At 42.2% G+C, this 144,179-nt stretch overlaps 5 protein-coding genes across 19 annotated transcripts; 3 read left to right on the plus strand and 2 right to left on the minus strand.

Moving 5' to 3' along the window:
- Positions 1-27,739: 27,739 nt before the first annotated feature.
- On the minus strand, positions 27,740-28,982 carry marveld1 (MARVEL domain containing 1). The gene has a single exon (XM_021580874.2). The coding sequence runs from the start codon at positions 28,716-28,718 to the stop codon at positions 28,230-28,232; it is 489 nt and encodes a 162-aa protein (XP_021436549.1). The 5' UTR covers positions 28,719-28,982; the 3' UTR covers positions 27,740-28,229.
- A 13,369-nt stretch (positions 28,983-42,351) lies between these two features.
- On the plus strand, positions 42,352-47,028 carry LOC110502664 (arginine vasopressin-induced protein 1). 7 transcript variants are annotated; one of them, XM_021580877.2, is made up of 7 exons: positions 42,514-42,589; positions 43,126-43,168; positions 43,382-43,497; positions 43,982-44,173; positions 44,270-44,439; positions 44,640-44,848; positions 45,232-47,028. In XM_021580877.2, exons 5-7 carry the CDS (start codon positions 44,323-44,325, stop codon positions 45,491-45,493), a joined length of 588 nt encoding a protein of 195 aa, XP_021436552.2. In that variant the 5' UTR covers positions 42,514-42,589; positions 43,126-43,168; positions 43,382-43,497; positions 43,982-44,173; positions 44,270-44,322; the 3' UTR covers positions 45,494-47,028. The 7 variants fall into 7 exon arrangements, with proteins under 7 accessions (XP_021436556.2, XP_021436550.2, XP_021436551.2 ...); XM_021580876.2 differs by lacking the exon at positions 43,126-43,168 and having other exon boundaries at positions 42,444-42,589; XM_021580879.2 differs by lacking the exons at positions 43,126-43,168; positions 43,982-44,173 and having other exon boundaries at positions 42,444-42,589.
- Positions 47,029-53,382: 6,354 nt separating this feature from the next.
- LOC110502666 (phosphatidylinositol 4-kinase type 2-alpha) lies at positions 53,383-65,477 on the minus strand. Of its 2 annotated transcripts, none has more exons than XM_036960376.1 (9): positions 64,927-65,477; positions 59,110-59,307; positions 58,529-58,660; positions 57,880-58,033; positions 57,663-57,724; positions 57,435-57,534; positions 57,218-57,351; positions 55,359-55,418; positions 53,383-55,149 (listed from the first exon to the last, which is right to left on the minus strand). In XM_036960376.1, the coding sequence occupies exons 1-9, from the start codon at positions 65,248-65,250 to the stop codon at positions 54,988-54,990; spliced, it is 1,326 nt and encodes a 441-aa protein (XP_036816271.1). In that variant the 5' UTR covers positions 65,251-65,477; the 3' UTR covers positions 53,383-54,987. The 2 variants fall into 2 exon arrangements, with proteins under 2 accessions (XP_036816271.1, XP_036816270.1); XM_036960375.1 differs by having other exon boundaries at positions 59,110-59,310.
- A 15,649-nt stretch (positions 65,478-81,126) lies between these two features.
- On the plus strand, positions 81,127-91,712 carry LOC110502667 (phosphoglycerate mutase 1). Its single transcript, XM_021580884.2, has 4 exons — positions 81,127-81,411; positions 82,885-83,159; positions 88,976-89,156; positions 89,548-91,712. Exons 1-4 carry the CDS (start codon positions 81,273-81,275, stop codon positions 89,715-89,717), a joined length of 765 nt encoding a protein of 254 aa, XP_021436559.1. The 5' UTR covers positions 81,127-81,272; the 3' UTR covers positions 89,718-91,712.
- Positions 91,713-93,800: 2,088 nt separating this feature from the next.
- LOC110502668 (SMC5-SMC6 complex localization factor protein 2) lies at positions 93,801-114,179 on the plus strand. Of its 8 annotated transcripts, none has more exons than XM_036960377.1 (17): positions 93,801-93,989; positions 95,196-95,233; positions 97,747-98,282; positions 99,418-99,475; positions 99,973-100,135; positions 103,770-105,369; positions 105,753-105,832; positions 106,082-106,204; positions 106,383-106,550; positions 106,670-106,772; positions 106,958-107,187; positions 107,267-107,531; positions 109,019-109,342; positions 109,663-109,827; positions 110,007-110,075; positions 111,667-111,978; positions 112,057-114,179. In XM_036960377.1, the coding sequence occupies exons 1-17, from the start codon at positions 93,958-93,960 to the stop codon at positions 112,366-112,368; spliced, it is 4,578 nt and encodes a 1,525-aa protein (XP_036816272.1). In that variant the 5' UTR covers positions 93,801-93,957; the 3' UTR covers positions 112,369-114,179. The 8 variants fall into 8 exon arrangements, with proteins under 8 accessions (XP_036816272.1, XP_021436562.2, XP_021436560.2 ...); XM_021580887.2 differs by having other exon boundaries at positions 111,667-111,963; positions 112,042-114,179; XM_021580885.2 differs by having other exon boundaries at positions 93,802-93,989; positions 111,667-114,179.
- The last annotated feature ends 30,000 nt before the right edge of the window (positions 114,180-144,179 follow it).

Genomic DNA, 144,179 nt, shown 5'->3' on the forward strand with positions numbered 1-144,179 from the left:
ACAGCATCTTTAGAAAGACCACTTCGCAACCAAAGCTGCCAGGGCAAGAGAGGACTGCATGTACTCAATGCAGTGTCTCTTACTGCTTGGACATGATGTTCAATAATGACTTAAATTTGCTGTTAGGCACATATCTAGAATCAGCTTCCCCTCTTTGAATGCTAACCTTAACAAGTGGAGGAGAAAACAAAACTCTGGGAGCAACTTCATCCAAATAGCTTTGACAATTGGAATCATTAATTTGTGAATGTGCATAATTTAGTCCTAACCCCCCAGGGATGAGAGAGAGAGAGAGAGATGAAGTTAATGTACATGCAGTGGTATAAAGTATTTGTTTTTAAGTAAAAAATACTTTAAAGTACTACTTAAGTAGTTTTTTGTATTTTACTTTACTATTGATATATTTTTGACTACTTTTACTTTTACTTTACTACATTCCCAAAATAAAATAATGTACTTTATAATCCATACATTTTCCCTGACACCCAAAAGTAGTCATTTCATTTCGAATGCTTAGCAGGACAGGAAAATTGTCAAATTCATGAACTTATCAAGAGAACATCCCTGGTCACACCTACAGCCTCTGATCTGGCGGACACACTAAACACACATGCTTTGTTTGTAAATTATGTCTCAGTGTTGGAGTGTGCCCCTGGCTATCCGTAAATAAAATAAAACAAGAAAATTGTTCCATCCGGTTTCCTTAAATAAGGAATTTGAAATGAATGATACTTTTACTTAGAGTTTTGATACTTAAGTATATTTTAGCAATTACATTTACTTTTGATACTTAAGTATATTTAGAACCAAATACTTTTAGACTTTTACTCAAGTAGTATTTTACTGGGTGACTTTCACTTTTACTTGAGTCATTTTCTATTAAGGTATCTTTACTTTTACTCAAATATGACAATTGTGTACTTTTTCCACCACTGTGGACATGTGTAATGATAGACAGAGTGTGAGAGGTAGTAAGAGAGAGAATGGAGGAGTAGAGTAGAAGAGAAAGTAATAGAAAAGAGACTGGGTTGTGGGTTCCTCTGAAAAAATAAGCCTGTGGATCCACAGTCTAATCCAACGTTTACCAGTTAGTCAAAGTATGACTTCATATTACTGTTTTTGACAATTGCTTACACATGATTTCTGAAACTATGGCTCCTTTTCTCTAGACTCTACACACAAAACCCCAAAACACACACACAACATGCAAAACGTCACACATCACTTCATTCAAAACTATGTTTACTCTTCTCAAAATTGTGTTTTTGCATCAACACTACACACAAAACATCAAATGATTATCTCTTATACATGCCAAATGCACACGGATGTGACAAGTGTAAAACACTACTATCTAGTGTCTTTTAAATGTTCAGTGTGCAGTGGAGTCCACAGCAGTTTGTCATAGCACTCACACGTACATGTATATGCAAAAATATATACAGTATGTATGCATATTCAGTGTATATTTACACCATAAACAGAAATGCAAAGGGGGAAATGTAATGTATTTCTTTCTCAAAACATAGTATTTTGTATTTTCATCCAGATTTCGGGATGAACAGTAACAGACAAAATAAATACAGTAGAAGATAAACAAATAGGCTTGTTACTATAAAGAAAAAAACAATTAGGGTGCATCCTGTCTCCATTTTGGGTCTGGCCACAGTACCTCATCAACATCACAAGCGATGAAGGACATCATTCTGACTAATGGCTGCACACATTCTGATGTTGTCACCACGCTGTCCAGGGACATTGACGATAACGCGGTGTCCTATGAGGTTTCTTCCCCTGCGGCTTGTTTTAGCTAGATGTTACAAGCGGTCCCTCTCCTTGTTCGGGTGGTGTTCGGCAGTCGACATCACCGACCTTCTAGCCATCATTGATCCATTTTTCATTTTCCATTGGTTGTGTCTTGTCTTCCTACACACCTGGTTCCAATCCCATCAATTACATGTTTTGTATTTAACCCTCTGTTTCCCCTCATGTCCTTGTCGGAGATTGTTTGTTGTATGTAGGTGTTTATTGTTATTCTGGTGGGCGACGGGTTTTGAACCCTCTATTTGTTATTTTGTAAACTTTGGTTTTCGGAGGTTTTGATGTTTATTTAACAGCTCTGTTTTTACCAAGTTCATTCTCCTGCGCCTGACTTCCCTGCCACCAGCACACACCACATTACACTAGGTTAAAGTCGACCTCATCAATGTAGACGAAATCATGATGTTCTGCAGCAGCATCTAGTTCCATAACTCTCTGAAACAGACAAGACAAAACATTACTGTATGACAGTATGAATAGACATAGAGCAGTCAACATGTAGCACAATACACTGGAATACAGTACCAATGACAGGATAGTATAGCTTACTTGTACCCATTCATAGCGCAGTTGTTTCACTGTCAGAATTTCGCTCAAAAGGTACTCTGTAGAGCTGCTTCATACGAATCTGATGGCATTTCAGGAGACTGCCAAGAGCGATAAACTCACCCTATTTATGTTACTGAATGTTGTGTTGTCAGTGATGATGTGGTGCTGCAGTTATCATAAACATATGCTGTTGTTTGAAATGACCATATTCACTATGTGTTGTTCCTGCTCTGCTGTGAAGAGTCGTTTCTTCCTCCATTGAAGGGTTGTCTAGCAATTCTGCAAAAACATGATGTGAATGGTTAGGGTGCAAGATTTCTTTCAGTATTACATTTTACTGTTGTGCTGTAAGGGCCGCAGTGCTGTAAGTACAGTGGCATGGTATAGAGGGTAGGTTTACTTACCTGTTCTCATTTCGAAATGTCCGGATGACACTTTCTGCAGTGTAGCGGATCAAGGTAGGCTGGCCAGCCTCCCTGAAACTCTAACCATGGTTGACCAAATGGCCCGGATCTCATTTGTGATTGTTCTCCTTCCTCCTCTTCCTTGTCCCACTCCTCGTCCTCATCCTCTTCCCGATCCCCCTCCTCCTCCTCATCCTTGTACTCGTCCTTGTCCTCTTCATCCTCCTCCTTGTCCTCATCCTCGTCCCTTTCTTACTCTCACTCCTCTTCCTCTAACTCTCTCTCCAAAATTGGCTTCCATTGTTGTCCAAAACAAGAAAGCCAACCTGAAGCCTATTTATAGTGCTCTATCTCTGATTTCTAAGTGAAGAAATTAGCAATGTGTTTTCACACGTGAGCACTGGTTGTAGGTAATTTGTAAATGAGTGTGGCATTTTGAACGGCAGTGTTTTCCAAACGAAACACAAGACTTGTTTGTTTTGAACGATGTGTCTAATGTAGAGAACTGTGTTGTGTTTTGATAAAAGTGTGTTTTACAATTGCAAACTGAGTGTAAAGCAGATAATGTTCTTGCAGTTTTGCAGATTAGGTCTGAAGATTAGGTACATGAGTTAATGGTTTCACTGAGTGTGCCTCAAGTACCACTTGTAAGCCGATTGTAAAAAACTGTAAACCTTAGTCAGGTCCAAGTCACATCATCACATCCTGTCTTGTCGAGCTGAATGGATGGGGGATTGGGGAGTTGAAGTTGCCTCTAGACGCTGATCAGAAACTGATCCGAGATCTTTGTCTTGGGGCATCTGAATAGTTCCATTGTGTGGAGTGATCGAGGTTAGTGACTGACTGACTGACTGGCCGACTGGATGACTGACTGACTGTGGCATATGAGCTATTTATAGAAAGCGTGGAAATACCACTGTTTCCTCCTCTTCCCTGCCTGCCAGCCAGTTCCAACAGATGGTAGGAATGTGTTGGAGACTGGAGGAGAGACACTGCCAAATTCAATCTGGTTAACAGAGACAAAGAGACAGAGAGAGAGACAGAGAGAGAGACAGAGAGAGAGAGAGAGAGAGAGAGGGAGAGAGAGAGAGAGAGAGAGAGAGAGAGAGAGGATCTGGCTAAAAATACTTGAATCAGTTATAGGACCATTGCCCTTTATGGTTGTGAGGTCTGGGGTCTGCTCACCAACCAAGAATTCAAACACTGTAATTCTGCAAAAATATCCTCTGTGTACAATGTAAAACACCAAATAATACATGCAGAGCTGAATTAGGAGGATACCCGCAAATTATCAAAATCCAGAAAAGAGCCGTTAAATTCTACAACCACCTAAAAGGAAGTGATTCCCAAACCATCCGTAACAAAGCCATCACCTACAGAGATAACCTGGAGAAGGGTCCCCTAAGCAAGCTGGTCCTGGGGCTCTGTTCACAAACACAAACAGACTCCACAGAGCCCCAGGACAACAACACAATTAGACCCAATCAAATCATGAGAAAAGAAAAAGATAACTTGACACATTGGAAAGAATTAACAAAAAAACAGAGCAAACTAGAATGCTATTTGGCCCTAAACAGAGAGTAAACAATGGCAGAATACCTGACCACTGTGACTGGCCCAATCTAAAGCCTCTAGTGACTCCCCATCCCGCATGCGGGAGCGTTCTCATCGCCTGACACTAATTAGCATAACGCAACGGACATATCGGAAAATCAACGGAAAATCACAAATGAAATATATTGAGACACAGCTTAGCCTTTTGTTAATCACCCTGTCATCTCAGATTTTCAAAATATGCTTTACAGCCAAAGCTAGACAAGCATTTGTGTAAGTTTATCGATAGCCTAACATAGCATTTTGTCCAGCTAGCAACAGGTAACTTGGTCACGGAAATCAGAAAAGCAATCAAATTAAATTGTTTACCTTTGATGAGCTTCGGATGTTTTCACTCACGAGACTCCCAGTTAGATAGCAAATGTTCCTTTTTTCCAAAAATATTATTTTTGTAGGCGAAATAGCTCCGTTTGTTCTTCACTTTTGGCTGAGAAATCGCCCGGAAATTGCAGTCACGAAAACGGCAAAAAATATTCCAAATTAGCTCCATAATATCGACAGAAACATGGCAAACGTTGTTTATAATCAAACCTCAAGGTGTTTTTCAACTATCTATTCGATAATATATCCATCCGGACAATTGGTCTTTCAGTAGGACCGATTGGAGTAATGGCTACCTCTGTATTTTACGTGAGAATCTCTCTGGAAGCATCAGGTGACCACTTGCGCAATGTTGCCGCTTACAGGTATTCTTCAACTTAAATGCGTAAAACTACGTCACAATGCTGTAGACACCTTCGGGAATACGGAGAAAGAGTAATCTGGTTGATAGCCCATTCACTGCTCAATAGGGACTCATTGGAACGCAGCGCTTTCAAAACATGAGGCACTTCCGGATTGGATTTTTAGTTCTGTTATACTCACAGACAATATTTTTACAGTTTTGGAAACTTTAGAGTGTTTTCTATCCTAAGCTGTCAATTATATGCATATTCTAGCATCTTGTCCTGACAAAATATCCCGTTTACTACGGGAAAGTTTTTTTTCCAAAAATGTAAATTCTGCCCCCTAGTCACAACAGGTTGGAAAGCTTTGACTTATGTATAGACTCAGTGAGCATAGCATTGCTATTGAGAAAGGCAGCCGTAGAAAGACCTGACTCTCAAAAGAAGACAGGCTATGTGCACACTGCCCACAAAATAAGGTGGAAACTGAGCTGCACTTCCTAACCTCCTGCCAAATGTATGACCATATTAGATACACATATTTCCCTCAGATGACAAAGATCCACAAAGAATTTGAAAACAAACCCAATTTTGATAAACTCCCATATCTACTGGGTGAAATACCACAGTGTGTCATCACAACAGCCAGATTTGTGACCTGTTGCCACCAGTGAAGAACAAACACCATTGTAAACACAACCCACATTTATGTTTATTTATTTTCCCTATTGTCTTTTAACCATTTGCAAATCGTTACAAAACTGCGTATATACTTAATATGACATTTGTAATGTCATTATTCTTTGGAACTTCTGTGAGTGTAATATTTACTGTTCATTTTATTGTTTATTTCACATTTGTATATTATCTACTTCACTTGCTTTGGCAATGTTAACATATGTTTCCCATGCCAGTAAAGCCCCTTGAATTGAGAGAGTGAGAGAGTGAGAGAGAGAGTGAGTGAGAGAGAGAGTGAGAGAGTGAGAGAGTGAGAGAGTGAGAGAGTGAGAGAGAGAGAGAGAGAGAGAGAGAGAGAGAGAGAGAGAGAGAGAGAGAGAGTGAGAGTGAGAGTGAGAGAGAGAGAGAGAGAGAGAGAGAGAGAGAGAGAGAGAGAGAGAGCTATCAAGAGAAAGTCAGAGAGGGAAAGGGGGGGCATGGAGAAAGAGAGATTGAGAAAGAGAGAGACAGCCAAACTCTCTTTTGAAGCTAACGTTGACATGCTTTTTCACACTTTCCTCTGCTCTGGTCATTGTTTACCCTGGGTGGGTAACACTTTACAATAATGTTCAGTAATAAACCATTTAAAAGGCATTTACAAACATTTATTAAACATTAATCGTACATTTGTAAACGTTGTAAGCATGTAATTCACACATTTATAAACAACTTTAAATGATGTATTAATGATTCATAAGATAATTCATTAGATGTTTAATATAGGTCCTTATACACCATTTACTAATCATTAGTCAAGTGCATTTGCAGTCCCCAATCTAAAATTAGGGTTATTTATACTTTATAAATACTTTATCAATGTTTGTAATTTCTCACAAAAATATCAACATACCAAGGGTAGACATCTCAGCTCCTAGAACATATCACTGGTAAAAGACTAAGCACTCAACACAGGATGTTTAAAGAAATATATTGAACATTTTATAAAACAACTTTAAAACAATTGTTGCCAGAACATGAGTATTTGTATTATGTATTTATGTGTTGCTTCACAGTCCCCGCTGTTCCATAAGTTGATTTTTATGGGGTTTTTCAAACAAATTTTACTGCTTGCATCAGTTACTTGATGTGGAATAAAGTTCCATGTAGTCATGGCTCTATGTATTACTGTGCGCCTCCCATAGTCTGTTCTGGACTTGGGAACTGTGAAGAGACCTCTTGTGACATGTCTTGTGGGGTATGGATGGATGTCCGAGCTGTGTGCCAGTAGTTCAAACAAACAGCTCGGTGCATTCAACATGTCAACCTCTCATAAGTAGTGATGAAGTCAATAGCTGTGTTTGAATACTCATACTAACCGCACTAACCTCACTATTTGTGACTTAAATTAAGTATGCAGTATGCTTATTGGTCATAGTATGGATGTAGTTAGTATGCCAAAAGTTTCCGGATGTCGTACATCATTCGACAAAATACAAAGTATACAAGCAGTGGACACTATTTCCGTGGCTCCACAACTTTTTCAGATCTGTAGAAAATGGCGGAAAATATGCAGCCACTGCTTGCCACGAGAGGGGATAGAAATTCATTGCTTTCACTAATTGTGACAAATATTAAGAAAATGTTGAGCAATGTAATAAAGTATTGACTTTTCAAGTAAGTTACGCTACATGTTATGTTGGCTGACAATTTGTTGGCTACACTATCTTTACAAACAAAGAAAACTAATGGGACTATAGCGACTGTGTTGACGTCAAAATCGAGGGTGTGAACTATGTTTCTATTCAAGCGTTGATCGACATGGTAATGGTTCTAAAGTATTGGAGAAAAGTTTCAAAAACGGACCCTCCGTTACATGTTGACGTGTCATGTCGTAACGTACAGCACACATAAAGCAACTATCTTACAATCTCTCTCCACCAGGTGTAGCACTTCTCTCATCCTTTAAAAACAAGAAATGGACAGTGACGGTGGTAAGGGGGATACCTAGTCATATTTTGCATCATCATTGCATGCGATCATCATTCTCAAAGCCGCTGTTTACTTCTAAGATCACTTTAGCACCGCCCTAAAAACCCAATTAAAATTCGACACAAGCCTTCAAATAGGTACGTAATGACACATTATATAAACTCTTTATAGTGTTTTATTTACATTTTAGAGGTGATTAGAGGCAATAAGGTGATAAGTTGGACAGATCGAGTGAAAAAAAGCAATTTTCCCACACAACATCTCTCCTTCTCACTATGACGCATTAGTTTCGCTTCCCCACCCGACATTTTTAAAAAGACCCGATGGGGTTCATTGCCTGCTTGAATTATGCAGAAATTGGCAGCGTTTAGATCATGTAATTGATTCTGTTGGAAAGGGGAGGAATTGTGCTTTACAATGGTATTGACATTACAGTTGATCTGGAAGTATTACGTTTTTTGGGGCGCTAAAATAAGGGCAATTGTACGGACTAAGGCTATGTACGAGTTTACGTAAGTTTATGTTACCTGTATGTTAGCTAGTGTGCCAGAGTGCAGAATAACTGATGAATTTACGAACACTCAACACTTGTTGAATATGGCCGGTGTCAGTAAACATCAACAAAAAAGCATAATTCAATTGTTGCCAGCAGCACAGTTAGTCACCAACGCTCTGGATAACATGAAAACAGCCTAACAAGCTCTGCTAGGGCGAGTAAAATGGTCAGAGTGAGGTATTTTCTCACTTGTAGCTAGCCAGTTACCTTGTGTACTTGACTGCCGTAGCGATGGTCGGACTGCTCAGATCAACACTACTCCTCGGCCAGAGCATCCAGTGTGCACTCTGAACACTTTACGAACGGACAATCTGACAAGCTCTGAATTTATGAATGACCAGAGCGCACTCTGGCACTCCATATTAAATTTACGACCACACCCGAAGTCGTAAAATGTCTAGCTAGTAATTTTCTATGCTAACAAGCTAGCAAGAGGTTGCATAGCAACAGCATAAACTTCCGGTAGACAGGCGTAGTGCTAGTATGCTCAACTGAAAGGATGCCGTTCGTTTACAGTATACTCAAATTAACTAATAGTATATAGTATGTAGTATATACTCATTAAGTATGTAGCATATAGTATGTTAGTATGGGTATTCAAACAATCTCTCCTCCACTTTGAGCCAGAAGAGATTGACATGCAGATTTTTAATATTAGCTCTCTATGTACATCCAAAAGCCAGCCGTACTGCCCTGTTCTGAATCAATTGCAATTTTCCTCGTCATTTTTTGTGGCACCTGACCACACAACTGAACAGTAGTCAATGTGCGACAAAACTAGGGCCTGTAGGACCTGCCTTGTTGATAGTGCTGTTAAGAAGGCAGAGCAACACTTCCTTATGGACATACCTTTCCCCATCTTAGCTACAGTTGTATCAATATGTTTTGACCATGTTTTGACCAAGTTGCTCAAGTTCCACATTATTTATCACAGGATTTAGTTGAGGTTTAGGGTTTAGTGAATGATTTGTCCCAAATACAATGCTTTTAGTTTAGAAATATTTAGGGCTAACTTATTACTTGGCGCCCACTCGGAAACTAACTGAAACTCTTTGTTAAGCATTGCAGTTATTTCAGTCGCTGTAGTAGCTGACATTTATAGTGTTGAGTTATCCGCATACATAGACATCGTGGCTTTACTCAAAATCAGTGACATGTCGTTAGAAAATATTGAAAAGAGCAAGGGGCCTAAACAGCTGCCCCGGGGAATTCCTGATTCTACCTGGATTATGTTTGAGAGGCTTCAAGTAAATAACACCCTCTGTGTTCTGTTAGACAAGTAACTCTCTATCCACATTACAGCAGGGTGTGTAAGGCCATAACACATACGTTTTTCCAGCAGCAGACTATGATCCATAATGTCAAAAGCTGCACTGAAATCTAACAAGACAGTCCCCACAATCATTTTTTCATCAATTTCTCTCAACCAATCATCAGTCATTTGTGATATGCTGTGCTTGTTGAGTGTCCTTCCCCATAAGTGTGCTGAAAGTCCATGGAGAATAAGAGCACCTCCTCCCAGCTGCCCACTGCTCTGAGGCTAGGAAACACTGTCACCACCGATAAATCCACTATAATTGAGAATTTCAAAAACCATTTCTCTACGGCTGGCCATGCTTTCAACCTGGCTACCCCTACCCCGGTCAACTGCCCGGCACCCTCCACAGCAACCCGCCAAAGCCCCCACCATTTATCCTTCAACCAAATCCAGATAGCTGATGTTCTGAAAGAGCTGCAAAATCTGGACCCCTACAAATCAGCCGGGCTAGACGATCAGGACCCTCTCTCTAAAATGATCTGCCGAAATTGTTTCAACCCCTATTACTAGCCTGTTCAACCTCTTTCGCATGGTCTGAGATTCCCAAAGATTGGAAAGCTGCCGCGGTCATCCCCCTCTTCAAAGGGGTTGACACACTAGACCAAAACTGCTACAGACGTATATCTATCCTACCCTGTCTTTCTAAGGTCTTCGAAAGCTAAGTTAACAAACAGATTACCGACTATTTCAAATCCCACAGTACCATCTCCGCTATGCAATCTGGTTTCAGCCCCAAGGTCCTAAACAATATCATAACTGCCATCGATAAGAGACATTACTGTGCAGCCGTATTCATCAACCTGGCCAAGACTTTCGACTCTGTCAATCCCCACATTCTTATTGGCAGACTCGACAGCCTTGGTTTCTCAAATGATTGCCTCGCCTGGTTTACCAACTACTTCTCTGATAGAGTTCAGTGTGTCAAATCAGAGGGCCTGTTGTCCGGACCTCTGGCAGTCTCTATGGGGGTGCCACAGGGTTCAATCCTCGGGCCGACTCTCTTCTCTGTAAACATCAATGATGTTGCTCTTGCTGCTGGTGATTCTCTGGTACACCTCTACGCAGATGACACCATTCTGTATACTTCTGGCCCCTCGTTGGACACCATGTAAACTAACCTCCAGACGAGCTTCAATGCCGTACAAAATCTCTGTAGCTGGAGACTCATATCTCCTAGCTTTAAGCACCAGCTGCTAGAGCAGCTCACAGATCACTGCACCTGTACATAGCCCATCTGTAAACAGCCCATCTATCTACCTACCTCATCCCCATACTGTGTTTATTTATTTATCTTGCTCCTTTGCACCGCAGTATCTCTACTTGCACATTTATCTTCTGCACATCTACCATTCCAGTGTTTAATTTGCTATATTGTAATTACTTCGCCACAATGGCCTATTTATTGTCTTAACTCCCTTATCTTACCTCATTTGCACTCACTGTATATAGACTTTTTGTTTTCTTTTTTTGTACTGTATTATTGACTGTGTGTTTTGTTTATTCCATGTGTAACTCTGTGTTGTTGTATGTGTCGAATTGCTATGCTTTATCTTGGTCAGGTCGCAGTTGCAAATGAGAACTTGTTCTCAACTAGCCTACCTGGTTAAATAAAGGTGAAATTTACAAAATGTAAAAATAAAAAAAAGTAGCCTGCGGCTATGGAATCCTGACCTGTTCACCAGACGTGCTACCTGTCCCAGACCTTGTTCTGTTATAATCTGCACCCGGCACAGCCAGAAGAGGACTGGCCACCACTCATAGCCTGGTTCCTCACCACTCATAGCCTGGCACTTTGAGATATCAGCTGATGTACGAAGGGCTAAATAAAGGGCTATATAAATTGATACAATCAAGACATAACAAATGGAAAAATAAATGTGGATCGGTGGCAGCTAGAAAGCCGGTGACGACGACCACCGAACGCTGCCCGAACAAGGAGAGGCACCAACTCGGCGTAAGTCGGGACAGAAGGGAACAGCCTGATCTTCAGAAATTAGATCTTCAGAAAAGAGGGAGAAGATGGAGATCAAGTTCTGCTGTGTCTACCCTAAGAAGGGTAACGTGAGCCTAGAATTCCTGGCCCACAAGATTCCGTACATTTTCAGAGAGAGTAGCGGAATGACTTTCGCTTCCCTCTTGGCGTCAGGGCAACACTTTCTAGTTGACTTAAATTGAAGATGTGGCAAATAGGAGTGGCAATATTGTCTGCTATTATCCTCAGTAATTTTCCATCCAGATTGTCAGAACCCCGTGGTTTGTCATTGTTGATCGACAACAATATTTCTTTCACCTCTTCTACACTGACTTTACGGAATTCAAAAGTACAATTCTTGTCTTCCATAATGTCACGTTCTGACCTTAGTTCTTTTGTTATGTCTTTGTATTAGTATGGTCAGGGCGTGAGTTGGGTGGGTTCCTTTTTTCTATGTGGTTTTTGTGTTTGGCCTGGTATGGTTCTCAATCAGAGGCAGGTTTCGTTAGTTACACATAATTTGGTCTGATATACTTGGATGTGTAGTGTCAGCATTTGTTGCTGGCTTGTGATCCCTAAGTTTGCTTATCTTGCCAATGAAAAAGTAATTAAAGTAGTTTGCAATATCAGTGGGCTTTGTGATGAAGGAGCCATCTGATTCAATGAATGGTGGAGCCGAGTTGGCTTTTTTCCCAAAAATTTCATTTAAGGTGCCCCAAAGCTTTTTACTATCATTCTTTATGTAATTTATCTTTGTTTCATAGTATAGTTTCATATTATTGTATTTAGTTTAGTCACATGATTTCTTAATTTGCTGTGGGTTTGCCAATCAGTTGGGCTGCCACACTTATTTGCTATACCTTGTGCCTCATCCCTCTCAACAGTTACATTTTTCAATTCCTCATCAATCCAAGAGGATTTAACAGTTTTTACAGTCATTTTCTTAATGGTTGCTTGCTTATTACTAACTGGAATAAGCAATTTCATAAATGCGTCAAGTGCAGCGTCTGGTTGCTCTACATTACACACCACAAACTAGAAATAGTATTTACATCATCAACATACGAATCACTACAAAACGTATTGTACGATATAATATAACCTATATTGGGCCCAGCCTTTGGAACTTTGGTTTTCCTAGATATGGCTATTATATTGTGATCACTACATCCTATGGATTTGGATACTGCCTTAAAGCAAAAATACATGTGATGATTAATTCCTGTGCTGTTTGTAACTACCCTGGTGGGTTGACTGACAATCTGAACCAGGTTGCAGGCACTGGTTACAGTTTGACGTTTTTTCTTGATGAGGGCAGCTTGATGAGGGCAGCTTGATGAGAGCCAGTCAATATTTAAATCACCCATAAAATATACTTCTCTGTTGATATCACATACAGTGCCTTGCGAAAGTATTCGGCCCCCTTGAACTTTGCGACCTTTTGCCACGTTTCAGGCTTCAAACATAAAGATATAAAACTGTATTTTTTTGTGAAGAATCAACAAATCCGGCTTTAAACTTCTTCACAACAGTATCTCGGACCTGCCTGGTGTGTTCCTTGTTCTTCATGATGCTCTCTGCGCTTTTAACGGACCGCTGAGACTATCACAGTGCAGGTGCATTTATACGGAGACTTGATTACACACAGGTGGATTGTATTTATCATCATTAGTCATTTAGGTCAACATTGGATCATTCAGAGATCCTCACTGAACTTCTGGAGAGAGTTTGCTGCACTGAAAGTAAAGGGGCTGAATAATTTTGCACGCCCAGTTTTTCAGTTTTTGATTTGTTAAAAAAGTTTTAAATATCCAATAAATGTCGTTCCACTTCATGATTGTGTCCCACTTGTTGTTGATTCTTCACAAAAAAATACAGTTTTATATCTTTATGTTTGAAGCCTGAAATGTGGCAAAAGGTCGCAAAGTTCAAGGGGGCCGAATACTTTCGCAAGGCACTGTACATTATCAGACCTTTCACATATTATCCAGATACTGACTGTTAGCACTTGGTGGTCTATAGCAGCTTCCAACAAGAATGGGCGTTAGGTGAGGCAGATGAACCTGTAGCCATATTACTTCAACAGTATTTAACAGGGCCAGCCTTTGTAAGTGTTCAATTGCTTTGCTAATGTTCTCAACCTAGCGAACACAAACTAATCATAACAGCAGGGAGATGTAGCTTACACACAACCTGACAGTTTTTCTCAAGTGGATTTTAACCCCTGCCTACTCACACTTGTGATTTGTTGGGAGAGTTGTCTGTCTGAAGAGCATTAATTTCTGCCCTTTCAAAGTGACCAAGAAAATCTAACATGATCCCAATGTATGAGTTCCGCTTGCTAGATAATACAGAAAATGATGCGGCAGTCCCACGCACCCTCAAGTGCTGTTGTCCTAGGTCTGGGATTTCCGAGACTAACTGATATGTGATTGTTATTTAGAGGTATTTGCAGGTAGAAATGTTAGATGTACAGTGCATGTCAGGACTTCTAGAAGTAGTGGGTGGAGGAGTCAGGCGCAGAGAGCAGGGTAGTTTGATACTTGGATATTTATTTATTGTCGGTCCACGCCACACACACGGGCGCTAAAAGACCCAGTCCAAAACAAACAGTACGAAACGGTTCGGGAAATAAAATCCACAAAATATACACACACCATAAACAGAAAAACAAGCCCGCACAAAAGCCGGCGGGCCTACCGGGTTTAAACAGCCCAAAACCAAACCCAAACAAGAAACAGATGAAACTAATCAGACAAAACTAAATGAAACAGAAAAGGGGATCGGTGGCAGCTAGTAGGCCGGCGACGACGACCGCCGAGCGCCGCCCGAACAGGAAGAGGCACCATCTTCGGCGGGATTCGTGACAGTGCATTCTGAAAGTATTCAGAACCCTTAACTTTTTCCACATGTTCTTATGTTACAGCCTTATACTAAAATGAATTCAATAATTATTTTTCCTCATCAATCAACAGAGAATAACCCATAATGACAATGCGACAACAGGACATGTATAAAACGATATACAGTGCCTTGCGAAAGTATTCGGCCCCCTTGAACTTTGCGACCTTTTGCCACATTTCAGGCTTCAAACATAAAGATATAAAACTGTATTTTTTTGTGAAGACACAATCATGAAGTGGAATGACATTTATTGGATATTTCAAACTTTTTTAACAAATCAAAAACTGAAAAACTGGGCGTGCAAAATTATTCAGCCCCTTTACTTTCAGTGCAGCAAACTCTCTCCAGAAGTTCTGTGAGGATCTCTGAGTGATCCAATGTCGACCTAAATGACTAATAATGATAAATACAATCCACCTGTGTTTAATCAAGTCTCCGTATAAATGCACCTGCACTGTGATAGTCTCAGCGGTCCGTTAAAAGCGCAGAGAGCATCATGAAGAACAAGGAACACACCAGGCAAGTCCGAGATACTGTTGTGAAGAAGTTTAAAGCCGGATTTGTTGATTCTTCACAATGAAATACAGTTTTATATCTTTATGTTTTAAGCCTGAAATGTGGCAAAAGGTCGCAAAGTTCAAGGGGGCCGAATACTTTCGCAAGGCACTGTATATATGCCTTATTTACAAAAGTATTCATACCCTTTGCTATGAGACTCCAAATTGAGCTCACATGCATCCTGTTTCCATTGATCATCCTTGAGATGTATCTACAACTTGATTGGAGTCAATTGATTGAACATTATTTGGAAAGCCACACACCTGTCTATACTGTATAAGGTCCCACAGTTGACAATGCCTGTCAGAGCAAAATCCAAGCCATGATTTCGAAGTAATTGTCTGTAGAGCTCTGAGATAGGATTGTGTTCGAGGCACAGATCTAGGGAAGGGTACCAAAACATTTCTGCAGCATTGAAGGTCCCCAAGAACACAGTGGCCTCAATCATTCTGAAATTGAAGAAATTTGGAACCACCAAGAGTCTTCCTAGTGCTGGCCGCCCGGCCAAACTGAGCAATCGGGGAAGAAGGACCTTTGTCAAGGAGGTAACCAAGAACCGGATGATCACTCTGACAGAAAAAAAACAATGTTTTTGCTTTGTCATTTTGGGTATTGTTTGTGGATTGATGAGAGAAAATTTTGGAAAAAGTCAAGAGGTCTGAAAACTTTCCGAATGCACTGTAAAACCTTCATGAAATACTTCCAGCGCTTCAGTCCTTTCACCGCAGACTATTTTCACACTGCTTTGTTTGGCTGCACTTTTACTGTAACCTTAACTACAATCCACACTTTGGTTTTGGTTGACAAGTCATTGCCAAATGCTAATGTTAGCATTTTCAGACAAAAATGTGTATGAAGCTACACATCACTGTGCAGGTGTGTGAGGTGGCTGTGTCACGGCCCTATGTCCATATAGAGAGTACCTGCTACACGATCCAAGAAAGGCAGGAGCCCATATATGCTGCGTTATCATCGTTGAACAATGCTCACAATGGACAGTGACTGATCGGTAATTGATTAAAACCATTAACGTTCTGTTTTTGTGCGGGGCAAGGACCATTCACACTCCATCACGCATGTACCAACAAAAACAAGCACACAAACAGAAACACATGCACTGAATACCTCTGACTTCACACATGACTTCACACACAATGCTCATGGGAGATAAATGGCATGTGAAAAAAATGGTATCTGACCACTGGGTTTTAAGAGAGGAGCTTCCTTCTCCAGACATATAAATTACAGAGATGGTCTGAGACAGAGAGACAGAGACAGACACTGACAATGATACGGATACAGAGGCACGGAAAGACGGAGAGAGATGATAGAGAGAGTGATCCATGGACACCGACGGAGAAGAGAGAGTGACAGAATAAGACAGTTGATGAAGAGACACCAGCTGTGATATCTCACTGAAGGTAAGACTTCATCATCATCATCATAATCATCCTCCTTACAATAAATTCAGTCTGGTGTTTAAAGGAAAATTCCATTACAATAAAACCAGTTATTATTCTGTTAGTGTACAGTATATGCATCACTGTAATATTTGATTAAAATGTTGGTGTTTTATCGGAGGGTTTTCAGTTATACTGCACGATTCCTCACGTTAGTCATTTTTAAAGCCTCTGGTTGAGTTCCTGCCCATCTGCATTACACTCAAAGGTAATTTGAATTTAGATGCTAATCTGGATCAAGAACGACACTTCCATGCGTTATCATAGCCTTTTTCATGCCTTCGTTGACATACACTTTTATTTAGTGCACTGGTTCTTAGACATTGAACATATTACAGTTTTTCTCAATTGCTAAAACACAATTTCTGAAACCTTGCTCCATTTCCTGAAAACATTAAACACAAAACCTCATCTTCAAGCACTATTTACCTAACCTCTGACTCCTCTTGCAAAATGAAACATTCGCCTCAAAACAGTTTTACTTTACTAAACAATACACCGAAAAATAGAAAACACATTGTTCAAAACATACAATTCTCAGGAGAAGTACATTTTTAATCAAAAGAAATATTCATATTTTTCCGTCATTGTCTTTTGATGAACGAAAACATGTTCTATCATAGTAGCTCAAAATTGATCAGAAATTACTACTCTGCTTTGCTCTTTGCAATTTTGTTTTTTGTTCTTCCTCCTCCTTGTACCCCTATTTTTACAGTACTGTACCCTGCATCTCACAAACTTGTCATTTTTCTCTGTGATACTGTAATTCTTGTTCTTTGTTGATATGAACCTGCAACCAGTCAAAATCTATTGAGCAGTCAGTACTGTTACAGTTTTTCTCAATTGCTAAAACACTAAAACCCATTGGCTGAACAAAGTTCTCAGTTGCCTGGACTCATTTAGCTAATTATGCAGTCTGTTGTCAATACCTTAAACCATTTCACATGGTAAAACACAATTTGCAGATCTCACTTTTCAGCAAAACTCTTAACACATTCTCATTCTCAAAACACATTCTGCACTCTAATGCACATGTCATCCATACTGGTAAACACAAGTGGCAACAATCAAATACAAATAGAGAACATATGTCATTGATTGAACACAACCACTCAAAATTGATTTAACCTGTTTCAAATGATGCGACACAACCAATATAAGCCAGTTCAAAAATAAACGGAGTTAAGCAGAGGCAAAATCCTAGAGGAAAACCTGGTTCAGTCTGCTTTCCACCAACCACTGGGAGATTAATTCACCTTTAACCTAAAATAACCTAAAACACAAGGCCAAATCTACACTGGAGTTGCTTACAGTACCAAGAAGACAGTGAATGTAACTGAGTGGCCGACTTACAGTTTTGACTTAAATCTGCTTGAAAATCTATGGTAAGACCTGAAATGGGTTTCTAGCAACGATCAACAACCAATTTGAAGAATTTTGAAAAGAATCATGGGAAAATGTTGCACAATCCAGGTGTGGAAAGCTCTTACAGACTCATAGCTGTAATTGCTTCCAAAGGGGATTCTAAAATTTATTGGCTCAGGGGGTTGAATTCTTATCTAACAAAGATATTTTTATTTTATTTTTCATGATTCTTTTTTTACAAATGTTAGAATTTTTCTTCCACTTTCACATGACATAATATTTTGTGTAGATCGTTTAAAAAATACAGAATTCAATCCATTTGAATCCAACTTTGTAACAACATGAAGTGGGAAAAGTCAAGGGGTGTAAATACTTTTTGAAGACACTGTATCTATTGTCTGGAACACCTTGCCAGTCCACTCAGGTTGAAAAAATATGTGAACCATAGTAATTCAACTTTTTCCGAAGCTCACTGCCCACCTCTGGTAGTGAAATGCCATCTTTGAAGACGCGATTGTCTCGCGCGGCCAACTTACTTCCAAAGTTGTGGCAAAATGGCTTATAGACAAAAAAGTCAAGGTATTGGAGTTTCCATCACAAAGCCCTGACCTCAATCCTATAGAAAATTTGGGGGCAGAACTGAGAAAGCGTGTGCGAGCAAGGAGGCCTACAAACCTGACTCAGCTACACCAGCTGTGTTAGGAGGAATGGGCCAAAATTCACCTAACTTATTGTGGGAAGCTTGTGGAAGGCTACCCGAAACGTTTGACCCAAGTTAAACAATTTAAAGGCAATGCTACCAAATACTAATTGAGTGTATGTAAACTTCTAATCCAATGGGAATGTGATTAAATAAATACAAGCTGAAATAAATCATTCTCTCAACTATTATTCTGACATTTCACATTCTTAAAATAAAGTGGTGATCCTAACTGAGCTAAGAAAGATCATTTTTACTAGGATTAAATGTCAGGAATTGTGAAAGACTGAGTTTAAATGTATTTAGCTAAGGTGTATATAAATGTCTGACGTCAACTGTATATTGGGAAGGTAATCAGTGAGGTGAAGGAGTCCAGATGAGTCTGATGTGCGCGTATCGATGGTGACAGGTGTGCGCCATAATGAGCAGGCTTGGTGACCTAGAGACCGGAGAGGGACCACACGTGACACTGGTCTGTGAATCTGTCTAATGTTAAACTGCCCCAGCAGATCTCTACTCTCTGACAAGGATAGCATCCTCTCATGTCCTCATTTTAGTGAATGTTGGCAGAGCGAGCGTGGTCTGCAATTAGACCAGCATGCCAGTGGCTGTGGAGAAGACCTCCTTTGTGGGTCTCCATGAGGACCAGTCCTGCAGCCTGAACTCCAAAAGCAGCCACGTCTTCAGGACCCTGGCCCTTAACCCTGTGGTACCCTGCTGGAGGTCAGGGCTTGTATTCACAAAGAGGCGGTCCTATCCTCAATCAGGTTCCCCCTGTCCCTATAGTAATATTAATTATGATCTCAAATGGAAATCTGATCCTATATCAGCACAGAATTACATACTTTTTTTTGTTTACATACAACCAGATCTTTGCCCTTGATGTCAGTCTAACACTGATCATCAACAGTTATTTTCACTGCTGAATTAAAGCAAAATGTGTTGTTTTTCCGGAGGAAGGTGTCAGCGTCAGCGGTGTATAGGTGAGGACGGAGTCAAGCGCAGGAAACAGAACTGAGTAAAAATAACGTACTTTACTCTGGAAAAGTAAACAGTACAATAAATCCACGTAGGGATAACAAACCCTAACACACAAGCCTAACACAAAACAGGAACAATCACGCACAAAACATAATGAGAACTAGATGGTTAAATAGGGAAATAATAATAACGTAATGGGAACCAGGTGTATACAATCAAGACATAACAAATGGAAAAAGAAATGTGGATCGGTGGCAGCTAGAAAGCCGGTGACGACGACTGCCGAACGCCGCCCGAACATGGAGAGGCACCAACTCGGCGGAAGTCGTGACAGAAGGGAACAGCCTGATCTTCAGAAATTAGATCTTCAGAAAAGAGGGACAAACAAGATGGAGATCAGGTTCTGCTGTGTCTACCCTAAGAAGGGTAACGTGAGCCTAGAATTCCTGGCCCACAAGATTCTGTACATTTTCAGAGAGGAAAGTTCAACTATCAGTTCAAGTTCTTCCACAACAGTCGTTTCAACAGGATGGTGGATCCAGCCAGTTACCCAGTGGAGGTGTGCATGTAGCAGAGGTAGTTCAGTGAACTATGCTTGCTTAATGTGCTACCTGGCTTGAAACATTAAGTTCAGAACATCCAGACCAATTAAGTTTTAGCTCAGTGGGCAAAGACAATCTTGATTCATGCAGACAACCCAGCTTCATTGAACAAGACATTGTATATTCTCTACTGTTGTACTTTCACTGTGTAAATATAGCTATATTGACTTAACCAATAAATACTGCCCATTTTTCCTAAAGAGGATCTAGCCAATGTACAGGCTAATTGGTTACTGTATGTCACAGATCTAGGATCAGCTTACCTTCCCCAAATCCTAACCTTGACCTTTAGGGGTGGGGAAGTAAAACCATTAAAGGTCCAGTACAGTCAAAAACTGCGTAATTTATGTTTCCACACTGTGAAATTTTGAAAATTATGACAATGCCCTTTTAGTGTAAGAGCTGTTTGAAAAAAACACCAGAAATTTTAGCCTGTTTTGGTGGGATAGAGTTTTGGGCTTTCACGGTGACATCAACATGCTGTAAATTAGTTAATAGCCCAATAAGACAGAGAGTTCCAAACCTCTCTGCCAATAACAACAAATGTTCAGTTTTCCTCTCCCCACTCAGACTACTCCCAGACAGTCTAGCAAAATTCTTGCTTGAGAAATTGCTATTTGCTAAGAAGCTATTTTTGTTTATTTTTGATCATTTTAATTGAAAATGATCACAGTAAGGTACTTATTACCAGAAATGATTTAATATTGAGGTTTTTTTTAAACAGCTGCATTGGACCTTTAAACTGACCTCATTCAGCATTTATGGACAACATTATGCTGTAGTAAGTTCCAGGTGGATCTGAAGGAGATGGTCTACATGGAGATCAAGTCTACATCCTCGGTCCCCAACACTGAGATGTTTGTGGAGTCCAGCATGTAAACTTCCAATTTCAACTGTTTATTGCAGTGTTCTCTCTAGGGGAAATGTTGCATTTTTGGAAGAACCACCGACAGCAAAGGCAGTCCTGAAAACCTGGTCAACTGAATGATTTGATCAGATTTAGATATATGGTCATGGCCCAAAAACTTAAAATTAGGAGGGATAAATATTTAGCCAATAACTGTAGCTATTGTGTTATTTGCATATCTCATTTCAATCTCTTTTGCATTGAAGAAGTACTAATAGTAGAGAAGGCAAACACCCTTTAAATCCATTCCTTTTCCCTTTCCAGCTGCTGATGTGGCTTTGAACCTGAACTTGAAGTTGATCACTGACTGTCTCCTGGCAGCAGTCGCCCTAATGAAGGCATCAAAACTATGAAATAACACATGGAATTTAAAAAAGTGTTAAACAAATCAAAATATATTTGAGATTCTTCAAATAGCCACCCTTTGCCTTGATGACAGCTTTGCACACTATTGGCATTCTATCAACCAGCTTTACCTGGAATGCTTTTCCAACAGTCTTGAAGGAGTTCCCACATATGCTGAGCACTTGTTGACTGCTTTTCCTTCACACTGCGGTCCGACTCATCCCAAACCATCTTAATTGGGTTGAGGTCGGGGGATTGTGGAGGCCAGGTCATCTGATGCAGCACACCATCACTCTCTTTCTTGGTAAAATAGCCCTGACACAGCCTGGAGGTGTGTTGGGTCATATTCATGTTGAAAAATTATAGTCCCAATAAGCCCAAACCAGATGGGTTGGCGTATCGCTGCAGAATGTTGTAGTAGCCATGCTGGTTAAGTGTGCCTTGAATTATAAATAAATCACAGACATGTAACCAGCAAAGCACCCCCACACCATAACACCTGCTCCAACACTAACACCATGTTCTATGGTGGGAAATACACATGCGGAAATCATCCCACACCGCATCTCACAAAGACACGGCGGTTGGAACCAAAAATCTCTAATTTAGACTCCAGACCAAAGGACCAACTTCCACCGGTCTAATATCCATTGCTCGTGTTTCTTGGCCCAAGCAAGTCTCTTCTTCTTATTGGTGTCCTTTAGTAATGGTTTCTTTGAAGCAATTCGACCATGAAGGCCTGATTCACAGTCTCCTCTGAACAGTTGATGTGTCTGTTACTTGAACTCTGTGAAGCATTTATTTGGGCTGCAATTTCTACTACGTGTAGGTATGTACGGCAGGACCAAATCAGAGAGAGAGCCCATGAAATGCTTTGTAGGTTAGCAGTAAAACCTTGAAATCAGCCCTTGCCTTGACAGGAAGCCAGTGTAGGGAGGCTAGCACTGGAGTAATATGATCAAATTTTGGGGTTCTAGTCAGGATTCTAGCAGCCGTATTTAGCACTAACTGAAGTTTATTGAGTGCTTTATCCGGGTAGCCGGAAAGTTGAGCATTGCAGTAGTCTAACCTAGAAATAACAAAAGCATGGATACATTTTTCTGCATCATTTTTGGACAGAAAGTTTCTGATTTTTGCAATGTTACGTACATGGAAAAAAGCTGTCCTTGAAACAGTCTTGACATGTTTGTCAAAAGAGAGATCAGGGTCCAGAGTAACGCCGAGGTCCTTCACAGTTTTATTTGAGACGAATGTACAACCATTAAGATTAATTGTCCGATTCAACAGAAGATCTCTTTGTTTCTTGGGACCTAGAACAAGCATCTGTTTTGTCCGAGTTTAAAAGTAGAAAGTTTGCAGCCATCCACTTCCTTATGTCTGAAACACAGACTTTTAGCGAGGGCAATTTTAGGGCTTCACCATGTCTCATTGAAATGTACAGCTGTGTGTCATCCGCATAGCAGTGAAAGTTAACATTATGTTTTCGAATGACATCCCCAAGAGGTAAAATATATTGTGAAAACAATAGTGGTCCTAAAACGGAAACTTGAGGAACACCAAAATTTACAGTTGATTTGTCAGAGGACAAACAATTCACAGAGACAAACTGATATATTTCCAACAGATCAGATCTAAACCAGGCCAGAACTTGTCCGTGTAGACCAATTTGGGTTTCCAATCTTTCCAAAAGAATGTGGTGATCGATGGTATCAAAAGCAGCACTAAGATCTAGGAGCACGAGGACAGATGCAGAGCCTCGGTCTGAAGCCATTAAAAGGTCATTTACCACCTTCACAAGTGCAGTATCCGTGCTATGATGGGGTCTAAAACCAGACTGAAGCATTTTGTATACATTGTTTGTCTTCAGGAAGGCAGTGAGTTGCTGCGCAACAGCTTTTTCTAAACATTTTGAGAGGAATGGAAGATTCGATGTAGGTCGATAGTTTTTTATATTTTCTGGGTCAAGGTTTGGCTTTTTCAAGAGAGGCTTCATTACTGCCACTTTTAGTGAGTTTGGTACACATCCTGTGGATAGAGAGACGTTTATTATGTTCAACATAGGAGGGCCAAGCACAGGAAGCAGCTCTTTCAGTAGTTTAGTTGGAATAGGGTCCAGTATGCAGCTTGAAGGTTTAGAGGCCATGATTATTTTCATCATTGTGTCAAGAGATTTAGTACTAAAACACTTGAGTGTCTCTCTTGTTCCTAAGTCCTGGCAGAGTTGTGCAGACTCAGGACAACTGAGCTATGATTTAAAGAGGAGTCCGTAGTTTGTTTTCTAATAATCATATTATTCTCAAAGTGAAAGCCATCCTCACTTAGGGAATGCTGCTTTTTAGTTAGCTTTGCGACAGTATCAAAAAGAAATGTCAGATTGTTCTTATTTTCCTCAATTATGTTGGAAAAATAGGATGATCGAGCAGCGATAAGGGCTCTTCGATACTGCACGGTACTGTCTTTCCAAGCTAGTCGGAAGACTTCCCGTTTGGTGTGGCGCCATTTCCGTTTCAATTTTCTGGAAGCTTGCTTAAGAGCTTGGGTATTTTCTGTATACCAGGGAGCTAATTTCTTATTAGAAATGTTTTTAGTTTTAAGGGGTGCAACTGCATCTAGGGTATTGCGCAAGGTTAAATTGGGTTCCTCAGTTAGGTGGTTAACTGATTTTTGTCCTCTGACGTCCTTGGGTAGGAAGAGGGAGTCTGTAAGGGCATCAAGGAATCTTTGTGTTGTCTGTAAATTTATAGCACGACTTTTGATGCTCCTTGGTTGGGGTCTGAGCAGATTATTTGTTACAATTGCAAACGTAATAAAATGGTGGTCTGGTAGTCCAGGATTATGAGGAAAAACATTAAGATCCACAACATTTATTCCATGGGACAAAACTAGGTCCAGAGTATGACTGTGACAGTGAGTAGGTCCAGAGACATGTTGGACAAAACCCACTGAGCCGATGATGGCTCCGAAAGCCTTTTGGAGTGGGTCTGTGGACTTTTCCATGTGAATATTAAAGTCACCAAAAATTAGAATATTATCTGCTATGACTACAAGGTCCAATAGGAATTCAGGGAACGCAATGAGGAACGCTGTATATGGCCCAGGAGGCCTGTAAACAGTAGCTATAAAAAGTGATTGAGTAGGCTGCATAGATTTCATGACTAGAAGCTCAAAAGACGAAAACATTTTTTTTTTTGTGAACTACATGATTCCATATCTGTTATTTCGTCATTTTGATGTCTTCGCTATTATCCTACAATGTAGAAGATAGTAAAAATAAAGAAAAACCCTTGAATGAGTAGGTGTTCTTTTGACCAGTAGTGTATATCTGTAATTTCAGGCAGCAGCCACAAATCCAGTCCCTTATAAGTGACTCCAGTGACCCACTGACAGAGGGAGGGAGCAGCAAAATATCATAAACTGATCACTCCAGATTGTTCACTTTGGCTCCTTTATGTAGAGGCCGATGTTAAAGACACTCAGACATGGAAGAGGGGAGGGAAAAGAGGGAAATAGCCTGAATGCATGTCAGGTACAGCTTAAGACAGCTCTATAGCCCTCTATTAAAAAACACAATGACATAAAAGTGTGCTAAAGCAGAAACACTAGCATCCAGGCTAGAGAAAAGCTCACTTTTAGCAGAAACAGACTGGCATCAAAGCTAGGGAAATGCTAACTATTATCACATACAGAATGGCTCCATGCTAGGTATCCTAACTATTAGCAGAAACAGACTGGCATTCAGGCTAATGAAATGCTATCTATTCACAAAAACAGAATTGCATCATGGCTAGGTAAATGCTAACTATTAGCAGAAACAGACTGGCATCTAGGCTAGGGATATGCTAACTATTAGGAGAATCAGACTGAAATCCAAGCTAGGGATGTGCTAACTATTAGCAGAAACAGACTGGCATACAGGCTACAGATGTGCTAACAATTAGCAGAAGCAAACTGGTAAACTGGCACTCATCACAGCCTGTTTGATGCTCTAGTGGTTTTTACTTTAGTGGAATAATCTTTTGGTCAAAACATTAGAGAAAGAGAGTCCTGAATAGACCATGTTGATTCAAGCAGTGAAAAGAATGCCTGCTGTTCCAACAAGGGGGAAATGAAATATGGGCTAAAGGCCCTGTGTAATAACCACATCTGTTAAATAGCATTGATGTAGGTTATGATGGCTGCAAGATTAAAAAAAGGTTTTGGGAACACAGAACCAGGGCCCATATTCAGAAAGTGTCTCAGAGTAGTAGTGCTGATCTAGGATCAGGGCCCGTATTTATATTTCCTACTCTGGGTACGCTTTGTGAATACGGGCCCAGAAATTCCCAAATAGAGCGAGACAGATAGCACTTTGTTCATGTTCTTGAAGAAAGCCTGCCAGTGATGTAGTTATAGTTGTGAATCATAGTTGAGAGAGAGAGAAAAAGAGAGGCCATTGAAGTAGTAGCTGGTCTCCCAGTCTAGTCCAGTCCAGTTTGAGTCCATGCAGGAAATGTCTCTCTGGTTGAGTAGCCAGAGTAAATATAACTGGGCTGGCACTCTATCATCCGCCTGGCTTTATATGTGTTGAAGTGTCTTTTTCCCGGGGTTTCTCTCTGTCACACACTCTCTCTATTGGTCATGCGCTCTCTCTATTTGTATTTCCCTCACACTCTTGCGTCCCCCCTCTTTCTCCCTTTCTTCCTGGCTTAGCTAACAAGGAAAAAACCATCTCACATCTGTCCAATGCCATTCTCTCTCTCTCTCCCTCTCCCCTCTCTCTCTCTTTCACTCATGTTCTTAGAGGGAAAATACACTTAAAAACTATATTTTGGTATTTTTTTCATTAGTCCACTGGCGGCAGGTAGCCTAGTGGTTAGAGCGTTGGACTAGTAACCAAAATGTTGCAAGATTGAATCGGCAAAAATTGTTCTGCCCCTTAACAAAGCAGTTAACCCACTGTTCCTAGGTCGTCATTGAAAATAAGAATTTGTTCTTAACTGACTTGCCTAATTAAATAAAGGTAAAATTGAAAAAATACAGTCCCAATATGTTTTGCATGTCAGCAATCAAGTTGGACTTTCAAGAAGCAAAGTGTCAATGGCCACATCAGCAGCAGCAGCAGCAGCAGCACCGACACACATTAAATTTACTTCATTAGCTGACGCTCTTAGGAATAGAGTCTTGCACATGCAGTCAGTCCATGGCTGAGTCAAAATATCTAGTTCTGACGAGAAAATTTGAACATTTGAGAAAAAACGACAACGGCTTAATGCAACTAAAGCAAAGCTGTCAGTTTCCCCACAAACAAATCAACGATAAATAACTTTCATTTTGGGAAGACTCATTGTGATTGATCATAAGAAAAGTATCTGTCACTAATTGAAGTTGTGAGTTAGAGAGGCCTAGAGTTAGCAGGTCTTATTGAGGAGGGTTATTGTTTGTTTCTATCTGAGCTGTTTGCTTAGGCTGTGCTGCAGATCCATCACTTATGACTCACACACACTGTGGTAGATTTACAGTCTATCCCTGCAGTGCATCTGTTCAACATTAGCCTCACCATTCCATCTTGTGTTTTGTGTCCTCCAGTCTACTCAGGGCTCAGCACAGAACATGGGTCCTGTCCCAACATTTTCACATCTCTTCCTTCATTTTCACATTGCTAGGTTTAGCCTGTGTCATACACTCTGTGGCTGGATTTATTTCTGCTTATTCCAACTCTGTTGTCGTTGTCATGCCACGCATGCTTTTCTTTTTGCTTTCTAAGTTAGCAGGAAATGTGGGTTTGCCTGGAATAGACCACTACTCATCTACTCTCCCTGCAGACCACTTCTAGACCACTTATCAACACTTCTCACCCCCTCTCTCCGCACACACACCCTCAACCCCCCACCATTAATAATAATAAGAACTTCCCCTTCCCAGTCAGTATCATCTCTCTCTCTCTCTCTCTCTCTCTCTCACACACACATAGACACACAGACACACACAGATATAACAATAATCACATAAATACGTACCCAGACACACACAGTTCCAGTCACAGAGATTACAGAGTAAAAGCACACGCTCTTCCATGTCTTTCATGTGGCATCCCAGAGACCCCTGCTGATTGGTTAAGCATGTTTGTCTCAGACAGGAAGTAGCTGAGGGCTCCCAGCCCCAAACTGGCTTCTCATTTTGGAAAGCCACCAACATCATAATCATTCACAAACAGGTGCAAACACACAGAGTCTGCAGATGTATACTTTTCAGATTTGAAATAACTCTGGAAATAGTTATTAATGAAACAAACTGGTGTAGACCTATTACTGCAAAATAATGATAATAATAGTGGTAGCAATAGGCTACTTCTGTAAATGATATCTGCCCCTACATGCAGAAGGTGTTATTACCAAATAAGAGAACCTTGTCTCTGGTGTTCAGTGACATTGGTTTTAATTCATCAACATTTGGTTTTAACATGAAGGACACTTCAGGAATAATTAGGAACATAATTGTTTTTGCTTTTGATATAGACATGTGTTATTTCTGGCTAAAAGGATACAAAAAAAAACATTGGCAACAAATATGGTGTAGTTTCTTCATATCAAAGGCATGTCATATCATGTCCCTGCTATTACAGCTTGTAGTACGCTGCAAAGCATAAGAGGTATGCTTTTCAAAGGCATTGGTAAAAGGTCCGGTAGACTGCTCGTGGTTTCGGAATGTTGTTGTCAGTCAACGCACAAACACTGTACCAAAAAAGTACTGTACTGTAGCCTACGTTGATAAACTACTGAAATTATGCTGACATTAAATTACGGAACAGGGAGAGCTCTTGCCTCCCTCCCCCAGTCCTCCAACATATCCCTTCCACCTTGGTCCCCCTCTGTCCTCCCCTCTCTCAAACCACCGTCTGCTCTCCCCGGCACTTCCTACAACCAACATACACCGACGAGACAAGATACACAACAGCGGCCAGACATGCGAACACGGCAGCAGCCAGATAGACTTTATACAGGCAGTGGTGTTTATATTGCTCCAGGTTGCAGTACTCGTACCGCCCTGTCTTGTAGATCATGACGCCGATCGCCGGTAGATACAGCACCGCAGCAGCGATGTCATGAACCAGGTTGCTAAGCAACCACCGGTCCCCTCCCAAGACGGGGACAAGGTCCTGTTTGTCCAGGAGAGTGATAAAAAACGCGGTGAGGGTGAGGAGCCAGAAGAGCACGGCCACGAACAGGACGAAGTGAATGGAGCCTTCGTATTTGTTGGCGGCGATTGTGACCCATAGTCCTGCTCCGAAAAGGATTTGGAGGATTCGGATAATGCCGAGAAAACTCTTTAGGAAGTCCCAGAAATGTTTGTTCACCTCCGGCTGGGGGGGCATCTCTAATCCAGCGAACACTGGGTCCTTTAACTGAGCACTAGGTCCTTTAAAATCTGCCACAAAATAAAAATAAAAACAGCAACAAAAAAATGACAAATAAAAAGGGAGGGTGGAGTGCTAAATAGGTGGTTATAAAGTGTAAAGTTTGTCAAAGAGTTGTCTTTTCTTCTTCACAGCCCCGGGGTTTTAAAATTAGGATTTTGTGAGTTTCGTCTCTTCCGTTTCCTTTGGAGGGCTACAGCACTCCCCTCTCACCCAGGGGTTGGGGGAAGGAGACAGGGGACGGACTGGAATTCCAAGGCTGCTCCTCCTCCTCCTACTGGGGGGGAGTGCTTACTCTGTTTATTTTTCTCTTTCATGAGACAATCATTTCTTATTTTGTAACTTTTTTTACTTTACAAAAATAAAATTAGTCTATCTTTATTATTTAAACTGGAATAATATCATACATCGTAAATTACAACACATTTACATTACACACAGTACCAGTCAAAAGGACACACCTACTCATTAAAGGGTTTTTCTTTATTTTTACTATTTTCTACATTGTATAATTATAGTAAAGACATCAAAACTCTGAAATAACACATATGGAATCATGTAGTAACCAAAAAAGTGTTAAACAAATCAAAATATATTTGAGATTTTAGATTCTTCAAAATAGTCATCCTTTGCCTTGATACCAGGCAGTGATGCAACCAGTCAGGTTGCTCTCGATATTGCAGCTGCAGAACCTTTTGAGGATCTAAGGACCCATGCCAAATCTTTTCAGTCTCCTGAGAGGGAATAGGTTTTGTCGTGCCCTCTTCACAACTGTCTTGTTGTGCATGGACCATGTTAGTTTGTTGTTGATGTGGACACCAAGGAACTTGAAGTTATCAACCTGTTCCACTACAGCCCGTCGGTGAGAATGAGGGTGTGCTCGGTCCTCCTCTTCCTGTAGTCCACAATCATCTCCTTAGTCTTGATCACATTGAGGGAAAGATTGTTGTCCTGACACTATATGGCCAGGTCTCTGACCTCCTCCATATATGCTGTCTCGTCGTTGTTGGTGATGAGGCCTACTGTTGTGTCATCGGCAAACTTAATGATGGTGTTGGAGTCGTGCCTGGCAGTGCAGTCATGAGTGAACAGCGAGTACAGGAGGGGACTGAGTACCACCCCTGAGGGGCCCCCGTGTTGAGGATCAGTGTGGCAGATGTGTTGTTACCTACCCTTACCACCTGAGGGCGGCCCGTCAGGAAGTCCAGGATCCAGTTGCAGAGGGAGGTGTTTAGTCCCCGGGTCCTTAGCTTAGTGATGAGCTTTGATGGCGCTATGGTGTTGAATGCTGAGCTGTAGTCAATGAATATCATTCTCACATAAGTGTTCCTTTTGTCCCGGTGTGAAAGGGCAGTGTGAAGTGCAATAGAGATTGCATCATCTGTGGATCTGTTGGGGCGGTATGCAAATTGGAGTGGGTCTAGGGTTTCGGGATAATGAATTTGATGTGAGCCATGACCAGCTTTTCAAAGCACTTCGTGGCAACAGACGTGAGTGCTACGGGTCGGTAGTCATTTAGGCAGGTTACCTTAGTGTTCTTGGGCATAGAGACTATGGTGGTCTGCTTTAAACATGTTGGTATTACAGACTCAGACAGGGAGAGGTTCAAAATTTCAGTGAAGACACTTGCCAGTAGGTCTTTGCATGCTCAAAGTACACGTCCTGGTAATCCGTCTGGTCCTGCGGCCTTGTGAATGTTGACCTGTTTAAAGGTCTTACTCATATTTGATGCGGAGAGTGTGATCACAGAGTGTCTAATGTTCATTGCTCGTGTTTCTTTGCCCAAGCAAGTCTCTTCTTATTATTGGTGTCCTTTGGTAGTGGTTTCTTTGCAGCAATTTGACCATGAATGCCTGATTCATGCAGTCTCCTCTGAACAGTTGATGTTGAGATGTGTCTGTTACTTGAACTCTGTGAAGCATTTATTTGGGCTGCAATTTCTGAGGCTGGTAACTCTAATGAACGTATCCTCTGCAGCAGAGGTAACTCTGGTAACTCTGGATCCAGTTTCATCATAGCGCTTGGTGGTTTTTGCGACTGGACTTGAAGAAACTTTCAAAGTTCTTGACATTTTCCGGATTGACTGACCTTCATGTCTTAAAGTAATGATGGACTAGTTTCTCTTTGCTTATTTGAGCTGTACTTGCCATAATATGGATTTGGTCTTTTACCAAATAGGGATATCTTCTGTATACTTATGTGTTATTTCATAGCTTTGATGTCTTCACTATTATTTGACAATGTACAAAATAGTAAAAAATAAATAAGAACCCTGGAATGAGTAGGTGTGTCCATACTTTTGACTGGTGCTGTATATATATATGTATTTTTTAATCAAAAGTCAAGAACTTCCCATTGTTCACCCCTTTTTGTTTCGTTTAGATGGTTCTCCTCCTTATGAGTTCTCTTCTAATTTGTTTAAAAACTGTTTTGGGAACTAATGCAAGATTTTGGAGTAACTACTCAAGTAACTATTCAAGTTGTCATTTGGCACCGGGTTTTCCATATTTGTGACACTACTTATTGCTCTCCCTTTTTTTCCAGCCTGGTGGGAACTTAAATCTCCAAAAGTCCCCACAAGGATAGTAAAACCAGGACAATTCTTGGAAATTAGGCAGAGTTGGAAAAAAAAAAACATATCTCAGACTGGCCAATAAAAAGAAAAGATTAAGATGGGCAAAATAACACAGACACTGGACAGAGGAACTCTCCTCTTCACTGTTGACGTTGAGACTGGTGTTTTGCCAGTACTATTTAATGAAGCTGCTAGGTTGAGGACTTGTGAGGCGTCTGTTTCTCAAACTAGACACACTAATGTACTCTAATGTATTTGTCCTCTTGCTCCTCTTGCTCAGTTGTACTCAGTTGTGCCTCCCACTCCTCTTTCTATTCTGGTTAGCGCCAGTTTGCACTGTTCTGTGAAGGGAGTAGTACACAGTGTTGTACGAGATCTTCAGTTTCTTTGCAATTTCTCACATGGAATAGCCTTCATTTCTCAGAACAAAAATAGACTGATGAGTTTCAGGAGAAAGTACTTTGTTTCTGGCCATTTTGAGCTTGTAATCGAACCCACAAATGTTGATGCTCCAGATACTTAACTAGTCTTTAATCAGGACAACAGTTTTCAGCTGTGCTAACATAATTGCAAAAGGGTTTTCTAATGATCAATTAGCCTTTTAAAATGATAAACTTGGATTGGCTAAAACAACGTGCCATTGGAACACAGGAGTGATGGTTGATGATGATGGGCCTCTGTACACCTATGTAGATATTCTCCAGCTACAATAGTCATTTACAACATTAATAATGTCTACACTGTATTTCTGATCAATTCGATGTTATTTTAATGGACAAGAAATGTGCTTTTCTTTCAAAAACAAGGACATTTCTAAATGACCCCTAACTTTTGAACAGTAGCGTATATATATATATAGAGAGAGAGAGAGAGAGAAAATCCCTTGATGAGTAGGTGTCCAAACTTTTGACTGGTACAATATATATATTTATGTGTGTGTGTGTGTCCAAACTTTTGACTGGTACCAGTCAGTACCAGTACCAGTCAAAAGTTTGGACACACCTACTCATCAAGGAATTTTCTGTATTTTTACTATTTTATACAGTACATTGTAGAATAATAGTGAAGACATCGAAACCAGTGGTGTAAAGTACTTAAGTAAAAATACTTTAAAGTACTACTTAAGTAGTTTTTTGGGTATCTGTACTTTTCTTTGGTATTTATATTTTTGACTACTTTTACTTCACTACATTCCTGAAGAAAATAATATACTTTTTACTCCATACATTTTCCCTGACACCCAAAAGCACTCGTTACATGTCGAGTGCTTAGCAGGACAGGAAAATGGTCAAATTCACGCACTTATCAAGAGAACACATGGTCATCCCTACTGCCTCTGATCTGGCAGGTTCATTAAACACAAATGCATCATTTGTAAATGATGTCTGAGTGTTGGAGTGTACCCCTGGTTATCTGTACATTTTATAAACAAGACAATGGTGCCATCTGCTTTGCATAATATAAGGAATTTGAAATTATTTATACTTTTACTTTTAGTACTTAAGTATATTGTACCAATTCCATATATGTTTGATACTTAAGTATATTTAGAACCAAATACGTTTAGACTTTTACTCAAGTAGTATTTTACTGGGTGACTTTCACTTTTACTTGAGTAACTTTCTATTAAGGCATCTGTACTTTTACTTTTAAGTATTACAATTGGGTACTTTTTCCACCACTGATCAAAACCCTGAAATAACACATATGGAATCATGTAGTAACCAAAAAAGTGTTAAACAAATCAAAATATATTTTATATTTTATGTTCTTCAAAGTAGCCACTCTTTGTCTTGATGACAGCTTTGTACACGTTTGGGTATAAAAATAGACATCTTGTCATGTCTGCTCCTGCTCCCCCTCTCCCCCTCTCCGGTGCTCAATGTCACAAGTTCACTCATCATTATGCGTACCTGCGCTTAATTATGGTACTCACCTGGACTCCATCACGTCATTGGTGTCTAGGTGATTCTTACATTCTTCAAAGTAGCCACCCTTCGCCTTGATGACAGCTTTGCACACGTTGGAGTATAAAAAATAGACATCTTGTCAAGTCTGCTCCCACTCCCCCTCTCAGGTGCTCGAGGTCACCAGTTCAGTTATCATTACGCACACCTGCCACCATCGTTATGCGCACCTGTGCTTAAATATGGGACTCACCTGGACTCCATCATTGTACATTTTGCAATACAGTAATTTACCTCCCCTTTATCTGTCACTTCCTCAGTTTCATTCCCGAGTCAGCATTGATGTTGTTATGTTTCTCCTATCCAGATGCTGTTCTTTTTTTGTTTCATGTCTATTTATTATTAAATCCACACCCTGTGGTTGCTTCTCGTCTCCCAGCGTCTGTCGTTACAGAACCGTTATACATCTGGATAGAAATACCGTGATTGAATGTAATAAAATATACATATACATACATAAGCATTCAAAATACAGCGCAGCCATATAATCAACAAAAAAGGTCTGATTGAGAAATTATCATTTAGACCTCAAGGATGCATGATATATTAAATATATCAATCCAAAACACCTCTCAAATCTATCAATCCAAAACACATCTCATTGTGAGATAATTTTAGGGTGGTTCCCACCTCTAATAGGTGTGACCTGTTCCAGGCCCACAAAGCGCAAAGAGGACGATGGGCCGTGTTTTGCCATAGCATATTCAATATTGCCAGTGCGGACAGCTGTTTTATGTTCAGATATTCTTATTTTATTTTTGTTTGGCCCACATAGGCTTACCACACGGGCACGTAAACATATACACAACGTTGGTACAAGGTAAGCGTTTACGAATAAAAATGATTGACCTTGGGTGAAATGAAGCCTCTTCACAGCTCGACTCCGTTGGTGGAGTTCATAATAAACGTCATTCACCATAGAGTTGAGTTATAGTGCCTTGCAAAAGTATTCACCCCCCTTGTTGCATTACAACCTGTAATTTAAATGTATTTTTATTAGAATTTCATGTGATGGACATACACAAAATAGTACAAATTGGAGAAGTGAAATGAAAAAAAAATTAGATCTGAAAATTAAAAAACTGAAAAGTGTTGCGTGAATATGTATTCACCCCCTTTGCTATGAAGCCCCTAAATAAGATCTGGAAACCAATAACCAATCCGAAATTAAATCTAGAATCAGCTTCCTATTTCGCAACAAAGCCTCCTTCACTCATGCTGCCAAACATACCCTCGTAAAACCGACTTTCCTGCAGAACCTTGACTTCAGCGATGTAATTTACAAAATAGCCTCCAACACTCTACTCAGAAAATTGGATGTAGTCTATCACAGTGCCATCCATTTTGTCACCAAAGCCCCATATACTACCCACCATTGCGACCTGTATGCTGTCGTTGGCTGGCCCTCGCTTCATATTCTTCACCAAACCCACTGGCTTCAAGTCATCTATACGTTTTTGCTAGGTAAAACCCCGCCTTATCTCAGCTCACTGGTCACAATAGCAGCACCCACCCGTAGCACAGTAGGCATATTTCACTGGTCAACCACAAAGCCAACTCCTCCTTTGGCCACCTTTCCTTCCAGTTCTTTCCAGTTCTCTGCTGCCAATGACTGGAACGAATTGCAAAAATCACTGAAGCTGGAGACTTACGTCTCCCTGACTAAGCATCAGCTGTCAGAGCAGCTTACCGATCATTGCACCTGTACATAGCCCATCTGTAAATAGCCCACCCATCCACATATTTTTTCTTTTTCTTTTTTGCTCCTTTGCACCCCAGTATCTCTACTTCCACATACACCTTATGCACATCTATCACTCCAGGGTTTAATTGCTAAATTGCAATTATTTCGCCACTATGGCCTATTTATTGCCTTACCTCCCTAATCTTTCTACATTTGCACACACTGTGTATAGACTTTTCTATTGTGTTATGTACTGTGCATTTGTTTATCCCATGTGTAACTCTGTGTTGTTTGTGTCGCACTGCTTTGCTCTATCTTGGTCAGGTCACAGTTGTAAATGAGAACTTGTTCTCAACTGGCCAACCTGGTTAAATAAAGGTGAAATAAAATAAAAAATAAACTCCAGAAGTCACATAGTTAGTTAAATAAAGTCCACCTTTGTGCAATCTAAGTGTCACATGATCTCAGTATATATACACCAGTTCCGAAAGACCCCAGAGTCTGCAACACCCCTAAGCAAGGGGCACCACCAAGCAAGTGGCACCATGAAGACCAAGGAGCTCTCCAAACAGTTCAGGGACAAAGTACAAATCAGGGTTGGGTTATAAAAAAATATATGAAACTTTGAACATCCCACGGAGCAGCACTAAATCCATTATTAAAAAATAGAAAGAATATGGCACCACAACAAACCTGCCAAGAGAGGGCCGCACACCAAAACTCATAGACCAGGCAAGGAGGGAATTAATAATCAGAGAGGCAACAAAGAGACAAAAGATAACCCTGAAGGAGCCACTTTAAGCCGCACACTCCACAGAGCTGGGCTTAATGGAAGAGTGGCCAGAAAAAAAGATATTGCTTAAAGAAAAAATAAGCAAACATCTGGTGTTCGCCAAAAGGCATGTGGGAGACTCCTCAAACATATGGAAGAAGGTATTCTGGTCAGATGAGGCTTTTTGGCCATCGAAGAAAATGCTATGTCTGGCACAAACCCAACACCTCTCATCACCCCGAGAATACCATCTCCACAGTGAAGCATGGTGGTGGCAGCATCATGCTGTGGGAATGTTTTTCATCGGCTGGGACTGGGAAACTGGTCAGAATTGAAGGAATGATGGATGGTGCAAAAATACAGGGAAATTCTTGAGGGAAACCTGTTTCAGTCTTCCAGAGATTTGAGACTGGGACAGAGGTTCACCTTCCAGCAGGACAATGATCCTAAGCATATTGCTAAAGCAACACTCGAGTGGTTTAAGGGGAATCATATAAATGTCTTGGAATGGCCTAGTCAAAGCCCAGACCTCAATCCAATTGAGAATCTCTGGTATGCCTTAAGGATTCCTGGAACCCATCCAACTTAAAGGAGCTGGAGCAGTTTTGCCTTGAAAAATGGGCAAAAATCCCAGTGGCTAGATGTGCCAAGCTTATAGAGACATACCCCAAGAGACTTGCAGCTATAATTGCTGCAAAAGGTAGCTCGACAAAGTATTGACTTTGGGGGGTTGAATAGTTATGCACGCTCAAGTTTTCTTTTTTTTTGTTGTTTTATTCCTTTGTTTCTCACAATGAAAAATATTTTGCATCTTCAAAGTGGTAAGCATGTTGTGTAAATCAAATGATACAAACCCCCCCCCAAAATCTATTTGAATTCCAGGTTGTAAGGCAACAAAATAGGAAAAATGCTAAGGGGGGTGAATACTTTTGCAAGCCACTGTAAATCAGCTATTAATCTGTTAGGAAGAACTGATCAGGAGCCTTCCATAGTACTATTAGCCCTGTAACCTACCATCAGACGATGCTGGGCTAATTGTGCGCCGCCCTATAGGACTCCCTTTCACAGCAGGTTGTGATACAGCCCAGGATCAAACCCGGGTCTGTAGTGACACCTTGGACCCCTGCGCCACTTGGGAGAACCCTTTTTTGTTGTTGTTTTAACCCTATCCCAAACTTTAACTCTTAACTTAAACATTCAGAATGAATGCCTAAACTTAACCAACCGCGAGGCTCCAGCAATAGCAGCGGAGCAACTCGGGGTGCAAAAACACTTTGAAATTTGACATTTGAAATTTGACACCTTCGAAATTTGAAGTTAAATTGGTCAAACCGTGAGAATTTGTTGAAAAATCGTGTGTGTGATTGATGAGGAAAGAAATAAATTTAATCAATTTTAGAATAAGACTGTAACGTAAAAAGCTGTGGAAAAAGAGAAGGAGTCTGAATACTTTCCTAATGCAAAGTACATCTTGAGCTGTCTGTATCCTCCTGACTGGTGGTTATGTTCTTTAAGAAACATTGAATATGCTTTTCTGCATTTGTTAAAATCTGGGTAAAAGATTACAAGGAATGTTAGTCTTATTCAGTACATTTAGTAATTGCTTGCTTTTCTAAAGTCTACCAAACTTGTCAGCAGGCATGCCAGCTAAGATAGTTAGACAAGCTAGCTACTCTAACTTGATTGATAGCCTGAAATGGCTTCTTGGTAGCTAGTTGTAAGGTTGGGAGATTGGGAACCTATCTGGGCTAGCTAAAGACACTTTTATAAAATTGCTAAGTGGCTTGTGGTATTATAGAGAGGAAAAAAATAAATTTGATTAAAAAATAAAACGTTTTAATAGGAGAAATCTCAGGGGGGACGTGCTATGGGCATGATGCCTCAGGCCATACATACACATGTTTCACGTTATAAATAAAATTGTGCTCGCAGGAACAAGCAATAAAAGTGGAACATGTCCTCTAGTCACCTTTTATGGTGACAATAATGCCCTTTATTTGCTGTATAATTTGTAACTATTGGCATTAGGCCTCTAGATGCAAAAGACACATTTTTAGTTTATCAATAGATTATTGGGTTTCTCCATCCTCCCTTGGTATAGGCAATGATGTTGGACTCCTATTGCACAGCAATACTGTAGCCTACCCATACTGTCAAATATTTTACATAAGCTATCAGTCTATTTACTGTGTTGGCAGTAAGGTTATTATAGTAAATGAAAACAGAAACTAAAAAGAAAAACTAAAATTGGAAAAACAATTCAGTAAAAAGTACATATATGAAACTTTTAGCTTTGACTCCAAACCGAACTAAAATCAAATAAAAACCATGATAAATTATGTTCAGTTGTAATGGTTTTCTTCTAAGCTTTGAGCAAAAATTAAATGGGGTTTTCAAGCTTTTTTTCTAATGGGGTTTTTGAGCTGAATCTGCCAATAGACACTGATGTTTCAAATAGGCCTAACTTGTGCATCACCATAACTAGCTATCACGAGCTAATAGGGAAGAAATTTGAGTGCGATCACAGAGCGTGACTGGTCCAAGCTAGAACAGCTTGTGAAGTTGCTGGAGCTATTCGCCATCCACACTGACCAACTTCAAACTCATAGCCAGTAGCTAGCTGTCTGATGTGGTGCCGTGCCCTCTCAACCTTGAGGCACACTTGCAGACATTATTGTTGCAAAACAGTTGGCACAGGTCCTCCTGAACTTACTGTTCTTCGCATGCATACTGAATCCTCTGGCAGCCAACTTCGATCCAACCCCTGAAGTAGCTTGCCTTATGGACCCAAGTGTGTCTCTATCACTTTGCTCAACAGAGAGCAGCAGAACCCCAGGAAGATGTCAGTACGGTGAACCCAGCAAGCATCTCGACTACATACAGTGCTTCAGAAATATAGCCTCCTCGAAACAAAGATTGTTTCTGAGGTCACTGTCCAGCGGGGGGTCGACCTGGCTGGGCATTAAGTGCCCCTGTGTAAGCTGCGGAGAGCGACATCATTGATGTATACAGAGAAGAGAGTCTGCTCGAGAATTGAACCCTGTGGCACCCCCATAGAGACTGCCAGAGGTCTGGACAACAGGCCCTCTGATTTGACACACTGAACTCTATCAGAGAAGTAGTTGGTGAACCAGGTGAGGCAATCATTTGAGAAACCAAGGCTGTTGAGTCTGCCAATAAGAATTGGGTGATTGACAGAGTCGAAAGCCTTGGCCAGGTCGATGAATACGGCTGCACAGTAATGTCTCTTATCGATGGCGGTTATATCGTTTAGGAACTTGAGCGTGGCTGAGGTGCACCCATGGCCAGCTCAGAAACCAGATTGCATAGCGGAGAAGGTACGGTGGGATTCGAAATGGTCGGTAATCTGTTCGTTGACTTGGCTTTCGAAGACCTTAGAAAGGATAGATATAGATCTGTAGCAATTTGGGTCGAGAGTGTCTCCCTCTTTGAAGAGGGGGATGACCGTGGCAGCTTTCCAATCTTTGGGAATCTCAGACGATACGAAAGAGAGGTTGAATAGGCTAGTAATAGGGGTTGCAACAATTTCGGCAGATATTTTTTTAAAAGAGAGGGTCCAGATTGTCTAGCCCGGCTGATTTATAGGGGTCCAGGTTTTGCAGCTCTTTAAGAACATCAGCTATCTGAATTTGGGTGAAGGAGAAATGGGGGAGGCTTGGGCAAGTTGCTGTGGGGAATGCATGGCTGTTGACCGGGGTAGGTGTAGCCAGGTGGAAAGCATGGCCAGCCGTAGAAAAATGTTTTTTGAAATTCTCAATTACAGTGGATTTATCGGTGGTGACAGTGTTTCCTAGCCTCAGTGCAGTGGGCAGCTGGGAGGAGGTGCTCTTATTCTCCATGGACTTTACAGTGTCCCAGAACTTTTTTGAGTTTGTGCTACAGGATGCAAATTTCTGCTTTAAAAAGCTAGCCTTAGCTTTCCTAACTGCCTGTGTATATTGGGGGCTATTCGATGCTAATGCAGAACGCCACAGGATGTTTTTGTGCTGGTCAAGGGCAGTCAGGTCTGGAGATATCCAAGGGCTTTATCTGTTCCTGGTTCTACATTTTTTGAAAGGGGCATGCTTATTTAAGATGGTGAGGAAGGCACTTTTAAGGAACAACCATGCATCCTCTACTGACGGGATGAGGTCAATATCCTTCCTGGATACCCGGGCCAGGTCAATTAGGAAGGCCTGCTTGCGGGGTGGTCGTTTGACTGCAGACACGTTACGGATGCAGGCAATGAGGCAGTGATCGCTATATTTGGAGGGCAAGTTGGTGAGGATGATATCTATGAGGGTGCCCGTGTTTACGGATTTGGGGTTGTACCTGGTGGGTTCATTGATAATTTGTGAGAGATTGAGGGCCTCAAGCTTAGATTGCAGGATGACCGGGGTGTTAAGCATGTCCCAGTTTAGGTCACCTAGCAACACTAGCTCTGAAGAGAGATGGGGGGCAATCAGTTCACATATGGTGTCCAGGGCACAGCTTGGGGCAGAGAGTGGTCTATAGCAAGCGGCAACGGTGAGAGACTTGTTTCTGGAAAGGTGGATTTTTAAAAGTAGAAGCTCGAGCTGTTTGGGTTAGTAAACCCTCTACAGTTTAGCAGTTACACCGATGGACCCCGGTGACTTGGAAGAGTTCCAGTGTTGGATAGGCATAGCCAGATAGCTAACATACAGTAGCATCCCTCTCTGTTTGAACCAGGTGTGTGAGTAAGCTGAACTAGCTGCATTCACTAGCTAAGTGAAAGGGAAAGAAATACAACGAAACATAGCTAGCTCTCTCTCTCTCTCTCTCTCTCTCTCTCTCGTCTCCTTCATTTTTAAAGAAATGAATTTGTTCAAAATTGTTAAACTATTGGCTTTCTCTCTCTTTGAGTCAACTACTCACCACATTGTATGCACTACAGTGTTATCTAGCTGTAGCTTATGCTTTCAGTGCTAGATTAATTCTCTGATCCTTTGATTGGGTGCATAACATGCTGCAAGAGCTCTGATAGGTTGGAGGATGTCTTCTGGAAGTTGTCATAATTACTAGGGAAGTCTATGGAAGGGGGTGAGAACCATGATCCTCCTAGTTTTTGTATTGAAGTCAATATACCCATATGAGGATGGAAACTAGTTGTCCTCAAGCTACACCATGGCGTTACCCTACAGAGTGCTGTTGAGGCTACCTTCATTGCAAAACAGTGTGATTTAATCAATTATTTGGTGACATTAATATATTTAGTATAGTTTTACCTACAAAGTATAACTTTTTTAATGTTACAATATTAGATTTTTTTGTGAAATTCACTGAGGAGAATAATTCTCCCCTTCCTCCTCTGAGGCTCCACTGATACATAGACTTTATGTCTCTCCAAGTCACCTTATGTATTACTGCCCCCCAGTGACAAGAAGTGACATCCGCAAAAAAATAACTACAGGCCAACAACACAAATTACTCCTAGCCCCCCATGGAAAGGCTATGTTCTGTCCCTAAAACTAAAACTGATACTAAATTAAATAAAAATGAGATACAAATGTTTTTATCAACCTGAAACTAAAAGGAAACTAGTAAATCAAGTCTGAAAATGAACTGAAACTTAACTCAATTTCAAATAAAAATCTAAAAACTGATAGAAATAAACAATAATAACCTTGGTTGGCAGGATGTTTTAATCTTTAGCAGTAATTTATTATTTATCTGGAAAAGGACGGTCAGTTTCTGAAAGAAAAAACAATGGTAAACTGTGGACCTGTCAGCAGTGAATTCAACAATGTTTTGCATCAACTTTTCCACCAATCTAAATAAGATAGACAATTATTTCAGAATTCGCAGGCAGTCCAAGGCAGATGGGGGGAAAAAGCAATTGCAGTACTTACAGTAGCTTGCTAAGGCCTACTTCAATGTAAAATATTGTTAAAATCGACTGAATACCTGTATTATAAACCGCACTGCCTATGATTTAAAAAAAACTTTAAATACATATAGCCTATCTATTTACTAGGCTACTAGATCCAAATAAATGAGAGATGAGCATGATAATTTGATGTATGGCTACTTTGGGACATTTCTTCTGCAATTGTTATGAAAATAAAATACATAGGAAAAAGATTTATGTCTAATGAATAATGGCAACCTAGTGATAGGTTCACGTGGGTCTTGTAACCAATAAGATCAGCTCTGAAAAAGATCTGATGTGTAAAGATCTGATGTGATTGGTCAAAAGACGAATTAGTGGAAAAAATATCAGAATTGGGCTGCCTGTGTAAACCTAGCCTTTATTGTTAGCATGATGTCAAGTCCCATGATGCAGTTATACCTTCATGTCATGAGTAGATTCAACTCTTTGCAACCCCCTGTGACTTGTGAAGTTAGTGTGCACATGGAGATGTAGTATACACGCGCGCGCACGCACACACACACACACACACACACACACAGTCTGGGAGAGACTTTTTGTCGCTCCTATAATCATGAATCGTCTCCGATACCTCAGTGTTTCACACACAGCCTCATGCCTGGAACATGGACGTCAATGGATTAACTGCGCGGCCAAGGGGCGGGGCTTCACACCTCGACCCGCACACAAACCTTCTGATTGCTCGAGAAAACATTCCAGTGGCCCTATAAAGTGGGAATAATTACCATATCCGCTTTCATTGGTGTATAGACTCCAAACTACTACTCCACATCAACGACGAGTGGACAGAGCAACATATAAATCAAAGGTATTTTGTTAGCCATATTGACGAAATAACCGTAGCATAGCACAAAAGAACTTAGAGGAATTTATCTTGGGAAAAGCATCAGAACGAAAGTCGCTATCATCTTGGCCGCCGGGTAAGAACGTGTTTAGGCTAGTCTTTTATTCGGCTTTCATGTATGAGACTTGACCTATATTGTGTAGAGTACTAATAATCTAATTAATTTGTTTGGATTTGAAATGCACCGTAGCTCTGCCCTTGTACGTTTTACAGAAAATAAGTCCAAATATGTTTCTTTTGACGCCAACTAACAAAATAAAAATAGTTATTGTCGGCTCTTATTGCCTCACTGGATAGGCTAATTGGCTTTGAATGTCACATCTGCATGCCAACGAAAAGTGCGTTTGTCTGCTTTGCCTAAACAGACCGTTCCATGGGGTAGAAATTGTAACAAACGTTAACCCCATACATTTGAAATGTGTCAGTTATCTCGACAGTCTTAGGTTTATGTACTCGTGTATGTTTTTGTATTTGCTTTTTTGTTCATTGAAGGTTTACCCCATGGATATTCAATCTGAATGACATCTGCCTAAAAAAAAGGCTATACAAGCCAGAATGTTGACTAAAATTATATTTACACTAACTACAGGTTGTTTGTCCTTTTGATGGTAGGAAGTGGAGATAAGTGTTGTTTACCTGACTGTTTGCAGCGCAAGTAGGTTCAGTCCCTCTTATTTTCAATCTCCTAACACATTGCAGTGGACTGAAGCATGTTCCCTCATAATCAACTGGAAGTGTTTGAAATTTACCAGCTGATTGAGTGGGACAACATTCTGTCTGGTTCGGTTAGGCTCGCCCATATTGTGCAAGTGTTTCATGTGTTAAAAGGTCGGGTTGATAAAGCTTCCCTGTGCGTGTTTTGTCACAGATTACCTCCAACAAAGTGGCAAAATCGTCTGAGGACTTTACATTGAGTTTGTTCAACATTCTGACTTGTAATGGGACTGTTCATGAATACTGAGCCTACACGTTAGAGACCAGAGTGTAAGTATTTCACTCTGGGGTTTTAAGAGGCTACCCACCTGCTGTGATGCACATAAGGTTGAATGATGTGCATGGCCTATGTGCATTTGCTACATTCTTTATCTGTTTTTTTTATGCAATTACTTAAGTTAAAGGCCTTTCAATTCCATTATTGATGTGAGTCATCTTCGGTGCATAATATTTTAGTGGCTTTCTGAGTGAGAGAACTTAAAGTTGGAAAATGTATTGTGCATGCATTCCAAGTGGAATTTTAGTGACTATTGGAGCAGAGCCCTTATTTCCTCCAGTACAGTTGATCTAGTGACACAGCCAGGTAGCTACTCTGCTAATACCGTTACAGTTCCTCATGTGACCAAGCAGACTTAGTTACTAGGTGGACTGGTTCTTACCAGAGCTACTGTATAGCTAGATTGATTATTACCATCTGCAGTGTAATGGGCTTTCAAGCAAGACCGATTAAGTTCCCCTCTGCTCCGTCAAGCAGGATTAAATAATCAAGGAACGGTAGAGACTGGCAGGAGCTTGCCTTGCATCCTACAGTGTGCCCTCACAAGGCCGGGAGTTTTTCCTAAACCATAACCTGGCCTGGAAAAAAACAAGAACCTGGAGTTTCCCTTGGCCAGGACATGCTTCAGTCACACCATCCCAAGTCTGTAACTAGCACAGTCATTCCTGAGTAAGGTCACGTTGCCCATAGAAACAGATTGACATGCCATACAATTGCAACAAGTGAGTTCTAGCACTTATCCCTAACCTTTCCTATCCTCCACAGGAAGGCCCATCTCGCGGCATCGCCTACCGCCCTTGCAGCCTTTCACTTGGAGGATGGATGCGGAGGCAGCCTCTCCGTCTCTCTCCTCTACGGTGGCAGGGCCCTCCACACTGTGGCGTCTCGCTGAGCGGAGGAGTAGGAAGGCTGGCTCAGGGAACATCTTTGGCGGGGTGAGTTTGGTATTATTTAGGAAGCAGATTCAGAGGTATAGGTTAGGCACAGTGATTAACAAATGTCAAGGGTTTGGATTAATGGGGCGAGGTTAGGGTAAGGAACAACAATTAGGAATCATTCAATCTTCTGGCTGTATAAAGGTCGTTAATGCACAATTCCCCCCCCCCCCCCCCCCCCCCCCCCCCCCCCCCCCAAGGTGAACCTGCGTCAGCTGCAGAGGCTGTTCACAGCAGCTGGGGACCAGGATGCAGAGCAGAGGGCTGAGCTGGTGTGGGGCCACGGGGACGAGGCTGAGCTGGCCCAGGCCCTGATAGGACTGAGGGCGAGGGGCCGACGGAGAGGACTCAGGGTGGAGGGGCGAGACACACTGGGGTCGCGCTGGCTCCGGGCGTTTAATCATCTGAGGTGGGTTGACATTATGTAATATGCCGTTATGATTTACAAAAATAATAATTTGATATAAATATATAATAATCATGAATATTTACACACATTGTTAAGTTGAGGGGAGAGACACTAGGACCATGCTGGTAATGGGTGTTCAAGCATCTGAGGTGGGTGACTGTCTCACACACACACACACACACACACACACTGAATGCTCTCAATTCCTTCCCATTCTCCACATACAATCGCACACACCATTCAATCACAATCAAGAGATAAAAATGTCTCTCACAAAATCTAGAGATTTAAAATGTCTGCTTTGAATCCTTCATAACATTCAACTTTTTCCAAGTCCTCACAGAGCACAATAACTCCCTGAACTTTGTGGCTTGTTTCTACAGGATTGGTAAGAGTTCAGAGAGTAGCCAGCAGAGCGAAGAGCAGTCATCAGACAGCAAGACGGAGGCAAGAGCAAAACACAGCAGCCCAGATACACAGCCACTGACTCATAAGGGCCCCAGAGGTGCTACAGGAGTCAGAGAGGACCTAACTGAGGGCCAAGGCCCTGCAGGGGCCTCTGAGAGACCAGCCAGACCAGGAGCTCTACTGAAGAAAGGAGGGGAGAGCGACCCGGAGAGGTACCTCCACCGCATCCTCCACTGATGGACACAGAGGACTAGGATGGCTTTGTTGCCCCTAGATCCCTTCCCCCACTAATCATTCATGTGTGTATTAGGTGATGGTAAACTGATCCTAGATCTGTGTTTGGGGACAACTTCTACGTGGAGTATTGACCAACTCTAGTTCAGAGTGACAGAGTCAAAGATACTATATATTTTTTACCATTTCATTTCTAACATTTCATTCTCTCTCAGGAACTGGCTTATCTGTTCTTCTGTTTGTCTCATGTCTCAAGAGCATCACGTATTAGACCTTGGATTCATACAAAGGATTAAGGAAAGAGGTTTCGACTGTGTGGGATATAGCAGAGCACTTTGGGAGAGCTCAATTCCACCTGGACTCGTTTTTGAATGAAGTATTTTGGTCATTTGATTCTCCAAATTAGACATGTGCCAAGATGCATCCTAAAAAGAAAGGAAAATAAGTTGTCAACTGGAAAGGAGATATTTTGAAGAAGTCAACATTTCGACCAGGGTTGTGGAACTCATTCCATACAGGGACAAGTGTCTGCTGGTATCGTTATTTCCTTTTCAATGTGTAGAAACAGCAGGGGTTCAAACTTTAGAACCCAGTTCCTACATTTGAATATAGAAATTGATTTTATCAAACAAAACTATGCTACATTTTATCTCTTGGACCCTCAGGATGACAAACCAGAGCAAGATTACTGAATGTAAATACATTCACCTCTGAAGGTAAATAATGTATCAACCCAAGTGCTGTGCTGAATGTTACTTATGTCATTCTAGTCAGATTAGTGCACGTTAGCAACAACCGTCCCGGTATAGGGACATCGATCTGAGGTTAAAGGGCCAGATGCACAATTAAAGGGCAATTACACTCAAATCAATGTGTTAACCAAAAATTAATGCTATTCTGATGTGATTTAAGCATTGACATGGACTCAGAACATCCAATTTTGATGTTTCTCTAAAACAATTTAATTGTGAGAAATTCAAAACAGGAAAAATAAAACCTAATTTTTTTTTGGGGGGGGGGGGGTTTTTTGGACCCCCACCCCTTAGTTGTTTTATTAACCATTCTTTTACCAGATATATTGACAGAACACTGCACTACTTTCTCTTGTACATCAGAGGAAGAGTTTCAGGGGAGATGAGAAGTTTCCTACTCGAAAGCTTGATTAAAAATGAGTAGCTGGTAACTTTAATTTTTATAAAATGGTTCTCATGCTAGACAAGGTTGGCAAAAACTAGGGTAAAACGCTGGGCCCTAGATGTAGCCTATAACTAGGACACATTTTCTTGGTCAGGTGACAGAACTCATGGCCCAACTCATACCTGGTCAATGTACAAGGAAAGAGAAACCCCCAAAAATATGTATCACTTCAATATGTTAATGTTGCCTTTAATTTGACACTACAGTATATGGTCTTCCACACATACAGTAACGGAACTTGACATTCATTGATTTAAATTATTTTTAAATCTATATTTCTACAGGTGAAGTTTACATACACCTTAGCCAAAAATACATTTTTAACTCAGTTTTTCAAAATTCCTGACATTTAATCCTAGTAAACATTCCCTGTCTTAGGTCAGTTAGGATCACTACTTTATTTTAAGAATGTGAAATGTCAGAAAAATAGTACAGGGATTTTTCATATTTTATTTCTTTCATGTTCCCAGTGGGTCAGAAGTTTACATATACTCAATTAGTATTTGGTAGCATTGCCTTTAAATTGTTTCACTTGGGTCAAACGTTTCGGGTAGCCTTGCACAAGCTTCCCACGATAAGTTGGGGGAATTTTGGCCCATTCCTCCTGACACAGCTGGTGTAACCGAGTCAGGTTGGTAGGCCTCCTTGTTCGCACACACTTTTTCAGTTCTACCCACAAGTGTTCTAGCTTTGTGGTGGCCACTACAATACCTTGACTTTGTTGTCCTTAAGCCATTTTGCCCTAACTTTGGAAGTATGCTTGGGATGATGGCCCATTTGTGACCAAGCTTCAACATCCTGACTGATGTCTTGATGTTGCTTCAATATATTCACACAATTTTCCTCCCTCATGATGGCATCTATTTTGTGAAGTTCCCCAGTCCCTCCTGCAGCAAAGCACCCCCACAACATGATGCCCCCCATGCTTCACGGTTGGGATGGTGTTCTTTGGCTTGCAAGAATCCACCCTTTGTCCTCCAAACAACGATGGTCATTATGGCCCAACAGTTCTATTTTTGTTTCATCAGGCCAGAGGACATTTCTCCAAAAAGTACAATCTTGGTCCACATGTGCAGTTGCAAACCGTAGTCTGGCTTTTTTATGGCAGTTTTGGAGCAGTGGATTCTTCCTTGCTGAGCAGCCTTTCAGGTTATGTCAATATAGGACTTGTTTTACTGTGGATATAGATACTTTTGTACCTGTTTCCTCCAGCATCTTCACAAGGTCCTTTGCTGTTCTGGGATTGATTTGCACTTTTCGCAACTCACCATCTCTTCCTGAGCGGTATGACTGCTGCGTGGTCCCATGGTGTTTGTACTTGCGTACTATTGTTTGTACAGATGAACGTGGTACCTTCAGGCATTTGGAAATTGCTCCCCAGGATGAACCAAACTTGTAGAGGTCCACAATTTTTTTTACTGAGGTCTTGGCTGATTTTCTTTAGATTTTTTTTCTCCCCCCCATGATGTCAAGCAAAGTGGCACTGAGTTTGAAGGTAGGCCTTGAAATATAGGTACACCTTCAATTGACTCAAATTGCCAGTCAATTATCAGGAGCTTCTAAAGCCATTACATAATTTTCTGGAATTTAGTGTATGTAAACTTTTTTGACCCACCGGAATTGTGATCAAGTGAAATAATCCGTCTTTAAACAATTGGAAAATGACTTATGTCATGCACAAAGTAATGTCCTAACCGACTTGCCAAAACTATAGTTTGTTAACTAGAAATGTGTGGCGTGGTTGAAAAACACGTTTTTATGCCACCAACTTAAGTGTATGTAAACTTCTGACTTCAAGTGTGTGTGTGTGTGTGTGTATATAATATATATATAATGTATGTGTGTGTGATTGCAGAGTTTGATTAAAGGTGTTGATAAATATTGTGTTGTCTTTGCGGATTGTTTATGAACCAATAGTAGAACAGAGTTTGTATGTTGGAATTTTGTGTTGCTGTATTTGGTTAGTGTTCTGAATTTGTCTGACCTTTACTAGCAACCATGAGAGATGACGTAAAGGGATTGAGAGCGGGATAGAGGAAAACAAATAGCCAGAGGGTTACCAGGTCATCATACTTATCTTTTGACATGTGAACAGGAGGTACTGCTGACCAATGGGATAAATCACAACACCCTTGTCACATGACTGCAGTGATCCTTTGCTGACCTCTGACACAGTTGAGCAAGTCATCACCAACAGCAACCCTTGATCACCTGACTGCATCTCCCAACATGCATGGTATAACCATACAAGAGACTACCCATCTGTTCCAATTCGCTCCCTAACTCTTCAATGTTTCCATTTCTGTAGAGTGTAGACAATTTGATGAAAGTTCAACTACTACACTCCTTCTACATATCCAGACCCTTCAGGTCTGAAATCATTGGGCTTCGTCCAGAAACAACCAGGCTATCTTGAATTCTAGCTCTATCCTTAGCGCCCCCCCCCCCCCCCCCCCTACTCACTCCTGTAGATCTTAGTATTGGATAGGTGGAGGCAATATGCCATTCTCCTGGAGAGCTACTATGACTATACACACTTTTTCTCCAGCTCTGCTCTAACAGAACTGATTAAGCTAATTAGCTTCTCACTGGGATTTTGATTAGCTGATATCCAGTGGCTCTTCAGGAGGAAGGTGGATGGGGCTTGTTTAAAATGACATGTAGGATGTAACAGAACTTTCAGGCAAATGAATGATATACAGATATGATTCTGTCAAATAGGCTGTGTTTAGACATGCACCCTAATTCTGTTTTTTCCACTAATTGGTCTTTTTATCAATCACATCAGATCTCAAGTTGTCATGTGCACAAGTACAGTGAAATTCCTTACTTGCTTGCTCTTTCCCAACAGGTTTTTGAAACAAGTAAAACAAAAACACACACAGAATTAAGAACATGAGAAAGTGTAAGATATCAGGGAGGTGCATGTGTGGACGCATGGAGTGAGTCGCTCAGTTTTATATTGACAATACTGTGGTTATATGTAGAAACCAGACAAAGTTTAAATCAAGCCTCAAATCGATACATCAACATATACCCATGCAACTGGAAGAGAGTGAGCAATCAGTTGGTAAAGCGGTGGTAGCTTCCCCCAGAGGAAACATCCATACAACCCATCTCCACGTCTTGTACCAACACACCGTAACCATTTGTTTAAGTGTCAGACAAAGGCAAAACACCCTCCAAAATGAAGGACTGGGCTGCCCCAGTGACTCGCAGCATCTTCACTGGCTGCTTAACACCATTGCTTCTCCGCAGAGACACGAACCCATCTGAAACAAAGGGTTCATTCATGTCTGATTCCAAATCTTGTTTACGAGATACACCAGTCCCATTCAAACACATAATAGGCTGGAGTGTGCTCAAGCTGTAATTTCTGTTGCTTCAACTTTGCCTTTAGTTCTAACTCTCACAATTACACGTCTGCAGGACTCCCCTTTTCATCAACCTCCCTCTCTGGAAGGATTTGCACCTCCACCAAAGCAGTACCGATCAACTCTTTGACTACTGCTTTTGGATCGCCAGATGCCACCTTGATGTCATAATGCCTTGAAATGATGAGCAGATTTGCCTTTGTACATTTATCTAGTATCGCCCATGTAAGGTTATCCACAAATGCTTCCAACTGGAAGTTGAATTTTTAAATTTATTATCTCCAATTTCGTGGTATCCAATTGGAAGTTAGTCTTTCTTGTCTCATCGCTGCAACTCCCGTAAGGACTCGGGAGAGGCGAAGGTCGAGAGCCCTGCATCCTCCAAAACACAACCCAACCAAGCCGCACTGCTTCTTGACACAATGCCCACTTAACTCGGAAGCCAGCCGCACCAATCTGTCAGAGGAAACACCATACACCTGGCGACCATGTCAGCGTGCACTGTGCTTGGCCTACCACAAAAGTTGCTGGTGCGCGATGGGACAAAGACAAGTCCTCCCCTAACCCTAATGACACTGGGCCAATTGTGCGCCGCCCCATGGGTCTCCCGGTCATGGCCTGCTGCGACAGACTCTGGACTCGAACACAGAATCTCTAGTGGCACAGCTAGCACTGTGATGCAGTGCCTTAGACCACTGCGCCACACAGGAGCACCCCCAACTTAAGTTACATAAAAGCCTGTGCGATTATGCAACTTTCAAAATGATTCAAACTCCTCAGGGTCGATATTAGAAACAAAAACTATCACAAAAGTGTATTTAGAACACTCAAATATCCGGGCGCTTCAGAGTAAGTGACTAGAAAGACTACCATACTCATGGGAAACAAGATCGCGGACGAGCCTCCATTTTGTTATGTTCCCAAGCAAGAAAACCAAAAATGTCACTCAAACAGAAGAGGGAACTAACAAAGAGTCACTGATAAGAAATACATGAAATGTCACATTTACATAACTATTCAGATCCTTTACTCAGTACTTTGTTGAAGCACCTTTGGCAGCAATTGCAGTATCGAGTCTTCTTGGGTATGACTCTACAAGCTTGGCACATCTGTATTTGGGGAGTTTCTTTCATTCTTCTCTGCAGATCCTCAAGCTCTGTCAGGTTGTATGGGGAGCATTGCTGCACAGCTATTTACAGGTCTCTCCAGAGATGTTCGATTGGGTTCAAGTCCGGGCCACTTAAGGACATTCAGAAACTTGTCCCGAAACCACTCCTACATTGTCTTGGCTGTCTGCTTATGGTCGTTGTCCTGTTGGAAGGTGAACCTTTGCTCTAGTCTGAGGTCCTGAGCGCTCTGGAGCAGGTTTTCATCAAGGATCTCTCTGTACTTTGTCTCGATCCTGACTAGTCTCCCAGTCCCTGCCTCTGAAAAACATACCCACAGCATGATAATGCAACAAACCATGCTTCACCGTAGGGATGGTTCCAGGTTTCCTGCAAGAGTGACGCTTGGCATTCAGGCCAAAGAGTTCAATCTTAGTTTCATCAAACCAGAGAATTTTGTTTCTCAAAGTCTGAGAGTCTTTAGATGCATTTTGGCAAACTCCAAGCAGGCTGCCTTTTACTGAGGAGTGGCTTCCGTCTGGACACTCCACCATAAAGGCCTGATTGGTGGAGTGCTGTAGAGATGGTTGTCCTTCTGGAAGGTTCTCCCATCTCCACAGAGGAACTTGAGTGCTCTCAGAGTGACCATCGGGTCTCCTCCCTGACCAAGGCCCTTCACCCATTGCTCAGTTTGGCCGGGCGGCCAGCTCTAGGAAGAGTCTTGGTGGTTCCAAACTTCTTCCATTTAAGAATGAAGGAAGCCACTGCGTTCTTGGGGACCTGCAATGCTGCACAAATGTTGTGGTACCCTTCCCCAGGTCTGTGCCTCGACACAATCCTGTCTCGGAGCTCTACAGACAATTTCTTCGACCTCACGGCTTGGTTTTTGCTCTGGCATGCACTGTCAACTGTGGGACCTTATATAGACAGGTGTGCCTTTCCAAACCATGTCCAATCAATTGAATTTACCACAGGTGGACTCCAAGTTGTAGAAACACCTCAAGGATGATCAATGGAAACAGGATGCACCTGAGCTCAATTTCGAGTCTCATAGCAAAGGGTCTGAATATTTATGTAAAGGTATGTTTTTAAATAAATATGCTAAAATTCTACAAACCTATTTTCACTTTGTCATGTAGTATTGATTGTAGAACTAGGAAAAAAATGCATGTCATCAAATTTAGAATACGGCTCTAACGTAACAAAATGTGGAAAATGGGAAGGGGTCTGAAAACTTTCCGAATGCACTGTAGATGATGATTATTAGAGTGTGTGTAGTCAGTGTGAGTGTGTGAGCAAATTAAGTGTGTGTGTTGGAGTGTGCATAGAGTTAGTATGCGTACAGACAGAGCAAAAATAAACTATAAAATAAAAGGGTCAATGCAGATAGTCCATGTAGCCATTTTGTTAGCTATTTACCGGTCTCATAGCTTGGGGGATAGAAGCTTTTCAGGAGGTTGTTGGTGTCAGACTTGATGCTCCGGTACTGCTTGCCGTGCAGAAGCAGAGAGAACAGTCTATGGCTGAGGTGGCTGGAGTATAACAATGTTCCGGGCCATCCTTTCACCCCCCCAGTGATGTACTGGGCTGTCCGCAACTCCCTTTCCACATCAGATCTTTTTCAGAGCTGATCTGATTGGTCAAAAGACCAATTAGTGAATATATTTTTGTTGTTGCTGCCTGTCTAGACGCAGCAATAAAATAGGAAATTGTGACAGCCCTGTTCTTTCTGTTTCACACCACTGAATACAGTTGTACAGTAAAGCCTCGCTGACACAGGAGGCTGCAGAGTGGAGGACAGCTCATAATAATGGCTGGAATGAAGTGAATGAGATGGTATCAAGCACTTGCGATCCATGAGTTTGATAGCATTCCATTAATTCCGTTCCAACCATTACTATGAGCCCGTCCTCCCCAATTAAGGTTCCACCAACCTCCTGTGCGCTGAACTGACTCATGATAAATGGTTTCTTCTGTGGACATTGAAAGGATTTTGCAGAACATTTTAAAGATCGACATTCCTTTCAAGTTTTAATAAAAAAACAAAACCAAGTCTGTCATCCAATTCTCCGTCCTCTTTGGATTTGAAAGCATATGATTGGTGTGGATTGAGTTTCCACCATTGTTAAATCCATGTGATGAAGTGTGCAAGTGCATACTACTTAGAAAATCAGAAATGCAGCCTACAAGACAAGAAAAGTACAAGAGACCCTGATAATGCAATAGTACAATTCTTTATGTATTTCATTCTGTAATACATTACATACAATTTGTACAGTGCATTGTCAATACAATACATTAGTAGAACAGTTTGGTTGCTACAGCAGGAAATATCAATTAAAAAAAACAAATACAAAAAATGTCAACGTAACAAAGACAAAATGAGATGTAGGGAAACAAGCAATACAGGCAATGTGCGTGTTTGAGACCGACTACATTGCAGTCCTCCCCTAGGTGGTGCCACAGGGCTGCCATCACATGCCAATAACACATCAGGTACTGTTGCCTGGGTTATGTTCAGTAGGCATGAAATGGAAGAAAAGTGCCAGAAAAGGAGTGAAATTAGAAGGATCTGGCTTATTTGAATTTTTTCTGTTTTTTCTGCTACAGTGTACCCTAATGAACATGGCTCAGTTCAGTCTGCAGTTCAAACCTAATCGACTACAACGTGAGTACCACCTATAACCTGGCCCTAAAGTCAGCTTGGTTAACCCAGACTTAACACTGAAGTGTTGACAATGGTGAATGCAGTGTTCAGTCTGGTCCAACCAGGCTACTGTATCAAAGAAAGAGACTCATTAAAATAAGGCCACAAACGCTGAATGTCTGACCACAGCATTCATACACCACAGGGTTGCAAAATTATTGTAACTTTAGGTTTTTCAAGTTGAAAGAATCCCGGAATCAGAAGGACATAAGCAGGGAAACCGTAATTCTCCAACCAGGATTTCTGGAAAACCTAGGATTTTGGGAAAGTTACTGGAATTTTGCAAACCAAATGTCAGGACACTTGACTTCTTATCTGCTTGCTAGCTACAAGCCATGGTAATGCCGTACTTCCATAAGAGATGCTACTAAATCTGTAACTTGGTAAGGAAAATGAAGAGTTGGGGCTGAAATGTTTAGCCTTAGATAAAAACGTTTTCTGTGCACTTGGATGGATTTGATTGGACTACCATATATTGACATTTTGTACATTATGTCACTGAAGGAGAATGCTACCATAGAACCATCAATTGGGAACCTCTACTATAGTTGGAGCCTTTCACAGTTTTTGGTCTCTATAATCATATTTCAGCCAGCTACCAGTGTAGGGCTACCCAACTGTCTTAATATACCATACTTCTTTTTCTTTTTTCCTCCCCATTCTGAATATTGACACTAGACAAACTAATCTCTTTACTCAATGTAACTCCTCCATCTCTCTTTCTCCACCCTCCCATCTTTCTGGTGAATGTCTGTAGTTAAAGCACAACTGTGAATGTGATGGATTCCAGGGAAAGTGTAAACATACCTGGCTTCCTATTGGCTATGGAGCGGGAGAGGGGAAGAGCTTTACAGGCTGATGAAACAGGACTACGGCAGAGGTTTTTGGACGAAGCTCTTCTCCTCCTCTTTCTCTCCTTTTATAACCTTCTACTTGGCCTTTGTCTCTCTACTCTTCAGTCTCTCAATCTGGTTCATTCCTCCTATCAATTCTCCCTTTCTCATCTTCCTCCCCCCCTCTTCCTCTTTCTGATCCTACCATATTCATTCTTCCTCCCTCCTGAGTCTCCTTCACTCCCCCTCTTGCCTCCTCTTCTACTTGGCCTCCTCTCCTCTACCACCAGGTAAAGAAGGGTTTCCTGCTCTGGAAGCTCTGTGTGTAGGACTCACTGTTGGCTCTCTGTGGTGCTCTGGCTGTCTCCACTATGACTGGGGGCATCTGAACCAGGTGTAGCGGGGTCCTACTCTCCTTCAAGGCCTGGCTCAGGTTCAGGATCTGGTGGTAGAGACATACAGAGTTTCAGAATAGGTTTACACAAACAGACAGACTTACATAATCAAGTTCTGGTGACAGAAACATACAGAGCTTCAGCACAACTTAGCATACACACATGCCCACACGTACAATTTCATACACTCAGGGTAACAGTCTGACAATATAAAGACAAATACTGACACTGTCCAGGTATTCCTCCAACAACTCACCTGTCCCCTCATCACAGCTATCTGTTTGTGAAACTGCCCTCTGTCAAAACCTGGATCCTTCTGTAGGATACACACAACAACTTAAATAACGCTGGCATGATTCATTCAGTGCTGTGAGGATGACAGAATAGAGTAAAATATAAAACTTTGTGACGTTAAAAGGCCATTAAAAAACCCTTGGTCCCAGATACAGTGGGGGAAAAAAGTATTTAGTCAGCCACCAATTGTGCAAGTTCTCCCACTTAAAAAGATGAGGCCTGTAATTTATCATCATAGATACACTTCAACTATGACAGACAAAATTAGAAGAAAAAAAAATCCATAAAATCACAGTGTAGGATTTTTAATGAATTTATTTGCAAATTATGGGGGAAAAATAAGTATTTGGTTTATCTCAATACTTTGTTATATACCCTTTGTTGGCAATGACAGAGGTCAAACGTTTTCTGTAAGTCTTCACAAGATTTTCACACACTGTTGCTGGTATTTTGGCCCATTCCTCCATGCAGATCTCCTCTAGAGCAGTGATGTTTTGGGGCTGTTGCTGGGCAACACGGACTTTCAACTCGCTCCAAAGATTTTCTATGGGGTTGAGATCTGGAGACTGGCTAGGCCACTCCAGGACCTTGAAATGCTTCTTACGAAGCCACTCCTTCATTGCCCGGGCAGTGTGTTTGGGATCATTGTCATGCTGAAAGACCCAGCCACGTTTCATCTTCAATGCCCTTGCTGATGGAAGGAGGTTTTCACCCAAAATCTCACGATACATGGCCCCATTCATTCTTTCCTTTACACGGATCAGTCGTCCTGGTCCCTTTGCAGAAAAACAGCCCCAAAGCATGATGTTTCCACCCCATGTTTCACAGTAGGTATGGTGTTCTTTGGATGCAACTCAGCATTCTTTGTCCTCCAAACACAACGAGTTGAGTTTTTACCAAAAAGTTATATTTTGGTTTCATCTGACCATATGGCATTCTCCCAATCTTCTTCTGGATCATCCAAATGCTCTCTAGCAAACTTCAGACAGGCCTGGACATGTACTGGCTTAAGCAGGGGGAAACGTCTGGCACTGCAGGATTTGAGTCCCTGGTGGCGTAGTGTGTTACTGATGGTAGGCTTTGTTACTTTGGTCCCAGCTCTCTGCAGGTCATTCACTAGGTCCCCCCGTGTGGTTCTGGGATTTTTGCTCACCGTTCTTGTGATCATTTTGACCCCACGGTGTGAGATCTTGCGTGGAGCCCCAGATCGAGGGAGATTATCAGTGGTCTTGTATGTCTTCCATTTCCTAATAATTGCTCCCACAGTTGATTTCTTCAAACCAAGCTGCTTACCTATTGCAGATTCAGTCTTCCCAGCCTGGTGCAGGTCTACAATTTTGTTTCTGGTGTCCTTTGACAGCTCTTTGGTCTTGGCCATAGTGGAGTTTGGAGTGTGACTGTTTGAGGTTGTGGACAGGTGTCTTTTATACTGATAACAAGTTCAAACAGGTGCCATTAATACAGGTAACGAGTGGAGGACAAAGTAGCCTCTTAAAGAAGAAGTTACAGGTCTATGAGAGACAGAAATCTTGCTTGTTTGTAGGTGACCAAATACCTATTTTCCACCATAATTTGCAAATAAATTCATTAAAAATCCTACAATATGATTTACTGGATTTTTTTTCTCATTTTGTCTGTCATAGTTGAAGTGTACCTATGATGAAAATTACAGGCCTCTCTCATCTTTGTAAATGGGAGAACTTGCACAATTGGTGGCTGACTAAATACTTTTTTGCCCCAATGTATGTTTGTGTTGTCCATAGGAATTGGTAGAACCGCACAAACAGATCTGTGACCAGGCAAATGAAACCCCATGCTAACCTTAAAGAGTTCGTAGAGGTCTTCTTCCAGGTCTTTGATGAAGTTGGGGTCAGCCAGTTTGGGCAGAACCAAGTCCCTAATCTCCTGAGAGAAAGGAACCTTAGCCTGGGACAACCACACCCAGTAGAATGGATCTACACAGAGGAGGAATAAAGTAGTTTTGTGTGTGAGTGTGAAAGAGAGTGTGTGTGAGAGAGTGAGAGAGTGAGAGACTCACAGGCTCTCCAGGAGTCAGGGTGTTTGATTGGGAAGGCCAAGCCGTTGTCTATGGCTGCCAGTCTGACGATAGGCTCCTTTACCACCACCCAGTCTGTGTCCTACACAAACAGACAGAAGGATATGAATGTGACGTTCTAGTTTACCATTTAAAAAAATATATTTCCTATAAAAGTAATGCGGCAGATTAAATCTCTAGGTTTAAATAATGTTTTATACGTCTACTCACCCGTTTCCCTTCCGTGTCCATTGAACAGTCATATTTTAACAGCCAGTTGTCGTTCCCCCGATCTGCAAGCATCAACAGCATCATCATTAAACAACAATAAATCAAATTCAGTCATACATCCTCCCCACCACAAACACACACGCCTTTGTTCCTGATGATGAAATACAGAATCACCAGTTCCTCTGTGCACGCACACGCGAATCACACAAACACACACCTGTGTTCCTGATTATGTAATCGAGGACCACCAGTCTCTCAAACTGAAGTTGCAGCTGCCGATTGGTGTTCTCTGGAAGAGGCTCCACCTCAAACCGTCTCAGCCAATAGTCTGCATCTTTGTAGCCCTCCACAAACAACTGGAATGATCCCACCTGTGTGGAATGTATTATGTATAAGCATGATTCTAAGACATTATAAAGGATCATACATGCTTATAAGAAGTTTTAAATTATTACACCTGCAGGGTTTAAGTGTTACAATAGTATTTACTTTCAGGGCAGTGTTCTTCAACTCTGGTCCTAGGGACCCATGGAGGGTGCAGGCTTTTTTTTCTAGTCCAGCACTAACACACCTGATTCAATTAGCCGTTGAGCCGTTGATTGGTTGAATTAGTCAACACTACAGGAGGCATGAAGTGCTGTCTAAACTTTAAAGCAGAGACAGAAATCACCCTATTACATGGTCGTGTTCATTAAAACACTGTAGCAAAACATTTATAAACATTGTACAATGGAAAACTAAATGAGTGTTTCTTATTGGACAAGTTCAGGTAGTACTTTACTGTTTCGGACTGCTTTCTCCAGTTTCATGCCTAATGAACAGGACCCAGTTGTAGGTTCTGAACCCTAGACAGAAGGTGTACCTACCTTAGGAGGGAGGCCTATTCTGTGGAAGCGCTGTCCCACTTTGGGAACTTTCTCCAGAGCTAGCCTCTTTCCCCGAGACTTGACTCGGTCTATAGCATTGTAGTTAAACGTATCACTGGCCAGGTACACCACCTAGAAAAGAGAGAGAGAGAGAGAGAAAGAGATGGTGGTGAGAGGGAGGTGGTAGAGATAAGAGTCAGAGAGATCAGTCAATTATCAGTGCATACCCTTGTGTGTGTGTGTGTGTGTCTGCTAGAACTGGGCGATATGGACAAAAATTAATATCACAATAAATTGCCTGAATTATCAAGATAACGATACATTGAACGATACTTATGAAATGAATAAGCACCAGTTACTTGTTTATATTACCCTTAAAACTATTCCTACTACTTTGAATGGTATTATTGTCCTGTGAGCAATAACCCATATGAGCAAACCTAGGCATACTTCATTTCAAACTTTACATTCCTCTAGTCAAGGCTACTTGACTATGTTATCATTGATAAATTGTTGGTTTGTTCGGTGTTGATAATTGTCGGTTTATCATCCCAGCTCTGTCTGCCTGTAACCCTTCTTACCTTGGTCCGGGGCACGATATTGAGCTCTAGTTTTTGGTCGACCAGACTGGCTCCGGCCTCAGACAGATAGCCCTGGTTCAGGACCAGACAGTCCCGTCCGAAGCAACAGGGACAACACAACTTCTGGAGCCACTTGGTCCACTTTGGGTTCAGCTGACCGTACGGCTCCTCAGTCTTAGGCTTGAACACACCAATGACCTTCTACACACAGACAGATTATTATTACTGGTATTTGTTACACGCAATTAATATTCTTTATTTGTAGCGTAAAAGAGAGAGAGAGTGTAAAACGCACCTAACATTATCCTATAGCTATGAAAAATTAGATTTTTTTGCACAATAAAAGACAATCTCATCTGAAACCATACTACAGTTTTACAGCAGTACAAAGTTGGACAGAGCACAGTGGCTCACTCATCTACTATTTTTAGATTAACCCAAATCTTCACGACAATCTAATGTTGGTTCAGGCACACTATTACTGTGTACAAAGACTGCTCAGGAGGATCATATGATAAACAAAGCATTTGCTTGATAGAAACCTAGGTATCAAAATACTGCCTGTGCTTCACTGATTACCTGAGGCCTGCTGATGACCCAGAGTATCAAACAGACACTGATCTTAAGATTTTTTTAGCATTTTCCCTGTAAATGGTTAAGTTTACGGTGAAGGAATGAAAATCTGACCCTTGATCTGTGCCTACAGGCAATGTCTACCATGTCATTCTTCTAACCATGACTCAGTCCCCTCAGTCCTTAATACATCAAATGTGAGTGGTGATGTCAGAGGAAGTGACATCACACAACATCTGCCATCAGAGGGTTGATTCATGGTACAACAGAACCTGCAGGCTGGGGCTAACGAGCTGGAATGAGAATGGTTTCGCAACCCATTAAAGTCAATCAGATTAACTTAAGATTCCTCACATGATTGACTGTGGAAGGAGAAGCACAGGAGGCTAAGTACAGAGACTGTGGCTAGCTTTTTAGTCTATGGGCACGTTCCAGGTAGTCTTAAATGTAGTCTCGCTGTCTGTGTCAGATGATCCGATCTCACAACACCTGGATAAGTGTTAAGGCATTGTGGTTCCAGAGATGCTAAACTATTAGACAAAGAGTAAATTCCCTCTTGGGCCGAGGGTGACACTGATTTGTGTAGCAGCAGGCAGAGCTACATCAACACGAAAAAGTGTCAGTCCGTCTCGCCTCCACTTCATATGGGTGATTCCTCATAAACAAGATTTAATCCATAGAATGGTCCTTTGGAGGAAGGATTGTTGACATATATATCTTAAAGCATAACTGAGAATGAAATCATTGAAGTTGGAGTTTTGGCAGATTTGGAAATCACAGTTGGGTCACCTGCTACAGTCCTCCCTTCCACAAGCATATTGTTATGTTCCGCTCATAATGTTGTTTTTTCTATTTATTTTGTCTGGTGGTCAAAGCAAGACTGAAAACAGTCTGGACAACCCCTCCCTCTCACTCTTTCCAGTTACTGTCACTTCTCCCGGCTCATACTGGCACCTACCACCTTTCCATTTACATGCAACAATTTCAAAGTTTGACTGAATTACAGTTCATACGAAAATCAGTCTAGACAAATAGATTCCTTGTACATATATTTGTATGGTTTGTTAAACTTGGGAATCAATGTTTATTGTTTGGCATACATTTTAAAAAGTAAAAAATCTGAGTTAAAGCGCAAATCCGTTAACGTTCCATGACCATTTAAGTTGACATTCGACAGAGGGTGGACTGGCGGTCATCTTTGTGGTAGTAATTATAGATAAACATGTTTAATTCAATTTTTTTAAAATGTCAATGGTGTACTAGCTAAATTTCAGTCTTCTGAAGGGGTAGGTCCAGTCTATGAAATCTATATTTCTATGATTGAATACAGGGTTGGTGACATTTCAGTGGCATGCTGTCTCAACCGATGGCGGGCACAACACAAAAACCTCAGATGATGTGAAATAGAGTCTGAGCAACAACATATGCGAATATGGAAGAAACGTTACGTGTTTTTAGATCATTGAAGGTTTAAAAATGACATTGTGATTTTTTCAAGAAATAACTTTTGTTGACAACACTGTTGTATGTGGACACCTGCTCGTCGAACATCTCATCCTAAAATCATGGCCATTAATACGGAGTTGGTCTCCCCTTTGCTGCGATAACAGTCTCCACCCTTCTGGAAAGGCTTTCCACTGGATGTTGGAACAATGCTACGGGGACTTGCATCCATTCAGCCACAAGAGCTTCAGTGAGGTTGGGCACTGTTGTTGGGCAATTAGCCCTGGCTCGCAGTCGACATTCCAATTCATCCCAAAGGTGTTCGATGGGGTTGAAGTCAAGGCTCTGTGCAGGCCAGTCAATTTCTTCCACAACAATATCGACAAATAATTTCTCTATGGACCTCTCAGTGCACGGGGGGGGCATTGTCATGCTGAAACAGGAAACGGGCCTTCCAAACTGTTGCCACAAAGTTGGAAGCACGGAATTGTCTAGAATATCAATGTATGCTGTAGCGTTAATATTTTCCTTCACTGAAATTAAGGGGCCAGGCCCGAACCATGAAAAACAGCCCCAGACCATTATTCCTCCTCCACCAAACTTTACAGTTGGCACTATGCAGTCGGGCAGGTAGCATTCGCCAAACCCAAATTCCTCTGTCGGACTGCCAGATGGTGAAGCGTGATTCATCACTCCAGAGAACACGTTTCCACTGCTCCAGAGTACAATGGCGACAAGCTTTACACATTTGATGAACTAACTTGTTGGAAAGGTTGCATCCTTTGATGGTGCCACGTTGAAAGTCACTGAGCTCTTCAGTAAGGCCATTCTACTGCTAATGTTTGTCTATGGAGATTGCATGGCTGTGTGTTCAATTTTATACACCTGTCAGCAAAGGGTGTGGCTGAAATAGCCAAATCTACTCATTTGAAGGGGTGTCCACATATGCTCATGCTATGGTGGGGTATGCAAAATGGGTCAACTTTAATGTTTTGGCATTCAGGCCCAAACAATAACTTTCTAACTACTTCTTCCATTGGAAAACATGTATGGAAAGTTCTGTCTAAATAAATAAAAAATGCTGTCAAAAAGTAATTGAATTCCAATGGATTTACCCAGAGGAAACATTAATGTTAAAGGACGCCTGGATAAATGCAAAAATATTCCAAATGATTTATTTCTCAATTATACTGTAAAATACAAATGTCAATAATCCTTCCTCGGATTACATTTTGTGAAAATCCCCCAAAAGAATCATGGTATTGTTTTGTCCCACGACTGCAGTAAAGACACCCTGGAACGCAGCCTATGTAACCTTGGCTGAGACAGTGCCTGGATAGAAGGTTATATCTGTTGCCTTTAATAGTTCACTGGTCCATAGGAGAGTAACAGAACTGTGTTAATTGAGCATGTGGAGAGGAGAGAGAGAGAGGCTAGGAAATGGAAATTAAGTGGCCATCTTCAGAGAGTGTGAGGATGCTTATTACTAGGCATACCTCTGGAGAGAAAATGGAGACGTCTACCTTTAGCCATTCAGATTGCTAATACATGACCTCTCCTGAGTTACGACATCTTCACACAGATAGTTGCCTACATGGTACCCAAACACACAGAGTAAGCTAAATTGATTTTCTATGGATTCAAAAAAAGACTGACAGGTCTAGGGTTGATCTCACTTACATGTGAACAATGCATAGAATGTCTGTACAATTCTCTCCCAGCCTGCTTCATTTAAAAAGGAACTAACAAGCTGTATAACAGGATATCTCAACCTTTTCAATACAGGAATGGCAGCAAATTACAATTGTTTTATGCCTGAGAACTGATAGTGACAGCTAATCTCAGAGACTGGGCCTGTGTGCACTTTGCACCACACTTGAGTTAGAAGTTGCCCAAAGGCACATCTAGGATCTTACAATGTCTCTATCCTTAGACCAGTGTCTGGGGGCAACTTCTTTCTATTCTATGCATTATGCAGGGCTGGCAGCCCACAGATTTGTTTTTCCTAGCCTGACTGCCAATGACCCTGGGCTTTGAGATGCCGCCTTGTCACACCCCCAGCCTAGCATGGTTGAACTACACTGAACAAAAATATAAAATGCAACAAGAAACAAAGATTTTACAGTTCCAGTTCATATGAAGAAATCAGTCAATGTAAATACATTAATCAGGCCCTAATCTATGGATTTCACATGACTGGGAATGCAGATATGCGTTGGTTGGTCACAGATACCTTAAAAAAAAGATAGGGGTGTGGATTAGGAAACCAGTCAGTATCTGGTGTGACCATTTGCCTCATGCAGCGCAACACATCTCTTTCTCGTAGAGTTGATCAGGCTGTTGATTGTGGCCTGTGGAATGTTGTCCCACTCCTTTTCAATTGCTGTGTGAAGTTGCTGGATATTGGTGGGAAATGGAACACACTGGAGTACACGTTGATCCAGAGCATCCCAAACATGCTCTACGGGTAACATGTCTAGTGAGTATGCAGGCCATGAAAGAACTGGTACTTTTTCAGCCTCCAGCAATTGTGTACAGTGACATGGGGCTCTGCATTGTCAAGCTGAAACATGAGGTGATGAATGGCACGACAATGGGCCTCAGAATCTCATCACGGTATCTCTGTGCATTCAAATTACCATCGATAAAATGCAATTGTGTTAATTGTCTATAGCTTATTCCTGCTCATACCATAACACCACCACCACTGTTCACAACGTTGACATCAGGAAACCACTCGCCCACACAACGTCATGCATATGCCATCTGCCCAGTACAGTTGAAACCAGGATTTATCGGTGAAGATCACACTTCTCAAGCTCGCCAGTGGCCATCGAAGGTGAGCATTTGCCCACTGAAGTCAGATACGATGTTGAACTGCAGACCCTGATGAGGACGACGAGCACACGGATGATCTTCCCCGAGACTGTTTCTGACAGTTTGTGCAGAAACTCTTTGATTGTGCACAGCCAGTTCCATCAGCTGTCTGGGTGGCTGGTCTCAGACAATCCCGCAGGTAAAGATGCTGGATGTGGAGGTCCTGGGATGGCGTGGTTACACGTGGTCTGTGTTTGTGGGGCCAGGTGGACGTACTGCCAAATTCTCTAAAATGACACATTGAAGGCGGCTTATGGTAGAGAAATTAACATTAAATTCTGGCAACAACTCTGGTGGACATAACTGCAGTCAGCATGCCAATTGCACACTCCCTCAAAACTTGTGACATTTGTGGCGTTGTGTGACAAAACTGCAGTTTAGAGTGGCCTTTTATTGTCCCCAGCACAAAGTGCACCGGTGTAATGATCATGCTGTTGAATCAGCTTCTTGATATGCCACACCTGTCAGGTGGATGGATTATCTTGGCAAAGGAGAAATGCTCACTAACAGAAATGTAAACATATTTGTGCACAACATGAGAACACACCGATCTACTATACGACAAGGTCTACCATGGCTAGAAACAAGCCACAATGTGAAAAATGTTCAACTCAAAAATCAACACTGCAGATACATGCTGGAACTCAATACAGAACATGATGACATCACTGCACAGTCAGGGCTAGAATCAGCAACAGCAGGTTGCCAGAGCAGACAGACAGTAAGCAAAATCATGTGATGTTGTTGCTGCATGAAACTGAATTATATGATTTACTTGAAAACAAAGGACATTTTCAAACATAAGAGATGGCATCCTCTCCCTATTCGTCTCCCTCCCTGTTTATCGGACTGTATTTTTTTACATCTCTCCCTCTGCCCCTCTAGAAATAAAGACCATAGTAGCTAGAAGCTTGTCTGTCTCACCCCTTGAGAGTCTTTGACGAAGTAGCTACCACTGGATCCTTGGCAGATCCTCTCTGGAAATATTTCTTCTTCTATGGCTTGTTCTGCTTTCCTCACGATCTCCCTAAACTCCGGGTCGTCCGGAAACTCATTCCTGTGTGGATCCCGCGGCGAATTCCCTCTGTCCCGGTCCAGAAGCGGCTGTCTCTCACGGCTGCGTCCCGGGCTCCCAGCCGACACTCGCACAACAGAACCCGGCGTTCTCGGATTGGTGGCTTCGCTCTGGCAGTAGTTGTAATCTATGGAGTCCTGGAGAGGGGAGACAAGGGGGCTCGTTTCGTCCATCCCAAAGTGGGATGTGGGGTATAACAAGCGTCGGCGAATGGACAGATAAGAGCCGGGACTCAGACGAGTTATTTCTACGCTGTTGTCTCAACGCTGCTGATTCTGGCCTACCGCAAGCTTTCAAACAAAACAGTGTCGTCTTTCCGCGTAAAAACACGCCCACTTGGAATAGAGACTCGCGATTGGCGCTTTCCCTGCCCAACCTCCTAGATGTCTAATGCTGCATTTATAAGCAAGTGAGAAGGCGGCAATTACCAGTTGTGAAGGCTTAAATACCAGTTGGATGCATTCACTTGTTATCAACTCGTTATGAAACGCTGCGTCAACCACAAACTGCAAGTGCAGCTTTCATGCTTGTAAACAAAGCGTTCAAAAACCATAATAATATATTTTTATAAATAATGTTTTGTAGTTGCAATTAACTGCCGAAAATGCTGTTATGAGGTCATTTCCTTAGTAGTTGACCTCAGAGGTCAGCATGTGTGAGAGGTTAGAGCTCAGGCTTGACCCCTCCACTAGTAATTGCCAGTTGGAGGGGAGTTTAAATGGATTTATCCCAGTTGTATGTGGTTATGGACCAACTATGTTGAAATGTGGTTGGGAGGGGGGAATCGGGTAATACTGAACTTTTACAGCCTGTGAAAACTGATCAGGGTTGTGGTCAAAATACTATCTTGCTGTAGCTGTTGGTTTGAGTTAAGGCTATTGTGGTGGAGTGACCATTCAAACACAGATGGTGGTTAGCAGTTCAAATAATAAATCCATCTGGTTTATTATTTCAGTTTAATTGTTGAAGATAATGATGACAAGGTTCAGGATGTAAGGATTGATGGTTAACTAGGAAACAAAAACATACATGTTAGTGATTTCATATAAATCAAGTGCAGATCCACAAATATACTCATGAATCTCAATAATATTACATTGAAAAAACCTTAGGCTACAGGTTTAAACATGATTAAAAGAAAAGCATGAAGTAAATGTTCTTCAATTGGTCATATAAAAGAAGAAATAAAAACAAACTTGGTCATAAACATCCAAAATACACAAAGGGAAGGTTTACAAGAGAAAAAAGTGTCTTGTAACAAAACACTTACAAACTGAAACAGTGAGGTCTGGCACACTGATTAGTGACTGGTGGGGGTATTTAAAGGTGGTGAAGGAGCTTGAGTCCCACCTCTGCTGGAGGGGGATTGGACAGGCGATGGTGGTTGGTGATAGGGTGAGGGGACTGTTTGTATTCATTATTGATCCCTATTAGCTGCTGCTAAAACATTACAATACATTAACAGATTTCACAACATATTAAGTGTGTACCCTCTGGCCCCTAAACTACTACCATATTTCTACAACACAAAATCCATGTGTACGTGTGTGTATAGTGCATATGTTATTGTGTGTTTGTATGCACGTATCGTGCCCTCTTCATGACTGAGTGTACATTTACATTAGATGGCGCATTAAGTATATATATATAAACTGTGCAAACAGATCACTGTACAAACAGACTGCGTTAGATACTAATAGAGCCGTTTGGTGTGTGTGTTGCCCATAGTTGTCCCGGTGTCGTGTATCTGATGAAGTCCGGGTGGCTTATGAGTTGTAAAGTAGTGATTCAATTTCTAGTACTTGGATAATGATACAGCTATATAGAAATTTGACAAATATACATGTTTCTGTCTCTCGTGTTTCAGAACCGGGTAGACTCGGTCATTATTTATTTCTCGAGCGAGGACAAAGAGGCAGCCGATTGAATTTTGAGGACATATTAGCAGACCAAGCAATAATTCTCGGTCCCCTGCGTTTTCAGTAGTGTGGGTAGGGCACAGGCGTATCTTTATCCTAAAATTACTGCGAGTTCCGGTAACTTAGGGCTAGCAAAGAAAATCGCTGAGAAAGGGTTGAATGTAAGACGTTTCTAGTAAAACCGTTCCCTTGTTTAAGGGGATCCTATGTTATGCTTGAAAGTGTACAAAGTAGGACTCGCTTGCACGAGATGCTAGAACTAACAAGTTGAGCAGCCATTTTGTTTTTCCTGTTTCATGTTGAAATTCCTCCGTCTTGGGCGACGGAAGTCCCGCCCTCTGTATTTCTGTTTGATTTCAGCTTTTTGCAATCACTGACTCCTGGTGGTGAAGAATCACCAGTAATATTCATTTTAAAATAATTAGTTCTATGTGATATCGACCATATGCTCACGTGTATTGAAATGGGGTACTGACTTTAAACTGTTTGGATATGTCTCATTCAATTTTAACTAAAGTTAAAATTGCCTAACAAATCTTTTCAGGTGGATCTTTTAGATAATATCCAAAGTGATTAGTTTCTACATGAACCTAGATCAACAATGCTGTCAGGTTAATTAAAGTTGAATTCCCAAATAGCCTATACAGGTTTGATTTATCATTAACACTGATTAATCAATTACATTTGTGTTTGCAAGCATTAATCCAACTCCTACATTACTGACCAGTATTGATGAAAGTTCCCCCTTCGCGGGAATCCCATGTGGTTTCAGCCCTCAGGGATAAGTGATCCCTGGTGTAACAGAATCGATTAAAAAATATATATATTCCATTGAGGTCCACCGTTGTCCTACAGTGCTAACAAATGGTTACTCTTCTGATATCCAGCCAAACTACACTGATTGGATATCGGTCTCATTCAATTTAACTAAGAAATTAAAATTGCTTAACTTTTTCAAATGGACATTTTAAATCATTTCCAAATTGATTGGTTTCTACAAATGAGACCATTTAAACTCTTCCACATTAACGTTGATACAGCTACTCTCTCAGGTTCATTAAAGTGTAAATCCCAAATAGCCTATATAGGTTTGATTTATCTTTAATTTTGATTAATCAGTCAAATTTGTTTTTGCAAAGCTTATTTTGGGACTACCCAGTACTGAAGGAAGTACCGCCTTCACGGAAATCCCATGTGGCTTTGGCGTTATGGATAATTGAACCTAGTGGTGAATGTACCAACATTTGCTCTACTGGTTACACGTATGATAATCCAGACAATCTCAATTGATTGGACATCATCGTCTCATTCAATTTAATAAGTTAAATTGTCGAACATACATTTTCAGGTTCTTCCAATTAAAGGAGACATTTTAAACTTTCCCATATTAACTTAGATGAACCAACTTCTTAGGTTAATTAAAGTTCAGTTGCCTAAACAGGTATGATTAATCATTATCATTGATTAATCAAGTCAATTTGCTTTTGCAAATTCATTCACCTCCAACTCCCACATTACTGATACAGTACTGATGATTTATTAACATCTATAAATAGATTAAAATTGTCTTTGCAGCTTCCAACGAATTCCCAACCCAAACTTTAGAGAAAAAAATGAACATTTTTCAAATAATGTGCAAGCTATCAGAGGGGGTGGTCCCCACTCCTCCGTTAATTAGTGAACCTCCACCCATAAAAGGATTGATTTCTGACCTCAGCAGTGATACCAACCCTAACTATGCCATTAGCGGAAAAACAGCAGAAATTGCGAACGACCTCCAAAATCAACCATCAAATGCAGGCTTTGCAACGGTTCTATCCACTTCAGCCCTTATGTATCGGCATCAAAGATTGGCATCGGTACAATACCGCAATGCACAACTGAAGCACGTGCAAGACATGGCTGACATGAAGGGACAGGTGGAGAGAACCAAGCAACTATTGACAAAAGCAGGAAATGAAAACATTCTGCTCGCCAAGGAACTGCGTTTGAAATCGGAACAATTAAAAGTAATTGAAAATACTCATGACGATGAACGAGCACAAACTCTTCAACAAAATCATTGTCTACAGGAACAACTAGATTTAGCCAAAACTAAATACGATGTAGTCCACAGCAAACTAGATAAATCTGTGGAGTTATCTACAAACAGGAGCGCGCAATTTGATAACATGCAGGCAGTTTTGTTCTACTCCAAATGCTGCAGACTAAAGACGATCAGTTAATGAACACAATGACTAAGTTGGATGACAAATCAACAGAACTCATTGATGTTGCTGACCAAATGAATGATGAGAGAACGCAGGTGATGAGGATGGAAATATGGATTTCTAAGCAAGCAGAGGAAATCTCATCACTGAATCTCACGCTCTGTACTCAAGACCTCTTTCTGCAAACCATGACAGATAAGTTTGAGACCGAAAGGAGCAAGTGCAACACTCACGTGTGCAAAATTAGTATTCTAAGCTCTCAAGTTTACTCTACAATGCAGCAGAATACCACCCTTAGGTACAATCTGGTGGAATTCCAGAAATGTTACGCGCTACAGCGTGACTACCCAACCAAGCAACCAGAGCCCGGTACTCAAAGGAGTGAAGAGATGGAAGGTTTCAGACTTTGCCTCCATCATGTGTCCCTCAGTCTTCTCCACTTGGCCATTCGGCACTGAGTAATATGGCACCTCTTCGCCAACAAAGCCAAAGCTCGGCTTCTCCTCTTGGCCTTTTGCCCCAATTTCCCCATAAGATGAAGCCAACCCTCTCTGCCCACTTGGTGCGGAACGCCTTGACAAATTCGTCAAAGATTTCCTCACCTTTGAGTGGAACATAGAGGACGCATTGGATGGCTACCCGAACACTACAGGTTCTGACAGGGTTTACCTATGGAAGCGAACGTCAAATAAACACGTGACGAGGTCCATTCGTCTATAACAGCAACACGTGCTAAACGACCACGGTAAACTTGCCACAGCTTTGAAATTAGAATTCAGTGGTTCTGCTAAACACAATAGCTCACTGGCAAACACTGTCAAACAAGCTTGGAATGAACACGCACAAGCTTACTATCATAGGCTTCGTTCAACTTACTCACTACTCACTGAAACAGGAATGGAAGAGCTGTTACCATTCAAACAAATGTTTCTGTCGAACATGTATCCCACCTTCATTACCTACTTGGGCCCTTACAGCCCATGTTGGCTTGCCTATCTTACAACTCAGAGAACTTGCAAGCACAGCTTTTGAGGCATCAACAGCTTGCAATGCCTAGAGCCCTGACCAGGAGCACTCGAGTTTGACCAGGAGCACTCACTCCAGTTAGAGGGTGCATTATCAGGTATTGGAGCGTTGAGAGATAACGCACAAGAACGGTTTCTACCACAAAACCATGAATCCAATAACCACCGCAGTCGAAATAACTGTAAAGTACTTCGCCATCGAAACAACTACCGTTACAATCGACCTGTTCGCTACGTTCCTGCACCCAACCCACAAAAAGTGTTAGAGCACAAGGGTAACAAAGGGTTGAAGGACGATCAAAACGTAGACCAATGTTCTCTGGAAGTTCCACTAGGTGAAGAACCTAAGCGAGAACAATTTGAGTAAAGGGTAAAAGAAAAGTCACAAGAACTAAACAGGAAATTGCCGGACACCAGGTCGGCAGGAATTAACACCATTAGCAAGGAAGTTAAAAATCTAATTTCTCCCGCTCTCACTCAAGACCCTATCCAGGGCCCGCTTGATCAAGAAACAAGCCCACAGACTTTGTCTATAGACTCTGATAGAAAGGTTGCGAAGAAAAAGGCCAAAAGCTTCATTAATGCCAAGCCCACTCAAAATCTGAAAAGTAGATCTGCTTTCACCTTGAACAGGAATGGCACTACCACTCCACCGTGGGGAATATGTCCACTAAACGCGACTCTAAATATGTAAATTGCATTTTATTTTTGAATGAGCAATCGTTCATGTGAAGTATTAGCAATTTCTATGAGTGTAGTTATCCATTTTGTTCTCCCGCTCTTTCTCAGTTGCCACCCCTTTCCTTTGTCTACCAAGCCGTCATATCAGCTTAGCCCACTAGGGACTTTTCTATCATGTTATCAATGCATTGTGTTAGTAACCAATATCTACTGTTTGTTTGTTATGTATTTCTGTGATTGACTAAGTTAGTTAGTAAATAAATAATTAAGCCAATTTGTATTTCGCTGATTCATAATTTATGCTAGGGTTCGTGCAGATGACCAATAATTTTACGTTTGGAATGAGACTAACAGAAGGTAAAGATTAATAATCATTAATAGAAGACTGTATCGATAAGATATGAAAATATCTGAAGAGTCAATTCGGGTAATAGAGACTATAAACATTTTTTTCATGGTGCCCTGACTTCCTAGTTAATTAAAGTTTACATTATTAGTTTAATTGGTAATAATAATTACACCAAGAGAATTGATTTGAAAAAATAACGGTCTTCATATTTGACTATAGTCCAGACACAACAGTACATATCCCAACCAGAAGCCTTGGATTATAGGAAACATCTGAATCGAGGTAAAGGCTAGAGCTGCCGCTTTCAAGTCTAGGACCAAAAGGCTTCTTAACTGCTTCTACCCCCAAGCCAAAAGACTGCTGAACATTTAATAAAATGGCCACCAGACTATTACATTGACCCCCCCTCCATTTGTTTTGTACACTGCTGCTACTCGCCGTTTATTATCTATGCATAGTCACCTCACCCCTACCTACATGTACAAATTACCTCAACTAACCGGTACCCCATGTATATAGCCTCATTATTGTGTTACTTTTTATTATTTTATTTTATTTTTTACTTTAGTTTATTTGTTGAATATTTTCTTAATTCTTCTTGTTGCTTAAGGGCTTGTAAGTAAGCATTTCACGGTAAGGTAACGGTAACACTTGTTGTTTTTGGGGCATGTGACAAATAGAGTTTGATTTGATGTGTGTGTGGCTACAGTGGGGCAAAAAAGTATTTAGTCAGCCACCAATTGTGCAAGTACTCCCACCTAAAAAGATGAGAGATGCCTATAATTTTCATCATAGGTACACTTCAACTATGACAGACAAAATAAGAAAGAAAATCCAGAAAATCACATTGTAGGATTTTTAATGAATTTATTTCCAAATTATGGTGGAAAATAAGTATTTGGTCAATAACAAAAGTTTATCTCAATACTTTGTTATATACCCTTTGTTGGCAATGACAGAGGTCAAACGTTTTCTGTAAGTCTTCACAAGGTTTTCACACACTGTTGCTGGTATTTTGGCCCATTCCTCCATGCAGATCTCCTCTAGAGCAGTGATGTTTTGGGGCTGTTGCTGGGCAACACAGACTTTCAACTCCCTCCAAAGATTTTCTATGGGGTTGAGATCTGGAGACTGGCTAGGCCACTCCAGGACCTTGAAATGCTTCTTACGAAGCCACTCCTTCGTTGCCCGGGCGGTGTGTTTGGGATCATTGTCATGCTGAAAGACCCAGCCACGTTTCATCTTCAATGCCCTTGCTGATGGAAGGAGGTTTTCACTCAAAATCTCACTTTACTTGGCCCCATTCATTCTTTCCTTTACATTGATCAGTCGTCCTGGTCCCTTTGCAGAAAAACAGCTCCAAAGCATGATGTTTCCACCCCCATGCTTCACAGTAGGTATGGTGTTCTTTGGATGCAACTCAGCATTCTTTGTCCTCCAAACACGACGAGTTGAGTTTTTACCAAAAAGTTATATTTTGGTTTCATCTGACCATATGACATTCTCCCCATCTTCTTCTGGATCATCCAAATGCTCTCTATAAAACTTCAGACGAGCCTGGACATGTACTGGCTTAAGCAGGGGGACACGTCTGGCACTGCAGGATTTGAGTCCCTGGCGGCGTAGTGTGTTACTGATGGTAGGCTTTGTTACTTTGGTCCCAGCTCTCTGCAGGTCACTCACTAGGTCCCCCCGTGTGGTTCTGGGATTTTTGCTCACCGTTCTTGTGATCATTTTGACCCCACGTGTGAGATCTTGCGTGGAGCCCCAGATCGAGGGAGATTATCAGTGGTCTTGTATGTCTTCCATTTCCTAATAATTGCTCCCACAGTTGATTTCTTCAAACCAAGCTGCTTACCTATTGCAGATTCAGTCTTCCCAGCCTGGTGCAGGTCTACAATTTTGTTTCTGGTGTCCTTTGACAGCTCTTTGGTCTTGGCCATAGTGGAGTTTGGAGTGTGACTGTTTGAGGTTGTGGACAGGTGTCTTTTATACTGATAACAAGTTCAAACAGGTGCCATTAATACAGGTAACGAGTGGAGGACAGGGGAGCCTCTCAAAGAAGAAGTTACAGGTCTGTGAGAGCCAGAAATCTTGCTTGTTTGTAGGTGACCAAATACTTATTTTCCACCATAATTTGCAAATAAATTCATAAAAAATCCTACAATTTGATTTTCTGGATTTTCTCCCCTCATTTTGTCTGTCATAGTTGAAGTGTACATATTATGAAAATTACAGGCCTCTCTCATCTTTTTAAGTGGGAGAACTTGCACAATTGAAGGTTGACTAAATACGTTTTTTGCCCCACTGTATGTTTTTCTATTGCTTCACAGTCCCCGCTGTTACATAAGGTGTGTTTTTATAATTTTTTTAAAATCAATTTTTACTGCTTGCATGAGTTTACTTGATGTGGAATAGAGTTCCATGTAGTCGTGGCCCTATGTTGTACTGTGCGCCTCCCATTGTCTGTTCTGGAGGACTGATGAGACCTCTGGTGGCATGTCTTGTGGGTATGCATCGGTGTCCGAGCTGTGTACCAGTAGTTCAAACAAACAGCTCAGTGCATTCAACATACAGTGCCTTGCGAAAGTATTCGGCCCCCTTGAACTTTGCGACCTTTTGCCACATTTCAGGCTTCAAACATAGAAATATAAAACTGTATTTTTTTGTGAAGAATCAACAACAAGTGGGACACAATCATGAAGTGGAACGACATTTATTGGATATTTCAAACTTTTTTAACAAATCAAAAACTGAAAAATTGGGCGTGCAAAATTATTCAGCCCCCTTAAGTTAATACTTTGTAGCGCCACCTTTTGCTGCGATTACAGCTGCAAGTCGCTTGGGGTATGTCTCTATCAGTTTTGCACATCGAGAGACTAACATTTTTGCCCATTCCTCCTTGCAAAACAGCTCGAGCTCAGTGAGGTTGGATGGAGAGCATTTGTGAACAGCAGTTTTCAGTTCTTTCCACAGATTCTCGATTGGATTCAGGTCTGGACTTTGACTTGGCCATTCTAACACCTGGATATGTTTATTTTTGAACCATTCCATTGTAGATTTTGCTTTATGTTTTGGATCATTGTCTTGTTGGAAGACAAATCTCCGTCCCAGTCTCAGGTCTTTTGCAGACTCCATCAGGTTTTCTTCCAGAATGGTCCTGTATTTGGCTCCATCCATCTTCCCATCAATTTTAACCATCTTCCCTGTCCCTGCTGAAGAAAAGCAGGCCCAAACCATGATGCTGCCACCACCATGTTTGACAGTGGGGATGGTGTGTTGAGGGTGATGAGCTGTGTTGCTTTTACGCCAAACATAACGTTTTGCATTGTTGCCAAAAAGTTCCATTTTGGTTTCATCTGACCAGAGCACCTTCTTCCACATGTTTGGTGTGTCTCCCAGGTGGCTTGTGGCAAACTTTAAACAACACTTTTTATGGATATCTTTAAGAAATGGCTTTCTTCTTGCCACTCTTCCATAAAGGCCAGATTTGTGCAATATACTTGTTGATTGTTGTCCAATGGACAGAGTCTCCCACCTCAGCTGTAGATCTCTGCAGTTCATCCAGAGTGATCATGGGCCTCTTGGCTGCATCTCTGATCAGTCTTCTCCTTGTATGAGCTGAAAGTTTAGAGGGACGGCCAGGTCTTGGTAGATTTGCAGTGGTCTGATACTCCTTCCATTTCAATATTATCGCTTGCACAGTGCTCCTTGGGATGTTTAAAGCTTGGGAAATCTTTTTGTATCCAAATCCGGCTTTAAACTTCTTCACAACAGTATCTCGGACCTGCCTGGTGTGTTCCTTGTTCTTCATGATGCTCTCTGCGCTTTTGACGGACCTCTGAGACTATCACAGTGCAGGTGCATTTATACGGAGACTTGATTACACACAGGTGGATTGTATTTATCATCATTAGTCATTTAGGTCAACATTGGATCATTCAGAGATCCTCACTGAACTTCTGGAGAGAGTTTGCTGCACTGAAAGTAAAGGGGCTGAATAATTTTGCACGCCCAGTTTTTCAGTTTTTGATTTGTTAAAAAAGTTTGAAATATCCAATAAATGTCGTTCCACTTCATGATTGTGTCCCACTTGTTGTTGATTCTTCACAAAAAAATACAGTTTTATATCTTTATGTTTGAAGCCTGAAATGTGGCAAAAGGTCGCAAAGTTCAAGGGGGCCGAATACTTTCGCAAGGCACTGTATCAATACCTTTCACAAATATAAGTAATGATGAAGTCAATCTCTCCTCCACTTTGAGCCAGGAGAGATTGGCATGCATATTATTCATGTTCTATTCTGTGTGCATCCAAGGGCCAGCCGTGCTGCCCTGTTCTGAGCCAATTGCAATTTTCCAGTTTGTGGCACCTGATCACACAACTGAACAGTAGTCCAGTTGCGACAAAACTAGGGCCTGTAGGACTTGCCTTGTTGATAGTGCTGTTAAGAATGTAGAGCAACACTTTATTATGGACAGACCTCCCCATCCTAGCTACTGTTGTATCAATACGTTTTGACCATGACAGTTTATAATCCAGGGTTACTCCAAGCAGTTTAGTCTTCTCAACTTGCTCAATTAACACATTATTTATTACAAGATTTTGTTGATATTTAGGGTTTAGTGAATGATATGTCCCAAATACAATGCTTTTCGTTATTTTTTAATATTTAGGATTAACTGATTCCTTGCCACCTATTCTGAAACTATTTGTTAAGTGTTGCAGTCATTTCAGTCACTGTGGTAGTTGATAGACACTCTGGCTTTACTTAAAGCTTGTGGCATGTCGTTAGTAAAGTTTGAAAAAAGTAAGGGGCCTAGACAGCTGCCCTGGGGAATTCCTGATTGTTGGAGAGGATTCCATTAAAGAACCCCCTCTGTGTTATGTTAGACAGATAACTCTTTATCCACAGTATAGCAGGGGGGTGTAAAGCCATAACACATACGTTTTTACAGCAACAGACTATGATCGCTAATGTCAAAAGCCGCACTGAAGTCTAACAGCCCCCACAATCTTTTTATCATCAGTTTCTCTCAGCAAATCATCAATCATTTGTGTAAGTGATGTGGTTGTTGAATGTCCTTCTGTTGTCAATTTGTTTCCTGTAAAATAGCATTGTATCTGGTCAAACACATTTTTTTCAAAAGTTTACAAAGGGTCGGTAACAGGCTGATTGGTCGGCTATTTGAGCCAGTAAAGGGGGCTTTACTATCCTTAGGTAGGGGAATAACTTTAGCTTCCCAACAGGCCTAAGGGCACACACTTTCTAGTGGACTTAAATGGAATATGTGGCAAATAGGAATGGCAATATCGTCCACTATTATCCTCAGTAATTTTCCATCCAAGTTGTCAGACCCAGGTGGCTTGTTATTGTTGATAGGCAACAATATTTTTTCACCTCTTCCACACTTACTTTATGGAATTCAAAATTACAATGCTTGTCTTTCATAATTTGTTTAGAAATACTTAGATGTGTAGTGTAAGCATTTGTTGCTAAATTTGCTAATCTTGCCAATGAAAAAACAATGAAAGTAGTAGGCAATATCAGTTGGTTTTGTGATGAATGAGCCATCGTATTTTTTATTTATTTTTTATTTCACCTTTATTTAACCAGGTAGGCTAGTTGAGAACAAGTTCTCATTTACAACTGCGACCTGGCCAAGATAAAGCATAGCAGTGTGAACAGACAACAACACAAAGTTACACATGGAGTAAACAATAAACGAGTCAATAACACAGTAGAAAAAAAAAGAGTCTATATACATTGTGTGCAAAAGGCATGAGGAGGTAGGCGAATAATTACAATTTAGCAGATTAACACTGGAGTGATAAATTATCAAATGGTCATGTGCAGGTAGAGATACTGGTGTGCAAAAGAGCAGAAAAGTAAATCAACAAAAACAGTATGGGGATGAGGTAGGTAAATTGGGTGGGCTATTTACCGATGGACTATGTACAGCTGCAGCGATCGGTTAGCTGCTCAGATAGCAGATGTTTAAAGTTGGTGAGGGAGATAAAAGTCTCCAACTTCAGCGATTTTTGCAATTTGTTCCAGTCACAGGCAGCAGAGAACTGGAAGGAAAGGGGGCCAAATGAGGTGTTGGCTTTAGGGATGGTCAGTGAGATACACCTGCTGGAGTGTGTGCTACAGGTGGGTGTTGCCATCGTGACCAGTGAACTGAGATAAGGCGGAGCTTTACCTAGCATGGACTTGTAGATGACCTGGAGCCAGTGGGTCTGGCGACGAATATGTAGCGAGGACTAGCCGACTAGAGCATACAGGTCGCAGTGGTGGGTGGTATAAGGTGCTTTAGTAACAAATGGCACTGTGATAAACTGCATCCAGTTTGCTGAGTAGAGTATTGGAAGCTATTTTGTAGATGACATCGCCTAAGTCGAGGATCGGTAGGATAGTCAGTCTTACTAGGGTAAGTTTGGCGGCGTGAGTGAAGGAGGCATTGTTGCGGAATAGAAAGCCGACTCTAGATTTGATTTTAGATTGGAGATGTCATTCAATGAATGATGGAGTGGAGTTTGCCTTTTTGCCCAAAAGTTAATTTAAGGTGCTCAAAAGCTTTTTACTGTCATTCTTTTTGTCAATTGTCTTTGTTTCATAGTGTATTTTCTTCTTCTTTTTATTCAGTTTAGTCACATGATTTCTCAATTTGCAGTACATTTGCCAATCGGTTGTACAGCCAGACCTGTTTGCCATTTATTTTTCCTCACCCTCTTAACCATACCATTTTTAAATTCCTCATCAATCCATAAGGATTTAACAGTTTTACAGTCATTTTCTTAATGGGTGCATGCTTATTAGTAATTGGGATAAACAATTTCATAAATGTGTCAAGTGCAGTGTCCGGTTGCTCCTCATTACAGACCACGGACCAACAAATATTCTTTACATCATCAACATAGGAATCGCTGCGAAACTTATTGTATGACCTCATATACACTATATTATGCCCAGCCTATAGAACATGGTTTTCCTAGATATGGCTACTATATTGTGATCACTACATCCAATGGATTTGGATACTGCTTTCAAACACATTTCTGCAGCATTAATAAAGATGTGATCAATACATGTTGATGATTTCATTCCTGTGCTGTTTGTAACTACCCTGGTAGGTTGATTGATAACCTGAACCAGTTTGCAGGCAGTAGTTACAGCTTGAAGCTTTATCTTGAGTGGGAAGCCTGATGAAAATCAGTCAATATTTAAATTGCCCAGAAAATATACATCTCTATTGATATCACATACATTATCAAGCATTTCACACATATTATCCTGATACTGACAGTTAGCACTTGGTGGTCTATAGCAGCTTCCCACCAGAATGGGCTTTGGGTGAGACAGATGAACCTGAAGCCATATTACTTCAACAGTATTTAACATGAGATCCTCTCTAAGCTTCACAGGAATGTGGTTCTGAATATAAACAGCCATACCTCCACCTGGCATTTCCGTATTTTATTATAACCATGTATTGCTACCACTGTATCATCAAACGTATTATCTAAGTAGGTTTCAGAGATTGTCAGAATATGAATGTTACTAGCAAATTATTGATTTCATGAACCTTGTTTCTTAAGCTACATATGTTAACATGGCAATTTTTAACACTTTTCTGGGATGCTTGAATGTTTTTCTTGCTTTACTGGGAAGCTTCGCAGAGGTAGACATGCTCAGGTTATTTATGTTAGTGCAGGATGAACTACACACAGTGGACTTCTTGCTAGGGCACAACACCTCAGTGCTAACAGTATAACTCTGGTTCATAGGCATATGATTACTGCATGCAATAGCTGTAGGATCAGCAGATGCATTGACCCAGTTAATGGGAATGGATCTGCTCTGGCTCTTCCTCTGATCTCGAGTTCATTGGCAGGCAGATGTAATTGGGAGGTTTAGGAAGAATCTACAGGGGTTAGTGATCCCTACCCAATCATGTGTTCTGTAGGAATGAGGGTGGAAGATACAGCAGATTGCGTCATCTATGGATCTGTTGGGACGGTATGCAAATTGGAGTGGGTCTAGGGTGTCTGGGATGGTGGAGTTGATGTGTGCCATTACCAAACTTTCAAAGCACTTCATGATTACATGATTACAGATCAAATCAAATGTTATTGGTCGCATACACATATTTAGCAGATGGTATTGCGGGTGTAGCGAAATGCTTGTGTTCTTAGCTTCTGTGCGGTAGTGTCTAACAATTCACAACAATACACACAAATCTAAAAGGAAAAAAATTGAATTAAGAAATATATAAATATTAGATTGAGCAATGTTAGAATGTTAGAGTGACTAAAATACAGTAGAATAGAATACAGTATATACATATGAGATGAGTAAAGTAGTATGTATGTGAGTGCTACAGTGTGGTAGTAGTTGTGGCATGAAGCCTTAGAGTTCTTGGGAACAGGAATAAAAGTAGTCATTTTAAGACATGGGGATTATAGGCTGGGACAAGGAGAGGATGAAAATTACATTGAATATGCCTGACAGTTGACCTGTGCATGCTCTGAGAATCTGTCCTGGAATATATTCAGGTCCTGCGGCCTTACGAATGTTGACTTCATGTCGGCCTTGGAGAGCGCGATCTCCCAGTCCTCTGGGTGGGTGGGGGCCCTCACGCACGTCGTTATTGCCGAAGCATACATAAAATGCATTGAGTTCATCTGGAAGAAATCGTTGGGCAGATCATGGCTGGGTATTCCTTTATAATCCGTAATGGACTATAGCCCGTGCCACAAGCGGCGGGCGTCAGAGCCCACCTTATTCCTATATTGTCCTTTGGCTCATTTGATGACTCTGCAGAGGTCGTAACAGGACATCTTGTGCTTTTTCCTTTCCTCAGCCGTAGCCTCAGGGTTGTCTGCGATAGCCCTGCATGTGGTAGCACTGTCCTTTATTTTAGCACCAACCTCTGTGTTAATCCAGGGCTTTTGATTGGGAAAGCAGTTAACCTTCACTGTGGGGACAACGTCGCAGATGCATTTCCTTATGAAGCCGATGATGGAGGATGTTAGCTCGTCGATGTTATAGGCGGAGTCTCTGAACACTTTTCAATCAGTGTTAGCAAAGCAGATCTGTTGCATAATCTCTGATTCTGATTACCATTTCTCAATGGAGTTAGAAACCCAGTGCATTCAAAAAGTATTTAGACCCCTTGACCTTTTTCACATTTTCTTACGTTACAGCCTTATTTTAAAATGGATTACATTGTTTTTTCCCCTCATCAATCTACACACAATATCCCATAATAACAAAGCAAAAACTGAGTTTTTGAATTTTAGCATACAAGATCCCCAAAATTTTACTTTTATTTTAATTTGTTTATTTCAACTGACTGTTTTCCTTGTATGATCTCAGTAAAGTCTTTGAAATTGTTGCATGTTGCGTTTATAATTTTGTTCAGTGTAAAACGGAATTATAAATGAAAAAAATGTATCAGCCTATTTGACATCAAAGATGGTTGAGAATGCAGTGATGATTTTTTAAACTGTCGCGATGACTCTGAATTATTCTGAATTATCCGTATTCTGAATGATCCACCCAATTGATCAAAGGAATGTGACAAATCAGGCGAGATTGGGGTGCTGGTAGTTAAGTATTCTTTCATAACATTTACAATCCTTCATCATTTTCAGTCCAAATTCAGTGGTTGTTTCTGATGCCACTGAAATGTGGTAGTAGACACATTGTAGGTATCAAACTACAAAACAGCTATAAAATAACTGTTCCCTATGAAGGTCATGGGACCTTGTGCCCGCCTACCTTTATTTCATTGGTCGAGAAATATTCAGGAAGTAGGTCTACTGCAGCGGGATCCCATTGGATTGGTGTGAAACACAGGGTGAGAAAACATCCAATCGCATCACTCATATCCTCTAGCGTCAAACGTAGCTAGCTGTGTCCTGCCTTTTCTATTGCTTCTTTTCAACTTGAACAGCGGCGTTTCCTCCTTATATACGGAGCTTGTTCAAATTAAGAGACTTCTATCACTATGGCCGCCTACAAGCTGGTGTTGATCCGCCACGGCGAGAGCAACTGGAACCAGGAGAACCGATTTTGTGGCTGGTTCGACGCCGATCTGAGCGAGACTGGAGAACAGGAGGCGAGGAGAGGAGGACAGGCCCTGAAAGGTGGATTCTAGTTCTATTTTATTTGATCAGCTAGTTACTTACATTGTAGGATACTATACCAGACACAACACATCAAATGTGTCCTCACTAATGCAATTGACTGATTGTACATTTCCATTCTCTGTTTATCGAAAGTCCTGTGGCAGCAGCGACTACAGCAATTTCAAAGGCTGAGTGCCTGAACGTTTGACATTTTTTGCCGCTTGAAGAGATCTCAACTATTATTGATGATTTACAATCAAACATGTAGATGTGAAACTACTTTTTACCAATACCAGCAACGTTACGTGACAACTCCATCGATTTGACATAGGATGGAGGTGTGTTTTGGTGGTCTCCCGGTTGTCAATCACGCCCTCATTTCAACTTTGACCATGCCCGGTTCTAATAAGGAGTCCATTAAGTGCACCCGGCTATGGCCTACTACGTGAATGGTCAAAAGCGGTGAGGAAGGAGCGTCTGTCTCAAATCGAACAGCAATCTTCGGCTCTCGTTCATGTTGTCAACAAGGCAGCATGATTCACTGGGAAGGCAGATAAGCTTTTGTATCAAATGCAATCACTTTTGCATGTGTAAACACAGAATCCTACTCATTACTCAACGTGCTGGTGGCCTAAACAGGGTCACCTGGCTCACGCCCGGGACGCAGCCGGTTCCAAATCGAATGCAATCACCGCTAACCCGGTTCGCTCGGGATATTAATAGAATGCCCTCTGGTGGCCTATTAGTTCAGCCCCCTTTCACTGTGGACAAATGAGCAACGGAGATCCCGACTCCACCGCTTTTGAGGGCAGAGCTTTTCCGAAGGATGTGAACCTGCAGTTCTAGACGTGCTGCTTCGTACAAGTAATACAATCAAGCCTTATGGTATTGGTTAGGGAAATATGTGGTGTTTCTGACTAAAGTCATATTTGGCCCAAAACGAAGAACTAGTAACCCATGCTATGTCAGCTGATGAATTTAACCCGTGACGTTTTTTTAAATGTGTTTTTTTATTTCACCTATATTTAACGAGGTAAGCTAGTTGAGAACAAGTTCTCATTTACAACTGCGACCTGGCCAAGATAAAGCGAAGCAGTGCGACACAAACAACAACAGTTACACATGGAATAAACAAGTGTACGGTCAATAACACAATATAAAGTATATATACAGTGTGCAAATGGCATGAGGAAGTAAGGCAATAAATAGGCCATAGAAGCAAAGTAATTACAATTTAGCAAATGAACACTGGAGTGATGGATGATGACATTGCTTGCTTGAATTATGTAAAAATAGTCTACAGCAGTGTCCAGGTGTTGTACTCTCCATCATATCCACTCCTGGTCCTGTAGACCTAGCATAAGCTTTTGTCCCAACCCAGAACTTGACCATTGGTTGATTTCCTAGTCTTACTCTGTTGATCCATCTGTCCATCCACCCACCTACAAATCATCATGAATCAAACGCGATCACAACCTTTCTCTTCCTCAGATGCTGGCTATGAGTTTGACGTATGCTACACCTCAGTTCTGAAGAGGGCCATCCGCACTCTTTGGCTGTGTCTGGACAGCATTGACCAGATGTGGCTTCCTGTCCACCGGACCTGGCGCCTCAACGAACGCCACTACGGTGGCCTGACGGGGTTAAACAAGTCAGAGACTGCTGCCAAGCATGGAGAGGCTCAGGTGAAGATCTGGAGGCGGAGCTTCGATATCCCTCCTCCCTCCATGGACCCAGACCATGACTTCTACACTATCATCAGCAAGGTGAGGGACACACAGACACGCATTCACATACACTCACTATTATGGATAAGAATTTGCCTGATATATAACATCAGACAACAGAATATAAATATTTCTTTAAGCCAGCTCACTCACATTGGGAAGAGCCTATAGTGGAAGTCTTGACAGAGAAATGTTGTTGACGATTGGGTTTCTCCCTGTGCTAGTATGTTTCTGAGGGCTACAGTAAAGGGCTACAGTAAAGCACGTCTCAAAGTATCACCATGTGTTTTGCCCAGTGTTTTGCCCAGTTCATTGATGCACCGACCCCTTAACAGGAGAGATGATCAGAGTATGGGCTGTCTGATTACGTAGATGCCAAGGCATCCGTCATGGCAACCCAGTGTTCTGTGAGACTGGTAGTACCAGAAACTTATGGATTGTGTGTTCTGCTGAGGGGAGCGCTTTATTTGCTTTTTGGCAAACTCATGTACTTTTACTGGCGCCGACAGAGATGGCCGCCTCGCTTCGCGTTCTTAGGAAACTGCAGTATTTAAAAAAAATAATTTAATGTGTTATTTCTTACACTGTTACCCCGGGAAATCTTAAGTCTTATTACATACAGCCGGGAGGAACTATTGGATATAAGAGCAACGTCAACTTACCAACATTACGACCAGGAATATGACTTTCCCGAAGCGGATCCTCTGTTTGGTCCACCATGCAGGCCAATGGATTGGATCCCAGCATACGACCAAAAACAACAGCGCCACAAGAGGGAGCAGGCGGAGCGGTCTTCTGGCCAGGCTCCGTAAATGGGCACATCGCCCACCGGTACCGAGTATACTACTTGCCAATGTCCAGTCTCTTGACAACAAGGTAGATGAAATCTGAGCAAGGGTTGCCTTCCAGAGAGACATCATAGATTGTAACATTCTTTGTTTCACGGAAATATGTCTCACTCGCAATTCAGTACAGCCACCTGGTTTCTTCACGCATCGCGCCGACAGAAACAAACATCTCTCTGGTAAGAAGAAGGGCGGGGGTGTATGCCTTATGATTACCGCCCCCAAGCCTCGACGGCCCTGAAAGAACTTCATTGGACTCTATGTAAACTGGAAACCACATATCCTGAGGCTGCATTTATTTTAGCTGGGGATTTTAACAAGGTAAATATGAAAACAAGGCTCCCTTAATTTTATCAGCATATAGAATGCGTGACTCGGGGCGGCAAAATCCTGGATCATTGTTACTCTAACTACCGCGATGCACACAAAGCCTTCCCTCGCCCTCCTTTCGGCAAATCTGACCACGACTCCATTTTGTTGCTCCCAGCCTATAGACAGAAACTAAAACCGGAAACGCCCGTGCTCAGGTCTGTTCAATGCTGGTCCGTCCAATCTGATTCCACGCTTCAAGATTGCTTCGATTACGTGGACTGGGATATTTTCCTGGATAGCGTCAAACAACAACATTGATGTATACGCTGATTCGGTGAGCAAGTTAATTAGCAAGTGCATCGGCCATGTACCCACGGTGAATATTAAAACCTTCCCCAACCAGAAACCGTGGATTGATGGCAGCATTCGTGCAAAACTGAAAGCGCAAACCACTGCTTTTAATCAGGGCAAGGCGAACGGAAACATAACCGAACACAAACAGTGTAGCTATTCCCTCCAAAGCAATCAAACAAGCTAAACGTCAGTATAGAGACAAAGAGTTGCAATTCAATGGTTCAGACACGAGGTATGTGGCAGGGTCTAAAGTCAATCGAGGACTACAAAAAGAAAACCAGCCTTGTCGGGGACCCCAATGTCTGGGAGCAAGACAAACTAAACAACTTCTTTGCTCACTTTGAGGACAATACAGTGCCACCGACACGGCCTGCTACCAAAACCTGCGGGCTCTCCTTCACCGCAGCCAACGTGAGTAAAACATTTAAATGTTTTAACCCTTGCAAGGTTGCCGGCCCAGACTGCATCCCCAGCCGCGCCCTCAGAGCATGCGCAGACCAGCTGGCTGGTGTGTTTACGGACATATTCAATCAATCCCTATCCCAGGCTGCTGTTCCCACATGCTTCAAGAGGGCCACCATTGTTCCTGTTCCCAAGAAAGCTAAGGTAACTGAGCTAAACGTCTATCGCCCCGTAGCACTCACTTCCGTCATCATGAAGTGCTTTGAGACTAGTCAAGGATCATATCACCTCCACCCTACCTGACACCCTAGACCCACTCCAATTTGCTTACCGCCCCACTAGGTCCATAGACAACGCAATTGCAATCACACTGCCCTAACCCATCTGGACAAGAGGAATACCTATATGAGAATGCTGTTCATCGACTACAGCTCGACATGTAACACCATAGTGCCCTCCAAACTCGTCATTAAGCTGGAGACCCTGGGTCTCGACCCCCGCCCTGTGCAACTGGGTCCTGGACTTTGTGAAGGGACGCCCCCAGGTGGTGAGGGTAGGAAACAACATCTCCACCCCGCTGATCCTCAACACTCCTCAACACTGGGGCCCCACAAGGGTGCGTCCTTTCCTGTACTCCCTGTTCACCCATGACTGCGTGGCCATGCACGCCTCCAACTCAATCATCAAGTTTGCAGACGACACTACAGTGGTAGGCTTGATTACCAACAACGACGAGACGGCCTACAGGGAGGAGGTGAGGGCCCTCGGAGTGTGGTGTCAGGAAAGTATATGTATATACTGAACTCTATACTATCTACTGCATCTTGCCTATGCCGTTTGTCCATCGCTCATCCATAAATGTATATGTACATACTCTTATTCATTCCTTTGTTGTGAAATTGTTAGATATTACTGCATGGTCGGAACTAGAAGCACAAGCATTTCGCTACACTCACATTAACATTTGCTAACCATGTGTATGTGACCAATAAATTGGATTTGAAGAGTGGCTTCCGTCTGGTCACTCTGCTATAAATGCCTGATTTAGTGGAGTGTTGCAGAGATGTTTGTCGTTCTGAAAGATTCTCCCATCTCCACAGTGGAGCTCTGTCAGAATGACCCTCGGGTTCTTTGTCACCTCTGACCAAGGCCCTTCTCCCCCGATTGTTCAGTTTGTCAGGGCGGTTAGCGCTAGGAAGAGTCTTTGTGGTTCCAAACTTCTTACATTTAAGAATATTTGAGGACTCTGTTCTTGGGGATCTTCAATGCCGCAGACATTTTTTGGCACTTTTCACAAGATCTGTGCCTCGACACAATCCTTTTCTCGGGGCTCTACAGACAATTCCTTCGACCTCATGACTTGGCTTGGTTTTTGTACTGACATCCACTGTCAACTGTGGGACCTCATAAACTGGATTGTGCCTTTCCAAATCATGTCCAATCAATTGAATTTACCACAGGTGGACTCCAAGTTGTAGAAAGATCTCAAGGATGATCATTTGAAACGGGATGCACCTGAGCGCAATTTCGAGTCTCATAGCAAAAGGTCTGAATACTTATGTAAATTAGGTATTTCTGTTTCATTTTTTTTGACATTTCTAAACGCCTCTTCATGTTATTGTGTGTAGATTGAGGAAATAATGTATTGTATCCATTGTAGAATATGGCTGTAATGTAACAAGGTGGAAAAAGTCAAGGGTACTGAATACTTTCTAAGTGCACTGTACGTACATGCATATTTTAAAGGCCCAATGCACCTGCTTTTATCTTAAAATCAAATCACTTCTGGGTAACAATTAAGTACCTTACTATGATTGTATTCATCAATGGTTAACAATAAATAATTGCTTCTTAGCAGGAGCAATTATTCAAGCAAGAATTTTGGTCTGAGTGGGGAGGGGAAAACTAGCTGTTATTGTCAGAGGTTTGGAACTCTTTCTTATTGGTCTTAATTAATTTACCACATGGTGATGTCACCAGACAGGCCAAAACTCCATCCCACCAAACCGATCTTACGCTAAAAGGGCATTATCACCATATTCACAGTATTATTCCAATCTCATAGTGTGGAAATATGCACTCAGTGGCCAGTTTATTAGGTATCTTTGCCTTCAGAACAGCCTGAATTCTTTGGGGCATGGACAAGTTACTCAAGTGGTGTCAATGAAAACATTCCCCACACCCCCGCCACCAGCCTGTACCGTTGACACCAGGCAGGATGAGGCCATGGACTCATGCTTCTTACGCCAAATCCTGACTGCCATCAGCATGACGCAACAAGAACCGGGATTTGTCAGACCAGGCAGCATTTTTCCACTCCTCAATTGTCCACTGGAGCCGCTTCTTGTTTTTAGCTGATCGGAGTGGAACTCGGTGTGGTTGTCTGCTGCAATAGCCCATCTGTGACAAGGATGATGAATTAGGCGGTCCAAGATGCCGTTTTGAACACCACTGTTGTACAGCACCATTATTTGCTTGTTTGTGGCCTCTTGTTAGCTTGCACAATTCTTGCCATTCTCCTTCGACCTCTCAACAGCTCGTTGATTTCACCAACAGGACTGCTGCGACTTTTTTTTTGATTGTCGCACCATTCTCGGTATCCCTAGACACTTGTGTGTGGAAAAACCCAGGAGGCCGGCCTTTTCTGAGATACTGGAACCGGCACGACTGGCACCGACAATGATACCATGCTCAAGGTCATTCGTTTTGCCCATTCTAACATTAAATTGAACAGTAACTGACTGCTTCAATGCCTTCATATAGCAAGTGATGGCCACGTGACTTACTGTCTATAGGAGCAAACCAATTTTGTGAATAAAAAATTATGTTTGACTGCGCTGGGCCTTTAACAAAAAGGTGTGTGTATATGTATCAAGGTCTTTTGGTGTTTCAACTCTGAGTTAATCTATTGCAGAGGAGTGTGATATAGTTCAGCTGAGATCAGAATCAATTGGTGACAGCGTCATTTGCACTGTCGGGTCGTGTTTAAAAATCACCAAGTAGGACTAGCAGAGGCATGGGCCTACTGGTCTTTATATGCTAAACGTATGGAAATATGCAATGAATTTGTCTGACTTGTTCAATGTAGAACCAAAAGCACTGGACAGTTGGTGTCTTCCTTCCCCCAAATTGTTTAATTCTTTATTTTTATTGTACCCTTAATTTACCAGGTAAGTAGTAGGAGAACACATTCTCATTTACAGCAATGACCTGGGGAATAGTTACAGGGAAGAGGAGGGGGGGACGAATGAGCCAATTGGAAACGGGGATGATACCTCTAGCCACCTAGCAATTGTATAACTAGCCATTTCAGGCTGTCAATCAACTTGAGTTAGTAGCTAGCTTGTCTATCTTAGCTGGCATGCCTGCTGGCAAGGTTGTCCAGCTCAGTTGGTAGAGATGGCACTCGCAACGCAAAGGTTGTGGGTTTGATTTCCCACATGGGACCAGTATGAAACTGTATGCACTCACTACTGTAAGTCACTCTGGATAAGAGCATCTGCAAAATTACTGAAATGTAAAGTGTTGGTAGACTTTAGAAAAGCAAGAAATTACTAAATGTACTGAATAAAACTCTCATTCCTTTCAATCTCTTAACCAGATTTGAACAGAAGCATATTTAGTAAAAAATAAATAAAACCCCATTCAGTAGAATACAGACAGCTCAAGAGATGCATAATGGTTATGACTCCAACTTCCAGCCATCAAGTTATTTGTACCCCTGAGATTTGGGGTGCAATTCTGATGTCTTACTAATTGGTCTTTTGACCCATCAGTTATTTTGCCAATAATTGAGCAAAATATCAGAATTGGGTGAAAAAGGGCTTTATAAATGCAATTGATTGACTGAAAGCAATATGGTGGTATGAGGGTTTAGGCCCAGGTTGCTGTTAGGCCTTTGTCTGTTTGTTGACATACTAAATATCTCCATCTTTTATTTAGGATCGTCGTTATGGAGACCTGTCGGAAGAGCAGCTTCCATCCTGTGAGAGCCTGAAGGACACCATCGCCCGGGCACTGCCCTACTGGAACGACGAGATTGTGCCCCAGATCAAACAGGGCAAGAGGATTCTCATCGCTGCCCATGGCAATAGCCTCAGGGGCATTGTCAAGCATCTCGAGGGTAAGTAGTAAGAACTGCCTAGAACTGTGATCTCTGGAGAGCCACAGGATGTGCAGGCTTTTGTTACAGCCTTTCACTGATACACCTGTTTTGAAATCATCAACTGTTCATGAACAGAATTAGTCGGATCAGGTGTGCTTATGCTGGGCTGAAACGAAAGCCTGCACACAGTTTCTCCCCAGGACTGGAATTTATTCTGCTTGGTTTCTAGGAAGTACTGGTCTGTGGTAGTATCGTTTTACTTCCTACACATTCTAATCTGCACATATGAAATGTGAGTGTCCATCTGTGTGCTCCTTATTTTTTTTTGTTTACACTTTCTTTGTTGTGATTGTTTAATTTATGTTGTTGTCACTGATTAACCATAAACCCTATGTGCTGCCCCCTGCAGGTATGTCTGAGGAAGCCATCATGGAGCTGAACCTGCCCACAGGCATCCCCATCCTGTATGAGCTGGACAAGAACCTGAAGCCTGTCAAGCCCATGCAGTTCCTGGGGGATGAGGAAACTGTCAGGAAGGCTATGGAGGCCGTGGCAGCCCAGGGCAAAGCCAAAAAATAGAGGGAGCACTTTGTGCATCGTGGAGTAGGAAGTTGTGCTTATTTACAGATCTAGGATCAGATTTTATATTAGCCTCCCATCAATTCCTAACCTTCTGGAGGAAGCATGTAAAACTGACCTTAGATCAGTGTTTCTGGGAAGCTTCATTCTACTCCATGTGGCACAGAGTAGGGGTAAAGGGATATGGGTTGGAGGTTAGTAATACTACAGATCTCAAAGGAGCTCACACACACTGTACTTGCAGTCCAAGAAACATAGCTACTAAGAATGTGTTGGTATTCAACCCTACTGTGCATAGAAAGTCTAACAAATGTGGATTATAAAGTAACCAATACATTAGTATAGATTAATATTGACCAAGCCACTTCTATGGGGACAACTGACTACACTATCAAATCAGTCATCATTCCACTGGCTTATTGTGTCTGTTTCCCTGTTTAACAATGGATCATTGAGATTACGAATGTGATGAAGCCTAATTTATTTGAAAATATTTAGTCCTGCGTTACCATACTTCCTAGTCTCGCTAAAAAAGAGTATATATTTAGATGTTATAGAAGAATATTTGCACTTTAAAAGTAAATAGTTATTTACACTAAACACGTAAGGTTGTACTGGTTCTTTTATTTTCCAATGTGCTCTGTCTCTGGTCGTACAATTCTCTGTAGAACCACTGTATCAGTAGTTGGAAGACTGTTTCCATCTCCTTCGAGAGCCATGGCAGAGACTAAATACCTTTTTCTCCTCTGCCCCCCTAGCCTTGGATGCTACTTCTGTGTCGTTTACATGTCTAGTACTACTGTGTGTGACATGTCTTTCCATCCCATTTCCTGGTGACTATTGTGGCACATGGCTACTGTTTTGTCAGTGGGATCAAATGTTTGGTACCTGCAATGTCAGTCTGTTTATGCTTCATCAGTGGCATTCAGGGCTAAACATTCATATTTCACAGCACAAAATAGATTGCACAAGACAGACCAACTCTCCTCTTCTATGTCCAAGCGAGCTGATTCTAAACATTTACATTTTTATCTGCAACTTTGAGCATTCCACAACCTATGAATAGGCATAGGCATGCATTTTACTATAAGTTTACTTTTGCTACCCTGTATTCTGCTGAACCCCTCTAAATGGGGAAACTGCAGTGTAGGTACCTGCTCCTATAGGATATGCCGCTTATATCCTTCCCCACCCATTCCCAAGGCTTTCTCTTTTGAAATTGTTGGCAATCTTATGACTGAAAATAAGATCATTTGGAATAATGTAATAATTGCAATGTACTTTTTAGATGTACAGCACTGAAACCTGTGCTGAACCAATAAATGTGTGTGGGAAGAAACATGATTTGGTCAGTTTAACCTTTTTTTAAATTGTATTTTTATTTAATTTTTTATAAATGTTATTTTAATCGAATTATTGTTTTAGTATGAATTTCACTGCAGGGGTTTATTCATTACTCTGATTCTGTTGCAAAACATTTTGCAACAAAAACAAGTTTCTATTGGACAAATTTAGGTGGGTCCCTGCTCGTTTTCGCTCTGTTTGGTTCTTAAACACAACAGTTTCTGTTGCAAGAGTTAATGAATACATCCCACAGTCGTGTTCAGCAGGACCATGTTTCTTTTGTAACGTTCAGACAACGATGTTATGTAGAAGAAAACCGCCTCCGATATGCAGAACAAGGAGTCATGTATAGGCTCTATTTGACAACGTTTGGCTACTGAACATGCAGTTAAGTGATAATGCCAGAGAAGCCGGTGTTTGGAGGATATATTTGGCACGGGTGTTGTCGAGGGCAGGCAAACCATGAATTATCACTTTTTTATACTGGTTACTGACATATTCAAATAATGATTTTTACATATTTTCATAATTTATTCAGACTACACAAACAAATAGTGGTGTAAAAATACTTAAGTACTATTTTTAAGTCGTTTTGGGGGGTATTTTTCTGTTTTTTTTTAACTGCACTGCTGGTTAGGGGCTCATAAGTAAGCATTTCACTACACCTGTTATTTTTATCTGTACTCTATTTATATTTTTGACTACTTTTACTTTGCTACATTCCTTAAAATATTGTACTTTTTACTCTACATTTTTCTTGACACCCAAAAGTACTCATTACATTTTGAATGCTTAGCAGAATAGGACAATAGTCAAATTCACGCACTTATCAACCGAACATCCCTACTGCCGCTGACCTGGTGGACTCACTAAACACACATGCTTTGTTTGTAAACTGTGTCTGAGTGTTAGTGTGCACCTGGCTTTCTGTAAATTAAAAAAAAAAAAAATTGTGCCATCTGGGTTGCTTTAATTTAAGGAATTTGAAATGATTTATAATTTTATTTAAACCAAATACTTTTAGACTTTTACTCAAGCAGAATTTTACTGGGTGACATTTGTCATTTTCTATTAAGATCTCTTTACTTTTACTCAAGTATGACATTGGGTACTTTTTCCACCACTACAGAAATATAAACGCAACGTGCTGGTGCCATGTTTCATGAGCTGAATTAAAAAATCCCAGACATTTTCAATACACCCAAAATGCTTATTTCTCTCATTTTGTGCACAAATTTGTATACATCCCTGTTTTGTGAGCATTTTACCCTTTGTCAAAATAATCCATCCATGTGATGGGTGTGGCATATCAAGAAGCTGATTAAACAGCATTATTACACAGGTGCATCCTGTACTGGGGACAGTAAAAGGCCACTCTAAAATGTGCAGGTTTTTCATGCTACATATTTCTTACATTTTGAGGGAGCTTACAATTGGCATGCTGAATGCAGTTATGTCCACCAGAGCTGTTTCCAGATAATTACATGTTCATTTCTCTACCATAAGCCGTCTCCAATGTCATTTTAGAGAATTTGCCTGTATGTCCAATCGGCATCACAACCACAGACCACGTGTAACCACGCCAGCCCAGGACCGAGAACAGTGATCTCTGGAGAGCCACAGGGTGTGCAGGGTTTTGTTACAGCCTTTCACTAATACACCTGTTTTGAAATCATCAACTGTTCATGAACAGAATTAGTCAGATCATGTGTGCTAGTGGTGGGCTGAAACAAAAGCCTGCACAGTTTCCGGCTTCTTCACCTGTGGGATCATCAGAGAGGGAGGGTGGGGTACTGAACAGTATTTGTGTCTGTAATACAGCCCCTTTGTCAGGGAAAAACGCATTCTGATTGGCTGGGCCTGGCTCCCAGTCATGTGAAATCCATAGAATAGGGCCTACGGTATTTATTTCAATTGACTGATTTCCTCATATGAACTGTAACACAGCAAAATATTTTAAATTGTTGAGGTTTATATTTTTGTTCAGTATATTGCATCCTCCCACAAGGTATAATCCCGACAGAAATCTAGGGATGCTACCCAAGAAATTGTTGCGTTTATATTTTTGTTCAGTATATTGCATCCTTCCACAAGGTATAATCCGCAGAAATCTAGGGATGCTACCCAAGAAATTGTTGCGTTTATATTTTTGTTCAGTATATTGCATCCTTCCACAAGGTATAATCCCGACAGACATCTAGGGTTTCTACCCAAGAGACACGACCCAGTCAAATCTTCTTGCTCTGTATCTATGGACAAGACCCAGTTGTTCGTTCTAAAATGGAACATTTAGAATCTAAATGTTCCATTGCCATACTGGCTGGTAACGTTCCTATCCCTTGCTTTGTTAGCTAGCCAACCACGGCGAATTTACAGTCACGTCATTTCATTGTATATATCCATAAAAATTATGCTGATTCATGATTTCGACTGCCAGACACACTCATTACTATGCAACAGCTGGAGATCGAATTTGAATATTGAAACAATGTAGCAAATGTCAAGAGACAGACAGCTAGTTTTATACAAATCTCCGCGGTTGAAAACGAAATGTGAGAATGTCTAAATGGTTTTTACATTGGAGATCAAGTTTATAAATGGCCTGGATGTGATGATGAGACAGTGGATAGCGCAGTCAGATGGAACAGCGTAAATAGGCATTTTCATATAATAGATTTAGCCGGTGGTAATTTGCGGAATAGACACTGGTTTAAATGCGGTTTTAACCAATCCGCATTCATGTTTAGACCCACCCATTGTGAAAATTAACAAAAATGGCGGGTATCATGACAACTTTACTGCAGGCGGGAGAGTGAAAGGAAGTAAAGTATCATTAGTGATAGTCTGATACGGAAACAAATACATAGCGAAGTCAATTTAAATGTTAACTTGAGAAATGAGAAAAATACAATCTGAAGGAAATGGGAGGTAAGAAACTAACTGCGTTCCAGAAGATATAGCTAGCTAGCTAAATAATGCTAGCTAACGCTACCTAAGATTGTTTATAACTAACAAAAGATATACCAATAACTGTCCTTTCCAATGGAAGCACATGAATGATAGTGGGCAGAACAAGCAAGCTGGTGGGCAGAGCCAAGCACGAACTAGCGAGATCCTATTGGGGCGTTGCACATTTCCGTTAGGGAACGCCTACTCTGATGTGTGCGTGTGCAATAATCCAATTGGAACGTGCACTCCTAAACAACGCACTTTTTATACAATTTGGCAAAGGGTAAAGTCTACTAAACTTAGCCCATTGTGTTCGTAACAGGTAGTTTTGGATAGAGAAAAACTGTATCGAGATCAAATGTTTCATCGATGATAACATTTGTAGGACGGCCCAAATTAATTTATCCCACTGGTCTTCCTCAGTGGAAACGTCAACCGGATGCTTCAGATTTATACATCCGGTGAAACATCTGTCTCATTGTTCTATCTGTGACGGTATTGTGCAACAAACTAACCACCAAGCTAACCATTGTGAGCTTGTCAAAACTTTTTGACTTGTTAGTGATAACTAGTAATTACTAGCTTTGTAAGTTAGTCATCTCACATACAGATGTGTAACCTAGCTAGCTAGATGTTCCTGTCGGAAGTCTAATTAACATTGGGAGCTATCTAACGTCACCTAGCTAGTGGAGTGCTAGCTAGCTACAGTAAATAGCAATATATTACAAGTCGACAGAATATTTGGTTGCTAGAGTAGCAAGCTAAAAACCCAAACGTGTTGCGTTGTAGACGATTTTTTTTTAAATGCTAAGACTAAGTTAACGAGTGAAACACATTGCTTTGTAGACTTAATGTGTTATTGTCAATTAGGCCTAACTAGCCAACTTACTATTAGTGTCCTAGTTAATGCACAAGTATGTGAGCGAGACAGGTTTGACAGGTGTAACTCATCTACTTCAGTATAGGTCGTCATTGTAAATAAGAATTTGTTCTTAACTGACTTGCCTAGTTAAATAAAGGTTAAATTAAAAATGAAATACGTTGCCAAGGTCAGGTTGCTCTTTCCATTGTATGAATGACTTATTGTATGCCATTTTCAATGTTTAATTGACTAAAATAAAGCATCATGTTGAACCTGACTTTTTGGGGAATAACTTCTTGACTGACTTTTGTCTGTTGTTACAGATCAATTGCAGACTACTTGTCTCCAAAAGGCAGTATTGGTGAGTTTCAGATCTTGACAACTGATGAAACAACACTGAACTCAGGCAACCTATCTATATACAAACACACATGATTTCACTACATGCAGATAACTGTGGTGCCTGCTGCTTCGTGTGGCTGCCTCAGGCATTGTCACATGCTAATGTAACGGAGTGAGATTGTATTTACAGTTGAAGTCAGAAGTTTACACAAACTTAGGTTGGAATCATTAAAACTAGTTTTTCAACCACTCCACAAATGTCTTGTTAACAAACTAGTTTTGGCAAGTCAGTTAGGACATTTACTTTGTGCATGACACAAGTCATTTTTCCAACAATTGTTTACAGACAAATTATTTCACGTTTAATTCACTGTATCACAATTCCAGTGGGTCAGAAGTTTACATACACATTTGACTGTGCCTTTAAACAGCTTGGAAAATTCCAGAAAATGATGTCATGGCTTTAGAAGGTTCTGATAGGCTAATTGATGTAATTTGAGTCATTTGGAGATGTACCTGTGGCTGTATTTCAAGGTCTACCTTCAAACTCAGTGCCTCTTTGCTTGACATCATGGGAAAATCGAAAGAAATCAGCCTCAGAAAAAAATTGTAGACCTCCATAAGTCTGGTTCATCCTTGGGAGCAATTTCCAAACGCCTGGAGGTACCACGTTCATCTGTACAAACAATAGTATGCAAGTATAAACACCATGGGACCACGCAGCCGTCATACCGCTCAGGAAGGAGACGTGTTCTGTCTCCTAGAGATGGTGTACTTTGGTGCAAATCAATCCCAGAACAACAGCAAAGGACCTTGTGAAGATGCTGGAGGAAACGGGTACAGAAGTATCTATATCCACAGTAAAACAAGTCCTATATTGACATAACCTGAAAGGCTGCTCAGCAAGGAAGAAGCCACTGCTCCAAAACCGCCATAAAAATAGCCAGACTACGGTTTGCAACTGCACATGGGGACAAAGATTGTACTTTTTGGAGAAATGTCCTCTGGTCTGATGAAACAAAAATAGAACTGTTTGGCCATAATGACCATTGTTATGTTTGGACAAAGGGGGAGGCTTGCAAGCTGAAGAACACCATCCCAACCGTGAAGCACGGGGGTGACAGCTTCATGTTGTTTGGGTGCTTTGCTGCAGAAGGGCCTGGGGAACTTCCCAAAATAGGTGGCATCAAGAGGATGGAAAATTATGTGGATATATTGAAGCAACATCTCAAGACATAAGTCAGGAAGTTAAAACTTGGTTGCAAATGGGTCTTCCAAATGGACAATGACCCCAAGCATACTTCCAAAGTTGTGGCAAAATGGCTTAATGACAACAAAGTCAAGGTATTGGAGTGGCCACCGCAAAGCCCTGACCTCAATCCTATAGAAAATTAGTGTGCAGAATGGAAAAAGCATGTGCGAGCAAGGAGGCCTACAAACTTGACTCGGTTACACCAGCTCTGTCAGGAGGAATGGGCCAAAATTCCCCCAAACACATTGTGGGAAGCTTGTGGAAGGCGACACGAAACGTTTGATCCAAGTGAAACAATTTAAAGGCAATGCTACCAAATACTAATTGAGTGTATGTAAACTTCTGACCCACTGGGAATGTGATGAATGAAATAAAAGCTGAAATAAATCATTCTCTACTATTATTCTGACATTTCACATTCTTAAATTGAAGTGGTGATCCTAATTGACCTAAGACAGGGAATTTTTACTAGGATTAAATGTCAGGAATTGTGAAACTGAGTTTAAATGTATTTGGCTAAGGTGTATGTAAATTTGACTTCAGCTGTATATAGAATCTTTTATTTTACCTTTTATTTAACTAGGCAAGTCAGTTAAGAACAAATTCTTATTTTAAATGACGGCCTAGGAACAGTGGGTTAACTGCCTGTTCAGGGGCAGAACGACAGATTTGTACCTTGTCAGCTCGGGGATTTGAACTTGCAACCTTCCGGTTACTAGTCCAACACTCTAACCACTAGGCAACCCTGCACCAATGCGGGTGCGAAACAGATAGTCTTTTTACATTTTTAAATTGGGTTGTGACTTGGAGCAATAACAGGCTACAGCATAATGCTTCATTGTTGTGTCATTTGGTGTTATGGTTACACTAACCCTTGAACTGCGTCAAAATCCTGGCTGCTTCTGCGTGGTGTCTGTTTCTTTGTCTCTGGCTTTGTGGATTTTGTTTGACACCTTGGCACAATAACCATAACAAACTATATAGCTTACATGATTATTCTGGGCTCAAACTCAGAACTATTACATGCTCACTTTCTCTGTATTCTGAAAATACTTGATTTTAGTTATTATTAACCAATTTATGGTATCTTGTTGCCCTTCGTATAGTGGTGGGCCATAAAATGCTTTTGGGCTGTTAACCTGCATTAATACAGTGTATGTTTTTCTTTTGAGCAAACTTGTGGTACACTGGGAGGGGATGGTTCATCCATATGGTGCTGGGTTATATCTCTGCTGGTTTATTTGCTCACACCTGTGTCGTTCTTCCTCCTGTGTTTGCAGTCAAAGATGTCATCCCTCTAGGGTTGCCTGGTCCCAAACCCTCCCCGGCCGCCTCCTACCTCCAGGTGACCCCCATGAAACCCTCTCAGCCCCGCGGATGCCTGTCCAACCAGAACACGCACCCCCTGCCAAAACGAGTGCCACCCTTGACAAGCCCAGGACTGAACCCAGTGAGGGCCAAGCCCTCTCCTGGACCTCACCCTCCCCAACTGCCAGGGGTGCACCACCGAGCTTCTGGGGGTGGAGGTGGGGATGAAGCCAAGGATGGCAAGGCCAACTTAACAAACCCCATCACCAGGAAGATACAGACTTCCCACAGCCCTGTGACCTCTAACCCCTCTAGGAGTATAACCTTGGACCCTAGGGTTGGTACAGGATCAGGCAACAGTAATGTTGGAAGCTCTAGTGCTCTGTTTACTGCTGGCTTGCCCCTCCAGTCTACCCCCCAGTACACAGCAGGTGACGACAGGAAGGACACAATGAAGAACGGTTGTCCACTGTCACACACCATGTTTAGCCCTGTCAATCCACAGCAGGTAGATGGATAAAGATCTATATTGATCCCGAAACGTGGTGTCAGCAGCAGATACAAACACAGACCATAATCTAAACTCTCACCTTACACAGTTCAATAATTACAATTCAATAATAAGTTTTCCATCCAACCTTTTTTATGTGGAATAAAAAAACATTCACGACAGGCTTGATGGAAACAGCACATTTGTCGGTAAACTTTCCAAATGTTGATAAAACAAAATACGCTATACAAGGTGGCATCTTTTTGTGAAATGGAGGTGGAAACTCCTTTATGCACTAATATTGATGTAATAACCATCATATCGAAGTAAATTTGGAGTTGGGCAATGACATGTCTGGTCCTCCCTCTACAACTTGGGAAAGCATGCAGTTTATTAGGCTACAGATAAAATAAGTTATGATGAACTTCACAGGGTGGTGAAAGTGCACTGTGATGAGCTTGGTGCTCCTTGCCAATAAATATGAAGTCTTATTCTGGTGACATGACGATTGATGCTTGGCTGCCGTTTGACAAATAAAAATAATCTCATGTTGGCAACCTACCTGCACTGTATCTGCAAGCTGTTGGCTAGGGGTTCCCAAAATGTTTCACCCAGGTCCCCCTTCCAGCATTGGGGAACATCCAGCACCCCACATCTATTTCTATGGGCACAAGCACTGTTCATGACACACTGTGCCCCGCCCCACAGTCTGGGAACCACTGGGTTAGAGAGCACCTATCAAGACCAGAGTGGGCACCTTTGCTATATAACTCAACATTTGTTATGACAAATGCGATGGAAACCCATTTAACTTGTATATTTTATTTAACTGGAAAAGTTATTTTATGTGCACTACGTCGTCATGCACAGCCTTTTTAATAGGCAACAAGTCAATTGGATGGAAACTTCTCTGTTGGAAAAATGTGACTATTGGTTTTAATGCAGATTTGAGAATATTTGCGTGAAATCTGTCACCATTTGGAGGAAAACCCATCTACTGATGTTGATATTGGCTCAGTTGGTAGAGCATGGTGCTTGCAACACCAAGGTTGTCTGTTCGATACCCACAGGGGACCAGTACAAAAATGTACGCACTCATACCTGTAAGTCGCTCTGTATAATATAAATGACTAATATGTTTGTTTTTCCGCAGAGTGGTGGTTCCCTGGACCACAGAGGAACCACTCAAACTAGCAAACTGTTCACTTCAGGTACAAATTATACCTAACTTATGTAAAATAACGAGCACATCCTAGACCTCTTAGTTTAGATTGCTGAATAGATTACTGAACCCGTGTAAATGTAGTCTATGAACAAATCAGTAGGGTAACCATCTCCAAATTATGTTTCACTGTTGTTTTTATACAGTAACAATGCTGATGCAGATAAGTATAGTAGTTTCTGATGTCCCTCTGTCATTTGACTAATGATTTGTTGAGAGTAGTAAACCATGTAAATTCTGGCTAACTTCGCATGAAGTGCAGCAGTTAGCTGATGGAAAAATAGAGTTGTAATCTAGTGGGACTCTGTTTTATTGTAATGTGCGTTAAAGGACTTTTTTCCCCTCGTTTTATGAAAAAATGTAATTTTAACGTTTTCACATCTATTGAAGGGCCTTTCTAGAACCCACTTACTCATTCTATAGTATTTTACTTTTTGAACTATTGGAGTTGTTGTTTTTGATGCTGATGATGCTTTCTCCCACCAGTAGGCACCAAATCCCTGTCGCAGAAGAGGGGTAGAAACCCAGACTTGGAGGAGAGAACGAAAGGGGAGGAAATGGCCAATAAGAAACTGCGTCCGGAGGACTATAGGCCAAACTCAAGCCCAGCCCCTATCTGTACCAGTCACCCACCCTATGGAACAGCCAGGTGAGAAGGGTAGACATTCAACACAACGTGGACCCTCTCTTTCTAAAAATTATCCGCTGAAATTGTTGCAACCCCTATTTACTAGCCTATTCAACCTCTTTCGTATCGTCTGAGATCCCCAAAGATTGGAAAGCTGCCGCGCTCATCCCCCTCTTCAAAGGGGTAGACACTCTAGACCCAAACTGTTATAGACCTATATCCATCTTGCCCTGCCTTTTTAAAATCTTCGAAAGCCAAGTTAATAAACAGATCACCGACCATTTCCAATCCCACCGTACCATCTCCACTATGCAATTTGGTTTACTGGTCATGGGTGAACCTCAGCCACGCTCAAGGTACTAAACAATATCATAACTGCCATCGATAAAAGACCGTACTGTGCAGCCGTCTTCATCGACCTGACCAAGGCTTTCGACTAGTCAATCACCGCATTCTTAACGGCAGACTCAAAAGCCTTGGCTTCTCAAATGACTGCCTCGCCTGGTTCACCAACTACTTCTCAGATAGAATTCAGTGTGTCAAATCGGAGGGCCTGTTGTCCGGACCTCTGGCAGTCTCTATGGGGGTGCCACAGGGTTCAATTCTCGGGCCGACTCCTTTTCTCTGTATATACAGTGGGGCAAAAAAGTATTTAGTCAGCCACCAATTGTGCAAGTTCTCCCACTTAAAAAGATGAGGCCTGTAATTTTCATCATAGGTACACTTCAACTATGACAGACAAAATGAGAAAAAAAATCCAGAAAATCACATTGTAGGATTTTTAATGAATTTATTTGCAAATTATGGTGGAAAATAAGTATTTGGTCACCTACACACAAGCAAGACTTCTGGCTCTCACAGACCTGTAACTTCTTCTTTAAGAGGCTCCTCTGTCCTCCACTCGTTACCTGTATTAATGGCACCTGTTTGAACTTGTTATCAGTATAAAAGACACCTGTCCACAACCTCAAACAGTCACACTCCAAACTCCACTATGGCCAAGACCAAAGAGCTGTCAAAGGACACCAGAAACAAAATTGTAGACCTGCACCAGGCTGGGATGACTGAATCTGCAATAGGTAAGCAGCTTGGTTTGAAGAAATCAACTGTGGGAGCAATTATTAGGAAATAGAAGACATACAAGACCACACAAGATCTCACCCCGTGGGGTCAGAATGATCGAACGGTGAGCAAAAATCCCAGAACCACACAGGGGGACCTAGTGAATGACCTGCAGAGAGCTGGGACCAAAGTAACAGCCTACCATCAGTAATACACTACGTCGCCAGGGACTCAAATCCTGCAGTGCCAGACGTTTCCCCCTGCTTAAGCCAGTACATGTCCAGGCCCGTCTGAAGTTTGCTAGAGAGCATTTGGATGATCCAGAAGAAGATTGGGAGAATGTCATATGGTCAGATGAAACCAAAATATAACGTTTTGGTAAAAACTCAGCATTCTTTGTCCTCCAAACACGACGAGTTGAGTTGCATCCAAAGAACGCCATACCTACTTTGCTTTGGGGCTGTTTTTCTGCAAAGGGACCAGGACGACTGATCCGTGTAAAGGAAAGAATGAATGGGGCCATGTATCGTGAGATTTTGAGTGAAAACCTCCTTCCATCAGCAAGGGCATTGAAGATGAAACGTGGCTGGATCTTTCAGCATGACAATGATCCCAAACACACCGCCCGGGCAACGAAGGAGTGGCTTCGTAAGAAGCATTTCAAGGTCCTGGAGTGGCCTAGCCAGTCTCCAGATCTCAACCCATATAAAATCTTTGGAGGGAGTTGAAAGTCCGTGTTGCCCAGCAACAGTCCCAAAACATCACTGCTCTAGAGGAGATCTGCATGGAGGAATGGGCCAAAATACCAGCAACAGTGTGTGGAAACCTTGTGAAGACTTACAGAAAATGCCAACAAAGGGTATATAACAAAGTATTGAGAAACTTTTGTTATTGACCAAATACTTATTTTCCACCATAATTTGCACATAAATTCATAAAAAATCCTACAATGTGATTTTCTGGATTTCTTTTCTCATTTTGTCTGTTATAGTTGAAGTGTACCTATGATGAAAATTACAGGCCTCTCATATTTTGAAGTGGGAGATCTTGCACAATTGGTGGCTGACTAAATACTTTTTTGCCCCACTGTATCAATAATGTCGCTCTTGCTGCTGGTGATTCTCTGATCCACCTCTACGCAGACGACACCATTCTGTATACATCTGGCACTTCATTGGACACTGTTAACAAACCTCCAAACGAGCTTCAATGCCATGCAACACTCCCTCCTTGGCCTCCAACTGCTTTTAAATGCTAGTAAAACTGTGAATGCTCTTCAAACGATTGCTGCCCGCACCATCCCGCCCGTCTACCATCACTACTCTGGACGGTTCTGACCTAGAATATGTGGACAACTACAAATACCTAGATGTCTGGTTAGACTGTAAACGCTCCTTCCAGACTCACATTAAGCATCTTCAATCCAAAATTAAATCTAGAATCGGCTTCCTATTTTGCAACAAAGCCTCACACGCCAAACATACCCTCGTAAAACTGACTATCCTGCCGATCCTTGACTTCGGCGATGTCATTTACAGAATGGCCCCCAACACTACTCAGCAAACTGGATGTAGTCTTATCACAGTGCCATCCATTTTATCACCAACGCCCCGCCCCATATACTACCTACCACTGCGACCTGTATGCTCTTATTGGCTGGCCCTCACTACATATCCATCGCCAAACCCACTGGCTCCAGATCATCTACAAGTCTTTGCTAGGTGAAGCCTAGGTGAAGCCTTACCTCAGCTCACTGGTCACCATAGCAACACCCACCTGTAGGACGCGCTCCAGTAGGTATATTGCACTGGTCATCCCCAAAGCCAACACTTCATTTGGCTGCCAATGACTGGAACGAATTGCAAAAATCTTTAAGCATCAGCTGTCAGAGCAGTTTACCGATCACTGTACCTGTACACAGCCAATCTGTAAATGGCACAACCGACTACCTCATCCATCCCCATATTATTACTTACCCTCTTGCTATTTTGCACCCCAGTATCTCTACTTGCACATCATCTGCACATCTATCACTCCAGTATTAATGCTAAATTGTAATTATTTTAGCCTCTATGGCCGATTTATTGCCTTACCCCTCTACTCTTCTACATTTGCAAACACTACATAGACTTTTCTATTTTTCTTTTCTTTTGTGTTATTGACTGTACGTTTGTTTGTGTAACTGTTGTTTTTGTCGCACTGCTTGGCTTTATCTTGGCCAGGTCGCAGTTGTAAATGAGAACTTGTTCTCAACTGGCCTACCTGGTTAAATAAAGGTGAAATAAACATTTTAAAACTTGATTTGTCCCCATTGGGCAATTACTATTAGGGTTAACTTTGCATGAAGTGTACTTGTGAAAATTGCTACAGAAAGACAGACAATGGAGTAAGCCAACCTTATATTTTGGGTTATGATAAGTTAGTACAATTATCTATCTAGGCTCATAAGGCATTTCACATTTTTTTTTTTACATGAATCAATGAATATATCATCAATTGAAATAATGATTGAAAAGCTGTACATCTTGCTGATTGTGATATTTAGTCTGGTTTGCGATGGCTAAATGCTCTGTTGTAAATACCACCCCCCCAGCCCATCCTACCTGAAGAAAGTCTTCATGAAAAACAGTCTGAACTCAGGTCCTATTCTGAGTTTGAAGGAGCGTCTCACCCCTAAGAAGACGGAGGGAGGGATGGCGAGCGGGATGGAGATTGTTCCTACTTCTCCACTCCCCACACCCAAGCCTGTGAGGCAGGTCTTTAACAACCGAGGACAACCACCATGCAGGAACAGTGTGAGGGAGAATAGCAATCCTCAGTGTAGATACAGTGGAATGAATCACCAATCTGTCAACCCTCAATCTGTTTATAGTGGTAGTAATCTCCAATCCAGTCACCCAGCAAACTTGCCTGTCAAAAGTGCTAGTAGAGGAGAATGCAGCAGAGGGAAAGAGGGCAGAGCAAGCGCGCCAGAGAGTAGAGGAAGAGAAGCGACAGGTCGCCCCGACAGAAGAACCCCCAAACCTGTCTCGAGGTCTCACAGCTCATACTCCAGCTGCTCTAGTTCTCTGCGCCATCTCAGATTGGCACAGAACCGAAACGTCACTCGCCCCCGGGGAACGTCGGTCTTGACGGATGACTTGAGTGACCTTTTCACTCCTGACCCCATAACCTCTAGCCTGTCGAGAGCAGCGACCTTTTCCTCCAGTCCCCAGAGAGGAGGCGGGTCGCCCTCTGTACACAAGGTTCTTGTGTGTGGTGTGTCGGCTAAAGTCTGTGGTGCTTCTAAAAGACTGCGGCCCACCTCTGTAACAAGCCCCAGAGAAATCCCCCAAATCTCCCCCTTGGAGCGAATCTCTGGCCCCAATATCTTTCCCTGTAAGGTAGCGGCAGTGGACCCCTCTAAACTACACCTGGGCCCTAACATCTACTCTCCCTCTTTTTTAAGGCTGGAGTCGTGCGGGACTGACTTGACTAAATTAAAGACCGCCTCGTACAGGACCATCACCTGCACTTCCTCAGGGAAGCCATCATCCCCTAAGGATGAGTCTGTTACAATGGATGATGTTGCCTCCAAACTGAAAACGAGTCCTACTTTTCCCGCTGTGAGACTGTTTGCGGATGAGTCTGTTAAGACAGAGGCAGGACCCAGATCTCCTGGTATTCCTTCAGCAGGCTTGGAGTCACCTATGGATGAGCATGCCAACCTCAATAATGAGTATTCTGCCCTGAAAACTATCCCCCTCTCAGCCTCCGCAAAGTCCGCATCCTTGTGTAAGGACGAGTTGTTTAACATGGGGACTGCAGACTTCAAAGCCAGCACCCGCTCTCCCTTCCTCCCTTCTCCCACCTCACGACTGGACCGAAAAGGAAAGGAGGGTGAAAAGAGGAAGGAAGGAGACCAGAAGAGTTTATCATTCCTTGAAGAAGGAGAAAAAAGAAGCAAGATGGACAATCCCCAGAAAAGTCTGATATTTCTGGAGGAGGACCCTCTGGATGTGGAGCTGGGCCTAGGCCTCGACCTGGGTCTAGAGTTGGAGCTATCTCAGGCCAGCAGCAGTAGCAGCAGTGAGGACGAGCTGCCATCCCTGCAGCAGATCCTGGACCGTACCGCCCGCCCCCCAGACACCCCAGAGAAAGGAACCTTCACTGCACCCAGCACCCCTGTTGGGCCCCGACACCACAGCCAGCTGGTAAAATGCTACTTTCTTAGGGCTGTGTTCCAAATGGTGTCCCTATGGACCCTGGTCAAAAGTAATGCTCTATGCGGGGAATGGGGTGCCATTTGGGACTCAAGATTATTGTTTAAATGTGTATTTACTCATTGTAATTTTCCAGTTTTGAAGTAGGCTTAAATGTGCAGTATAGCAACAATGTAGCAGCTACTTTCTAGCATGTCGTTTGGTTGTGTTTCGTTAACCTACAGTAGAAGGTTATAAAAATTCAAATTACTCATTTGAGGTGCAGAAAAATAGTGGACTACATATCCCAAGTCGTCACTAACAATATTAGTGTGTTACACTAGTATGAACTCGGTCTAAATGAGGGGATGACGTTTGTGTGTTCTCTCTGGCAGCCTGTGACGTCTAAAGCCAAACCCACGAGTTACAGGAACAACCTGGACGAGATGCTGAAGGAAAAGGAGAGCATTCAAAGGTATTGCTTTATCATACCTGACTATTATAGGTGCTATTTTCTCCATGTGGGTCAAGGTGATGGCAAAATCACTGCATTGCTTTAAAATGACAACGTGACATGACATTGTTCTGTCCTTGTTGTCTCCACCCCCCCACCCCCCTTGTTTAAGGAGATGTAGAGGTCTCTGCATTGCTTCAAAAGACTTCTATGTCATATCGTATGCGTACTATGTCATAATGTGTGCAATGTCATGGTTATTCCCCCAAGGTCTAAGGAGATGGAGACGAAGCTGCGTCTGTCCTGTGAGGAGAACCTGCTGAGACTGGCGGAGGAGGAGGAGGAGGATGAGAGCGCAGAGAACATTGAGGCGGCCATCTCCCACCAGCAGAGGTAACAGCACATACGCTTAACACACACACACTTAAATGCAGAGTAGGAGAGCACCGAGAACATAGAAGAGGCCATTTCACACAAACAAAAGTAACAGCAGAGGAGGCACGACAACAACAGTTTGGAGACCACTGGGAAAGGGTGAAATGATCACAATTCCACATTCTTCTCCGCCCAGGGAGTTCCTGCAGCGTTTCTCGGTGGTGTCCAGTGCCATCCGGGACCTGCACCCCGGCGAAGCGATGTTTAGCCTGGACAACTTTGGCCGTCTTTTCAGCCAACACACACTGCAGCTGAGACACTGTAATGTCTCCCCTCGAGACACCGCACAGAAAACACTACTCTGGTAAGACTTTTTGTGTGAGTGAACAGGCTGAAAGAGAGGCAGTTCAATGTTTAGTTCTAACCTCTCTTGCTCCCATAACCCTCATTTTCTCTCTCTCCCTCCCCCTTGGTATCTCGCAGGTCCACTCCAGACCAGTTCAGGTCCCATGTCAGTTCCGAGCTGATCCAGAGAGCCTACCGCTCCTCCCCCTGCCCTCCCCAGGTGGCCCGTTGGCTCTTCCAGGTACTATTCCACACCCCCTTTTACAAATAGATTTGTTTGAATAATTGCCTGAATTAAATGTATCAATGGATGGATCTGTCTTTCTCTCTCTCGTGGTATGAAATGTGTTTTTAGGGGAGGGGGGTTAATCAAATGAGGATGGCTTAAAGAAAGACTTTCTATCTATCTTTCCCTCCCTCCTGTAGATGGTGTCAGTCCACTCAGACAAGCTGACCTGTCATCAGGTACTAAAGGCCCTCAAAGATATTGCCTGCTCCGCTGCTGAACACATGATGCTGAATAAGAATGAGCGCTTTGAGGTGTGGGTGCCCAGTGTTGGAGACGTGACCCTGGTCTTCATGAACATGGGGGTTCCCTTCGTCACCCTGTTCCCCCTGGAGAACCTACAACCCCAGTTCACCGAGGGAGACCTGCTGTAAGCATGTGTCAATATAAACTTTGTTCATAAAAATGTGATGATAGACTGATAATTACCTGTGTGTTTGTCTGTGTAGAGAGGGCTTCCAGATCAGCACAGAGAGCCTGTCCAGTAAGAAGGAGCTCAGCACTTTCCCTGAACACAACTTTGATAGCGTCATCAAGTACCTGTCTCATTGTACGTCGTTGTGCCCGCGGGCCTACAGTGACGGAGAACTGTTGTTACTCCTGACGGTGGTGAGCAGAGTGGGCTTAGACACACAGCTCACCCTCCAGCCCACTGAGCACCTCCGCTCTCTACTGCGCAACCTGATCAGCAGCATCAGGGACTGGGATGTCATGGTCAGTCAACCTTTAATTTCTTTCTCCTGCGTGGTCCAGTAAAAAACAGCCATGTACAACCCCTATGGTTGTGGGTTCAGTCCCCGCCTCAGCCTTTCAAACTTAATCTCTGACTTGCCTGTCAGCCGTCTAATTAAGCGCAACAATACTTAAAGGGCAATTCCACCACTTTCCAAAATGTAATTCATTATTTCCAGCACCATACATGTGAAAACATCACATCTGTTTTGTAAAGAGAAATATTTCTATTCAATCGGTATCGCTGAAGTTCAGCGAAACAGCACGATCGAAATATAAAGGTCATTTCCCATTTGAGCTGACATATGCATCGTTTACCGTGACTGCTGTCTCTTCTAACGTGGGGAGCATTACCTTTTACATTTCTATCGAGCTGTAGTGCAGCTCTTCAGCACTACGGATTGAATTGAGCCCAAAGTGAAAAAGTTCAATATGATGTGGTGAAAGTAAAAACATTTGAATAAACATGTGGTGACATGGGGAGCAGGGAAATGCCCTCCCTCTGGCTGGAAAGCATTGCGGGTTTTGAGAATACTCGTACTTCCGTTATAAATAGTAGGCATTTTGGGAGTGCAGAAATTGAATGTTTTTATTGTATGTCAAATTTAGATGTTTTGAGTACTTTAAATTCCAGGATGTCATACTCATTTCGGCTTTTCATCTAATAGAATTTGGAGCACAATATGGAGGAATATAATTATTTCCAGACCCACGTGTGATTGGGACGGCAGGTAGTCTAGTGGTTAGAGCGTTGGGCCAGTAACCAAAAGGTTGCTAGATCGAATCCCTGAGCTGACAAGGTAAAAATCTGTTGTTCTACCCCTGAACAAGGGGTAGGAACAAGGCACTGTTCCTAGGCCGTCATTGTAAATAAGAATTTGTTCTTAACTGACTTGCTTAGTTAAATAAAGGTAAGCTGACAACAGCTGATAATCACAGGATGACGCGCTATACCAAAATGAACAAATGGCGGGAATCGATGCAATTGCACATTTTGATGCATTCTCAGAATGAATGAGCCTCATATGTTATGTGTTGCTTACTGCTTTCAATTTAACTCCACAGTACGATGTAAGTAGTAGCCTATGTTGTATGATACACAGCATGTAGTTTCAGTAAGTAGTAGCCTATGTTGTATGATACACAGCATGTAGTTTCAGTAATTAGAAGGCAAGAAAGATTTCGGACGCTGACATTTTTAAAAATCCTACTATGATCATGTCTTCGAGGACTTGTTTAGGACCTTATCTTTTTAGCTGCTGAATGTAGACATGCACCATTTTCACAAAAGTAGACACTGGTGATTTAATACATGAGGTTGAAAAGGGAATTCCCCTCCTAAACCGAGACAATGTCACGATTTTTTTCTTCTTTCTCTAGGTTGACCTTTCTTTCCTTCGCTAGGTAAACTCATGTCACTTGTGTGTTTTTTTTTCTGATGTTGATCTATCTCCTGTTTCATCCTGTAGCTGCCCAGGATCTGCATGTCGCTGATTGACCTGAGTGATGACCACCACAACCTGCGCTGGTTGGTCCAGCTACTGCCAGACAACATTCGCGGCAAGCAACTCAGGAGACACCTCAGTGTGTCGGCCATCTCCAAGCTGCTGAACATCAGATGCACTTACAGGCCCTCCAATACAGAGTTCCAGCTGTCAGACCTGCGTCGGTACCTCCCCCGCATGCGCCCATCCTCACTCCTCCGGGGCCTGGCCACCTCCTTCAGGAGGAGTCAAAACGCACACAGAGAGAGGGAAGAGGAGGAAGAGGACTGTGCCTCTCTGGACCAGCAGGTCAGCAAAGGGTTATTTACCAGGGTATATAAGGGTCATTTTGCAACAGAAAATGTTTATGCAACAAAACACGTTTCTTATTGGACAAGTGCAGCAGCTAGTCACTCCCAGCTTAGGTTTGTTTGCTTCCGTCTGGTTCCTAATTAGTACACCCCTGTTGTTCATGTAAATCAGGAGTACTAGGGTTTTGTTCATTAGGGCAGACAATGAACAGTGATTTCAACGAAAATATTTTTTTATTGGACCAATAATCCAAGTAGTCCCTCCCCGGTTCAGTCAGTGTACTTCCGTTTGGTGCCTAATGAACATGTTGTTTTTAGGCTTACTACCTCTGCTACAGCCTCCTGGCCCTGGCTAACGAAGCCACCAACTTTGAGTTCTTCCCTCCGGAGCAGAAGAACCAGTTGTTGTTGCTATGTGCTGAGCTGGAGAAACACATCAAGTGTGACATCAGGGAGAGTGAGAAGATGCTGTACAGGAGCAAGGTATGTGGTCACTCCTTCCGTATAGACGTTTCAATGGATCTGTAACCCACATAAATGCATTGATGATATGGTCTCTCTGGTTAAACTGCTCTTAACACCCCCCCCCCCCCTTACGCTCACTTCCTCTCTCTCTCCGCTCTATCTTTCCCGTCTTTCTTTCTCCCTCCCCCTCTCTCCAGGTGAAAGACTTTGTAGCCAGGATCTACACCAAGTGGCAGGTGCTGGTCCAGAGAACCAGGCCTCTCCAGGTAGACCATGGCATAACTACAGTACATAAAGACATAGCTAGAAGTGTTCTAAACTCAGCAAGAAAATAAACATCCCTTTTTCAGGACCCTGTCCTTCAAAGAAAATTTGTAAAAATCCAAATGACTTCACAAATCTTCATTTGTAAAGGGTTTAAACACTGTTTTCCATGCTTGTTCAATGAACCATAAACAATTAATGAACATGCACCTGTGGAACGGTCGTTAAGACACTAACAGCTTACAGACGGTAGGCAATTAAGGTCACAGTTATGGAAACTTAGGACATTAAAGAGGCCTTTCTACTGACTCTGAAAAACACCAAAAGAAAGATTCCCAGGGTCTCTGCTCATATGTGTGAACGTGCTTTAGGCATGCTGCAAGGAGGCATGAGGACTGCAGATGTGGCCAGGGCAATAAATTGCAATGTCCGTACTGTGAGACGCCGTAGACAGAGCTAAAGGGAGACAGGATGGACAGCTGATCATCCTCGCAGTGGCAGACCACGTGTAACAACACCTGCACAGGATCGGTACATCCGAACATCACAGCTGCGGGACAGGTACAGGACGGCAACAACAACTACCCGAGTTAAACCAGGAACATACAATCCCTGCATCAGTACTCAGACTGTCCACAGTAGGCTGAGAGAGGCTGGACTGAGGGCTTGCAGGCCTGTTGTAAGGCAGGTCCTCACCAGACATCACCGGCAACAACGTTGCCTATTGGCACAAACCCACCGTCGCTGGACCAGACAGGACTGGCACAAAGTACTCTTCACTGAATAGTCGCGGTTTTGTCTCACCAGGGGTGATGGTCGGATTCGCGTTTATCGTCAAAGAAATGAGCTTCACTCTGAGGCCTGTACTCTGGAGCGGGATCGAGGTGGAGGGTCCGTCATGGTATGGAGAGGTGTTTCACAGCATCATCGGACTGAGCTTGTTGTCATTGCAGGCAATCTCAACGCTGTGCGTTACAGGGAAAACATCCTCCTCCCTAATATGGTACCCTTCCTGCAGGCTCATCCTGACATGACCCTCCAGCATGACAATGCCACCAGCCATACTGCTCATTCTGGGCTAGAGCCATTCCCCCCCAGAAATGTCCGGGAACTTGCAGGTGCCTTGGTGGAAGAGTGGGGTAACATCTCACAGCAAGAACTGGCAAATCTGGTGCAGTCCATGAGGAGGAGATGCGCTGTAGTACTTAGTACCCCCCCCCCTTCGTTTAGGGACACATTATCCAATTTCAGGGTAGTCACATGTCTATGGAACTTGTCAGTTTGTCTCAGTTGTTGTATCTTATGTTCGTACAAATATTTACACATGTTAAGTTTGCTGAAAATAAACGCAGCCAAAATACTTGACAGTGAGAGGTTTCTTTTTTTGCTGAGTTTATATACTGCTGGAAAGTACTGCCAGGGTCAGCTATGGTATCGCAGAGCTGTGTTTGGTTTAATTCTGTGTATTTATCATTGCAGAGAGAAACTGCTGTAATAATGTATGTTCCCTCCCTCCAGGGTAAGCTGTAGTAATTCATGTTTGATAGCAGTGTGATGTGTTTTATAGTAATGCAATACGTCTGTTGCCTCCAGGGTAAACTGTATGACTACTGGCAGCCTCTGCCTGAGGATGCAGTGAGCAGCAGCCAGGAGAGCAAACACTCCCACAGGGAGAGAGAAGAGGAGAGAGAGGATGAGGAGACTGTCATGGAGTTGGAGGGAGAAGGGGTGGAAGGAAAAGGAGAAGACGAAAAGAGGATTGCAGAAAATGCTTTGTCCATGGAGGATGAAAGACGAGAGACACCAGAAAAATACTTGGCCATGGAGGATGAAGAGGGGAAAGTGGTGAAAGGAGAAGAGGAGGATAAGGAGGAGAGGATTGCAGAAAAGGCTTTGGCCATGGAGGATGAAGAGGGGAAAGTGGTGAAAGGAGAAGAGGAGGATAAGGAGGAGAGGATTGCAGAAAAGGCTTTGACCATGGAGGATGAAAGAGGAGAGACGCCAGAAAAATACTTTGCCATGGAGAAGGAGATTCTAGGAGGGGAGGAGAAGTTGCTGAAGATGGATGAGTTGGAAGAGGAGCGGATGGAACTTACGTTAGAGGAGTCAGGTGAGGAACGAAAGATGGAGGACATGGAGGAAAAATGGACAGTAGTCAAGACGGAGGAGAGGGTCACAGAAAAAAGGGAAGCAGCAGCAGTGGAGGAGGAAAGGAAAGGACCGACTGAAGGAGAGACTGAGGAGAGAGGCAATTTAGAGAAAGATTCAGAGATGGAGGAGAAAGGTGAAGAATGAAGGGAGACTGAGAGAAACCAGAGAAGAAGACTGCAACGGAAGACAACCCGGCTGCATCCATATATAATTGTACCGGTCTAGGCCAACTGTCATCTAGACTGTAGACTAAAGCTGAATCCAAAATGGCGCCCTATTCCCTTTTAACCAGAGAATAGGGTGCCATTAACCCAACTGTCTGCGTGTTTTTTTCTCAGGTAAATCACTTCAAGTGAAGAAACGTTACATTATTCGTTTTTTTTCATGCACTTTGTTGCACAATGCAAAAGACAAATCCTATCTACAGAAACTGAGGCAGTTCTATTAATTCATTTTACTATTTGCACTTGTTTTCTATTTTTGTTTGCACTCGATTGAAGTTATTTCTGTTTTTAGAACCGTTCGCTGACTGTGACCCCTCTGGTTATTTTTGTCACCCAATGTTAAACAGTTTGCATATATGACAATTGTTTTTGTTCATTTTGGTGTTCAGCAGCATTCGGCAGGTTTTTTTCCTGACTGTTCAACCAAATTTTTCTTGTGGCAAGCTGAAGTTTGCTAGCCGACGTCTATGCCCCTTCGTCTGTGATTGGTCAACAGTCGGGAGTCTTCAATGAAGTGTGTTGTCATTCAATTGCAGACTACTAGTTCATGGACATTTTTTCACTTGAGATATACTGTACCGATCATCTTGGATGAAAAGTTGCGCAACTAAGACCTCTGGAAAATTAATTACACATTTGAGTTATCTTAGATTCATTCTGACTAATTTGAGGAATGTACTGGCTATGGCGTCTTAAGAATGACAAAAAGTAATATTGCCACCTTATTCTCGTTTTTCAAATGAATGTATTCTAAACTAATATGCGAGCGCAGCCGTTCACTTCGCCTAGCCGAGTTCTGCTTGGAGCAAACCGAACCTATGAACGAGAACACCTTAACTGGGCGCTGTTCCAATGAGTTAGCCAGCTAACTGCCCAAAATGTATAAGAAAATTCATTTTTGCTAAATGTAGACTTAAAATGGATACAGTATATTTGACTCGACAACTTATACTGAAGAAAAAATGATAAATGCAATGTGTAAAGTGTTGGTCCCATGTTTCATGAGCTGAAATAAAAGACCCCAGAAATGTTCCATACATACAAAAAGCTTATTTCTTTCAAATTTTGTGCACAAATGTTTACATCCCTGTTAGTGAGCATTTCTCCTTTGCCAAGATAATTAATCCACCTGACAGGTGTGGCATATCAAGAAGCTGAGTAAACAGCATGATCATTACACAGTGTCCCCAGCACAAAGTACACCTAAAAGGCATCTTAAAACATGCAGTTTTGTCACAAAACACAATGCTACAGATGTCTCAAAATTTGAGGGAGTGTGCAATTGGCATGCTGATTGCAGTTATGTCAACCAGAGCTTTTGTCAGAAAATGTTATGTTAATTTCAATTGACTGATTTCAAATTGTTGCATGTTGCGTTTATATTTTTATTCAATAATGATAATGGCGGTCTGCAAACAAACATTAAAGGTGCATGCTGCTACCTACTTTACTGGAGTGTGTGTGTGGTCGTTCACGGTTTACAATATTGGCTCAAAATCCTCCTACCTAACTCAAGTACTTCTGAGAAAATAAAAAAGAGCCATACTAACGTCTTATAGACCCTGGCCCCATCCCCAAAATCCCGTCCAACCTCAATGACCCTACACTTCAATTTTTCCCTCACTTCAACAATCTAACATGTTATTTTTGCATTCATATGTGTCACATAACAATTTGCAAACAATGTAAAAAATAATATATCAGAGTTAATAAAGCCACATACAAACATGGTCTCCTTTGTTTTCTTTTTTGTTTTCTTGAGTAAGGCAGCTCCAAATGCAGGTGTTTCAGCCTAGTTCAGTGCTTTCAAATACGGAGCGTTGCGCCGTGATTGGCTCAGTGTTCTGTCACTCATGGGGACTACATCACTGCCAAGTGTAAGAGGAGACCTTGAAAATTCTCACCCTTCGGGTGTTATTAGAAGTGCCCATCCAAGAAGGCTCAAGGTCATTGGCCACAGATATAACATGATTTAAAGTAATTTTATGTAAAGTAGCTTTGATTGGACTGATCATGTCAACATACTAAGGTGGCAGGGTAGCCTAGTGGTTAGAGTGTTGGAATAGTAACTGGAAGGTTGCAAGTTCAAGGGTCATTCTGCCCCTGAACAAGCAGTTAACCCACTGTTCCTAGGCTGTCATTGAAAATAAGAATCTGTTCTTAACTGACTTGCCTAGTTAAATAAAGGTAAATACTTTCACAATCTTAGCTAATAGTAATCATCATGAATCAAGTCGACAATCTACTGGCAAATCCTTTTTAACCCTTGTCATATGAAGTTATAGATAAAACGTATCGGTGCTCAAAGGCCATTAAACATTACACAAGTTGGGAATCGCAAATTCAACGAGTGGTTTGGAAGGAATCAGTGACTGGCTGTGTGGTCCCAAATCTGTGATTAAGGGGCTCTTTTCAAAGTTTAAAATGATAAACATTTAACATTAGCCATGCTGTCAATGAAGCATGATTTGTGCCACGCTCAAAACGACTAACTCGGAACTGCGAAAACTTGACTTCACTTCGGTGAGTTCAAAACAACTGGGAATAAACAAGCTCCAACTTTTATTTTTTATTTTTTTATTTTTTTTTATTTCACCTTTATTTAACCAGGTAGGCTAGTTGAGAACAAGTTCTCATTTGCAACTGCGACCTGGCCAGGATAAGGCATAGCAGTGTGAACAGACAACACAGAGTTACACATGGAGTAAACAATTAACAAGTCAATAACACAGTAGAAAAAAGGGGAGTCTATATACATTGTGTGCAAAAGGCATGAGAAGGTAGGCGAATAATTACAATTATGCAGATTAACACTGGAGTGATAAATGATCAGATGGTTATGTACATATTGGTGTGCAAAAGAGCAGAAAAATAAATAAATAAAAACAGTATGGGGATGAGGTAGGTGAAAATGGGTGGGCTATTTACCAATAGACTATGTACAGCTGCAGCGATCGGTTAGCTGCTCAGATAGCAGATGTTTGAAGTTGGTGAGGGAGATAAAAGTCTCCAACTTCAGCGATTTTTGCAATTCGTTCCAGTCACAGGCAGCAGAGAACTGGAACGAAAGGCGGCCAAATGAGGTGTTGGCTTTAGGGATGATCAGTGAGATACACCTGCTGGAGCGCGTGCTACGGATGGGTGTTGCCATCGTAACCAGTGAACTGAGATAAGGCGGAGCTTTACCTAGCATGGACTTGTAGATGACCTGGAGCCAGTGGGTCTGGCGACAAATATGTAGCGAGGGCCAGCCGACTAGAGCATACAAGTCGCAGTGGTGGGTGGTATAAGGTGCTTTAGTGACAAAACGGATGGCACTGTGATAAACTGCATCCAGTTTGCTGAGTAGAGTGTTGGAAGCAATTTTGTAGATGACATCGCCGAAGTCGAGGATCGGTAGGATAGTCAGTTTTACTAGGGTAAGTTTGGCGGCGTGAGTGAAGGAGGCTTTGTTGCGGAATAGAAAGCCGACTCTTGATTTGATTTTCGATTGGAGATGTTTGATATGGGTCTGGAAGGAGAGTTTAGAGTCTAGCCAGACACCTAGGTACTTATAGATGTCCACATATTCAAGGTCAGAACCATCCAGGGTGGTGATGCTGGTCAGGCGTGCGGGTGCAGGCAGCGAACGGTTGAAAAGCATGCATTTGGTTTTACTAGCGTTTAAGAGCAGTTGGAGGCCACGGAAGGAGTGCTGTATGGCATTGAAGCTCGTTTGGAGGTTAGATAGCACAGTGTCCAAGGACGGGCCGGAAGTATATAGAATGGTGTCGTCTGCGTAGAGGTGGATCAGGGAATCGCCCGCAGCATGAGAAACATCATTGATATATACAGAGAAAAGAGTCGGCCCGAGAATTGAACCCTGTGGCACCCCCATAGAGACTGCCAGAGGACAGGACAGCATGCCCTCCGATTTGACACACTGAACTCTGTCTGCAAAGTAATTGGTGAACCAGGCAAGGCAGTCATCCGAAAAACCGAGGCTACTGAGTCTGCCGATAAGAATACGGTGATTGACATAGTCGAAAGCCTTGGCAAGGTCTATGAAGACGGCTGCACAGTACTGTCTTTTATGGATGGCGGTTATGATATCGTTTAGTACCTTGAGCGTGGCTGAGGTACACCCGTGACCGGCTTGGAAACCAGATTGCACAGCGGAGAAGGTACGGTGGGATTCGAGAGGGTCAGTGACCTGTTTGTTGACTTGGCTTTCGAAGACCTTAGATAGGCAGGGCAGGATGGATATAGGTCTGTAACAGTTTGGGTCCAGGGTGTCGCCCCCTTTGAAGAGGGGGATGACTGCGGCAGCTTTCCAATCCTTGGGGATCTCAGACGATATGAAAGAGAGGTTGAACAGGCTGGTAATAGGGGTTGCGACAATGGCGGCGGATAGTTTCAGGAATAGAGGGTCCAGATTGTCAAGCCCAGCTGATTTGTACGGGTCCAGGTTTTGCAGCTCTTTCAGAACATCTGCTATCTGGATTTGGGTAAAGGAGAACCTGGAGAGGCTTGGGCGAGTAGCTGCGGGGGGGGGGGGGGGGGGGGGCTGTTGGCCGAGGTTGGAGTAGCCAGGCGGAAGGCATGGCCAGCCGTTGAGAAATGCTTGTTGAAGTTTTCGATAATCATGGATTTATCGGTGGTGACCGTGTTACCTAGCCTCAGTGCAGTGGGCAGCTGGGAGGAGGTGCTCTTGTTCTCCATGGACTTCACAGTGTCCCAGAACTTTTTGGAGTTGGAGCTAAAGGATGCAAACTTCTGCCTGAAGAAGTTGGCTTTAGCTTTCCTGACTGACTGTGTGTATTGGTTCCTGACTTCCCTGAACAGTTGCATATCGCGGGGACTATTCGATGTTATTGCAGTCCGCCACAGGATGTTTTTGTGCTGGTCGAGGGCAGTCAGGTCTGGAGTGAACCAGGGGCTATATCTGTTCTTAGTTCTGCATTTTTTGAACGGAGCATGCTTATCTAAAATGGTGAGGAAGTTACTTTTAAAGAAAGACCAGGCATCCTCAACTGACGGGATGAGGTCAATGTCCTTCCAGGATACCCGGGCCAGGTCGATTAGAAAGGCCTGCTCACAGAAGTGTTTTAGGGAGCGTTTGACAGTGATGAGGGGTGGTCGTTTGACTGCGGCTTCGTAGCGGATACAGGCAATGAGGCAGTGATCGCTGAGATCCTGGTTGAAGACAGCGGAGGTGTATTTGGAGGGCCAGTTGGTCAGGATGACGTCTATGAGGGTGCCCTTGTTTACAGAGTTAGGGTTGTACCTGGTGGGTTCCTTGATGATTTGAGTGAGATTGAGGGCATCTAGCTTAGATTGTAGGACTGCCGGGGTGTTAAGCATATCCCAGTTTAGGTCACCTAACAGAACAAACTCTGAAGCTAGATGGGGGGCGATCAATTCACAAATGGTGTCCAGGGCACAGCTGGGAGCTGAGGGGGGTCGGTAGCAGGCGGCAACAGTGAGAGACTTATTTCTGGAGAAAGTAATTTTCAAAATTAGTAGTTCGAACTGTTTGGGTATGGACCTGGAAAGTATGACATTACTTTGCAGGCTATCTCTGCAGTAGACTGCAACTCCTCCCCCTTTGGCAGTTCTATCTTGACGGAAGATGTTATAGTTGGGTATGGAAATCTCAGAATTTTTGGTGGCCTTCCTGAGCCAGGATTCAGACACGGCAAGGACATCAGGGTTAGCAGAATGTGCTAGAGCAGTGAGTAAGACAAACTTAGGGAGGAGGCTTCTGATGTTGACATGCATGAAACCAAGGCTTTTTCGATCACAGAAGTCAACAAATGAGGGTGCCTGGGGACATGCCTGGGTTTACCTCCACATCACCCGCGGAACAGAGAAGGAGTAGTATGAGGGTGCGGCTGAAGGCTATCAAAACTGGTAGCCTAGGGCGTTGGGGACAGAGAATAAGAGGAGCAGGTTTCTGGGCATGGTAGAATATATTCAGGGCATAATGCGCAAACAGGGGTATGGTGGGGTGCGGGTACAGCGGAGGTAAGCCCAGGCACTGGGTGATGATGAGAGAGGTTGTATCTCTGGACATGCTGGTTGTAATGGGTGAGGTCACCGCATGTGTGGGGGGTGGGACAAAGGAGGTATCAGGGGTATAAAGAGTGGAACTAGGGGCTCCATTGTAAACTAAAACAATGATAAATAACCTGCACAACAGTATACAAGGCATATTGACATTTGAGAGAGACATACAGCGAGGCATACAGTAATCACAGGTGTTGAATTGGGAGAGCTAGCTAAAACAGTAGGTGAGACAACAACAGCTAATCAGCTAGCACAACAACAGCAGGTAGAATGGCGATTGACTAGGCAGAGGGGGGGTCGGATTAACTACACACAGAGCCTGAGTGCGGCTGGGGCCGACAGATAAAACATAAACAAGCAGAATGGATTACCGTGATTAATGGACAGTCCAGCATGCATCAGCTATGTAGCCAAGTGATCAGTGTCCAGGGGGCAGCGGTGGATGGGGCAGGGAAGCTGGACTGGCGAGTGTTATCCAGGTTAGAAAACTAACAATGACTAAATAGCTTGTAGCCAGTTAGCTAGCTGGGAAAATATGTTTTGAACGGTCAACCAACTTGGAATTGTAAATCCAGCCTCCAGTTGTTTTGAAAGCATCATAAATCCAGAGAATGCCAGACTTTGATAACAACATTCTCCCACCAAGGACTGCCGCGTCACCTTCCTGTTCAAGTGAGCACTGCACAACAAGGTGAGTCCAAAAATGTATTGTATACTGCTGCATAAATTATGTAATATGCCAGGGACATACAGTGGGGCAAAAAAGTGTTTAGTCAGCCACCAATTGTGCAAATTCTCCCACTTAAAAAGATGAGAGAGGCCTGTAATGGGATGGGATGATGTTCTTCGGCTTGCAAGCCTCCCCCTTTTTCCTCCAAACATAACGATGGTCATTATGGTCAAACAGTTCTATTTTTGTTTAATCAGACCAAAGGATATTTTTCCAGAAAGTACCATCTTTGTCCCGATGTGCAGTTGCAAACCGTAGTCTGGCTTTTTTATGGCAGTTTTGGAGCAGTGGTAAGCGGCCTTTCAGGTTATGTTGATATAGGACTCGTTTTACTGTGGATGTAGATACTTTTGAACCTGTTTCCTCCAGCATCTTCATGAGTTCCTTTGCTGTTGTCCTGGGATTGATTTGCACTTTTTTTGCACCAAAGTGTGTTCTTCTCTCTAAGAGACAGAACATGTCTCCTTCCTGAGCGGGTTGACGGCTGCGTGGTCCCATGGTGTTTGTACTTGCTTACTATTGTTTGTACAGATGGACGTGGTACCTTCAGGCCTTTGGAAATTGCTCCCAAGGATGAACCAGACTTGTGGAGGTCTATAAGTTTGGCTGATTTCTTTTGATTTTCCCATGATGTCAAGCAAAGAGGTACTGAGTTTGAAGGTAGGCCTTGAAATACATCCACAGGGACACCTCCATTTGACTCAAATGATGTCAATTAGCCTATAAGAAGCCTTTAAAGCCATGACATTGTCTGGAATTTTCCAAGCTGTTTAAAGGCAGTCAACTTAGTGTATGTAAACTTCTGACCCACTGGAATTGTGATTAAGTGAAATAATCTGTCTGTAAACAATTGTTGGATAATTACTTGTGTCATGCACAAAGTAAATGTCCCAACCGACTTGCCAAAACTATAGTTTTTAACAAGACATTGTTGGAGTGGATGAAAAACGAGTTTTAATGACTCCAACCTAAGTATATGTAAACTTCCGACTTCAACTGTATATTGTGTAGTAAGATGTTAGTAGCCCGTGTGCCTCACCCTAATAATTTGGTCTATTTACCCCTCTTCATTTTGCCTACCATTCTGAATTTTCTGCTGTAGCCTATAACCTGTTTTAGAGAAATTAATATTGTAAGAGCATTCATTTTCTGCTTATATGCCCCCTTTATTTATCTTACGGTTCTGACTTGGGGTACAGGGAGAACATTGTTAGAATGGCCCATGTTCTGAATCCTGTCACTGTACATTTCAAAAGTGCTAAACAAATAGTTATATTGACTAACGTTACTTCCGTCCTAGCACGCTCATTCATGTCTTAATTGAAATTAAGGATTGCCTCTTATCCGCTTGTCCCCTTATGCCATATTTTGTACATCTCAATTGTCATTAGAAACCTCATTGGTTTAAGCAAGTCAGCCATATCAGCTATGTATTTTTTAAAGGCAGTAAATGAGACTGAATTAACTGTTTCGCTGCCAGATAAGGCTCCGCTGATAGCCAGGTGTAGCAGCGGTAAGATGTTGGGACAGCTTTATGTAGGCCCTAACAGTTTGTGGGCACCGTTTGTTACCGTTAAAGTGCAATTAATGTATTGTTTAGTGTTGTTGTGTTGTGTAGTGGCTTTTCTGGCATGCATCCCACTTTTCTTCTTTTTTTTTTGCCCCACCAAGATTTACATGCTAAGATCGCCACTGGTAAGAATACATTAAGAAGTAGAGATGCTGTTCTCACGAGAAAGGATAAAGGTATTGGATCAATTTTGGAGTGTGTACATGTACTCTTGCATGTGTGAACTAAAACATTGTTCTTTGATGGCTAAATAACAAATCATTCATTCTCTCTTCCTCCCCACCATCATTGGTTGCACTGTTGCTATGTAGTGGAAATAGTTTTCATAACTTCACACCTATATGTAAAGAATAAGGAACAGTAAAATACAGTAAAAAGTGCTGCCAACTAGAGATCGACCGATAATCAGTCGGGATGGTATTTTGGGGTGATAGTAGCACTTTCCTATCGGCCCTTGACTATCTCTCCTGTACTCTGTGCTGCAACATCTTAAAGAGTTCTATCATCCTGTTATGAAGCCATAACTTCTGGTGGGTGCGTGTTTTAGGATTTAAAAAAACATGTTTTATACTTGCTTGCCATTTCATACTTTTCCACATGGTGGTGCAGTTGTTACATAACTGCACCAGGACAATGTGTCCTCAACCAAAATACAGACAGACCCCAATACAGAGGCATCTCGAGGGCTGCGTTTAGACAGGCAGCCCAATTCAGATATTGTTTTCTCGGTAATTGGTCTTTTGACTAATCAGCTCTGAAAAATATCTGATTTGAAAAGATCTGATGTGATTGTTAAAAAATACCAATTAGTGAAAAAAAATGATCCGAATTGGGCTGCTGTCTAAACGCAGTCATAGACTCATAAGCAAATGGGCAAAGACCACACATGGAACACTACTGCAGGTGGAATGAATGAAGGCCAAATTCACATTATTCACTGAACTTTATCACGGTATGGTTTTGATTTTAGCATTGTATAACACTGACTCAAATTCCTATAAATTATTTTGAATGAAATTTGGAATCAGCCAATGACTAGACACACAATTAGACTGAGCAATATCAACTTTTAATACCAGTTAAAGACAGATGATTTCATAATGTTGAAAGTAGGTATAAAATAAATACTGTGTATGGCTTTGGTGAAAGGCATGTTGATGCAGCAATGTTGAGGTGACATTTTTGTGGTAACTGAAGCCACGACTCCCTTCTAACCATTGCTATTACAATAGCATATTTAAAGCACATTCAACAACATTGGACAAATCCAGGGGCACAAAGTTATATCCACAGAAACTTCCAATCAAACACACAACCCTGGCATTGCAAGCACCATACTCTACCAATTGAGCCATACAGAACCACATATCATGACAGAGCCCAGACAGATAGTTTCAATAACAGCACTAAGGAAATCTTAAGTGAAGGGCCCAACTTGAGAGTCTCCTTAACAGAAGATGGTTTCTTAGTGCTGCTATTGGCAGTGTCAGATTGGGCTCCATCAGCATCTTAAGTGGTCCAGCGCCTGTGTTTAATACAATAAGAGGCAATAGATCGGCTAGCAATGCAGCAGCCAGGGGAATACAGAGAGCCCACACAGAAGGGATCTGTTCTGTAACCCAAGGAAGAGTGTTCCCTGAACGTCCAAAAACAACCAAACACAGCAGGACATAAACAGGTTATCGTCTAATTTTCAGTCGGTATAATGTGAACTTTCTCTCTTGTTTTGCTTATGCTGTGTAAAATAACTCCTGTCATCCCACAGGAGAGGGAATGAAGTAGTGTGTTATTAGTGATCTAGGATTTCTCTCCTTGTACGTTTGTGTGTGTTCTGTGATACTGTGTTATTACTGAAGTAAGGTTTCCCGCTAGCCTCCTGTAAAACATCTCTCCCAGGACATGTTAGAGTGTGTTAGAGAGACATTAGGGTCAAACAAGAAGGATGATCCTTCTCCTCTTGCTTGGCCTTCATTTAATGAGTGCCTCTGGACAACTCACAATCAACCCTAACCCGATCAGGACCAGGGCCTTTGTTCTTTTAAGCAGAAATTAACACTTCATTCACCTTGGTCGGCAGAAATTCAAAACGGCAATATGCCTTGAAGATCCTCCCAGGGAGTAGAGGAGATAGTAGTGTTAAAACAGCTCCAAACTGAAACATGATTAGCTTGTTTTCTGGACAAATCAGCTAGTTGATGGCAGAGAAAAGTCTGGTGGATGAGATGATGTGTGGCCTGTAAAAATTGATTTAAGCGATCTCAGAGAGAGAGAAGCATTCCTAACTGTTGGGTCATCAGGATTCTTATAAGCAAGCTTCAGTCAATTCACAAGGTGTCATGACACGGAGTGAACATGGGGGCGACCTTCACTCTCATTCACACCAGAGTATGTGAGTGGAGCGGAGTGAGGAGTGGAGCGAGCCCAATTTGAGTACAGAGCGAGTTTCACAAAGGCAAAAAATCTGATATCTTAAAAGTTTTGTTCATTTTATTATCTATACAATAGTCCCTGTGCCCAAGGAAGCGAAGGTAGCACTCACGTCTGTAACAACCAAGTGCTTTGAAAGGGTGATCATGGCTCACATCAACACCATCATCCCAGAAACCCTAGACCCACTCCAATTCGCATACTGCCCTTACAGATCCACAGATGATGCAATCTCAATCACACTCCACGCTGCCCTTTCCCACCTGAACAAAAGGAAGACCTATGTGAGAATGCTGTTCATTGACTACAGCTCAGCGTTCAACACCATAGTGCCCACAAAGCTCATCACTAAGCTAAGGACCTTGGGACTAAACACCTCCCTCTGCAACTGGATCCTGGACTTTCTGATGGGCCGCCCCCAGGTGGTAAGGGTAGGCAACAACACATCTGCCACGCTTATCCTCAACCCCAGGTCTCCTCAAGGGTGCGTGCTTAGTCCCCTCCTGTACTCCCTGTTCACCCACAACTGAGTGGCCAAACACGACGCAACACCATGATTAAGTTTGCTCAGGTAGGCCTGATCACTGACAATGATGATACAGCCTATAAGGAGGAGGTCAGAGACCGGGCAGTGTGGTGCCAGGACAACAACCTCTCCCTCAATGTGAGCAAGACAAAGGAGCTGATTGTGGACTGCAGGAAAAGGTGGGCCGAACAGGCCCCCATTAACATCGCCCGGCTGTAATGGAGCGGGTCAAGAGTTTCAAGTTCTTTGGTGTCCAAATCACCAATGAACTATCATGGTCATAACACACCAAGACAGTCGTGAAGAGGGCATGACACCTTTTTCCCCTCAGGAGACTGAAAATATTTGGCATGGGTCCCCAGATCCTCAAAGTTCTACAGCTGCACCATCGAGAGCATCCTGACCGATTGCATCACCGCCTGGCAACTGCTCGGCATCTGACCGTAAGGCGCTATAGAGGGTAGTGCGTATGGCCCAGTACATCACTGACACCAAGCTTCCTACCATCCTAGACCTATATACTAGGCGGTGTCAAAGGAAGGCCCAAAAAATAGTCAAAGACTCCAGTCATCTAAGTCATAGACTTCTCTCTGCTACCGCACGGCAAGCGGTACCGGAGCGCCAAGTCTAGGACCAAAAGGCTACTTAACAACTTCTACCCCCAAGCCATAAGACTGCTGAACAATTAATCACATGGCCGCCCGGACTATTTACATTGACACGTCCCCCTCCCCCTTTGTTTTTACACTGCTGCTACTCGCTGTTTATTATCTATGTATAGTCACTTTACCCCTACCTACATGTACAAAATAACTTGACTAACCTAACTACAGACTAACCTGTACCCCCGAACATTGACTCGGTACTGGTACCTCGTGTATATTGCCTCGTTATTGTTATTTTTGTCTTACTTTTTATTTTATTTCAGTATTTTTGCTTCAGTTTATTTGGTAAATATTTTCTTAACTCTTTCTTGAACTGCATTGTTGGTTAAGGGCTTGTAAGTAAGCATTTCACGGTAAGGTCTACCGTGTTGTACTTGGAGCATTTGACAAATACAATTTGATTTGATCATAGATTTTTACCCAATATGCCTGACATATTACCTCTTTTCAAGGAGTTTTCCCATTTTGATAGGCCTAAAGGTTTTTAGGCAAAATAACCCTATCTATGTAAAAAAAAATCTATGATAGTCTAATGTATAATCTCCCAACGTCCTCAGACATGGATGGACATTGAATACTGACTTGTATCAAGGGTGACCTGGCTGAAATAATACATTTTCTTTCCTTCGCCTGACCTATTTAGCATGTACAGTGGGGCAAAAAAGTATTTAGTCAGCCACCAATTGTGCAAGTTCTCCAACTTAAAAAGATGAGAGGCCTGTAATTTTTATCAGTGGTCTTGTATGTCTTCCATTTCCTAATAATTGCTCCCACAGTTGATTTCTTCAAACCAAGCTGCTTACCTATTGCAGATTCAGTCTTCCCAGCCTGGTGCAGGTCTACAATTTTGTTTCTGGTGTCCTTTGACAGCTCTTTGGTCTTGGCCATAGTGGAGTTTGGAGTGTGACTGTTTGAGGTTGTGGACAGGTGTCTTTTATACTGATAACAAGTTCAAACAGGTGCCATTAATACAGGTAACAAGTGGAGGACAGAGGAGCCTCTTAAAGAAGGTCTGTGAGAGCCAGAAATCTTGCTTGTTTGTAGGTGACCAAATACTTATTTTCCACCATAATTTGCAAATAAATTAATACAAATCCTACAATGTGATTTTTTGGATTTTTTTTTCTCATTTTGTCTGTCATAGTTGAAGTGTACCTATGATGAAAATTACAGGCCTATCTCGTCTTTTTAAGTGGGAGAACTTGCACAATTGGTGGTTGACTAAATACTTTTTTGCCCCACTGTATATGCTGTATAATACTACATGTAGGTTACTTGAAATGATGAGTGCTTGTTAGTCACCTTTTCATATTGTTTATTAAAATACTTTTTAAATTCAATTCATATGGTTTTGTTTCAATACTTCAGTACAAAACCAAATGTTAGGTCCAGGTAGTCAAAAAATAGATGGGTGTTGGCTAAATTGAGATTTTAATTAATGGCGCTAATTTGGGGTGGCAGTTTTTTTTCCTGAGTGAAGAGTGGTTTTTAGTGGAGCTGCTGGAAAGGACATGGTGCTTGGAGCTCAGTGAGTGATGAGCGGGATTTCAGACCGCTCAGCTCCACTCACATACTCTGATTCACATAGACCTTGCCTCCATATAATTTTATTTTAGTGACCAACCCTTTTCTAATCTCGATGTGGCATGTGGTCCACTAGATAACCAATTGAAAAGAAATGAAAGTAATACTCATCACTATGCAATTAAGAGGGTCTTCACACTGACTAGACTTTTCACAAAAATACCCTCGGCTACACATTATTACTGCAATGTAAACTTGCGAACTTCTCAAGTCTCGACCACTACCTCTGGAGGTAGCGCATGCCACTAGCCCGACAGCTACCCCCCTCTAAGCAGGGCAGTGTATTATCTTGTTGAGCCAACACTGTTACAGTAAAACATGCATAAGCTGAGCAATTTCACAGCTAAAATGTCTTCTTTTTTATACTACTTTTATAGACTTTTTACCAGATATTTGAGTGTCAGTCTTGTTGTGAAGGGTCATGGCAGCCCTACAGGACTCCAATTGCTTCCAATTACCATAGGCCATGCCAAGCAGTTAAGAGCGCGTGCCAGTAAACAAAAGGTTGCTGGTTTGAATCCCCAAGCTGGCAAGGTCGAAAAGTCTGCCGTTCTGCCCTTGAGCAAGGCAGTTAACCCCCCCAAAACAACTGCTCCCTGGGTGCTGATGAAGTGGACATTGATTAAGGCAGCCCCCCGCACCTCTCTGATTCAGAGGGGTTGGGTTAAATGCGGAAGACACATTTTTGTTGAATTAATTCAGTTGTGCAACTGACTAGGCATCCCCTTTCCCTTCATACCTGTTCCCACTCCCTTCATCACCTCTCTTGCCTTTTTCAAACCTCTGTTCCCCATACAAGCAGCATTCTTCTCTCTGAGCACTATTTCACGACTTTGTCATGTCTGCCCCTTTATGTTGATGTGTCCTAATGTTTTTCCTATTGTATCTCCCTTCCAGACCACCACATCTTTCATATCACACCTAGAGGCCTTACCAGCCCAACTCCTAACCTCCATACTCAACTCCCTCCAAACCCTCACCCCATGTGCCTCTGTATAATACAGTGCCTTGCAAAAGTGTGTATAATACAGTGCCTTGCAAAAGTATTCATCCCCTTTGGAGTTTTTCGTATTTTGTTGCACTACAACCTGTAATTTAAATTGATTTTTATTTGGATTTCATGAAATGGAAATACATAAAATAGTCCAAATTGGCGAAGTGAAACTAAAAAAATAACTTGTTATGTATTCACCCCTTTTGCTAAGAAGCCCCTAAATAAGATCTGGTGCAACCAATTACCTTCAGAAGACACATAATTAGTTAGATTGCACACAGGTGGACTTTATTTAAGTGTCACATGAACTGTCAAAGGATCTGTCACATGATCTCAGTGTATATATACACCTGTTCTGAAAGGCCCCAGAGTCTGCAACACCACTAAGCAAGGGGCACCATGAAGACCAAGGAGATCTCCAAACAGGTCAGGGACAAAGTTGTGGAGAATATCCGAAACTTTGAACATCCCACAGAGCACCATTAAGCATTAAATCCATTATTTAAAAAATGGAAAGAACATAGCATCACAAGAAACCTGCCAAGAGAGGGCTGCCCACCAAAACTCACAGACCAGGGCAGGGCATTAATCAGAGAGGCAACAAAGAGACCAAAGATAACTCTGAAGGAGCTGCAAAGGTCCACAGCTGAGATTGGTGTATCTGTCCATAGGACCACTTTAAGCCGTACACTCCACAGAGCTGGGCTTTAGGGAAGAGTGGCCAGAAAAAAAAGCCATTGCTTAAAGAAAAAACAAGCAAACATTGGTGTTTCCCAAAAGGCATGTGGGAGACTCCTCGAGCATATGGAAGAAGGTACTCTGGTCAGATGAGACTAAAATTGAGCTTTTTGGCCATCAAGGAAAATGATATGTCTGGCGCAAACCCAACACCTCTCATCACCCTGAGAACACATCCCTACAGTGAAGCATGGTGGTGGCAGCATCATGCAGTGGGGATGTTTTTCATCGACAGGGACTGGGAAACTGGTCAGAATTGAAGGAATGATGGATGGTGCAAAATACAGGAAAATTCTTGAGGGAAACCTGTTTCAGTCTTCCAGATTTGTGACTGGGACGGAGGTTCGCCTTCCAGCAGGACAATGACCCTAAACATACTGCTAAAGCAACACTTGAGTGGTTTAAGGGGAAACATTTCAATCAATCAATCAAATTTATTTTATATAGCCCTTCGTACATCAGCTGATATCTCAAAGTGCTGTACAGAAACCCAGCCTAAAACCCCAAACAGCAAGCAATGCAGGTGAAGAAGCACGGTGGCTAGGAAAAACTCCCTAGAAAGGCCAAAACCTAGGAAGAAACCTAGAGAGGAACCAGGCTATGTGGGGTGGCCAGTCCTCTTCTGGCTGTGCCGGGTGGAGATTATAACAAAACATGGTCAAGATGTTCAAATGTTCATAAATGACCAGCATGGTCGAATAATAATAAGGCAGAATAGTTGAAACTGGAGCAGCAGCACAGTCAGGTGGACTGGGGACAGCAAGGAGTCATCATGTCAGGTATTCCTGGGGCATGGTCCTAGGGCTCAGGTCCTCCGAGAGAGAGAAAGAAAGAGAGAATTAGAGAGAGCATATGTGGGATGGCCAGTCCTCTTCTGGCTGTGCCGGGTGGAGATTATAACAGAACATGGCCAAGATGTTCAAATGTTCATAAATGATCAGCATGGTCGAATAATAATAAGGCAGAACAGTTGAAACTGGAGCAGCAGCACAGCCAGGTGGACTGGGGACAGCAAGGAGTCATCATGTCAGGTAGTCCTGGGGCATGGTCCTAGGGCTCAGGTCCTCCGAGAGAGAGAAAGAGAGAAGGAGAGAATTAGAGAACGCACACTTAGATTCACACAGGACACCGAATAGGACAGGAGAAGTACTCCAGATATAACAAACTGACCCTAGCCCCCCGACACATAAACTACTGCAGCATAAATACTGGAGGCTGAGACAGGAGGGGTCAGGAGACACTGTGGCCCACTCCGAGGACACCCCCGGACAGGGCCAAACAGGAAGGATATAACCCCACCCACTTTGCCAAAGCACAGCCCCCACACCACTAGAGGGATATCTTCAACCACCAACATACCATCCTGAGACAAGGCTGAGTATAGCCCACAAAGACCTCCGCCACGGCACAACTTAGGAGGGGGGGGGGGGGCGCCAACCCAGACAGGATGACCACATCAGTGACTCAACCCACTCAGGTGACGCACCCCCTCAAGACATTTAAATGTCTTGGAATGGCCTAGTCAAAGCCCAGACCTCAATCCAATTAAGAATCTGTGGTATGATTTAAAGATTGCTGTACACCAGCGGAACCCATCCAACTTGAAGGAGCTGGAGCAGTTTTGCCTTGAAGAATGGGCAACAATTCCAGTGGCTTGATGGCCAAGCTTATAGAGACACACCCCAAGATACTTGCAGCTGTAATTGCTGCAAAAGATGGCTCTACACAGTATTGACTTTGGGAGGGTGAATAGTTATGCATGCTCAAGTTCTGTTTTTTGTCTTATTTCTTGTTTGTTTCACAATAAAAAAATATATTCAAATTGGTAGGCATGTTGTGTAAATCAAATGATACAAACCCCCCAAAAATATATATTTTAATTCCAGGTTGTAAGGCAACAAAATAGGAAAAATGCAGAGGGGATTTAATGCCACTGGCATTAAACATGGCTAAAAGATAACATTAGCTCTGTTGGAATCACTTTTATAGATAACTTTGAGACCTTTTGGAACCAGAAGATGCTCTACATGAATGACAGAGTCCATCCAAATCATCTTGGCTAATGGCCCACACATTTAAAGTCTGCGTTGAGAGAATGACTTATCAATGACCCAAGCCCAGTTCAGTTAATCCTTACCATTCTTAAACATTCAAACTGTAACCAGTGCCTGCAATTTGGTTCAGGTTATCAGTCAACCTACAGTACCAAGGTAGTTATAAACAGCACAGGAATGAAGGCAGTTACTACCAAGGCAGTTACAGTCAATGAACTAATCACTGATCATAATGATGTGATGTGATTGGCCTGACTGAAACATGAATTCACTGTGTTACATGAGGCTTCATCTCCTGGTTACACTAGTGACCATATCCCCAGCGCATCCCGCAAAGGAGGAAATGTTGCTAACATTTACGATAGCAAATTTTAATTTACAAAAAAACAACGTTTTTGTCTTTCTAGTCATGAAATCTATGCAGCCTAACCAATCACTTTTTATAGCTACTGTTTACAGGCCTCCTGAGCCATAAACAGCATTCCTCATTGAGTTCCCTGAATTCCTATCAGACCTTGTAGTCATGGCAGATAATATTACAATTTAATGGTGACTTTAATATATAGAAAAGTCCACAGACCCACTCCAAAAGGCTTTCAGAGCCATCATCGACTCAGTGGGTTTTGTCCAATATGTCTCCGGACCTACTCACTGTCACAGTCATACTCTGGACCTAGTTTGTCTCATGGAATAAATGTTGTGGATCTTAATGTTTTTCCTCATAATCCTGGACTATCGGACCACCATTTTTTTATGTTTGCAATCGCAACAAATAATCTGCTCAGACCCCAACCAAGGATCATCAAAAGATGTGCTATAAATTCTCAGACAACCCAAACATTCCTAGATGCCATTCCAGACTCCCTCCACCTACCCAAGGACGTCAGAGTACAACAATCAGTTAACCACCTAACTGAGGAACTCAATTTAACCTTGCGTAATACCCTAGACTCAGTCGCACACCTAAAAACAAAAAACATTTGTCATAGGAAACTAGTTCCCTGGTATACAGAAAATACCCGAGCTCCGAAGCAAGCTTCCAGAAAACTGGAACGGAAATGGCCCTACACCAAACTAGGAGTCTTCTGACTAGCTTGGAAAGACAGTACCGTGTAATATCAAAGAGCCCTCATTGCTGCTCGATCATCCTTTTTTTCCAACTTAATTGAGGGAATTAAGAACAATCCTAAAAAAAAGCTTTGTGATGGTATCAGTTTAACTAAAAAGCAGCATTCCAAAAGAGACGATGGCTTTCACTTCAGCAGTGATAAATTCATGAACTTCTTTGAGGAAAAGATCATGATCATTAGAAAACAAATTACAGACTACTCTTTAAATCTGCGTATTTCTCCAAAGCTCAGTTGTCCTGAGTCTACACCACTCTGCCAGGACCTAGGAACAAGAGAGACACTCAAGTGTTTTAGTACTACATCTCTTGACACATTGATGAAAATAATCATGGCCTCTAAATCTTCAAGCTGCATACTGGACCCTATTCCAACTAAACTACTGAAAGAGCTGCTTCCTGTGCTTGGCCCTCCTATGTTGAACATAATAAACGGCTCTCTATCCACCGGATGTGTACCAAACTCACTAAAAGTGGCAGTAATAAAGCCTCTCTGAAAAAGCCAAACCTTAACCCAGAAAATATATAAAACTATGGTCCTATATCGAATTTCCCATTCCGCTCAAAAGAAAATTAAAAACCTGTTGTGCAGCAAATCACTGCCTTCCTGAAGACAAACAATGTATACGAAACGCTTCAGTCTGGTTTTAGACCCCATCATAGCACTGAGACTGCACTTGTGAAGGTGGCAAATTACCCTTTAATGGTGTCAGACCGAGGCTCTGCATCTGTCCTAGTGCTCCTAGACCTTTGTGCTGCTTTTGATACCATCGGCTCTACATCTGCATCTGCTTTGCATCTGCTCTGCGTCTGTCCTAGTGCTCCTAGACCCCCGTGCTGCTTTTGATACCATCGATCACCACAAAATCTGAAACTTTCTGTCAAAAAATTATGCAGAACAATGTATCCATGCTTTTGTCACTTCTAAGTTAGACTACTGCAATGCTCTACTTTCCGGCTACCCAGATAAAGCAATAAATAAACTTCAGGTAGTGCAAAACACAGCTGCTAGAATCTTGACTAGAACCTAAGAATTTGATCAAATTACTCCAGTGCTAGCCTCTCTACACTGGCTTCCTGTTAAGGCAAGGGCTGATTTCAAGGTTTTACTGCTAACCTACAAAGCGTTACATAGGTAGGAGCAAGCCTATCTTTCCAATTCTGTCCTGCGGTACATGCATACACGTACGCTACGGTCACAAGACGCAGGCCTCCTTTCTGTCCCTAGAACTTCTAAGCAAACAGCTGGAGGCAGGGCTTTCTCCTATAGAGCTCAATTTTTATGGAATGGTCTGCCTATCCATGTGAGAGACGCAAACTCGGTCTCAACGTTTAAGTCTTCATTGAAGACTCATCTCTTCAATTGGTCCTATGATTGAGTGTAGTCTGGCCCAGGAGTGTGAAGGTGAACGGAAAGGCACTGGAGCAACTAACTGCTCTTGCTGTCTCTGCCTGGCCATTTCCCTTCTCTCCACGGGGATTCTCTGCCTCAAACCCTATTACAGGGGCTGAGTCACTGGCTTACTGGTGCTTTTCCACGCCGTCCCTAGGAGGGGTGCGTCACTTGAGTGACTTGAGTCACTGACGTGATCTTCCTGTCACTGCCGCCCCCCCTTGGGTTTGTGCCGTGGGGGAGATCTTCGTGGGCTATACCCTGCCTTGTCTCAGGATGGTAAGTTGGTGGTTGGAGATATCCCTCTCGTGGTGTGGGGGCTGTGCTTTGGAAAAGTGGGTGGGGTTATATCCTGCCTGTTTGGCCCCATCCAGGGTATCGTCGGACGGGGCCACAGTGTCTCCCGACCCCTCCATTCTCAGTCGCCAGTATTTATGCTGCAATAGTTTGAGTCGGGAGGCTAGGGTCAGTCTGTTATATCTGGAGTATTTATATTGACTTATCCAGTGTCCTGTTTGAATTTAAGTATGCTCTCTCTAATTCTCTCTCTCTCTCTTTCTTTCCCTCTCTCGGAGGACTTGAGCCCTAGGACCATGCCTCAGGACTACCTGGCCCGATGACTCCTTGCTGTCCCCAGTCCACCTGGTCGTGCTGCTGCTCCAGTTTCAACTGTTCTGCCTGCGGCTATGGAACCCTGACCCATTCACCGGACATGCTACCAGACCTGTTGTTTAAAACTCTAGAGACAGCAGGAGCGGTAGAGATACTCTGAATGATCGGCTATGAAAAGCCAACTGACATTTACTCCTGAGATGCTGACCTGTTGCACCCTCTACAACCAATGTGATTATTATTATTTGACCCTGCTGGTCAACCATGATCATTTGAAAATCTTGGCCATCTTCTGTTATAATCTCTTCCTTGCACAGCCAGAAGAGGACTGGCCACCCTTCATAGCCTGGCTCCTCTCTAGGTTTCTTCCTAGCTTCTGGCCTTTCTAGGGAGTTTTTCCTAGCCACCGTGCTTCTACACCTGCATTGCTTGCTGTTTGGGGTTTTAGGCTGGGTTTCTGTACAGCACTTTGTGACATCAGCTGATGTAAGAAGGGCTTCATAAATACATTTGATTGATTAAATGAACTCATCAACATGTGTTGATCACATCTTTACTAATGCTGCAGAAAACCTGGGCCTAATATAGTGTTTAAGAAGTCATAAAATACTTTTTTTGGTGATTCCTATGTTGATGATGTAAATAATATTTTATGGTATGTGGTGTGTAATGAGGAGGCCTCAGGGCACACACTTAATGTGTTGTGAAATCTGTTGTGAATGTTTTGTAATGTTTTAATGTTGCACAACTGCCTTTATTTTGCTGGACCCCAGGAAGAGTAGCTGCTACCATGGCAGCATCTAATGGGTATCCATAATAAATACAAATAGGGAAGGACCTTCAACAAGCATGGCACTTACACAAAAGACTGATGATTGGCTGAAAGTGTTTGTTGGAGCTGTTTTGTTAGACTTCAGTGTGGCTTTTGACATTATCGATCATAGTCTACTGCTGGAAAAAGGTATGTGTAATTGCTTTACACCCCCTGCTATATTGTGGATAAAGAGTTACCTGTCTAACAGAACACAGACAGTGTTCTTTACTGGAAGCCTCTCAAACATAATCCAGGTAGAATCATGAATTCACCCGGGCAGCTGTCTAGGCCCCTTACTTGTTTCAATCTTTGTTAATGACACACCACTGGCTATGTACTGTATGCGGATGACTCAACACTATACATGTCAGCTACTACAGAGAGTGAAATCACTGCAACACTTAAACAAAGAGCTGCAGTTAGTTTCAGAATGGGTGGCAAGGAATAAATTAGCCCTAAATATTTCAAACACTAAAATAATTGTATTTGATACAAATCATTCACTAAACCCTAAACCTCAACTAAATATTGTATTGAATAATGTGTAAATTGAGCAAGTTGAGGTGACTAAACTGCTTGGAGTAACCCTGGATTGTAAATTGTCACGGTCAAAACGTGTTGATACAACAGTAGCTAGGATGGGGGAGAAGTCTGTCCATAATAAAGCGCTGCTCTTCCTTCTTAACAGCACTATCAACAAAGCAGGCCCTAGTTTTCTCACGCCTGGACTACTGTTCAGTCATGTGGTCAGGTGCCACAAAGAGGGACTTAGGAAAATTACAATTGTTTCAGAACAGGGCAGCACGGCTGGCCCTTAAATGTACACAGAGAGCTAACATGAATAATATGCATGTCAATCTCTCATGCCTCAAGGTGGAGAAGAGATTGACTTCCTCACTACTTGTTTTTGTAAGAAGTGTTGACATGCTGAATGCACAGAGCTATGCGTTTAAACTGCGATCGCACGGCTCGGACACCCATGCATAACCCACAAGAAATACAAACAGAGGTCTCTTCACAATCCCCAAGTCCAGAACAGACTATGGGAGGCACATAATACTAAGTAGAGCCCTGACTACATGGAACTCTATTCCACATCAGGTAACTGATGCAAACAGTAGAATCAGATTTTAAAAAAATAGATAAAAATCACCTTATGAAACAGCGGAGACTGTGAAGAGACACACGCATAGGTACAGACAGGCATACGCACACATGCTAGCACACGCACTCTACACACACATGCTGTACATTGTACTATTGTTGTATGGTGGTATTATACATTTTATATTGTAGATATTTAGCGGTGTAATAATGTTATATGATGTACTGTTTTATCTTTTGTTTTATGTGTGATGTAAGTGCATTAATGTGTTTGGACCCCAGGAAGAGTATCTGCTGCTTTGTCAGCAGCCAATGGGAATCCTCAATAAATACAAATATAAAATCCTCATTGCATTCTGTGATATTTACGGTCAATTTGAGCTGCGGACCAATACTGGTGCGTTGCCAGCCACAAAAAAAAAGGTAAGACAAGGTTGTAATTTGAATTGAAATGTAGAAATCTCTGGCCTCATTCCCAATACGAGATATGAAGGAATCTGAGGAGTGGGGTATCGAAAGTGATTTCTACATTTCAATTCACATTTCATCTTTGCCTTACCTTTCGTTGTGCCTGGTAACGCAACATTCTTACTCCGCAGCTCAAACTGACCATAAATATTACAATAGCCACTAGCCAATAAGCACAAACTATTCAACAATGAAACGTTTCTTCCAAAACATATTACACTATTAAATAATGCCACCAAACCATATTACTCTTGAATAATGCAACAATGCAGAAGCATGTAGAGTGCCTTGAGAAAGTATTCACACCCCTTGACTTTTTCCACATTTTGTTGTTTGTCACTGGCCTATAATGTCAAAGTGGAAGGATGTTTTCAGAATTGTTTAAAAATCAGATGAAAATGTAAATCTGAAATGTCTTGAGTCAAGTATTCAACCCCTTTGTTATGGCAAGCCTAAATAAGTTAAGGAGTAAACATTTGCTTAGCAAGTCAGAGATGACTACCTCATCTCTGTACCTCACACATCTGTAAGGTCCCTCGGTTGAGCGGTGAATTTAAAATGCAGATTCAATTACAAAGACCAGGGGGGTTTTCCAATTGCCTTGCAAAGAAGGGCACCTATTGGTAAATGGAAAAAACAGACATTGAATATCCCTTTGAGCATGGTGAACTTATTAATTACACTTTGGATGGTGTATCAATACACCCAGTCACTACAAAGATAGAGGCATCTATTATGAAGTCTAGTTGATAGGTAATCGACTAGCTGGGCTGTTCCCCGGACCCCGTATGTAGGGACTTGCTTGAACATAGCTATTGAACTTGACATTTGTGTCTGTCAACATCCAGTCAACATCCTCTCTTCTCAAGCTCTACATGTGCACGCCTGTGACTGATGCAGTGCACTGTACCAAATTACCTGCAAATCGTAGAGCATGTCCAGCATGGACCCCTGTCCAAAGAACAACTACTCAGCAGATATGACAATGTATTCAACGGGTCTGTTGAATCAGTACCTGGGGAGGTACACTTTGAATTGGATGAGAGCGTCGCTGCAGTCCAGTGTGCTCCTCGCACTGTGCCCATTGCAATGAAGGCCCAGCTATGAAGGCCCAGCGGGACAAGTATGAGGCTGATGGACACATGACATCTGTGACTGGACTGAACTGACTTACTGGATCAGAAATATGGTCATAGTGAAAAAGCCAGAGAAGATGAGGGTCTGCATCGACCCAAAGCATCTGAACCAAGCACTGAAATACTCCCACAACATCATACCAACACTGGAGGATGTCCTCTACAATCTTCCCAAGGCCAGGATTTTCACATTGATGGACACCCGAGATGCATTCCTGCAATGCAAGCTGGACGAAGAAAGCAGCTTCATGACTACCTTCTGGACACCCTGGTGTCGGAAACGCTGGCTCAAACTCCCGTTTGGTGTGTCTGTGGCGCCTGAGGTATACCAACGCCAGCAGCATGAGTTACTCGCTGGACTTAAGGGCATTGAACCTATAGCTGATGATGTCCTGATCGTAGGCTGTGGTGACACAGACAAAGAAGCAGAACGTGACCACGATGTGAAGCTCCTAGCACTGATGGAGCGCTGCCAATCAGTTCAAGATGAAAGACGCCCACTTCCATGACCACATTCTCTCAGCCAAAGGCCTGAAGCTGGACCCAGATCAGAGCGATCCTCGACATGCCAAATCCGTCTGATGCAAAAGGAGTGCAGTGTCTCATCGGCTTTGCAAACTATCTTTCAAAGTTCATGCCACACCTATCAGCAGTCTATGAGCCTCTGCGCTGGCTGCTGGACAAAAACATACCATGGCACTGGCTACCCAAACACGAAGCAGCGATGCAGGAGATGAAATCTCTAGCTTCATCCATGCCAGTGTTGCACTACTACAACATTATGAATCCTGTCATAATCCAGAGCGACTCCAGCCAAAGTGGACTTGGATGCTGCCTTATGCAGGAAGGCCAGCCCGTTGCATTTGCCTCGAGAGCACTCACTCCTACCAGCACTTCCATCACTATGTAGATGGTCGAGAGCTGGTCACCACTGAAACTGACCACAAACCACTCATTGCCATATTCAGTAAACCTCTCCTCAACGTGCCCAATAGGCTTCAAAGCATGCTCCTGACTCTACAAAACTACAGCCTGAAGGTCGTCTACAAGCGAGGACCAGAGATGTACATCAGCAACACACTAAGCAGGGCAACAGAACAATGTACAGGCAGAAGCACTGCCTATCAGCGGCATGCCATCTGTTCTCTACGGCAGGAAACACAAGATGTTCAACAGATCAGTCAGGTGGACTACTTAAAAGTCACAGATCACCGCCTAGCTTAGATCAGGCAACACACTGACAAGGACGAAAACCTACAGTCACTGAAGTCCATGGTTCTCACAGGTTGGCCTTACCTGAAAGAGGAGACACCTTTCACATTGAGAGAATACTGAACCTTTCAAGATGAGATCAGTGAACAAAATGGCATCTTGTTCAGAGGTCAGAAGGTCATGATCCCCAAATCACTACGTACAGAGATGCTTACTCGCATACACTGCAGTCACGTTGGATGTGACACATGCCACTGCCAGGCACACAAAACATTATACTGACCAAACATGCAAGCAGAAATTAAAGACTTTGTCAGCAGCTGTACCACATGCAATGAGTACGCTCATGATCAGCAAAAGGAAACCATGATGTCGCACAAATTTCCCACAAGGGCCTGGCAAATCGTCAGCATGGATTGATGCAGCCACAAACAAAAGGACCAACTTCTCATCGTTGAACACTACTCTGAGTTTTGGGAAATTGAACTGCTCCCTGACTTGTCTGCAGAGATGGTCATAAAGCGCTGACAAGGTCATCACGGACAATGGCCCACAATTCACTGCACAGTTCAAGTGTTTTGCCTCAGAATGGGAGTTTGACCACATGACCTCCTCTTCAAGGCACCCAAAGGCAAAAGGCAAGGCAGAGTCAGTTATCAAGATTGCAAAAAAACTGTTACGCAAGGCTTTGCGTAACAGCAACAACCCCTGGAAAGCCATCTTACAGTGGAGGAACACACCCACCGAAAACAGCAGCCCAGCGCAACGCCTTCTGGCCAGACGTCTGAAGACCACCATCCCTGTAGCTAACAAGCTACTTGAGCCCTGCGAACATGGTTGGCGTCAAAGAAAAATATTGTAGGTGTACATAGCTCTTAGAGACTTACCCAGAAAGGCTCACAACTGATTGATAAACAAAAGGTAATAAGTATTTTATAGCTCCAGCTTTTATAGCTGGAGCCTTCATTTAACAAACTAACCTGGGGAGTGTTCAGAGCTTATCCAGATCAGTGACTTTAGAAGTACCCTGTTAAGCCTAGAAAGGACATTGTTCCCTAGGCCAGCTCCCCATGAAAAGAGCATCATGCATTTTCTATTATACAGTTAACAAAATATCTGCAACACGCAGCTTGTTTTTAACCGCCTGAAGAATCTGCTGATGTTGCTGGTGCGATGAACCTGATAACATAGACGCACAACCTTCTCTAGGGGGTATCCATGATATACTTAAAGAGCCAAGGGCCAAAGTAGGCCTATTGTCTCCCTGATGGAAGATCAGTTGCTCATGGTCATGGCCTGAGACTGGAAGACTGGCAAATATTGTTTGGTTAATTTAGTGGAGTAAAGGAATGTTGTCCACGCAATGTGGGTGTCACGACTTCCGCCGGAGTCGGTCCCTCTCGTTTTTCAAGCGGCGTTCGGCGGTCGACGTCATCGGCCTTCTAGCCATCGCCGATCCCCTTTTAATTTTCCCTTTGTTTTGTCTTTGTTTTTTACACACCTGGTTTCAATTCCCCCATTACATGTTCATTATTTAACCCTCTGTTTTCCCCCATGTTTGTGTGCGTGTTTGTTTTATTGTTCTGGCTGTTACTGACGGCTGGTATTTTGTTGCTGGGTTTTGTTATTACGCCCGTTTATTTCGTGGTACCGGTATTTTTCCCGCACCATAGTATTGTGTTTGTACTGGTGTTATCTTGTATTAAATACCTTGTCCAAATATCTCAGCTCTCCTGCGCCTGACTCCTTTCACCAGTTACCCACAGCCTTGACAGTTGGGTACTTTGGACTAGAGGAAATCTAAATGTATTAGACCCTATTCCCACTATGAAAGATGGAGAGTGTGATGCTGCCACTACCATGCTTCACCGTAGGGATATTGGCCAGGTGATGAGTGGTGCCTGGTTTCCTCTAGATGTGACACCTGGCATTCAGAACAGAGAGTTCAATCTTGGTGTCATCAGAGAATCTTGTTTCTCATGGTCTGACAGTCCTTTAGGCGCCTTTTGGCAAACTCTGTCGTGTGGCTTTTACTGAGGAGTGGCTTCTGTCTGGCCACTCTACCATAAAGGCCTGATTGGTGCAGTGCTGCAGAGATGGTTGTCCTTCTGGAAGGTTCTCCTGTCTCCACAGAGAAACTCTGGAGCGCTGTCAGAGTGACCATCGGGTTCTTGGTTACCTCACTGACCAAGACCCTTTTCCCCCTTTTGCTCAGATTGGCCAGGTGGCCAGCTCTAGGAATAGTCTTGGTGGTTCCAGACTTCTTCTGTTTAAGAATGATGGAGGCCACTGTTCTTCGGGACCTTCAATGCTGCAGAAATCTTTTGGTACCCTTCCACAGATCTGTGCCTCAACTCAATCCTGTCTCGAAGTTCTACAGACAATTCCTTCATCCTCATGGCTTGGTTTTTGCTCTGACATGCACTGTCAACTGTGGGATCTTATATGGACAGGTGTGTGCTTTCCAAATCATGTCCAATCAATTGAATTTACCACAGGTGGACTCCAATGAAGTTGTGGAAACATTTTTATTTATGTTTATTTAACGTTTATTTAACTCAAGGATGATCAATGGAAACAGGATGCACCTGAGCTCAATTTCGAGTCTTATAGCAAAGGGTCTGAATACTTGTGTAAGTAAGGTATTTCTGCCAGATAAATTTGCCCACCAAAACATTTAAACCTGTTTTGCTTTGTCATTATGGGGTAATCGTGTGCATATTGATGAGAAAAAAAATATTTAATCACTTTTAGAATAAGGCTCTAACATAACAAAATGTGGAAAGAGTGAAGGGGTCTGAATGGTCTCTGAATGCACTGTACAGTGCCTTGCGAAAGTATTCCGCCCCCTTGAACTTTGCGACCTTTTGGCACATTTCAGGCTTCAAACATAAAGATATAAAACTGTATTTTTTTGTGAAGAATCAACAACAAGTGGGACACAATCATGAAGTGGAACGACATTTATTGGATATTTCAAACTTTTTTAACAAATCCAAAACTTAAAAATTGGGCGTGCAAAATTATTCAGCCCCTTTACTTTCAGTGCAGCAAACTCTCTCCAGAAGTTCAGTGAGGATCTCTGAATGATCCAATGTTGACCTAAATGACTAATGATGATAAATACAATCCACCTATGTGTAATCAAGTCTCCGTATAAATACACCTGCACTGTGATAGTCTCAGAGGTCCGTTAAAAGCGCAGAGAGCATCATGAAGAACAAGGAACACACCAGGCAGGTCCGAGATACTGTTGTGAAGAAGTTTAAAGCCGGATTTGGATACAAAAAGATTTCCCAAGCTTTAAACATCCCAAGGAGCACTGTGCAAGCGATAATATTGAAATGGAAGGAGTATCAGACCACTGCAAATCTACCAAGACCTGGCCGTCCCTCTAAACTTTCAGCTCATACAAGGAGAAGACTGATCAGAGATGCAGCCAAGAGGCCCATGATCACTCTGGATGAACTGCAGAGATCTACAGCTGAGGTGGGAGACTCTGTCCATAGGACAACAATCAGTCGTAAATTGCACAAATCTGGCCTTTATGGAAGAGTGGCAAGAAGAAAGACATTTCTTAAAGATATCCATAAAAAGTGTCGGTTAAAGTATGCCACAAGCCACCTGGGAGACACACCAAACGTGGAAGAAGGTGCTCTGGTCAGATGAAACCAAAATTGAACTTTTTGGCAACAATGCAAAACGTTATGTTTGGCGTAAAAGCAACACACCATCCCCACTGTCAAACATGGTGGTGGCAGCATCATGGTTTGGGCCTGCTTTTCTTCAGCAGGGACAGGGAAGATGGTTAAAATTGATGGGAAGATGAATGGAGCCAAATACAGGACCATTCTGGAAGAAAACCTGATGGAGTCTGCAAAAGACCTGAGACTGGGACGGAGATTTGTCTTCCAACAAGACAATGATCCAAAACATAAAGCAAAATCTACAATGGAATGGTTCAAAAATAAACATATCCAGGTGTTAGAATGGCCAAGTCAAAGTCCAGACCTGAATCCAATCGAGAATCTGTGGAAAGAACTGAAAACTGCTGTTCACAAATGCTCTCCATCCAACCTCACTGAGCTCAAGCTGTTTTGCAAGGAGGAATGGGAAAAAAAATTCAGTCTCTCGATGTGCAAAACTGATAGAGACATACCCCAAGCGACTTACAGCTGTAATCGCAGCAAAAGGTGGCGCTACAAAGTATTAACTTAAGGGGGCTGAATAATTTTGCACGCCCAATTTTTCAGTTTTTGATTTGTTAAAAAAGTTTGAAATATCCAATAAATGTCGTTCCACTTCATGATTGTGTCCCACTTGTTGTTGATTCTTCACAAAAAAATACAGTTTTATATCTTTATGTTTGAAGCCTGAAATGTGGCAAAAGGTCGCAACGTTCAAGGGGGCCGAATACTTTCGCAAGGCACTGTATATGTGCTGTACGCAATAGCCTGGGGACAAGGTTACCCAAACATAGACGTTAATGATTTGTCAATCTGAACCAATCATAGACGTCTATGTTTAACAAGTTTGGACAGCACAGTACATTACAGTACAGTACATTGCAGTACAGAAAAGTAGAGTGTAGTTCAGTACAGTATAGTAAAGAAAATAATATAATAGTTCAGTACAATCCTGTACAGTAGAGTAGAATATAGTAGAGTTACAGTGGGGCGAAAAAGTATTTGGTCAGCCACCAATTGTGCAAGTTCTCCCACTTAAAAAGATGAGAGAGGCCTGTATAATTTTCATCATAGGTACACTTCAACTATGACAGACAAAATACTTATTTTCCACCATAATTTGCAAATAAATTCATTAAAAATCCTAAAATGTGATTTTCTGGATTTTTTTTCTCATTTTGTCAGTCATAGTTGAAGTGTACATATGATGAAAATTACAGGCCTCTCATATTTTTAAGTGGGAGAACTTGCACAATTGGTGGCTGACTAAATACTTTTTTGCCCCCACTGTATGTACAGTACACAATAGAGCACATTAGAAATGAGTACACTACAATGTAGTGTACCTATTTAGGATACATCACCGTGAAGAGAATGAAATTCATATCATGAATGATGCATTTCTGTGTAGTATAGATCAGGGATCCATGATGGTATTCCATTACGGCAATTCTGTTAACCGGGTGTAAATACACTTCACATATTGTAGTTCAATACCCAAAATAAATTTGGTAATGTCATAGCTGACAACCCATTATTTTTGCAAACATCCGTCAATCTTAATTCGGAGCAGATATTTAATTACTGTGGAATTTCCCTCATGTGAAATGTGCTAGTAAGCCTTGGTTGGTATTTAGGGATCAAGCTATAATGAAAAATGTGTATGTTTGTATAATGAACAAAAATATAACCGCAACATGTAAAGTGTTGGTCCCATGTTTCTTGAGCTGAAATAAAAGATCCCCGAATTTTTCCATATGCACAAAATGCGTATTTCTGACAAATTATGTTCACAAATTTGTTTACATCCCTGTTAGTGAACATTTCTCCATTGCCAAGATAATCCATCCACCTGACAGGTGTGGCATATCAAGAAGCTGATTAAATAGCATTTTCATTACACAGGTGCACCTTTGTGCTGGAGACAATAAAAGGCCACTCTAAAATGTGCAGTTTTGTCACACAACACAATGCCTCAGATGTCTCAAGTTTTGAGGGTGTGTGAAATTGGCATGCTAACTGCAGGAATGTCCACCAGAGCTGTTGCCAGATAATTTCATGTTAATTTCTCTACCATAAGCCGCCTTCAACTTCATTTTAGAGAATTTGGCAGTACGTCCAATCGGTCTCAAACCGCAGACGACGTGCCAACATCTGACTTCTTCACCTGCGGGATCATCTGAGACCAGCTACCCAGACAGCTGATGAAATTGAGTAGCATTTCTATATGTAATAAAGCCCTTTGGTGAGGTAAAACTCATTCTGATTGGCTGGGTCTGGCTCCCTCCCAGGCCCACCCATGGCTATGCCCCTGCCCAGTCATGTGAAATCCATAGATTAGGGTCTAATGAATTCATTTCTATGAACTGATTTCTTATTATGAACTGTAACTAGGTAAAATCGTTGAAATTGTTGCGTTTATATAACAGTATATAAATAAACTAAACTACATCCTTGAAAAGAAAGGTAAGTGGAAATACATACAATTACGCTAGCACTATTGAATGAATAATAAGAAACTTTGCCATCTGTTGCATCTCAATAAACCCAAGACATAGCCTTATATCACAACAAAGGAGACATGGGAAAATAATAGAGTAAATAAGGTTGCCTTTGGTTAAGGTTGCCTTTGGTTGAGTTGACTACCGGTATTATACATTCCATCTGGCCGTATTTGTTTTTGAGCAGAAGTTGCGACCTAGTCATGACCTATTGTCCTTGACAAGCTTTTCCAGCCTAATACCGAGGGTAGGCTACTACGCCTCAGAGGGGAGAAAAAAACAACGGCGTCAACCGAGTTATCCAATCATAACATCGTTTTTTTATTCTGTTCCCGCCTTCTTC

This window comes from Oncorhynchus mykiss, chromosome 23 (genome assembly GCF_013265735.2).
Source record: "Oncorhynchus mykiss isolate Arlee chromosome 23, USDA_OmykA_1.1, whole genome shotgun sequence".
In the NCBI taxonomy this organism is placed as follows: domain Eukaryota; kingdom Metazoa; phylum Chordata; class Actinopteri; order Salmoniformes; family Salmonidae; genus Oncorhynchus; species Oncorhynchus mykiss.

Excerpts from the sequence above, each read along its gene's own strand:
- LOC110502666 (XM_036960375.1), bottom strand. The coding sequence starts at position 65,250 with ATGGACGAAACGAGCCCCCTTGTCTCCCCTCTCCAGGACTCCATAGAT. Across the intron at positions 58,661-59,109 it reads ATATCGTGCCCCGGACCAAG|GTGGTGTACCTGGCCAGTGA; the intron begins GTAAGAAGGGTT and ends TCTCTTTTCTAG. Across the intron at positions 57,725-57,879 it reads TTACATAATCAGGAACACAG|ATCGGGGGAACGACAACTGG; the intron begins GTGTGTGTTTGT and ends TGATGCTTGCAG.
- LOC110502667 (XM_021580884.2), top strand. The coding sequence starts at position 81,273 with ATGGCCGCCTACAAGCTGGTGTTGATCCGCCACGGCGAGAGCAACTGG. Across the intron at positions 81,412-82,884 it reads AGGAGGACAGGCCCTGAAAG|ATGCTGGCTATGAGTTTGAC; the intron begins GTGGATTCTAGT and ends TCTCTTCCTCAG. Across the intron at positions 83,160-88,975 it reads TCTACACTATCATCAGCAAG|GATCGTCGTTATGGAGACCT; the intron begins GTGAGGGACACA and ends TCTTTTATTTAG.
- LOC110502668 (XM_021580885.2), top strand. The coding sequence starts at position 93,958 with ATGAGAAAAATACAATCTGAAGGAAATGGGAG. Across the intron at positions 100,136-103,769 it reads CCACCCTATGGAACAGCCAG|CCCATCCTACCTGAAGAAAG; the intron begins GTGAGAAGGGTA and ends CCACCCCCCCAG. Across the intron at positions 106,551-106,669 it reads GCACAGAAAACACTACTCTG|GTCCACTCCAGACCAGTTCA; the intron begins GTAAGACTTTTT and ends GGTATCTCGCAG.
- LOC110502664 (XM_021580881.2), top strand. The coding sequence starts at position 44,323 with ATGGATGCGGAGGCAGCCTCTCCGTCTCTCTCCTCTACGGTGGCAGGG. Across the intron at positions 44,440-44,639 it reads CAGGGAACATCTTTGGCGGG|GTGAACCTGCGTCAGCTGCA; the intron begins GTGAGTTTGGTA and ends CCCCCCCCCAAG. Across the intron at positions 44,849-45,231 it reads CGGGCGTTTAATCATCTGAG|GATTGGTAAGAGTTCAGAGA; the intron begins GTGGGTTGACAT and ends TTGTTTCTACAG.
- marveld1 (XM_021580874.2), bottom strand. The coding sequence starts at position 28,718 with ATGCCCCCCCAGCCGGAGGTGAACAAACATTTCTGGGACTTCCTAAAG.